General features: G+C 43.5%; 1 protein-coding gene and 3 long non-coding RNA genes across 44 annotated transcripts; 1 reads left to right on the top strand and 3 right to left on the bottom strand.

Annotated features, from left to right (window-relative positions):
* Nucleotides 1-25,766: 25,766 nt before the first annotated feature.
* SLC6A6 (solute carrier family 6 member 6) lies at nt 25,767-142,547 on the top strand. 41 transcript variants are annotated; one of them, XM_085516857.1, is made up of 22 exons: nt 30,432-30,549; nt 33,525-33,649; nt 46,432-46,547; nt 48,220-48,315; nt 52,143-52,264; nt 54,122-54,433; nt 91,619-91,654; nt 94,146-94,211; nt 98,726-98,782; nt 109,384-109,623; nt 110,286-110,420; nt 112,648-112,882; nt 118,256-118,388; nt 121,368-121,502; nt 123,386-123,489; nt 123,603-123,727; nt 127,956-128,068; nt 130,824-130,961; nt 131,971-132,073; nt 132,999-133,099; nt 133,704-133,874; nt 135,421-142,547. In XM_085516857.1, exons 8-22 carry the CDS (start codon nt 94,157-94,159, stop codon nt 135,559-135,561), a joined length of 1,986 nt encoding a protein of 661 aa, XP_085372983.1. In that variant the 5' UTR covers nt 30,432-30,549; nt 33,525-33,649; nt 46,432-46,547; nt 48,220-48,315; nt 52,143-52,264; nt 54,122-54,433; nt 91,619-91,654; nt 94,146-94,156; the 3' UTR covers nt 135,562-142,547. The 41 variants fall into 41 exon arrangements, 39 of the variants coding, with proteins under 39 accessions (XP_085372984.1, XP_085372983.1, XP_085372980.1 ...); XM_085516858.1 differs by lacking the exons at nt 30,432-30,549; nt 46,432-46,547; nt 52,143-52,264; nt 54,122-54,433 and adding exons at nt 25,767-26,047; nt 28,553-28,609; XM_085516854.1 differs by lacking the exons at nt 30,432-30,549; nt 33,525-33,649; nt 46,432-46,547; nt 52,143-52,264 and adding an exon at nt 36,520-36,680.
* Nucleotides 31,598-36,362, bottom strand: LOC146758354 (uncharacterized). Its single transcript, XR_014934837.1, has 3 exons — nt 36,140-36,362; nt 35,695-35,764; nt 31,598-32,732 (listed from the first exon to the last, which is right to left on the bottom strand). It is a non-coding gene; the product is annotated as an uncharacterized LOC146758354 (long non-coding RNA).
* Nucleotides 52,323-56,013, bottom strand: LOC107319819 (uncharacterized). Its single transcript, XR_014934838.1, has 2 exons — nt 55,607-56,013; nt 52,323-55,495 (listed from the first exon to the last, which is right to left on the bottom strand). It is a non-coding gene; the product is annotated as an uncharacterized LOC107319819 (long non-coding RNA).
* On the bottom strand, nt 83,142-87,493 carry LOC107319820 (uncharacterized). Its single transcript, XR_001557957.2, has 2 exons — nt 87,353-87,493; nt 83,142-85,954 (listed from the first exon to the last, which is right to left on the bottom strand). It is a non-coding gene; the product is annotated as an uncharacterized LOC107319820 (long non-coding RNA).
* Nucleotides 142,548-143,523: the final 976 nt, after the last annotated feature.

Raw genomic sequence — 143,523 nt, 5'->3', positions numbered from 1 at the left:
GTTTTTGGATATGCGAAAGCTGTCCCTTGGAAGAAGTGTGGTTCCGTGAATGACTCATCAGTACTTGAGAGATCCAGGCAGGCTTCCATGCGCTTATCTCTCTTTTTATGAAAAAGATGAGACTCTCCCACCTTAACTAGCAATCATTGGCTTTCCCATCCTTCTCCTGCTGCCTGTTTGGGCTGTGAGCATGCAAGGCATGATTTATCCACGTGACGTGTTTGTGTAACACGCTGCCCATGGTGACATGTCCACATCTGTGCCCGATCTGCAGAGGATATTGGTCTGTTATAGCCCCCAGCTGCTGTCCTGGCCTCCTGCTCCCAGCCACAGAGCCCTGCTCTCATTGTTCTGCCAAGGACGGTGATTTCTGCCAAGATGGCATCTGCCACATTCGTACAGAGCAGGGCAAAACTGGCCCTGATGTCTGTGCAAAAGGCTGTGGCAATAGAAATAATGGGATCAAAAGCAGAGAGCAGGAATCTGTCCGGTGAGGCATAACTTCTGCAGATCACTGATGGCAGCGTGTATCATCCACTCTGCCAGGCGGTACTTTTCCAGCATGCTTCACTACTTATTTTTCTTTCCCCCTTATCGCAATTGCGCTGCATTTATAGGAATTCCCTCCCCTTGTCTCTGATGCTTCCAGACGCCAGCTCATCCCCAGCCCTTTTGATGGGCAGCTCCTTTTGTGCTTGCTCTTTCGGGCTTACCATTCCAACAGAGCAGAATGCCGGTGTTGGTTTTCTCACTGGGAGTGACTCAGTACGGGATTTGTGTGTGGCCGGGTGCCAGGCAAGAGAACACACTGTCAGTGTACATTAGTGTGGTGCCAAGCCCTTCCTGGGCACGGTAACTTTCCTCTCTTGGGGTTGTGCCTGCCAGGAGGGGAAGACACGCTGAACGAAGGAGGAAGAGGCAAATGGCAGTGAGATGTTCTAAAAACTGACCTGGCAGAGTTGGATGAGCTGCGTGCCCTTCTGCTGGCACCAGGAGGGCATTTCTTCAGGAGGCAAATAAAGGTCTCCACACTGTCTGGCAATTGTTCACATTCCACCTGGTAAATGCTGTGTCTGCAGATTTCATGACAGATACCTTTATTTTCTCCCACGTGCATTTGCAGGGTACTGGGGGTGTTCTAGGTGGAAAATAAATTCTACACATGAGGCTCTTGTACTCTGAAGGAAGCTGAGCTTTTTCTCTTAGTCCAGTTCTGCGTGCCCAGGACTTCTGGATGGATGGGAGCAAGTTTTATGGCTGGTCTATGCAGAAAAGTGATCTGTGGGGCAAATGAGGCATTGGAATTTTGTCCAGTGAGAGAGGCAGACTTTTACCCTTCCTTTCTGTGACACATGCAGAAGACACCATTGGGTACAATTCTGTCCTCAGCACTGTGTAAAGTGGTGTAGTTTCCTACCATTCCCACTGTGAGTTCTATATCTCAGGAGTAAACTAACTCATCCTAGTCCCTCTTCTTACCATTTTGTGGATCCTTGGTCTAAGATGCTGAAAGGGCCGTATGTTTATTATGGGAAGCATAACTGAGTTTAATCATTTTCCTTGAGGTTAGTCTGTCCTTATCTGGGTCTTAGATGTTTGGCGTTCACTCAGGGCCAAATTCAGTAACAGTAACATTTATTGCCTTGCCTTGTTGGCTCTCTTGGTGTGATGGCGATGGGTATGGGCAAGAAATCAGGATGTAAGACACCAGAGGACACCACTAGCAGCCGCAAGTGAACAGTCTTAAGAGCATTTCCAAAACAGGGGCAAGTTGTATTTTCAAAGACTGATAGATCTTAGTTGTGGTGTCCATAGGTACCAGACAGAGAAACCTTGGGGTGAGTGGTAGGGATAAAAGTGGGGCTGCTCACAAACACCTTATGGTTGACACCAGCAAAAATGAGGGTATATGCTTAGCTTGAGTGTTCTTCATAAATACCTGTGATGCAGGTGAGATGTTAAATCACTTGATGATCCTCACCTTGTGAGTACTAAAAAAGATGTCCTAACATATACCAGCTTCAGGAGTGATGAAACTTAATTATCTTTTCAAAGCTCTTAAAAATCTGCAGGAGGGACGTTGCCATGTACATTCCTAAGTATAGAATATCTTGGCAGGGGAGAATGTGTGAAATGTTTGGCTCCACTCAGATTTAAAGCAAACTTACCTACAGGTCATTTCTAGTGTCCAACAAATAGAGAAGTGAAGAAGGGAAGCAACTCTGGTACCAATTGAATGTGTCACTGTCGATTCTGAGCATCTAATAGTGTCCCTGTAGGTGTCTGAGATGTCTGGAGAGAGCAGGGTGACCTGGCCATAACAGCAAAGCCTTCAGGATCCCTGCAAGAGCAAGTGATGAAGATTAGGCTGCCAACTTTGTGTCTGAGGCAGAAGCCCTATGGGTGAAGCGCAGGCAGGCCAGTATGAAGCCTGGCTGGTTGGGTGGAGAAAAGGAGCCATATGTAAGCACTCCAAAGTCCTGTAGATCAAGAAAAGAATAATAATTGCAAATGGCAGATAGTCATTTCCATGCAGCTGCAAATACTTGTTTCTCTGACACTTTCATCTCATGACTGGTTTCAGAAACAAGTGTTTTCCAAAGCTGTTCTCCATGTCATGCAGAGAGGAAATGCACAGTGTGTTTTAGAAGCTGGCTGTAGGAAATGTTCTTAGCTTTTTCCTGCCTTTTCCCCTTGTGGCTTCTTTCCTTAGCATCCAAGTCTGTAAGAAACACTCAGATTTTAATGTAACAAAAATATAGTTCCTCTCTATTTTTAGGAGTTACATAGATTACACAAACAAGTCTAATGAACAGAGTGACTGTGTTCAGGGAGTTCAAACTGCCTTTGGATATTGAGCAGAAATAGATTTGGGCTTACCAACCTAAGATCCCTTGGAGCACATTTCTTTCAATCTATTTTTCTCTTTTCCTGGAACTATTATGATTTCAGGATTTTGGGATCATGTATAAATAGATCTGGCCAGCAGACCTGGCCAGAGGTTTGGAAAGATCATACCATGCACTTCTTTGGATAATGACTAAAATTAAGCATTAGAAGTTCTACTGATAACTGTAAAACATTATTGGCTGATCTTTTTTCTTTTTATTTGTTTTCCAAAGTTTCCTAAACACTGAGCTGAGGTTCAGTAGTCACTGGAACATCCAGCTTCCCACTCGGAGGAGGAGAAAGAAAGCCTAAAAACACACTGAGGGGTAAGCAAGAGCGAAAGAAACAGTTTCAAGGGGGAGGGGAAGAAAGCAGTGAAAGCAGTGAAAGCAATACATAAGATGCTTTTTGGCAAAGTGTTTCCTGGTTGTTTGCTTGGTACATCTAAACTCAAGGAGCTTTGGTGTTCGAGGCACTGAAAGCCAGCACAGGGCTTAGGGGAGAAGAAAAATAGTGCAGAGGGTTTAGAGGGAGGATGTAGTAGGAGCCAATAGATGTTCCTCTATTTCCAAGATAGCACCGCCCTTGGACCAGCTTGCTGGTACAGCTCTTCCCAATCTCAGCAAAATGCTGGGGTGAGTAGGATGTTCCCCTGCCAGGAAACTATCATCTTACCTGATAAAAGCAAGACCTGAGAGTGTTAGGTTCCTGATCCCACTCAGTTTGCAGGACTTTAGATTCTACTTAAACAGAGATATTGGTCTCTAGGTGTTGGGGAAGTGTGCACTAAATAAAAGGGATCCTGTGTCAGCTGCCAAAAATATAATAGATGAGAAAGCCAAGGGAGGTGGTTCAGTGTTTTCTTTGGTTGGTACCAGAAGTACTGGGTTTGCAATGGGACATAGGCTTTGCTAAGTACACACACACACACACACACACACTGGAAAGCTGGAATCAAGCCCCAAGCCTAAACTGAGAAGCTTGGGGTTGAATTCTGCTTTCCCACATCCTGTAGGATGCTCTTGCTCACACAGTTACTGGCTGACCTGGAGCCAGGAGCCAGGCAGTGCTCTCACCGTTGTTCCCCTAGCTGGGGTTTTGTGGCAGGCCCAGCTCTGAGATTTTAGGCAAGCATCTGCTTTTGTAGGTTTTAAAGGAGTCTCTGAGGCTTCTTGGCAGATCTGTGGTGTCACATTTAAAGCATGTGTGACAGAAGAAACTCGTGTACCTATGGTGGTTGATGGGTATGAGCAGATACCCTGAATGCTCCTGAGCCTGGAGCAGGCAGTCATACAAGCTGAACTGACCCCTAGATGGGGAGACTATTTATACATATGCAATGAAAGAGAATAGACTGTACTGTATGTAACAGCTTTACAAAGTGTTTGAGATATAAATACATTCATTCCTTTGGGTCCTTCCTCCTAAATGACAGCTCCCTGATGAAATCTCTGTTTGTGTCAAGGCCTGGAGCTCAAAGTCATAGGCATAAAGGTTAGATAAAGGTTGCGTTTGGAGAGAAAATTCCCTACTTGGAGACCTTTGGGAAAGTGAGGTCAGATGAAGGCTCCCTCTCTAAGTAGTGTTTAGTTCTGGCACCCTTGGCTTCAGAGATGCTGTCTTGCTGCAGCATTGATTCCCTCTAGAGGATGTGTCACATGCATGCATAAACACATCCATGTGCACGCCACGCACCCATGGATGGGGTCCCCTAATAGTCAGTAGGGGGGGGAGGGGGAAAGGCTTGGTAGTTTGTGCAAAAAAAGGTGCCAGGTAAGCTCCTCCTCAGCTGCTAGAGGGTACATTATTGATGTGGGACCTCTGGGCACTCTGAAAAAAACAAAATGCAAACCAAATCAGGTGATGTGGCTCTAGTAGGAGGGAAGATAAGCTTTTCAAACCCGTGTTTTATGCTTGCAATGCGTATGCAATATTAGACAGATGTCCTCTGCGTGCTCTTGTTTATGTTAAGCAGAGGAAGGAATCCCAAGACAAGAGTTCTTGAGTCCTCCTTGAAATTGATATCTCCTCTGTCTCCTTACTTAGTCATAAGGAAATGCTGGGATTGTCAGGAACTTGGGTCTTAAATTATTGAAAGAGTTTTGAAGACCTTGATAATGTACTTGATCAATATTAATAAAACACAGTATGTTTATCCTTATGATGACAGGAGGCTCCTTGGCCTCCACTCATGCTACTGAGCAGTATCGTGATGTATTTATTCTACGCCAGCATAAACAGTGTTTTCCAGAATGTTTCACCACTTGAGCAAAAAGTATTTTGAAAGTAGAAGCTAAAGTGTTCAGAAACATCCTTTCATTCATCTGAAACCTGCCTCTGGTCGTTTCACATCATGTCAGCATAATCTAAATACCCTGAGGACAGAATGCTAATGGATAGCTACATGTCAACGTCCCAGGCTCCTGATGCAGATTTTGAAGTTGGCTGACCCAAATAAACAGTGCTCCAAGTTCTCCATGGGCTAAGAAGGCTTTGGGAAAGCATTGGAACTGCTGTAAAAACAGCTCATGAAAGAGGAGAATGAAGAGAAGGCAGAGAACTCTGTTTCTCAGCACATGCAGTGTGGGCCAGTTCATAATTGGGAGCCTTCTGTCAGAGGTGCTGCCTACCCAGCTCATCCCACAAGGACACCAAGTACATGGCATCACCAGCTTTCTCTCTGCTGTTATCTACTCTGTCACTTGCTCTGGGATTTGTCTTCACCTTGAGCTGCCTTTGTACGTAGTAATCTCTTACATTCTCAGTGTGTATTTCTAGACTTTCCAGGTTTGCTGCAGGGCTGGAATGTGGTATTTTGGGCAGGAAAAATATATTACTAAGAATTAAAACTTTTAAATTTAATGCAGTGATAAATTTAACTAGACTGCTGGACAGCTAAGAACCAAAAGGAAATAAATCCCAGCAGTTGCAATAGTTTGTACCAATTTTATTTATTGCTACCAAGCTTATAACCAGATGGGATCAATTTGGTCAAATCTCTTCTTTCATAATCCAAGTGGAGACACAAATTTGTGCACTGGATGAATCTGCTGTATAGACCCAGACAGCTCTGCAGCTGGTGAGTTGTCTCTGTTCCTCTGCAATGTTTTCCAAGTTACTTTCAAACCACGTTTCTAGATGTCACATTTTTAATGGAGGAGGGAGGAAAAGCTCGCATCACCAGTGTGAGTTGTGTTGTGTACACCTAAAGATCATGGAAAGATGGTTCTGTGGAGAGGGAGCAACCATTTGCTGTTGTGGAATTCCCCATCAATTGCACTGGGTCACTGGGTGGGCACACACCTACTACATTCTTAATTTGTGAAAAGGAGGAGCATGCAGTTATGTGATACGTTTGGAGCTGAAGGGGTTGAGGACTGTTGATAACAGCTATTACATTTTCCTACAGATACATTAGCCCCAGATCACTGGCTGAGCATGCAAAGACAGTATCTAGTCACAGCTCCAGTCCTCTGCATCATCCTCCCCAGGTGTTCAAAACATATTGTCAGGAGGAAAGAGTGTGTGTAGTCTTTTCAGTAGGAAAAGCAGCTCTGCAACCTGTTGGAGTGCTGCTTGGAATCCCAACAGAGTTAGCAAGGAGACTTTTCTCCCTCCTGACCCCCCAGCCCTTCCCCAGGGGCACCCAGGGAGGTGCTGGGCCTCCATTCTCCTGCTAACAATGGCTGGGCTCTGGCAAATCTCTTTTGGGTGACAGCCATTCTCTGAAAGGAACGTTTTCATGATTAAGGCCAGCCTAATCTAGTCAAAGTTTGTTGCTTTAAAATATGCAGCGTGGATTCCTCACATGTTATAAATTGTCATGGCGGTATCCAAGTCACATTGCCAATCTGGGCAATCTGCTCCAAGTGGTGCCCCTTGGGTTTGTCTCCTTGATTTACAAGTGATCTGTGGATTTTAATCGTGACCTTCAGGAGTTATAGAGCTTTGATTTCACCATCAGCCTGCTTTAGCAGCAGTTGTCTTTCTGTGACTGGGAAAACTCGCCGCTGCTCTGTGAATATGCCCAGTTGCCACTCTCCTGGGAGCATCTGCCAATAGAAATAGTAAAAACCAGCAAGGGGAAGGAGTCAATCCCTCTGCCAAACGCTCTAGGTCACCTTTCCCATCCTTTCTCTTTTGATGAATTCATGGCTTCTCTATGCATTCATGATTTCATTTCTAGTTAGCCTCTTGCAGCAGGTAAAGCTGGAAAATAATTGACTGTCATCCATTATATCGCTGGGCTTTGAAGCTAGCCCTGCTCGAAGACTGGATCCTATTTTCAGGAACCAGGCTGAGCAATCTGTGGATGCTGGACAACAGAGATACCCCTGGCTCCAGTACCAGGCACTGCTGCTGGGAAAGGCTTCAGGGTTTTGAAGTGCCTTCCAGCTTGCAGGGAAAGGAGAAATGATACCAGAGCCTGTAACGTGGGGCAGCCCTACCTTCACCCACCTGGTGGATGTGGAGTGGCTCCCAGGGCACAGGACAGAAATGATTGCTGAGATGAGATAAGTGGAGGAGCATCCTCCTTGACCCAGGCAGAACCACACCTTCCTTCACTTTGGGATCTCCATTTTGTTTTGGGAAAGTTTGTTCCTCCCAGCTATTATTTTGGCTTGTCTGCATTATTTTTGTTAGGTTTATCTTTGGATTTTGGGGGTCAGAGGGGAAAAAAAGCAGTTATTCACTGAGCCCCAACTCCTATGTAGCTGCTTTTTTCTTTAAAGGGAGTGAAGTCATATTTATGTGCAGAGGTAACCCAGATATGTGAGCTTCTGCCAAGATGTCTGTTTACCCAAAGCTTAAGGGAGGTGATGTTTATGTGTGTCCAAAGCTTGAGCAACCACCTTACATTAGAAGGAAGGTAGCTAATGTTTCAGCCCTGATCCTAGGAAGAGAAAATCTCTTCATTAGCAAAACGAGTATCCCTTGCCATCCTGACGTGCCTGGCAGCACGCACAGCTCAGCCTTGTTGCTGTAAGGAATAGTTTGAGTTTCTGTGATGCTGTCCAGCTGAGATGCTGAAGTGATTTAAAAACACCTTTTGAACTGTTTCCCTTCCATTCTGGCTGGCTTGTTTGGTATGACTATCTCTGTTTAAAAGAAAGAAAGAGAAATCAAAACAAATGAGAGTACTATGCAGAAGCTGCCCCGGAAGTGTGAACAAGGCTGTTGACTTTCTGGCTCTGTCCTCTGTTTTATAACCACAAGAACTTTGTTCCTTTTAGCCACTGTTTCCCTTGATATATGGCAGCAGTGTAATAGGAAATACATTTCACTGGCTGAACAGCCAGAGGCCTTCAGAAATTATTTGTTAGAAATATGCTTTGCTTTACTTGAGTTATATTATTTCATTAGTGAATAAGAGGAAAATGGCATCTACTCCGATTATAGTTGTTCTTGTTATAGCTCTGTTGGTGTTTTACTACTGCTGTAATCAGTTCCCTGAAGATTGATGTGTTCAAACAGTGTCTTTCTTGTATCACTTTCAACTGTGCCACTATTTTATTTGTACAGTGCTTCAAAACTGGGTTAAAAAATCAGTGATGTTCTCCTTGCTTTACCATTGGCTCCAGATTACTGCCATGTAGCATCAAAGACATAGAGCTTGATTTTTCAGCTAGCAACTGACAAATGCAAATGAGTGATTAACAGTTCTGTTTCACCATCAAGATTCTGTCAAATTCTATAATGCAACTGTTAGAATGAAGGAATTCTTCAAAAGGAGAAGAAATCCCTGGTGGTCATTACTTGCTCCTTTTATGGTTGGACTACTTGATTTTAGTTGTCTCTTCCAGCCTTACTGATTCTGTGAGTGGCCATGGTTGGACTAGATGATGCTAGATGTCTGCTCCAGCCTTAATGACTCTATGATTCTTTGAAATCACCCCATGGGGTCAAGCAGGAAATAATTATCTGAGATCTTCACCTGGTCAACTACATGCCCACATTTAGCACTGAGGTGAAGAGAAACACCGGGACTGTGAAGACCCATTTCTTCTGAACACCGGGGCTTTTGAAGACTCATTACACAGCAACTTTGGGGCCAAACCATTAACTCTATTCCTTTGCTGACCTCAGCTTCTCAAACTCTGCTCTCAGCATAAACAACTCCAGGAAAAGCAACTTGCCCAACAATAGTCTGTGTTCACCAACTCAGCATCTGCCCTGGCACCCATTGCTTCCTTTTTGGTGAATGGAAAGGACACTGCTTAGTGGCCTGGAAAAGGCAACATTCTGGGTATTTGAGATGTGTAAACTACTCCATATTTAAATATGGCAAATTACTTTCCAGCTCTTTCTAATGTCAAGCTGGTTTTCCTAGCTCATCTATGAGACCCTCAGTCTGCAGATCCCACAGAGGCAAAGCTGTCATTCAGGAAGTGGGTTTTCTGTAGGGGAAGTAAGAGTGGATTTCATAACTTCAGTGCTCATGCACTGTTTAGCTGGGTAGCTGCAGATAGTTGGAAGGCACTGAGGTTACCAGCTGAAAAATGGCTCCTCCACCTCAAAGACTGAAAGTGATAAAGATTTCTGTGTTTTCTTTTAAAATGAATATTTGAGTATTATTCAGATTAAAAGGAACACTTCAGCTGTGTGCTGTGGAGCACTCAATGAAAAAAAGAATGGCACTTAGTGTGGGGAATGTTGTGCAAACAGACTTTTTACTACAGCAGAAAGCTTTAAAGGCAGGAATAAAGTTTTCTAATCAGAGTTGGAAGCAAAAAGGTGAAATTTTGAACCAATTAACAGGCAAAAAAAAAAGATATTTCAAAGAGATTTTTCAGTTAAGTACCACAGTATTATAGGGTTTGGATGGGAACTCTTGAGATCATCCAGTCCAACCCCCCCACTCTTCTGAAGCAGGATCCTTACAGTAGGTTGTGGTATCAGCATAAAATGTCAACACTGTCTATCAAAATAAACCCAATATATCAAAGTAACTATTTTTGTTTTGAATTGGCATTTTGTAATGTAAAACACTTCATTTTGAGATGCTGGCTTTGCTCCAAAGCTTTCTCAATTGGAAAATTTAATAAAAACTGATGATTCCTTTGGAAAAACAGCAGTTCAATCTAACCTGCATTCTCTGAGGGAACTTCAACTACTGTTAGGTGGGATACAACAAGCTGCCTTTCCTGCTTGCTTTAGTATCTATGTAAATACTTCTGTCTTCTTATGGTATTCTGGTTTCCTTAGCATTTGGAAATGATTTTGGTTTTGAGTTACAAGTATGTTTGAGAGGAGTAATGTTCAGGTGCTCCTGTGGAATTTTTACTCTTTTTCCTTCCATCTTCATGCCCTAAATCAAAGTTCATTATAAAGCAAATGTCTGTGCCTTGCCACTCTTAAAATGAGCTGTTGTATGGATTTTAAAAGGGAAAAAGGGAACCAAATCTCCAGATGATAAATACAAGTAACGTCTAGTGGAAAAAGTCAAGGGGGAGGAGGGGGGGAAAGGGGGAAGAGGAAATAGCTGTGAAAACACTTGTTGAACAAATAGCTGTGCTTTAACTTTGTGTTGCAGAGTTGCCTGGATACACTGGAAGAGCAGGGATCTGTCTATATATATTAGCTAGTTTAGTGTTTACTGCTGGAACTTGGAATGTAACTCCAGGCACTATTTACAAATGTTTGGGATGAAATAGTTCCAGAAAACCAAACAAAGAGTGGAGGGAGGGAAATCATCCCCAAACCCTCTGTTTCTGTTTTCTCCATCATGTTGCTATGCATAATCTGAAAGAGTTGGTAGGTAGCAGCTTATACAAGCTGAGGTGGAAGAAGGGGGAGATTTATGGTGGGGTGTTGTGAACCTAGAATAGGTGTGTATGGAAAGGTCTGTGCAGGAGTCACCTGGAGGCACACGTGTCTGTTGGATGTCCTCCATCCTCTCTGAAAAGGGATCTTCTAATCAATCAGGAATGCAGATAATGAAATGTTTTGGAGGAAGAAGGGAACGGTCCTTTCCCAGCTCTGATTTGGGGTGCTGTTCTCTTTGATGGATGCTCGGAATCCTTTTAGTTACGTTCTGCTCTGTGATTGCATCTAACTGTGGAGAGGAAGGGAGGTATTTCTGAAATGAGATACTCTTTTTGATCTCGGCATCGTTTTTCTTGCGCTTGGAATTGCTCCACTTAATGTTTCATTTAATCTGTTTTTGTTAACTGATCTTCCTTGGTGTGAAAAGGGACATGTTCTTCCACCTAGTTCTTAAATTCACACTTGAATTGAGACTTTTCTCCAGTGCTGATATGCTTGAAAAATGTCAAGGTCATGTCAAAGCTTCACAATCGATTCTGTGTTATACATCATAGCCATGTGCAACTTCCCAGTGAGCAGACCCATACAGCAGATGAATTCCTCATGCTCTGAACCCACAGATCCCTACCAGCCCAGCCAGGATGGATCACCAGCACCTTTTTTCCTGTAATGCCTTATGACATATGATTGAAGATGCTGATTCTGCCCAGGACAGTGATGTGTGCTCACTGATTGCTTTGCTGAAGCTTTCTGGAAGTCTCTGGGAAATATTGATAGTCAAGTCAATGAAGAGCCACTGAGATGTTTACTTCTGTCAGGAGAGCACATGCTGCAAGAAGTGAACCTCAGCAATGTTGTCTTTGTGGTCGCAGCCAAAGCAGGAAGATTTGTTTGTCTAAGTGTGCCTCGCCTACATACCTTCAGCATATCTTTACCTGTCTGTGCTGCAGATTGCAGCCTCACGTGGAGGTGTCCAGGTTGGCCATGCATGGCACGGAACTCACCGTGACCTCATCTACCCCACAACGATGGCTACAGCCCAGCATCCTGCAGGGCTTTGGTGGCTCCCATGCCAGTTGGCCCCAGGCTTCTGTTATGCAGCATCACAGGTAAAGTGATACCGCCTTGGTGGGCAGGGTTTAGTTGGCAGATGCCTATGGGGTGGATGAAATTATCCTAACAAAAATCAATGTTCAGTGGTAGGCATTTATGCTGCAGGGCATGGAAATGAAGGCAGAGGGATGGGATGGTTTCAACAGATCAATACAAAGCACAGCTTAGATATCACCAGATGCACTTATATTGTGATGCTATGCTGCCAGGGATGTGTTCTGCACCTGATGTCTTGGCTGAGTGTACTGGTAATTAAGTGCTTCTATTTTCATTTCATTGTGGACATTTGTGGCATGTGTTATCCCAGCTCTAGGAAAGAGCATCAAATAATTAAATGTAATACACTACAGAAAGCATTTCATTAATCTTTGTAGAGACACTGAAACATTATAATTGGTTTTCCTTCCACAGTAACTTAGTGTTTGGACACAGGAGGTAAGGGCGCTGGCAATGCAAGTTTAAAAGGCTACAGGCAGGTTAGGAAAATAATCAAGAGAAAGGTGAGCTGCTCTGAATGGAGCACAGGAGCTCCTGTTCAATGCCTGGGGACTTGCTTTAGTCAGATTCTACTCTTCAGTTTAATTCTCTGCTTTTATCTAAACAGCCTTTACTGTATCAACTGAAATGTTTGCCTCCCTCACAGTTCATATCACCTCATGAGCAAAATCACTCAGAACTCTTCAGCCCCAGCCAAGGCAAAAGGAAAGGAATAAAGAGCGGGATGAAACTTAAAATAGAGAATAAAAAAAGGAATGTGTTTGGGGAAACTCAGGGAAGTGTTCTGTGTGTTAGCCAGTGAATCTTAAACAATATTAACTTCTTAGCAACAATGATTCTGTTTTGTTTAACTAACAAAGGATATTGTAAGCAGATACATGCATCTGGGGCAGATAAGGTTTGTGTTGGACAGTTCTTTTATTGGCCTGGCTTTTGACAATTAACTCAAATTTAGCAATAAGACAAGAATTATGCATATTTTTTTTCTGAAGCTGAGGTTAGAGGTAAGGACCCCAGAGATTTTCTAGTTCCTTGCTAAATTTAAATCTTAATAGAATGGGTCACTGCCCGTCTTCTGTATTCATGCCAATCCCAATAGAGTGGGAATGAAAAGGAGGAACAAAACCTGTCTCTTTCTTTCAACTGGAGTGTGATGCAAATGCTTCCATCTCTTTTACATCTAAGCATGTGAGAGGAAGCTGAGATATTCCCTTATGCTGATGGACAACCAGGTTCTTCTTGCCAGTGAAATCCCATTCTACCAAAAAGGAGGAAAAAAGGCATTTTTTCTATGCTCTCCAGTGTAAATGAGTGGAAGACATTTTGTAGAAATGAGTTAAATGATGTTAAATAAAGCTGAGGATAGAGAACATGAGAGTCTAAACTTACTTACTGAGGTGCTGCATTAAATTCCTGGGTTAGGTACAAGAAGGATGTGCCTCTCATGGGGAAATATCTCTAAGCCTGCCAGTCAAGGGATGAGAATTCTCAATATGGAGAATTTCTTTGCTGTCTGTGTGCCACACACCCAAATTTTACTGAGTCACACCTGGACCAACCCAAAACTTCCAAAGCTGAGCTGAAACAGGCAGAATTTTCTTAGCTTGCCATCCCCATCCTGTAAAACCACACTCCTCCCATAATCTCAGCATGGGTTTCCATGAAATTCTAAACCCCAGTTTGTCTGGTGGATTGGGTCATGCTTGAACCTTCAACATGATGTTGATCTGTTTTCTGCTGGCATGAAAGACAGTTCAATGGGAGAGCATCAGATGACTGATTGAACATCAGCCCCTGAGGCACTGACAAAGCACCCAGGCAGGTGCTGGGCACTCTCACTGTTTGCTGAAATACATCTAAATGGTTTATATTAACATATCTCACAAGGTTTTTGTGAGGATTAGTTAATATTTGCAAGGCGTTCATGGACAGGCAACATATTAAATATTGTGAGCCAGTTCCTTCCTTATTACCTTACATGACCTGAGAAAGGATTCTGGTTTTCTTCTCCACTCTACACATCCTAATACAGCAACCTTCTGCTTGGCTTCTTGTATCTTCAGCAGCTGGACAGGAATGACAGCGCTTCAGCTCTGTTTTTTACAGAGATTTGTCTTTTTAAAGGTGGAGGAAGGGAAGCCTGTGCAGAAGAAAGTGTGCAATGCAGCTTAGGCTCTGAAACAAGCAGAAAATTGCTATGCACAGGAAAACAGAACAAAGGAAAATGGGAGCTCACCTCTCCAAAAGGTGCATTTTTGAGCACAGATGTAAAGCTCAAGCAGTCCTCCTAGCCTGGGTTAGGGACTTCTGCTTCAGAGGGTTAGAAGGTGGTGTGTGCCTGAGCACATTTGCTTTTCTGTATGTATCAACTGATCTGCTATAGCTGTTATTGCTCCTTGTAAGAGTGTGGTACTTCTAGCAATTTGTGAAATAACTGTGTTGATAATGTCAGTGAAATTGAGTCATTGAAGAGACCTGCCAAGGAGGTGGTTTTTCAACAGGGCTTTTATTTCCTCATATGCTGTATGATGCAGTGTCAAAGAGTGAATCTGCTCTCTGATATCAACCACAGTTGATTTGTATCCCACCACATAAAGATTTATACCCGTCCTTAGAATTCTTTCTTTGTACAAAGTTAAATGTTTCTTCTGATTAACCTTCATGAACTGACTTGAGCTGGATCGGGATGTCAGCCTGGCATCTCCCCATAGTCAACACTTGCATTACTGAGTGAAGTAAAGGAACTGAAATAATACTGTCTGTAGCATCACCTACAGAAATGATAACGAAGAATATGCACTGATGTTTCTATGGCCCATTCCTGACGTACATCAGCAATCAGTGTTACTTTCTTGGGTTACTTTCTTACTCTTTTTTTTTCCCCCTTTCTTTTTAAGCTCCCAGAGCTTGACTCCACTTATTTAATTTTGCAAATTCTTCTTTCATAGCAACTTTGCTTAGCAAGCTCTTGCCAGCCTTTCTACTCCTCCTCCCGTCCATCTGCCTGTGCCACTCATATTTAGTCTTTTATATCTTTCCTTATAAATCCTTAAACCTTTCTGAGTTTCCTTTTACCCTTTGGCTGTATTTTTGGTCTGTGGCATCCTGGAAGAAAAACTGAACGTGGAGGTGTGTCTTCCTCTATAACAAACCTTCAGTTAAGTTCTGCTTTCATTAATACAGCATTCTACTCCAAACTTCTATTTAATTTTCTCTCTACAGACTGTTTAACATCCATGGTTTGCAACGATTCTTCTATAAAAATATCTCTCACGTTCTCCCCCTTCTCCCAAACATTTGTTTGCACTCTCACAGATCTTTATACATTGTTTTCTCTCCTCCGCTCAGTCCCTGGGTTTATGAACTCCTCTTGAATTTTGCTCTCCCTGATGTTTGCAGCACCTCCTGATTTAGATTAAACTTCTCTGAATTTAATTAGTGTGCTCTTTACTCTCATTCAGATCATTAAATCGGTCCACTAGGAACAAAGTGAAAGGATGAGCCTGGAGCAATGTATGCCCGTGCAGAGGATCAGACAAATGAGCAGCAATAAGCATTAACAGAGAAATTGTTAGTATCAATACAGTGCTTTCCTGGGGAGAGTGTTGATGGGATCTAAAGCCAGGCAAAATGATACATGAATGTTTAGTCTCAGGTGGCATCTTTTGCAGATAAATTTGGATTAAGCTGCAATAAATTCATGGTCCTGCCTGTTAAAGCTGTCAGCAAAGTGTGAGGAGTCCAGCCAAGATGTAACACAAGAATGGATTAGCATCTCTCAGTCTCCCTGGGATAATTCAAACTAGAATCTAGCTGCATTCCTGGGATAAAAGTAAGACATCTGAGTGATGGAATGCAGTTCCCCATCTAAGCACAAGCCTCAATTAAAGGTAGCTCTCAGGTTCTGGAGCAACATAAATGGATGCGCTGAAAAACATCTGAATTGGACTAACAGAAGAGGTAGAGACCGGAAGATTCTTCACTGGGATTTGTTGTGTGTTTTGGTCCTTTGGGCCCTGGCCAGGCTACTGCCAGTGCTAAGAGAGCTGTGCTGTAATCAAACTCTATAACAATCAGTAGTTTACAAGAGCCCATTTTTAAGTTCAGCAAAATAGCTGGTGTCATTTGTACCTTCTATCCACATGTGCCCAGTACATGCTCCAATATTTACGTTCTTCACAGGCAGATCAATAAGACTATTGATCTGCTGAATAAGCATATTTGTTTTCTCTATCATTTGTAATAAGACTTGGCTGTCAGTATTGTTGTTCTTCTCTGCTATGTTTTTAACTTAAACTTCGCTCAGGAGTTAAAACAGTAGCTAATCCGAGCTCATCTGTTTTTCATTTGGAAGCTTTGAGCATCTATTTTGTGAATGGAAGCAGATAACCTAACGGATAACCTCACGTGCCTCCCGATGACTACAGGAAGTGTTATCTCAAGTGACTACAGGAAGTGTTATCTCAAGTGCAGCACAAACGCTCCACTGTCAGTAGAATATTAAATCTGGGCCACAGGGACATATTTCTAAGGATGCGTATCATGGTCTTCCCTTTAAATATATGGAAGTATAGTGAGTGAGAATATGAAGTCGTTCAAGAAAACCCCAGTGCTCCTGTTTTTATAGCCACCATCCACTACACCAAAGTCGCCCTTGCTTTTGGGAGCTCTGCTTTTTGTTTTCATCTGCTTTGGCAGCAGCAGAGAATAACCCTATGATTTAGAGTTAGCAAAGGGAGAAAACTGGCTTCCTCCGTTGTGTGAGGAGGAAGAACGAAGGACCTAGAGGCCTGTGGAAGTAGTCAGTTAATGAGGAATGATTCAAGGTAATATCAGAGGTGATGTCACTGATGCAAGGAAGGAACAAACAACTTAGTCTGTTCTGCATGGTTTACCTGGTGGGAATGACCAAGGACTGCGTTTCTATTCTCCTTCGCAGAAAGCTGTAGTTAAAGCTTGTGGCTTGTTAGAGGTTCAAGTGTGGGAAGCAAAGGCTGTTTTTATTCTGTGGCTGTGCTGAGGGAAGGGTTTGGCAGCAAATGGGCACATGGTAAAATTGCAAGGTGATGGAGACAAGACAACACAGAGTGAGTTGAAGGAAACTTTACTTTAGGCTTAGACTAAGAATACGGAATGAAAGTTTAACAGTCTCTTCTGTTGTTCTTCTAAAGTCACTTGCTTTTTCCTCCAGAGATTCTGCAGAAGATGAGTGGCATGAATTTGCATGAGTAGCAAGTGCTCCAGTTGTAAATTTAGAGGGCAAACTGTCTATTTATTCTACAACTTATTCTACAACCAGCACTTCAGTGCCCATTCTTGGAGAGAAATTGTAAGATTTCAGCACATCTCAGTTCCTAACTTACCATCAGAGGAAACTTTCCAGGCTGGGAATTCAGTCTGCAGTACAACTGAGGAGTGCTAAGAGGAGGGAAGCAAGATGCATGCAGACAAGATGAAACAAGCCGAAGGTTTTCCACCTGCCTGTTGTTAGCTTGCATCTTAGGCAAAATCAAACCACTACCAACAGCTGGAGACTTGGATCCTTCAACACTCCTTTTGTCCTCCCCAGATTTTTGGAAAGGCTGCACCTGACCTTTCTATGTGCTGACTCTAGATGTGCCAAGCAAGCAGCTCAGTAACCAGCTAAGTGGAAATAATTATTTTAATTAGTGTAATTGGATTACACCAAAGTATTTCTGTGGACTGCTGTTCTGCTTCAAAGAAGTTGTTCAAACTGTCCTGGCTCCATGTTGCTCTTAAATCAACACATTATGTAAGGATTTAGTCAGGAAAGGGAGATCGGTTGGAAAAATACTCAATCCTCTTCAGAATTAATATCTAATAACACAATGAACATTGTAGGGACTGCAGTAAGTTTTACTAGGACAGAATATTGGTTTTTGTAAGCTATTATCATGTGTGCCTTTCTTTCTCAGGAAGACACAAGGTTATAGGTATTTTCTTAACCTTTGTTTCTTGCTTGTCATCAACAGCTGAAATCCCATCAGCATCAAGTGTGGGCAGCCAGAGCAAAGCAGCTGTTTCTGTGGGACCTCACCTTTTAGCAGGAACAGGTCATCGATCAGCTGTCTGAAACACCGAATGTTCTCAGTCAGCTCAAATTATAGATAGCAGAGATTTGAATAAGATGTGCCTGGAAATTGGGGTATTTTTCTTTTGTAGTGAAATAGTTGCATCTTGGAAGGTATTTCACTGCAACTGATTACATCTGCTTCCAATTAGCAGAGGAAATAACTAGCAAATCATCGGGGTTATTTCCTTCTGCAGCAGTTTTCTCAGGCAGTCTTCTATAACATTGTGTACTCAACAGCATATTTTAGCACTAACACTTGGTATGACTGTTTCTACTCCTGAGAAGGAATGTGATTGTCACTAAGGAAACCCACTGAGCACAATTAATTAATTTACTGTAGCACAATCCATTATGTTCCAGCAGATCAGAGTTTGCCACTTGTCCTTGGTGGCTGAGATCAGTCAGCATCAACTGTGAGCAAACCCAGCAGGGACTTCAGCATTGTTTTTTTCCCTTGGATTCTGTCTGTGCTGTTCATGTTGGGATTGAATTTGACTTTCATGTGTGCAGTCCTTTTGTTCCTGCAGATCCTCTAATGGGTGACATAGCTAATACCTCCTGACCTTGGTGATATCATACAGCTTACTCAAGTGCTACCTGAAAGGCAGTTTGAGATGGCCAGAGTAAATGTTTGGTGCTGATAAGTAATTGGATGGTGAAAATAAATGCCTGCTGGTTATTGAAGGAAATGCAACAGAGAAAACATGCTGGAGGAGTTGTAAGAATGGTTTATTCATACAGACATAAGGTATTACATTAAACATGCTAAGTTGGGTGTTCTCTGTGGACTCTCCTTTTATGATATCCTTAACAGTGAAGTGAACATGGTTTTAGAAGAGCGGAATGTTTTAAGCAAACATTGCTGACCTAGATTTTCAAAATGGGTGAGCTTGAGGACACTGCCTTCATTTCATGCCTTGTTAACTTAGCCTGTTCTTCAGTTTCTATGGAAACTACCTCTTCTTTGGTGACAGATAGAAACTTTTGATGGTTCGAGTAAGTAGAAAGTAGCACAAGGCAGTAGGGCAGAGGATGTGTTACAGGGCTCTAATGGAAAAAGGCAATGAATGAACTTTGAACATAAACAAAAGAGTGGTAGTAGAAGACCATAAATGTCAGTGCAGTGACAGCTAAGATGACTCAAGTTACTAAGGGATGCAAGAGCACAAACTTAACACAACGTGACCCTGTTCTGATGGTTAACACAGTTAAGCTGAGCTCAGGATGCAATAACAAATCAGTCTGACTTTTTTGTTATGGATGAATAAGCAGGGTTCCAACCAGCCCAAAGTTTCAAATGTGTTGGTGCTGAGGGAGTATTCACATTGCACTGACTGATTCTGCCTTGTACTTAACGCACCTGAATGCACATTTATGTTAAAGTATTGTGGTTTTTTTCCTCTGATTGAATAAGAAAAGCCTATCTGTACAGTTTCAAACTAGAATGTTTCCATTTTGCTTGAGAAAACTTTATATTGGGAAGCATTTCTCATACTTTTACATCTTACTAATGGGATCTCATAGTTTATAAGCCAAAAGTGATATCAGGTATTTAGATTCTTGTCACAACAGAAGATTTCAGCAGAGCCAGACTGAAAATTATGCAAACAGTTGGGCATTAGTTAGAGAACAGAGCTGTAGATGTGATTCTGGGCTTTACTGCTGTGCTGCGGGATTTTGTCAAGCTTTCTGATACTATTCTCATGCCTGTGTTTTTCAATCTGAAAAGCAGTATGATGATGACTTTATTTTTATGTGCAATTATTTAAGGTCTAGGAGTTGAAAGGTCTGTATATGTACTACGGTTTATCTTGAAGAAATTATTACTGGCCAAACAGTTGGACTAACTCAAGTCAGAGGCACTTGAGTGACACTGTGGTTCAGCTATAAATTAACCTTACTCTTTTGCTTTCTGTCTTAAGAGCCTTTTATATCCTGAATTTAGAATGCATTGTAAACAGAGCTACATCAGGCTGCCGTGTTATTTCATGGATCATTCAGAGGTCACCTCCGGTTCCAGGGAGCCCTCTGCCCACTGAAACAAAACCCACAAACCTGAGGTAGAAATAACATGCACTCATTTAATGTTACTGAGTACATGGAATTGCAGAGTTACCTGGGCTGTATGGAAAGGCTTCTGTTCACATTTTCATAATTTCCATGGTTATTTGCTAAGCTCAATTGCTGTGTGCAGCCTTGAAGATCACATGCTGGCTCTGCATCACTTAAGCTTAATTAAAACATTGCTGGGCTGATATTTTAAAGATGGTGCTGAAGCTGCTCTGGTACTGTAGCAACACACTTAGATGTGAGAAGGAGAGAGAGACATGACGGCACCATCAAGGGGATTGCTGGGACAGAGGCACTTTAAGTAGCGTGGCAGTTAAGGGGCTCTCAGTATATTTGTTACCACATATGTTTTTATGTTCTGAATCAGCCCCTTCTACCTGAGCACAGTCTTGGCTTGACCACTGTCCAGCCTCCTCTGGCTGCTGGTCCTTCCACTTCTGCATCTGATTGCAAAAAGCAGATGTTCTCAGGGACCATCCCTTCTTTCCGCAGATGGGAACTGACAATGCTCCGACTTCTTGGAAGTCAGGCTTTAGGTGCAAGAGGATTGTGAAACAGAGCCTGGAACATGCTGTTTTACCAGACCTCCTCCCTGTCTTCAGCCCCATCCATAGGCAGAAGGGATCACGAACCACACTGCACCCTTCCAAGCCCTGCGGGTGGGGGCAGTGGGATCTCGCAAGAGCAGGAATTGGTTAGCCCCACCGCCTCCACGGTGCAAACATCTACTGCCCAAAGGCTATTTAGGAAGAAGTCGGTCATGATAATAAGTGAATATCAAAAACATCTTATGACCAAGTATTATGAAATCATCAGACCACAAGAAAAATAGCTGTAGTTGCTGGGGCAGATTCCTCCTTTGCTTTCATGTGACTGTATCTAATCTACCCTGGCCTGCCAAATTATTTGAAAGGATGTTAGTGCGTAAGCTCAGAACATAACATAAATATTGTAGCACCTCTCTGTATTTGCTAGTGTCGGTACAGTAAGGAAATCATACACCAGCAGGAGATTGGTACTGGGAAGGTAATTCACTGTTATGGCTCTTCAGAGGCAGAGCTCGCTGTAATGATCTTGTCTGAGTTTTGAGAAGATTAAATCGAGGAAGCCTTTAGGAACTAGACAGGGCTTTTTTTATTATTATTAGTTCTGAGAAACAAGTACTTGCTATTAATGGGAGCTGCCTAACTTCATCACATCTGACAAGGAAAGAGTACCTGACCTTCTTTGTAAGACATGTAAAGCAGAGATTATCCTTAATTATCCTAGAATTTGCCCTAGAAATTGTCCTGTGGAAGCTCTGGGTGTGCCTGAGGCTGTGGCGCTGGATGGGGTGCAGGGAGAAGCGCCCCACAGGCACACTTCCCTTGGGCAGCCCTGGGAGGCACTGTGTGCCCACGGCAGCTCAGATGCACCGTGAGGTCAAAATCCCTCTTTTGCTTTCCACTCTGTCCTGAGATTAGTAACCAAGTGCTGAGCTTTGCCACAAATAACCCGATGCCATCACCTGATGTCTCGCTCCGGTTAAGTGCAAGGCAGGGACCAGGTCTGCCCTTCGCTCTTGTGTGCCACGGGGGATGAAGGCCACTTCCTGCGCCCAGCTCAAGGTCCAGGGGTGGGTGAGAATGAAGAAGGAGTGCCATGTTTCCCCAAACTCACCCTGCAAGTGGAGAGTCCAAGTAACAAGTGATCAATTGCAGCTACCCCCCAGGAAACATGATCCTTCCACAAAGCTCGCGTATAGTGTGATTAATTATGTGATAAGGGCAGAAAATAGATCAGAAGAAAGCAATAGCTTTGTGAGGTCATTAACCGTGTAAGTGTGTCCTTCGCATGGCCCTCACCTCTGAAGTTCTTCAGCTGCCACAGATTTGTGTCCTCAGGGACTCCACTGATACCAGGGTAAGATGGGGCCCTACCTATCTCTGAGATCTAAACTTTTGGACTTGGTGTTGTAACTCCTGATAAGCACACTGTATCTTGCCTTTCTTTTTCAGGTTGAGGTGGTTTTAGAGTAGGGCTGTTTACATCCAGCACTACCAAACACATACTTGAGGGCCAAAGCAGACAGAAGGTGGGGACAGGCAGGCAGAAATGAATGCGAGTTGCAATCATCACAGTGATGTCATCGTACTGATTGTAAAGATTACAAAGATAAGCAGATTTGTTACTTTTCTCAGAAGGTATTTCAGTCACTAAGGAGTCTGGCTTGACACATTCAGTTTCCTGGAGGTAGAGTCTCACCTGACCGTAGATCCACCCTGGTCAAACATCTGTCTTCTCTTATAGTTGTAGTTGTTTTAGAAATGTCCTCTTTTTAAGCCATCATGAAAGCATCTTTCCTTTCATGTCCAGAATCCAGCCCTGCCCTGTACAAGCAGAATCCCATTCTGCAGAGCCACAAAGGAAGTTTTATTATGAGTTTACATAATTTGAAATACTGAAGAAATATTAAAGGGGCCTAAAATTGGCAATGGGGAAAACTCTGCAATGTTACAAATCAGCCTTTCAGGACACAGTGATTTATCCCCATCATATGACCTTACAGGGCCAGTAAGCAATGCACAGCTCTATCCATTTTTGTGATCTTTTTGGACAAGATAATGAGTTACCTAAGAAATAAAATACCATCTTCAACCAGGCAGAGGTATTTTGGACCAGCTTTGACACAAACTTGAGATTCTCTGTAAACTCTGATCTTCAAGCAGAATTTGTATTGTATAAAAACAGGTACAACTGCTCAGTGAGGAAATGAAGTTTAACTGAAGTTTAACTGGCTTAAGGTATTCAAGCTGTCCTTTTCAGACCTGGAAATCAAAATCCAGCCATCAACCAGCAAGCTTTCAAGGGCAAGGGGAATATCTTTGTCTTCCTAAAGCAATTGCTGCATGCACTGAAGCATGAGGTGGTCTTATTGGGCTATTCAGTTCTTATTAAGATCCAGTAATTACACCCAAATCCACTGTTTTCCTCTGAAGGAGTTGACTGAGCAATTTCACTAAAGCTTACTTCTACCTACCAAGCTCACGGGGTAATTTTAATCAAGTTCTCCATGCCAAATTATTTTGCAGATTGTTTCTGCTTGAAAGGTGTCATCAAGTCCATCTGTGCCACACCACCTGGGAGTTACCCACAGCTTTAATTCTGGGAAGATAGGAGGGAGTATAGGATTTCTAGGGGAAGCGAGGATTGTGCTGCTTTGCAGCCATGTGTTCTGGAGCAAACAGAGCTGGGGCTGGAGTAGCCACACCTTACAATGTGTTCTGGAAGCACCAGTGCTAGAGTAAATAAACACCATCCGGTAAGTCTTGGTGAGAGAGATGGAAGCAGAAGGCCTAAGAAAGGTACATTCTTCTCTTCTTGCAGGGGATTTGCAAGGGGCTCAGGATTCTGAGACACCTTTCTGGGTCACCTTCACCTGTTTTCCCCAAAATAATTCCCCTCTTTAAGCACTCTACCACTGCACCAGCCTATATCAGTGACTGGGGTCTGTGAGAGCCCACTGTCCAGTGGCCCCACATCAACTGCTTCACAGCTGACAGAGAGCACCTTCTCCTCCTCAGAAATTCAAACTGAATAGTCGTGAAGGAACACGAGGGTCTGTCCACACGAGGAGTTACTGTAGAACAGGACCACGCCATAAGCATTCACTGTTCCTTGCCGTGTGTTAGCTCACAAACCCGAGACAAGCCTCAAGGCGCAGTCCCCTCAGATCAGCTCGATGTGCGTGCGCTGGCAAAGCATCATGGATGCTTAGGCAACTCTTATCAGATCTCTGTTTATAAATACAAGATTTTGAATTTGGCTTGAGTGCTTAAGCTCACTAGCAGGCAGGCTCCCCACCACCACCAAACAAAAGCACAATAACAACGACCACGAACAATCGCTGTTTCACCTCTCCCACATTAGCTATTAATAATGTTAATTTACTTCCTTTGAGAGATACCATATGTTCCCCTTCCTGATCCCTCTACAGGCATAAGAAAAAACTAAGGAAATTAGAGAGACTCCATAACACTGATGGCAACATCCAATGTCTTATCAGGCTTCCTGTTGTTGGGAGTATTGTTTTCCTTTAAAGATTAATATTTACAATGGTTACTTAGTTATCTTAGTTCATTCGGTGGCCATTAAAGATTCCAGCCCTGAATGCAATGAATGAACCTCCTTTTATTTGTCCTTGATGACTTATTTGTCTTGTGCCTCATCTGGCTGAAAATCAAGGAAAATAATAATTGGGTTGGGCTTTTACTGCCATTTCATATGAGGGCTCAAAGTGCGTATCTCTGTTTGTTTTAGAATGGGAGCCCTTACCCAATGTTTCTGCTGATGTATGCATATTTAAGAGTATATCTTTTGCGATTAGAAGCAAAGTTAAAATAGGTACTTTACACTATTTTTCTTAAGTTGTGTGTCTGGTTTTTGTGCTCTTTGGGAAGAAAATGAAGTTGTTGCGCATGCCGTCCACGAGCACAGCAGTAGCCTGGTGGGTTCACTGGAGCAGTCTTGAGTGGAACAGAGGCAGCTCCATGTGCCTGGCTGCTGTGCATGGACTGAGGTATCATAGAATTACTGAAGGGCTTAGGTTGGAAGGAATATTAAAGATCATGGAGCTCCAACCCCGTGCCCTGGGCTGGCTGCCCCCCACCAGCTCAGGCTGCCCAGGGCCCCCATCCAACCTGACCTTGGGCGCCTCCAGGGATGGGGCAAAAGAAGTAACAATCCCATCCAGTCTGGCTCTAGTTATCTCCTCTGCATAAGCATGAGAGGTCATTCTTTGCAAGAGGAAAAGACACAGACATTTTTCTTTTTTCTTTTTTAATAAAAGTCCAAGCACAGATCAGTGAGTGGTCCCTCAGTGTGATCATGGTCTCAATCTGGCCACCTGCTCACAGAGCTTCAGAAGTATTTCTAGGCCTCTTCTAGGCATCAGGGATTTTGAGGTCACCTTGAGCTGTCCTGGTCCCTGTTAATGAGGAGCACAAAAATATCCTCATATTCACAGGGGTCTTGGACCCAGCCCCGAAGAACAACGGCAGTGGCAACCATGGCCCACATTACAAATCATTGCATTGGCGATGTAAGCTACGTGCAGCACTGCAGCAGGGATGCACTGTGGGCGCATGAGCTGCTTTCAATCTGCCCTGTTTTCCTCTTGTGTGTGGATTAAAGATGCACCTTGCCTCCCCTGGAAGCTGAAGCCCCCATCAGCTCATTATCACCTTCCCTTAGAATAACTTCATTTCTATCTGTGTGCCCAGGATCTCCCACAAGTGTACTTCTGCTGTTAACCCCCATACTTGTCTCCCCCCATGCAATATTTCTTCACTGTTTTCTCAGCTCAGATCTTCTGACCACAAAGTCCAACATCGTGCCCAGCTCTGGCTGCAGCCCACAGGAGCACAGGGCAATGTGTGCAGTGACATGATGCTCGTTTTGCAGAGCATCTGCATACTCTACGTGTGAACCATCAGTCCCTCACCAGCAAACCCATTCTCAGACACATCTGGCTCCTAGAGAAGGGACAATTTATAACTGTGACATTTCCAAGGTTTCTCTCTTTTTCGCTCCTCCTCCCAAATGGTTAAAAAAAAAAAAAAAAGAAAAAGAAAAAAAAAAAAAAAAAAGAAAGAAAGAAAATGGGCCAGACCATCTGAGCTTTAATGGGGGGGGGCATGTTTCTGCTTTCTTTGCAGACTGCTGTCTCATCCTGAAGCTGCACATTTGATGTGCTTTTATAATGAATTCATTTGCGCCCTGACAGATGTTTCTGATATGATAAGGAACGTGGCCCAGGGGCCAGTGGCGCTGTGGAGCCACTCTTGTTCCTCACCTGCATTGCAAATGAGCTATAGCTTTCTTATCAGTTCAAAAACACGAGCAACTGCACATATAAATAATATGCCACTGACTGCCAGCTGTTTGTGCCAATGACATTCTTCATAAAAGAACAGATTCCCCCCCATCATCTGTTCTCTTCCCTCTCGCAGAAAATCAGGAGTTCTTTTGCAAGTGCAGCAGAAGAGAATTTTCTCTTTAAGCTTCAGACAGAGCAGTGAAAATGTCACTTTAAAGTAATTATGTATTAGCAAAAATTTACTTCCATATTTGACACAGGTAATAGTTGATATTTTCTTGGGGGGGAGGGGGGGGCAAACTCAGCGTCCTATTTCTGCATATCTCTGCAGGCAAGTGTCGGTGCTGCCTTCTGTTTCATAGGGATTTCTTTTTAAAGAGTTCAGTGTCTTTCAGTGATTTCAGGGTTTCCATTCTGAATGCTCTGGATTAATGTTACCCTGCTTAAAAACAGCCCCTTCTCTCCTTTCCTCTTTTTCCCCTTTTTCCTTTGTTTTAAATGTGAGGGAGTCACTTTTGTCTTAAAGTTTCTAAAAGACTGGCTTTTTAGCTCCCTTCTATTCAAAGTGAAGTTACAAACACTCTTAGAATCTCAGACACGGAACCTTTATTATTATATTATTACCAAATATTGCAATCAACAGAACTTACAAATACTGCAAGGTAAAATTGTTCTGGTAATTGGGTTTTGTTCATGTAAAACTGAAAAGCACTTTTCAGCATTTTGCCAGCTACAGGCAGAGATGTATTTCTGTTGTAAATGACCTTCTGGGAGAGCCTGGCTGCAGGGACATGATTCATTGGCAGCCTGCTGGTGACAGGCATGTTCCCATTGTTCTAAAACTCTGGTTTCACATTTCTCCTGTTAGATAAGCTGCAACCATTAACTACACAGGGAGCTACAAACAAAGTGTGATGTAAGAATTCAGCTTATTATCTGATGGGCAGCGTGGAGCTGCTCTTCCAGGTTAAGGATTTGAGCAGATTTTTTCACTAAACCGTGGCTTTTCTTACAGTACAGAAAGCAGTGTCCTCCCAAAAGATGAAATACACTTTTGGAAGCTGCGGTGTATTTATATATATAGTATGAGCTATAAATAGTCTGGGACTCATTCTGCACAGTACCATGTGCACAAGTATTAAGGACTGATTCCAAACTATGGCTGCACTGAGATAGACCACTTAAACACTGTGGCTTTTGGATTTAACTCAGTGAGTCGAGATTTCACATCAAGATCAGAATCTGGTCAGGGGTTTGAATGTGTTTTGAGGAACAAAGGAGTTCGGTGGCCTTAGCTTAATCCTAGTTTTAGTTGGAGATTACATATATATTTCAGGAGCTGTTATTTGGGCCTAATACAAAGGCAAAGGGATTCATTCCTAAATGAGGAACAGGTGACTATCATGCGAGATGAAAAATAGTTCAATCTCCTCCCACAGTTCAGCTACTGTAAATGGATGTATGTAAGGATTTGGAAATGGTTGCCGTTCAGATCCTTCTGGGGCTAAGATGACTTTCAGCAATGAAACGATTTATGATGATGTTGATATTCACACAGGCTATTCATCTGACCACAGTGGCTGATGGGATTCTGTTTCCTTGGCCATAAGCTGGTTATAGGTGCTGGAAATAGGTCCTCTGGTGACAGTGTTATCTTCCCTGCTGCAAAGGCATGAGGGTGAAGGGGGGAGAATAAAAGTACCTGTTTATAATGGGTTATCGACTGTGTGTTATCTCTTCTACTGTAAAATCTTAGTGGGACAAAGCTTGGTAGTGCTACTAAGGGCATGTGAGGCAGGGCCAATGCCAGAGTATTAACCTTACTTAGCAAATTGGTGATAAACATAATAGGTCTCTTGTTTCTGCAAGGAATTTTACAGCAGCTCCCGGTCATGCATTAGAACTGACTGCCCTCCTTTGCAGCCTCACATTTTAACAGTGAGAAGGGCTGTTTGCACCACTCATTCGTGCTTTTTACCTTCAGTGCAGTTTTGAAGCCTAATTCTGGGTGTCCATGTTGATTGCAAGACTTATAGTCAAGACAAGGGGCTGCAGGATTTGGCAGAGTAACTCATTCACATCAGTGTCTTCACTGTGGCTTTTGCAGTATTTTCTTGAGGTCTGTGATGGTCTTGGATGTGCCTGAAATGAGGGCAATATTGGTGGTAGGTGAACGGTTGGTTGGATCAGATGACCTTAGAGGTCTTTTCCAACCTTAGTGAATCTATGCTTTGAGATGATCTCTTCTGTAAGACTCACACTCCTTTTAAAAGGAACAGATCAGCCCTCCCAGTCACCTTTAAAGATTTAAAGAGTCACCTGAGCAGGCAGTTTATTTAACAAACCTCTTAGTCACTCTTGGGGCAAGACTTGATCCCTATTTGTGGTTAATCCGCTGTCCTGACAGCTTTCCCAGTCTGTAGAAAGGGGGCAGGAGAGGCACAAGCAACTCGTTCTGTAGTTTCCTTTGGGGAACACTGCTAACGGGTCACACTGAAACGCCCTGTGGTTGGGCCCATCGTTGGCTGTGGGGGTCAGAGCACATCTCAGAGCTGCTGCAAGGTACTCTGATTCACGCCAGACAGAACAAAGGGACATGAAAGGGTTCAAAAGCTGCTTTGTGCTCTTTGTCTCTCTAAAACTGTCCTATCCTCTTTTATTTTCCCCTCATATTTCTCAAAGCAGTAGTTCAATAGTAAACCCAGCACTCCCTTCCACTTCTGCACCCTAACCTTGTGAATATCTTTTCTTGTTCTAATCCACAGAATATTTACTCTGGCCATTCTTGTTGTTTGCAGTAGCCTTCAAGTTCAAGCTCACAGGTGAGCACCTTTCACCCTTAGCAGCAGCTCTGGTGCTGGCTGTGGAAACATCCCCCCTATCTTCAGTTTGGGCCAGGCAGAGAAGGGACCCTCATTGACAGGCACAGCTCTATTTATCTGTCCAAGTCTGAGCACTTTCCCAGAGAATTTGTGAAATGCTGAATGATCAATGGCATGAGCGTGTGACTACAAGTCACTGGATAGCAAGCTGTTTAAAAAAGCATCCACTAAAGAAGAAAGCCTGAAAGGCTGTCTGGTGATAACACTCAGTTTAGAGAAGTGCCTTTCTTGTGAGTGAGCATTGAGTCATAAGGCAGTGTCACAGCTTTCCTCAAGGTTCCTCTTTTGTTTGTAACCAATGTGGGTAATGCTTCGCTGAAAGTAAACATGTTCAGATGCAGCATCAAATACCCATGGCCTATGGTCTCTTTTTCTGGGCTGCTTGACCCCAGCATCCCTGGGCTGCCCTGCTGAATCATCCTCCTGAGCACTTCTAGTTTCAGGTTCCCCTGGTTTGTCAATCATTGCTTTAAAGCACATGAAATGAAAGTTTTCACAGTTCAGCACAGCAGTTTGCAGGGCTGTCATTTCCTAGATGCGGATAAAACATTTCAGTCTTTGGGATTGAAGATTGTCTTGGATTTGATCAGTTACCATCATGAGATACAGTTAAGCTTATTTTGAGAATTGGTGGAGTAAGACTCTCTCTCATGTAGAAGTCTGGTGGCACTTGTTTTCTATGTGCCTCTGTTTCCAGCTGGGCTGGCTTAGGCAGTAACGTGCTTCTGAATGCCAAGAAATAACAAACTGTCACGAATGATTCCTTTTCCATCCTTCTTATCATTTCAAGGCGTTTCAGTGACAACAGGGATTTATCAGTGTTCACTAACCAGATCCTATTTTGTCTAGATCCTTCTTTATTTAGTGCTTATGAGATCATATAGAGGAGCCTCCTTGAACTTTGTCAGCCATTTTTATTTGGAATTGCAGCTTTTCAGCAAATTCCCTTTGATACTTGGCCACATTCTCTCACCAGCTGTTTTTCCCCCAACCGTTATATGGTTAATGAGCACAGATTCAGAACTGAAATGAGTAAAAGGAGCACAGATGGTTATCTAGCTTGTATTCAGTTGAACAGAATGTGTCCCTTAGTGTCACTCCATGCACAGTTCTTGGCAGTGGGAACTTTACCAAGAAATGCCAGCTCAGCTCTCATTCCTCTGGGAGAGCAGGCAGAGGAGCCTGTGGAGTTTGCTTTAGACTTTCTCCCTTGCTTTGCTGTTGCTATGTGATTGCATGCAAGGTTTATTCGGCTTTTCTGCTAACAGAAAATCCTAAATATATTTGACATGGAATCTACCAACTTCTAACTACTCTGAGTGCTGTTTGGTTTCTTTGGATTCACAGGAGCATTAGCCAAATTGTTTTGACATCTTCAAGAGAATTTCTGCTCTAAGCTAGGGGAGACTTATTCCTAAGAGTACACTTCTTCCTTTCCACAGCACAGTGTTCACAAAGGTAGATGTTTTCTGTCTATGAGGTAGGATTAATACCTGCAGATTCAGGATCTGTCTGATGCTCCATCCTCCCTGTGAGAAAAATTATTGAACCAAATCTGAATGTATTTAATTAAAATAATAGTTAGCCACAACCAGACCAAACTCCGCAGAAACTTGAGATCACCTGCCTGAAACCCCCGGCTGAAACTGAATGAGTCTGGCAGTGATTTCCCAGACTCTACGGCTGCTCTGTAGCAGAAATCACACCATCTTCTTGAGTCTGACCCCTTTGACATCTCCACTGGTTTTCCATTTTTTAACAGCACAGAAGAAGGCGAACCTGACCTTGGTGAACTCTTGTAAACAGAGAGTCAACAGAACAGGAAAAAAGAGAAAATCAGCCCCAATTCAGCAGGAATCAGCAACCCTTCTGAATGTGATGTATGCTAACAGAGGGGTGATGATCTCATGCAAATCACTGCAGGCTCCAACAGGAACTTCTCCATGCTGCTGTTGTGCTCTGGCTCTCAACAAGTTTCATTCTAACAAAGAATGACTTGGTTTTCCTCATTTGTTGACTTACACTATTAGGCTGTGGGGCTTTGCCCTCATATTTGAGGGAAAGAGAAGCCCTGATGTTGGCTTCAGTGGTTTCCTTTCATGCTGAAACATTTTCAGCCTAATATCTTTTATTGGCAGCAACCGAAGTCAGATGCTTAAACCTCATATGGAGACTGAATATTTGCAGAGAGGGGTTGTACCCAACTGCCTCATGTACTTGCACATGTCTGAATGGCAGTAAGCCACAAACCCCAAATGTTTTTCTCTCTCTGTCTTCTGGTCTTCAGTAATTTAATCCCTGTACTGCATGGATGGTGGTAGGTCCTTTCAGAAGCTCATATTATCTGGTCCCCCGTGAGCTTGAGATTTCTCTTCTGTGTCTTCCCGAGCCAGGTATGAAGGCTGGCTGCTCCCAGGTGCTGCCGGCACTGCTCAGCTTCCACTTCACATTCCCCAGATTCCACCCTGGTGTGTCTAGGCAGATATTTCTTGGCTGCTTAAATTGAAAAACAATAACATTCAAATGCACTGGGGTCAAACAGAAAGCCAAGCAACTGCTTTAGGCTTAGACTAAGATTACCAAGAAGGAGAGATTCTGTGAATAGTAAAGCTAAAAGGGCCGGCCTTGAATGCAGCAATGAGGGAGCAGAAGCAGCCTTACAGAGAGACAAATAGTCTGAGGGTGGATATGACGTGAAAACATTTGAAACAACCAGGTGAAGCAATTTCCTATAGTTTAGGAGATAGGAGAGCAGGACTGGCTGTAGCACATCCAGACTGCAAAAGTTCTGAAAGTTTTGTATTTGTGGTAGTGTTTTTACGATCCTTGCCTACTTCGCTATTGTTTTATCTCACCCTTTTACCAGTGAGTGTAAATGACAAGCAGAGCTGGAAATCACAATATTAAATTCTTCACTAACCACAAAGTCTCTGTGACTATAAAGAGAAAGGCAAAGTGATGTGAAGGAAAGAGGCCATTAGAGTTCATCTAATGACACGCATGTGTGGGGCAGTCAGGATGCTCAGTGTAGTAGATGAAACCATGTTACTGTATAAGGAAAGGTTTGGGTACAGTGACTGTTATATCTGAATGATCACGACATGCAAGTACAGAAGACGATGATCTTTCCAGAGTTTGCAGAGAAGCAAATCCTTGCTTTATCTAAGCACAGCTGAACTTTGCAGACAAGCACGTTAATGCCACACCAGGTCAGCAGGGCTATAATTGTCACCAACCAGAACAGTCAAAAGTTGCAGAGTTCACTCTCTGCTGGGTGAGTGACACCCAGAAATTCCTTCTAGACTTAAAAACAAGCAAAGAGACAAGTTTGAACCTGAACTTTGGTGTAATCCTGCCATTCAGCAGCATAAACAAACATGGCACCGATAGGAAAATTATTCTTGAGGAGTCAGTTTTGTCTGATCCAGATAAGAAGTTCCCAAAATGAGGGTCGCGCCCCCGAGGAGTGCTGGAGGAAGAGAGATCACAAGCCCGGAAAGGAGGTTTCAGGCTGAAAATCTTGGAAACTGCTGATCTAGACAAATTAATGGTCGTGCCAAGGGGGACCCCATAGAATGTCTCTTTTTCATTCTCCTGCCTTGCAAGCAATAACTGGAGGGAGTTTAAAAGCTGGCAAGGCTGGTCTGTTTGTAACATGCTGATGTATTTCTAAAAGCAGGTCTCTGGAAATGAGACTGAGGTTAGGGAGATGAGAGCAAGGCAGGCTCTTGAGGGAAGGATGTAGGATAAAGAGAAGGGGAGGAGAGGCAGGACTGTGGGAAACGGGATCTGCAAAGGAAAAATAGGATTGAGTGGAAGAAATGGAGAGTTGTTAGGGTTGTAAGACAGCTTTGTAGTCTAACATGGATGGTGCTGTAGGTGTCCTTGTTCATTGCAGTGGAGTTGGACCAGATGGCTTTAAAGGTCCCTTCCAACTTAAATGATTCTGTGAATCACACAGTGAGCATCAGGCTGCTGTCACACATCCTGTGCCGAGGTCCCCATAGGCCGGGTCTCCTTGAAGCTGAGGTTTGTGGGAACCTGTTGAACCCTCCCCTGGGCACTGCAGAAAATAAACAGAGCACCTGCAAGTCATGTAGGCTTTTATAATACCAAATTAGTGTAAGGATAAGAGGAGTGCTGGCACCATGAAAAGGGTATTTTGAGCAATGTCTACAGCACCCTATTTGCTACCCAAGGGCATGGAGGATGAAAGCAATAGATTCAGGGCAATTAGGAGGGAGTATAGCAATCATGCAAGTTCAAGTCAGGGACGGGAACTAGGCCTGGAGGTTAGTAAGCCAACACAGGTCATCATCACAAAGCAAACATCAGGACTGTGTGGTGCAATACCTAGCTGAGGCTACGTGCTAGAAACAATGCAGAGCTAAAGTCAATAACATTGTGTAGTATTTATTTAGTAGCATTATGTTGAGAGGTATTCATGGTCTGGGAAATCTTTGCAGGGGTTGCCTGAGTGCTGTGTTTCAGTCTCTAAGATGGAGCTGGCCAGGCCTGCTCCTGTTTGGAGCCAAGCAGTGCTGCAGGGATGAGGCAGCAGGGCAAGGCGGGGACAAGTTGCCCCACTGCCTCAGTTACTGCTGCAGGAACTAGAGTGCACCAGAACCATAGGTGCTAGAGGGAGAGAATGCCCAGAGGAGGTGTTGTGCTGAAGACCCTGAGAGCAAGGGAAGGCAAGCTGTCCTGAGCCTTAATCATGCTGTTGGGGTAGATTCTTGAGCAAGGCAGCTCTCTTCTGCTGCTTGTTTTTAGATGGAAAAAAACCACCTTTGTGAGTCTTTTTGTGATTAAACGAACATATGCCAAGACTGAACCTGTTTTGAATCTTGTACAGCTTTGAATAGCAACAGATTGGTCACGCATGTGATGCCTAATCTTCAGGCCTCCGTGTCAAGAACCATGGACACTTTGCTCTCGAAAGAACCTGATTTTGCAGGATGCTCCAGACTGAATTTGTTGGTAAGGCTTGTTTAAGACTTCTGTGTGTTTATCTCTCAAGTGTGGGAATAGTTTTAGTGAAACCACAGCAATCATTGACATATAAAGTTACAGACATGCTTCAGACAAGACCAGATTGGTGCAGAACCAGCCCTTATCTCCTTTTCTGGTGATCCAGTCAGGACCAGTCCCTACAAGTTTCTCTTCAGAGTTTAAACTAAGCCTTTGGTTTGAGAATTCTGAGGTTTTATTTTCATAATTACCTTTAGTTTTGGAGCTACCCTTGAGGCTATTTGGAATCCATTGAAATATGCTGAATTCTAAATCAGAGGCTTCCGTATTTTGTGTCAAAGACACAAGTATGAGGTTTATGATACATTTTGTTTGATGCTGTGCTCAGAATCTATCATTCCAGCTGGGGTGATTTTTTTTTTCACATCAAAGCATATGACTTTGGTTTCCCAAATATTTCCTCAAGTACCTTTTCCCATTTTCAGAATAACTTATGGGGGCAAAAAGTATAGATATCATCACAGTGCTCAAAATTGTCAGAGTTTTAACGTGTGACTAGTGACCATAGTCACTAGTAAAGAAAAGGTCTGGGTTCATGTTATAGGACATTCATGTTCAGTGTATGCCTTGACTCCAGTGCTTGCTGCCTTTAGTACATTAGTAATCCAGTCCTATAGCTGGCCCAGTTCATCTCTGTATGTACATTTAAGCACCAATGTCTTACATGTAGTGAGATTGTTTTCATGATGCTATCCATAACCATCCTTTTTGCAAGGGAAATTCTCAAGAGAATGGTTCTTATGTGCAGTCTAAATATTCTTCATTCTTCCTATTCCTGCTGATTATAGAGCTCATTTCTGTGATACCACCCTTAAATTGTTTGCAGGTTCATGTGCCAATTGTTGAAGCATAACATAAGGGCTCGTTTAGACCCCAATGGAGCTCCTGTGTTCTGAAGGAAACTTTTCCTTGACAAAATATGTTTTCAGCCTATCCAAAATCTTTAAGTCTCCAGAAAAAGTCCTTTATGTGAAATTTAATGCTCCCACTTGAAAGCCAGGCATGATAAAAATACCAGAATACAAGACATGGGGAAAAAGAAACAAGAAAACAAATGAGGATTTTCTTGCTACAGGCTACTGGGGAGCATGGCTGTAGAAACAGATGAATTCACTTAATGAAGCAACTTCAGAGTATAAGTTTTCTATCTGTAGACAAAAGCCAGTTTTTATATTTCAGTGGTAACAGAGTGTTTTCTAAGAAGCTGTGACCTTTAATATCATTATGTATGAATTTGTGTATCTGAATGTGACATACAAATTTGTTAACAAAGCAAATAACTTAAGGCCTTCCAAGTTGGCCAGCTGATGCAAATGTCTGAGTCATCTTAGCCCAAAAGGATATTCTGAATTATTACAGTATTTTGGGATGCAGAGGGAATATCGGATATTTAATCTGACTAATAACATCAAGTGCCTTCTGTTAAGTTTCCTAACGTATATCCTAGAGACAGCCAGATGCACACATACATCTGGAAATGAATGGCACTGAAACAAAGTGGGACTTACTCAAATTTATCAGAGAAGGGAAGGAAGTCAGCTAACTACAGCAACTGATCTGTAGCAAAATAAGGCTTCAACAAGTATTCAAGCTTCAGTTAGTTTGCATCATCTTAACATCTCTCTTCTTCCTTGCTTTTCCCTAACGTTGCCTTTTCCTAGTTCATACATACACTGCTATGTCCAGATTTCTGTATGGAACTGGGCAGATTCCTGGCAGACCCAAATAAGGACAGTAAAGTTAGCACAGAGACCATCTGTGGAATGGTCCGGGTGGTGTCTAATGTGCTGTAGTTTCTGCTAAATTCTTATTCCCTTATTTCTAATCCTATATAATAGTGATAACTAAGTCCTGCTGGCTGTTTCTGAGAGGTATTCTGGAACATGGCCTTTGATAACAGTGAATTGAAAAATGGCAGGAGAGTGCCTTCCGGTCCTGCATTTGTTCAAAGAGTGCTTTAACAATGCACAGTATTTCTCAATGCTGCATAATACCTATTTCTGAATTCCAGCTGCAGCTCAGGCTTTCTTCTTGGTCCTGCTGGAGTTGCTGGCATTGTTTCATCTGATAGGAGGGGGCGTATGTTCAAAGAAGAAAAAACACACAAAAATGTGTTTAAAGCATTTCCACCCGATTTCAAGATCTTGCAGAGTGTCTGTAGCATAGACAGCTACAATATTAATAGCACTTTACTAACAATGTACCAGAGCCCTGTAGCTCTCATATCATAAATGAATTGTAAATACCACTCTCAGCACAATTAATTAACAGGATGTATCTTACATTCTCTCTATAAAGACTGAGTCAGTTCCCCCATGCTCTCAGCATGCTGAAATTCTCAGAGAAACTGCAACTGAGTGCAGTTGTTATTACTGGATCGAAGTGTTTTTTGTTGATAATGATGTCATCATAAATGATAAGATGTATGCTATTTCATACCTTGGTGCCAGCACATCCAAGCTTTACACAGGCAGGCTGTGGCTCAGTAGTGCAGTTTTTAACATAGGTTAGTTAGGGGGATCATTTACAGGAGCATCAATTTCTGTAGGGCAAAAATATTTTACTGAGAAGCACCTCACTTTTGGTTTCCAGAAATCAGAAAGTGAAAATTCTTACATATGTTTACAAGAATTGGAAGCAGAACTTCAGGATGTCACATGATTTCCAGTTACACCCCAAATATGGGCAGCTAGATCATGAAAGCAATAAAAAAAAACCACTTGCTGTTACAAGTCTGAAGCTGACTCGTATTATCTCTGTGTAGCCATGTTCCCATGTGTATGGCATTAGGTTCTTCCCCCTGTGTTCCAAGAAATAATACCACTAGGTAGTTCGGGGAAGTCGGTGTCTGAAACTGAATGTGCAGTGGCTGATACAGGGAGGAGTTTTCTTTGGAAGCTCAGAAGGACGGTATCCAGGAGAGAGAAAAGCACAACCCCTTGCATACCTGACTCTCAATAGCTGAGTAAATAACTCCCAGGTAAATAACCTTGTACTCTGGGGAAGAACTTTGAGGCATGTAACTTAGTGGGCATAGTGGTGATGAGTTGGTTGGACTATATAATCTTAGTAGTCTTTTCAAACCTTAATGATTCTATGATTTAATTTTATCTGAATAAGAAAAGTAGAACCCAAGAAAGGAAAGATCTATTGTTAGCTAATGTCACAGATGTGCATTTTCTACCAGCTTTTCCTAAATGACTATGAACCCTGCTTCTTCCATCTCCTGTAGAGAATGGTACAGTTCAGAAAGGGGTCTTGAAGTCATGTGTTTATGACAGTGCCACTGGATATATGATGCAAACACATACTTTCTGTTGTTGACGTTAACTTTGCATCCATCTGTTGAGTCGTTCACCTCCAATATACCAAGTTAACTCCCTAGATTTAGTGTACTCCTGGTGCTTCATCTGACCCTTCCAAGGCAGCTCTGAGTCAGATCTTTCTTTCCCCTCCTTATTTCTCGAATGTGTCTGCTCTCTTTCTATCCGGACACCCACAAATGCAGCATGGAGAAAATGTCTGCGTACCTCAGGGTAACTTATCTGACTCCCTGGGCTATGGCAGTTGTGACAATGTGTGATGAGGCCTTTCTGTTCCTATAATTAAGATATTTACATGGTTGAGCTCCTCCTTTCAAAACACACCTCTGTGATGACTACCAGAACCACTCCTTCAGAGGTCTGCAAGCAGTTACCCAGGTAATGAAGAAGGGCAGGGGGAAGGAGGAGGAAGATTAGCCACAGATAATAGAAAAAATATGTCAGTGACCCTGTGACTATTCAGGGTGTTCATCTTTGATAATGTGAGCAGTGCATTTCCTTAGAGCACCAGGAAAATGCTGGCAGGTGTGAGCTAATCAAACACTGACCATGTTTGTGATATTATTTTGCTGCTTTCTTCATTAAAACATCCATTGTCAACTGGCCATAATCAGAAGTGCTGCCACGATGATTTTCTTCCACATATATTCTAATTATGAATTGGATTTGGAGGTGGTCTTAACATAAGTTATGCTATATAATCTAACATGTAGTGTACATATTTTATAATATAAAATACAAGGGTAATGCTGACCAGGAAGTGGAGATGCTACAAAGCTCTTTGCAGTGTATAGGAGTGCAGCTCACAGACATCTTTTGAAGATCACTACAGTGGCAGTGGCCAAGATTTACTTTCCTGCCAGTAGAGACACTCCTCTGCTGTGACCTAATCTCACATTTTATATTAGCTCCTTTATTCTTTCAAGAAAGAAAAATAAAATATCCTATAGGAATCAATACATCTTGAGTCTGTAACGCTGAGTCTTCCATGATGGTTTCTAAGGTGTGTTGCTGCAGGACTTTCATGGTTATTGTAATAACTTTGTCAGCTTTAGGATTTGAATCTGCAGACTGAAATCCCTTACCCCAAAGAGGCGGCAAACCCTTCCAGAGGCACTCAGCAGTAGCAGCAAGATCAGTCCCTTCCTGCCTGATTCAGCACTGTTGATGCCAGTGTTTTACTCAGGATTTCACAAGGTTCCTAATCAGGCCCGAGGACTGTAGTCCTTTCTTTGCTCCCTCTCTTAATGCGCTTACACTTACGTAAGGTGTGTTAGAGGGGCTTCGTGCCATGCATGATGGGAGCTTTGACCCAAAGCACTAACAGCGTGAGTTTAGATTTGGCACAAGGAGGGAAAGTTATGAACAAAATGTGTCATGGTAGTGAGATCAAGGGTTGCTCTGGTTTGTTAGGTGAATATCCTGATGGCCACACTGATTAAATAGAGTGAGTCACAGCTGTAGGCTGGGAGGAAGGAGTGGGGTGGTTGAAGGATGTGGCTGTACAGAGACCTGGTGAACAGAGATTAGGAGGCCAGTGTGTGCCCAGAGAATAGCTCGTCCACTGGTGTCATTGTTTTAGGCATTTAAAACAGACTGGGTTAATCACTAACAAAGATGCCCAAGGGAACAATGTTGTATGGGTTATCTTCCTGAGAGTCTGATTGTTTTGGTTCTCTTTATTCTAGACAAAAGAGCTTATTTGTGATGTTTCATCTTTAGTCTGAATGTCTCTAATTTGGACATCCATTTAATTTGGAAGGTTTCCACCAGACACCATTGAGACTGCCTGATTAAAGTCATGACTTAGAACCAAATGTTTTTCTCGCTCCATGTTGCTGACCGCAGTTTGGTTATGAATTGTGAAAGAATGTTAAAATCCCAGTGTATTTTTCTCTGTGTGTTCTCTGTTTATTTATATTTTTAACATTTTGATTGGGCAATGAAAAATGCCAGTGATGCTAGTTGCATGTCTTTAGGTACAAATTTGCCTTTCAGCTATTGCATGGGAGTGATTATTTGCTTTTAGAAACTGACATCTGTGGATTTTTAGTTCATTTTTCTTAAGTCTTTGGAAAAAAAATATGGCATTGCATAAAAGCCAGCAGTATGAGAGGTAAAAGCAGGGCCAGTATGGGGACTGCAACATCTTTTCGTGTCTCTGACCTCCAGAGAGCAACAGCAACAAGCTGAACAGAGGCTGAAAGAAGCAGCATTATTGCTTCTCTTTCTCCTGAATTCCTTTCATCAGCCTGGTGACTGCATATGTCCTGATGACACATTTCTGGGTCACATGTCCCCAAAAGATGGGCTATATGGAGACACACAGCATGGAAAGTATTCCAACCAGAGACTAGTTATGTTGACAGGTTCCACGTGTGACGTACATTTCTATATTCCTCACATGGACTTTATTAATAGCACAAGGCTGAGACAGAGAGAGCCAGTTATTATTCTTTATGTAAATAAAACAACAGAAATAAATGCTCTCTTGTTCCTTATCGTATTAAACCTGCAAATAGCTTATTACCCTATAAGGCAGCTTAGGCTGGCACACGAGAGCACTGGAAAACACTGAGCAGGCGCCAGGATCTGCCCAGCCAAGCTGAGCAGGAGATGAGTGAAGGCACAGTCCGGAGCTGGGGGAAGAATAGGAGGGCCAGGTAATGACTGTAAAAGCCACCCTCAAGTATAACCAAGCTGAATGCTTGTTTTGTTTTTGGTCCAGTGGAAACGTTGCAGTGGAAGAGCTGGTTAGGTTTCTTCCTTGACAACATCAGAGATGTTGCTGCTTTTCCCAGTCAGCTGTCTCCCATTCATTGGGATCTGGGCTACCCTCTCTGCAGGACACTGCTCTGGTTGGGAGGTCAGAGACAGAACATTAAGTAAGCGTAAGCTGTTCTTACTCAGATACCTCTGAGGCTCATCAGTCACTTCCACTGAAGTAATAGTTCTTTCAGCTAGCAGTAGCAATAAACTGTTGCCCTGTGTGAGTTATGAATTAAATACATGGAGGTACAAAGCAGTGTTAGAGGCTGTGTATCCTGTCCTTTCTGTTAGTGTTTTTTTCCCCGACACTGAAAAAAAAAACCAAAAAAAAACCCACCAATCTGGGCAGGAAGGACTTTTATTAGTTGTGACCCTTCCATCCTGATCACAACCAGTTCCTTTTATCTTCATCAGCATGGAGAAGTATGGAAGGTTGCAGTCTGACAGAGGGTGAATGTATTGCTCATGTGATGAATATGAACTAAACCTGGAATTCCAAAATATTCCAGGCTATGGGCCTTGCTCTGAGCTCATCACTGATAACCATTAAAAGGGGGTGCATTTTTACAGGTTCACTCTAAGAAAGAAATACTTTTCATACATAACATTCAGAAAATTCCTCTGTGTTCTTAAGTTCAAGTGATGGAAATAAATGATAGAAATGGTGTTTAAGTGCTAAGCAGGATGTGGCAATAGAGTTATTTCATTTACATCTGCACTGTGAGCAAGGAATTCATCATAAATGTCCCAGGTCAATGTGGTTTTCCACCATGCTTATGAGGATGATTTACCTCCTGTGCAATCAAAATAAAGACACATTAGTGGCTAGGAATATTTACTAAGTCATCCAAGCTGACATGTTTTAGCTGTAAGGTAGAAATTGATTTTGAATTCTACTGATTTCCTCTCCTTTATGTCTCAGTTAAACACACCACAAAATAATTCCATGAAAATTTTCTACTGCTGTTACTTGTAATGGCTCAGAAATATCAGGATATCCTTGAGGTGGAGCAGTCTTCTCTAAAGCATTTTGCACAGCTGAATTAGTGCAGATATTTCTCTCCCTGTGCTTTCTCTAAGGGTTTTTTTCATGCCAGATGCTTCTAGGTATTGAGAATCAGAGCCAGAGGTCAACTGATGAGCTGCTGATGGCTCAGTCTGAATGTGATGTAATGCAATGGCTCACAAGAGCCCCCTTTCAAAGTAACTTCATCTTTCATATACGTTGTCCTGCAGACAACCCCTTTTACCAAGTGAAACCTGATAGCCTCATATGTCGATTCAGATTCAGGACTCTGCAAAGCCTCTGTGTCTGTCCGCATTGTCTGTTCGCAGCAGCTTTCCCTTTATCAGATCCCACATTTACATGCTGTAGGACCCTGTCCTGGTTTTGTCAGTATTCCATGTAATGCAGCAGGCTGCTGGGCACAAATAGCTGTGGAGAGGCAGCCAACAAGGCAGGGATGTACTACAGTATGTCAGGTAGTTAGATAGCCAGCTCTGGGATGCTGCTTTCATAAATGCTTCTGCTGAACTTCCTATAACAGCATGAGGCACTTCTCAGTTGCTGTGCATTCGGGGATTGCAAAGTCCTTCCTGTCTGTAACAAAGGGGAGAGATGTGTGGATTCTTGATCAAGTCAAAGCAGGGAAGAAACTGACCCATTGCATTCCTTCTAAATATATGTGGGCAAATGGAGGTTTAGTCAAGGCCATGTTTTGACTTAGCAACAAGGAAGTCACCTAGAAAACACTTAGGAAATAACCCAAGAAATTCCCCAAGTGCAGTAAAATAATAAAGTTCAAGTCTGAGCCTTCATCCTAGGAGTTGTCTGCAGGACCTCCACTCACTTGTATGGCACACACACAGCTGGATTAGTCACCGAGCGCTTTTGGGAATGAGTGAGTTCAGAAGTAGCCCTGTTGGTGAGTCTAGGCAGAGGAAAAGCAATTGCTCCCTGCTCCACTTTCTGCCTTGGCTGGGCTCTGTGTTGTTGCTGTTTCATGCGGTGCGTGATGTTACATGCAGAGCGGGTGAAGGCTGGGCGCGGTGCTGCCAGCGGTGCCGGGGCTGTGCCACAGCTTGTTGGGAGGATTGTTGCCATTCCTACCACTTCTCTCTCTGTGGTCTTTCTGATACAACTCAAGCATAATGGTTGCGTTATGTAATTCATTTAAGAAGGAAAACTTGCTCGTAAAATTTATGATCCCATTCTCCTTGAGACAACTCGAGAGATGAGACCAGACAACGAAGACAAAAGCAAATGGGTTGAGAATTCACTGGGATGCCATCACCCATCCTATGGTCCTGGCACGATGCTTCAGCCAAATCTCTGAGCTTTGCAAATTGGCTCTGAGTTGTGCAAAAGCACAGGGCAATGGCTGGGTGTGCCCAGGCTGCATGTGGATGCTGTGGCACTGCAGCAGGTGTGGAAGCATCCCTGGATCATGGCTCTACCTGCAACCCCAGGTGCTGCAGGGTACTGTCTCGATAGCCAATGAAAGGGCCTTCCCCCCAAAAAAATAAATACCAGGCAAAGGGAATACTTATCTGTTGGGGCCTGCTATTGAAAAACGGATCTCTGTTCACATAAGCAGGAAAAAGACATGGAGACTTATTTGTATTTCTACCCCTGAGCACAAAGGGGCTAGAAAGCAGGCGGCTCCCACCAATTGTGTGCTCCTCCTGTTTGGAGATGTAATCAGAGTCCGCACACTGTGCCACTGCCTTTCCTCATCACCAGGGCTTAGGGCTGGGGAGGGTGCATGCAGGGGTGGAGGATCAGGTCAGGGGAAGGCCCCAGGGCAGCATCCATCCAGTTGGTGCTAAGTGTTGATGGGGACAGGTGGAAAACAAACTCATCGTGTTCCCTCAATCCCAACTCATCAACTAGAGAAATATGCTGTTTGTAAACAGTGCAAATGAAACGGATGTTTCACTCTGCTGCTGATAAGTTTATCAGCACAGGCAACGTGCGCTCCAGAACCCTAGGAAAATACATAGAAAATGTGTAAAGAAAAAGAAGCTGTGGGTCCTCAGCTAACCCCCAGCTTTACCACACCCCAGCTATCAGTGTTTGCACTTTGGGGCATTGCTCCAGTCCACGTGACTGCAAGGTTGGGACTTTGTGAGTGTAACCATGGGGCCCAATCTTACCTAGATTCTATGTGTCCTAAATGCTATCAGGATGAACTCTGGAAAGGTGAACATATAGCAGAAGGAGGCCATGAGAGCACTTGCTCATGTGGAGCAACCTGGTAAGGCTGAGCTGGATGTTGGGTAGGATGTGAGGCAGGGGCCTCTCCAGCTGGTATTGTCCCTGAATAGGCCATTGTCCTTTGCAAGGAGCAAATAGAAAACTCTGCTGCTTCTGCAGTGGCACTGAGCCAGCACTGCCTCACACAGGGCTCAGTCTTCAGCCTGGAGGTCTCATGGCTTCAAAGTGCCTCACCCGCATTGCCTCAAGCTCCTGCTCCGGCATCCTGTTACACACAGGGCATTCTGACCGGCTGGATTTTGTTCCCTGCAAGTGAGTGGCTGGGAAGTAGGTGTGTTCCATGGACCTTATAATAGAAAGCTTGCTTTGACCTCCACAATAGAGATTAGCGCCATTCCAGAATGATATAGTAAGTGAGGTTTTTTTAAGGGTCCAAAGGTAATTCCTGTTTACAGAACTACTATCTGAAGAACTGAAAGAGCCTCACAGCATTCAAGCTAGGGCAGTGGCTGTCCGGCCACAGAGATCCCTTACCTATTGCTGATTTTTTGTCCTGCTGAGGGAAAACTTGAAATGCCCTATGGATGACCGACCTTCCTTTAGTTATTCAGCTCTGCAAATGCAGTCTTAAATGCTTTGATCCATCTGCTAATCCTGGTTAGGATTCCCATGTCCATTGGCGTATGGGCCCTGAACTGGAACCATGGTTCTGCACCCCCCCCGGCCTGCTTTGTCAAGAAGCATGAGGTCTGTTCTTATGGCTGTGAGGGGCCTGATGTAAGTCAGTCAGCTGAACCTTGGTGAGCCAGTGGAAAGTCAGAAGTAGCACTGTCCTGGAGTCTCCTGCCTACCATATTTACACATGCAGTCTTAGAGAGAAAACACAACAAGGTCATAAAGCCTATGGAATAAATTTGTCACTTCACCGATAGTTGGATTTACCTGACTCTGCTCTGTTGTGACTTGCCTTCTAGCTTGCAGCATGTTCCTCTGAATTTTATTTGCCCCTTCTTGACTGATACCCTATTGGAAATGTTGATGTTTCTCCAAACTGCAGCACCTGATCTGAGCTGCATGCCTGAGTTATGCACCGATCCATCTCGAGGGCCAAAAATGTCAGGTGGTTTTTAGAAAATTGGCCTTTTCTAAAAAAAATGAGTTTTCTTATGTAATTGTATCCTGACACTCAATGGCCCATGGATACCCCTCTTTGTGGGATGTATTTAGCTCATTATTCGCTATTGCCTTACGGAAAGATAGTTCAATTCATGCACATCAAGGTATGTGAACATGGAAATCAAGCACCTGGGATCTAAGCAGCATTGGGCGCTCTGTAAAAGGAAAGTGAGGGACACACTTGGCACACACAAAACTGTTTTATTTACTCCAGAGAGATCGTGTTGCCAGTTAGTTGATGACGCACCTTCCTTCCCCCCTCTACTTCTCATTTTCTGTACATCTAGGCCTTCCAATCCCGGAAACTATTTACATCTCCCTTGCAAACCATGACTGTCCTTTTCTCTCATTCTCTTTTTCGCACAATCCTTTTTGTGCACCTTGTCCTGTTGACCTCAACCCTCTCCCACCAAAGCACAGAAGTGGTGATGGTGCAAATCACCACTGCCTTTCTTGGTACCCAGGCTAACAACATCCAGCTGCTGTCTGGGATTTTCCAAGGGATCCTGCAGGTTTTGGGCTGATTGAAACATGTTTGGTGGTTCAGCTGAGTTTGCCACAAGGGGGGGTGAAGAACAGAACCCAGCTGTGGAAATTTACTGACTCTCTGCAGATCTCATGACTTCTTGCTAAATCTGAAAATTCCCTGAACAAGAACAATTTAGTTCCTAAACCACCCGTGCGGCCTTTCATCTTTCTGTGATTACCTGAACATTGCACGGTCACTGGCATTTTTCCTATAGGTTACAGGCAGCGGTCCACCATTCACTGAAAGGGCAGAAGATAAGGAATTCATTAGTGAAGCCACTAGTTTCTGGTACAAAGAACTTCAACACAGATGGTGAATTAAAACATCTATATATTCAACAAATTAGCAAACGGTGTGCCAACATTTGTGAAATACATGCACATTAAGAGTGTGAGTGGGAGCCAGTAAGGTTGGGAAGAATCTTTCTCAGCTTCTGTTTTCAAACAGCAACTCGCATAGAAGTCTATTTCTCTTGACTGCTTTTTAAAGGTAAATATGTGCAAATTTCTTTAAATCGTCTGAAGTAGATGATGGTTATGACTGAAAGATAAGGAGGGATTTGTCTGTCTGACAAACTTCCCCTCTGTTTTCAGAGGGCTGGTATTTTGAGAAGTGGTGAAGCACTGCTCAGTGCAAAACGTGGGGCACATTGTGAATTGGAGATCTGCCAGCTGATGGGCTGAACAGAAACTGTTGAAATGCAATGTGCTTCAGGGCTCAGCTCTGTTTCCTGCACTAGAAATCCTCCCCAGTGATGACTCTTTGTAAAGATCTCCGTCTCCAGCCCACAGGAGATCGGTTTAATGCTTACTACAAAGTCAATAGGAATTTTCCATTAGTACAATCAATTGTTTTTAGTCATCTTTACACTGGACCATATCATCTGCCCATCAGAATTAATACTATTTATTTAAAGTGTCGAGGAGGAAGAATGGAAGAAACCAGAGAAAAATACCCTGAGTTTGTGCCGGACAGGGCACAGAGTAAATCTGAAATAATGTTAATTCTGAACAAGACATGGTTAGACATAGAAAAAGCAACAGCCCTAGGAGACGACCAATGCAATCAGCTCAAGCTCCACTGGAGGTGGCAGCCAGCAAAGCCTGCAAAGCTCACCCAGAGCATGGTGCAAGGCCCTGATACTGCCAGTAAAGCCATGCAGTCTGGTTTTGCTTTAGTGTTATCAATAAGGCTTTGTACAGACAAACAACTCACTCACACACAGCTGTACTGCAGGAGTCTATGCATTCTCCATACAGGCCAGGAGATCTGCCTACTTAGGGCTGCTTTTAGGCTAGGGATGACACAGTGAAATAAGAAGCTCTATGTATCCTATATGGTACTCAGTATTGTGGCATCCATTTTCAAAGAACAATAGAATCATTTGAGTTCAAAGGGCACCTTAATGGACATCTGGGCCAGCCCCATGAACAAGGACCCCTACATCTCCATCAGGTGCTCAAAGCCCATCCAGCCTCCCCTTAGATGCTTCAAGGGATGGGACACCCACCACCTCTCTGGGCAAAGATGTATTGAAATACTAATTCAAATAGTAACAAAACCATAGCGATTTTGGGTGGCAGCAGGACATTTGCAGGTGGATAATTAGCTAACTCCATAATGATAATCCCTGTTATGCACAGCCAAAGTCTTTGTACAGTACAGCATTCCAACATACTGAAAAGTGACATAATGAAAATGCTTTGTGTCTGTGCAGGATACGGTAAAGAAGGTGATCCCAAAGACCCCAAGAAAATTTAAAAGAAACACAAGATCAGAAAGCAAAACCCGCTGAGAAAGGAAACACATTAAAGGCAGCAAGACTGCAGTGCTGTAAGTCACATAAAATGAATGCAGTTCATCGTGCTGAACTGTTCATGCTCAGACCATATATGTTCAGCTCTTGACAAAGTAATTTGCAAAGCTACATAATGCAGCAGAGTCAGCGAGGAGCGAGTTATAAACAAAGAACCTATTCAGCTGTCAAAGCAATTTTCAGCTATATTAAAACAGAATAAGATGGGACAGATTCTGCAAAGCCTTCTGCTGCGTGCTGCCCCGTGAAGCCAGTGGCGTTGCATGTGTGTGGATGCTGTGGAACAAGGCAATGCGTGCGTGCACAGGCAGGCGCCCACGCGAACACATGTACACACACGTGCACAGGATAATCACCCACTGCCTTTCTGAGCTCATGTTGTAAATTGCAAAACACTTATTCAGATTGCATTTTCGCTCTGCACTTAGGGATGTCACCAAGTTCTGGCCATTCCGATGACGTGTTTTGTTTCCATAGAAACCCATGTACTTTGGAGTGGGAAAAGCAGAAGGAGACTGAGAAAAGCAGAAAAATAATGCAAAATAAGGGGTGTGTGTGGTATGAATAGATCATTTGGGTTGTGGGGCTTGTAACAAAGAGACTTGCCAATTCAGCAGGGAGATGCCTTATTTATTTGTCACTCCAGAACATTCACAGACGTTCAGATTTGTGCCGATTAAAAGAATGCACCATCCTATTTTTTCCATATAACCACCATTAGATGAACTCAATGTGTATCAGAGAGGCCAGGCTTTCAGCGTGCTTTCTGCTGACACATGGCTTTTGCTGTTTGCTATGTCTCTGGTGTCATTAGCAGGTGTTTCCTATCTTCATCCCCAAACTGGGGAAGGAGGCGGGGCCTGGGAAACTGCAGATTTCAACTAAGGTTCAATGAAATACCTGTCAAGTCTCCTATTAAAAAAAAAAGCTGTGTATGATCTGTACCTCCCAAGGGGTGGGCAGGGAGAGGCATGCTGGAGCTGTTCTATGTTTCTTTCCTTCTTAAACCAGCCAACTTGCCATTGAATCATTTAATCGCTAATTAAAAATCCTGGATAAAACAAGCTGTCTACAGCTTTCTGGCAAACATCCTGCTGACTTTGGTAGGGCCAAGATTTTACCCTTTCCTTGACTGCAGAGCTTGTTTGTTGTCACTTCTTTTCCTTAGCTGTTCTGTGTCTTACATGAGATTATTTTTGTTTCCTCTTAATTATTCAGTTTCTTTTCCTTTTCTCAAACATTACTTCACTTCAACTCCAAAACAGAGGGTCTTAACGTGATGGACCCCAACAAGCAGTCTGTGATCAGGCTAACTGTGTTTTACCCACATGCTCTTCTGCTATGGTCTTGAAGAGGACAGGGAGTAGGTATGAGGGTAGTAAGTGTTTCAGCAGCTAAAGACATCCTCTAGCTGCTCTGTGTTGTCAGACATCCAGACCTGCAGGTCCCCATTAGTAGAGCTACCTGTTGCTTCTGGTGTCTGACCAGCTGGAAAGGGGCTGAACCCAGAGCATCCAGCCATGAGTCCCAGGGCTGAAAGCTGGGAGGAGAAGTAGAGTCTTATATGTTAGAATGCTGTCAGTAATGTAATGAAATTACTGCTCTGTTTCTGAATATTCTTCATTTTGTGTTTGTCATGTCCAACCATTTGGTATTTACCAGTCATATCTTCCACAATTTTGCATTCAGAGTCTACGTTAGAAGAGACCTATTCTGATTTTGCCTGGAGCTGGATAACTCTTCAATGCACCTCCACTGTTACCCCTGCTGGCTCCCTGCTTTAAGGTAGGAATGTGCCAAGAAACCATGGCTTCCAGGAGGCTTTTGGGCCGATGGCACTCAGATTTCTATTGTGTTCTTCATGAGAAGTTGCTGTTGATCACACAGGCCCTTAAGTTAACTAAAATTGCATGGACCCACTGCATTGTTAGGGTACCAGAGTATAAAAATATGGCAAGAATCCAAATCCCTTACCAACACATGTTGTCTGTAATGTTGACATATTCAAGCCCATACTCATCAATTGATCTTTGTACAGCCAAATCCATGTCTAACACCCAGTACTAACTTGTAAGAGTCTTGTTTGCTAAGTAAAGGAACAATTGACATTGACTTTGCTGATCAGCTCTCACCTTGGTTGTTTTCCTTGGCTTTAAACTTTGAATTTTACAAGTTTTACAAGATGAATGCTCTGCTTCGCTTCTTTGTATATAGATAGAAAGAAGCAGTTTGTAAACCATGTGCTTTGTAGGTCATACAATATTTTCCTCCTCTGGAATCCATCAGTGATGATGCTTAAATGTATGAGACCCCATGCAGATCTTAGGTTAGGATCTCAGAGGTTCATTCCCTTGCACATCTTATCGTTAACATTTATTATTCCTTCTCAGAACAATGCAGAGTGATTAGTTCGAACATCAGGCAAATCTCACATCACTCTATTTGCAAGTGGGTTGCATGCAGGACTCAGCAAGATTTCATTCAGCCTTTTCTATAATGTTGGTTGCAGTTCTCTGGAGGCAGGATGAACAGGGAAAATTCCATTTGGCTTTAATGTTCTGTATTAGTTAATGTTCTGTATTAGTTAGTGTTTTGTTTCCCTTGTTCCAGAGGCTGGGTGTTATCTTTGATAGCATGTCATTGAGTATAGCAATGCTGAGTGCAAGATTAAGTGACAGAGCATCTCTTGCATGTGCTACGGCTGATTCATTGCGTGTACTTCCTGTGAGGTAATGAAATGCCTCAATCACATCAAAACTTGCTGATTTTTAGATAGTAGCTATTATGTAAATATTATATACAATGTGACAAGCTGGAAGGCCAGATCTAGGAGGTAATGTTCAAGGGTAATGTTGGTACACAGGAAATCAATCTTCTGGAAGTCACTGTAACATCATGCAAGAGTAAGGAGGATTTGCATGACTGTAAGCTCAACACTCAGCTCTTACTGTTATTCAAGTTAAAAAATGAATAGGAAAGGTAGGAGGAAAAAAAAACAACCAAAACCCTACTAATAATAAATCTGTGCAACCTTAGTGTACTATTTATCACCTTCTTGTACCAAAACAAAGTTGGTGATGTACTTTGCCTTGAACAAACATTGGTATTTTCCAGACTCACCAATGTGGTGCTGGTTTTCATCGTTTCTGGTCTTGCTGTTTCCTGTCTTCCTTTCCCAGACTTTGGAATTTTTCACCTTAATTTTCCTCTTTAGCTTTATAATGAAAAAGCAAAATTAAGTCTGTGATCAGAGCCTACTCCCACAGAAGGGGATTTTAAATTCCTAGATGAGACTCAACAGGAAAAGATGATAGTGCAATTTCCTTAGACATTTTACAGTTGAAGCATTTATAGTAATAAACCTTTGAACACTGAGTCTCTGACAGAGGTATCTGAACCAGCATGTTCTGAAAAGTGTTTCCTAGATAGAAACTCAGGAGGAGGAAGAGGAGTGGGGAGCACAAGCAGTGTAATCATATAACTTGGACGTGTAATTTTCAGTGAAAGAATTTCCGTGTCACATTTAGTGTTTTAGTTTCTTATGACAAATTGTTTGTGTAGAAAGTAAAGTTGTTCAGTCTCTGTGCTGTTCCAAATTTTAAGCTCTTGGTTTTCTTGATGTGGTTATTTTTTTTGACATCGCTTAGCGGTGATGAGTCTATGTGCGCTTGGCGTGATTGGTTAGCTCAGCCACACTTAATGACTTTGACCTTATAAACTATATTTGACTCAGAAAAGTCTCATCCTGTTGTTGGAAGGAGAGTCAGCCAGTGAAATTTACTTTAATCAGAAAGATTCTGTCATGGTAGGAGTCAACAAGACTCAATTGGTGTATGTTACTTATGCTTGTCTGGTTTACCAGACTGAGTCTCGCACTTAGCGTGTCTTTTGAGTATTACAGCCATGAGTTTTAGCTTTTCTACAGGGCATGTTTTCAGTTTCTAAGTAAGTGAAGAGGCCTGGATACGTAGGTTAGAGGCATTCTTTGGAGCAGTCAGTTTGTACAGTTGGTCCAAGCTACCTTGTAGTATAATTCATGCTATATGTGCCACTTGAGACCTAGCTTGAGTTCTTACTGGATGATAGTTTCCTTGATGTAACAGTGGTGAAATGTTTCCCTGATCCTAAGAGAATCTGGGATATACTCACTAATTGCTTGTTTTGCTGAAACATTAAAGTTCTCATAAAATCTTTATCAATGGGTAGCTCCTTCTTTCAAAAACCTGGTGCTGTTTCCCAGGGCAGAGATATCCTCTAGTATCGAGCAGATTAAAAGCAGCTGTGGTATCATTTGTTTTGTATGAACGCTGGTAGGTCAGCTGTTTGCAGGAGCTTCCCAGTACAAACAAAACCTGTGAGCTACATTTGCTTTTTAAATAAGTAGTTTTTGTTGTTAAAGAATTGCTGGAGACAGCCCTGTTCTCTTTCGATAATAACTATAATTAATCTTGGTTATAATGTAATCCTGATACAAAATGCATCATTGCACGTTGACAAATGAAGTGTTTGGCACCAGTGGTGTTTACACTTGCATTGCTGCTGAACTACTGTGTGTGCTGGAAGGTAAGTTGAAGTATTTCCTAGATTTCCAGATTGTTCCTAAGGAAAGATACATCATGGAGCAGAAATTCAGGAACATTTTGTTTCAAAGGAGGCTCCATGATCAACACAATTACACCAGGGTTTTTACTGGATGTCTCTCGTCATTCTTTCATTATCTTCACAAAGGTTATACCTTAATTTCATTTTATTTCAGGGCTTTCCAAATTTCTACTGTCTGAGCAGCTGCACAAACCTCTTTGTGCTTTTGCTTTGATGTGTGAATGAATATCCATCCATCTTAAGAAATTTCTCTGTGCAAATGTAGTAGTGACAGAAGTCATGATTGGTTAATTCACCCCACTCTGATGCTCATTGTCTAAGCTCAAGTCACTAAATGATATACGAATATTATTTATTGTTAATACTCTTCATGGCTGTATATGTTGCTTTCTATGTTCCTGGTGGTTGAGCAAGGAGAAATCAGAACACAGTGAATTTTAGGATGTGTTGAGAAACTTGCATGGACCTTTGCTTCCAGGAAAAACGTACACACGTGATGATAAGTAGCAACTTATCTAAAAAATACTGAAGAAAGCATTTCTTAAATGAGAGCACTTCTCTGGAACTGAGCACTTGGTCGTTGGCTGTTGAGCTTTTTTTTTGTTTGCTTATTTTTGTTCAGTATTTCAGTGCCCTACTGATAGCATTGTGTAATCCTTGCTGGGTGTTTGCCAGTTAACTGAATAAACTTTTACTTGCTTGATGATTTTATAACTCCTCATTATGAAGTAAGTTTGTCGTTTGTTTGACTTCTCTCCTGCATTGTGTGTAAAAAAATATGCTACCTAATCTTACAAAGAAAGATTTTGAGACTTAAATTCTTGCAAAGTTATCAAATACAGAAGAGTCTGAGCAGTTAATGGAGTACTCATAATACTTTTTGTGATATTTTTAGTATTACTAAAGATAATTACTGTTGTGTTATTAAATACATCAAGCTCTCTTATATTCTGTAATGCAATTTTCCACTTCACTTCCTCTATATTTACATGTATTAATACATCTTCCAGTTAAGGTCTTTTTTCATTGCTCAGTGTGTGTCACGCTTCAGAAAACAACTGAGATTTTCCAAATTGGAGTCTCATAAACTCTTCATCTTTCTAATGGCCACCCAGCCCCTGGAACCCAATAGGTAGGTGAAGGTCAGAAGTATGATGATATCACCAAAGGCACCAAACTAATGAGCAGGGTTTGTTGTTTTTTTTCATAACCAAAGGATTGAATAGGAACAAAAAATATTTCCCACAAACTGCAGACATTATCACTCTGTGATTGTTGGTATTATGTTAGATATTTTCAAGCATTCAGGTAATGGATGCAAAATTGGACACATGAGAAAAGGTATAGAAATGATATCTGGAGGCTACCTTAGCTGGGAGAGAATGGAAGAATTCTCATTCAGTACAGATGAAATAAATTTCTATCCACGGGGCATAGACATTGAGAGGAAAATAACTTATATGAAACCAAGGGCTGTAACAGCCTAATTTTGTCCTCTGGACCCAGGTAAATTTCATCCTGGCACAATAAATAAATACATAATATAAAGTACAGTGCTATTTCCTGATTCATGATCTTGTTAGACTCCAAATAAACATGTATCATGCTGGAATTGCAATAACACAGGCTTAGTACATAGGCAGGGAATTGCATCCAGCTACTGAACATGAAGAAGGCCTCCTAAAAGCAAATCATTTAGAGAAGAATGGATTTCTCCTTTAGATTCAGTGATGATTCTGTTGTGTTTTCCCCTGGAAGATGGTCCTTCCCATGTGCAAGTATTTTTAGATATTTTATTTCTTAAGCAAAATAAATAAATAACCAAATTTCAGTTATTTTACTACACACTATTGTTGTTCTATAAGCTGAAAAGCAACTTTAGCAAAAAACTTATTTGGGGTGGAGAGGGATTTAGAATTAGCAATATTACCAGCACAGTTCTTAATCCAAGGATGGAAGTTGGGCAAGAAAGCATCAGTAAGCCCGTGGGAAACACGGGCACAAATCAGCAAGCTGATACTGCACTACAGCAGTAGTAGTACGCCCTTTGCAGGGTTGGTGTGGAAGGGATTTAGCAGATGAGGCTTATGGTTCGGGCTCCATAGAAAGGCCAGATCTGTAAAACTGCTTCTCACCCAGCCTTAAATCTCATTTAAGACCTCAAAATATATTCAGGGGTATTATACTGAAAGAGTGATTTTCACACATCTAGAAAAACATCACAGTATCATCTGTGTTGAGTTACAATAGGGCTCAAATGTTGAAAGCTGAGGAGGATGATGAGAAATAAATGGCCAGTACCTCTTTAAGAATCCACAAGAGCAAAGCAATAAAAACGAAATACAATAACTCAGATAATAAAAACATTATCTTACAGATTTCATACAAACCTTGCCTTAGGGAGGCCACCTGGTTTGTGTTTTACTGACACAGCTGTTCAGACTTTTTTTTCCCCCTTTTGCTACATGAAAAATAGAGGAATTTGAACAGCTGTCTGGGTTAATTTTTTTAATGCCTTCAGTAAGTAAAAATAAAGGCAAGTGACATGAATAAGCAATGCGAGATTGCCTCTAAAGATGCTTTAAAAACTTTCCAGAGTAATTCCTGGACCTCATGTGCAGTGAATGAAGTTGTGGGCTGAGCAGGGTGGGTGCTGCTGGTCAGTTTCTCTTCTCTCCCCATAAATGAGAGTCACTGAAATTGGGGCAAACTGGCAAACTCGGTTATACTGGAATCTGCCTGGGGTAAACCGGTTGACTTCACTGAAATTGATTAGAATTTCCATAACTGAAACTAAAATCACTCAACAAACCCAAGCAACACACCAAGCCAACTAATTTTGCTGAAAACCATCCATAATTTGTTCTGTTGCGTTCCAGGGATGTACCCCTCATTGTGAAGGGAGAAAGTGAACAGAAGTGGTTGGGATGTCTGAGCGGACATTGTTTCTCAGAGAGGAAGGTTATTTTTGCTCTTTTCCATATTGCAGTGTTTTGGTGGGAGGGAAGAGTCGGTGCTGATCTGTGCTGCCCTGCTGACATGCAGAGCATGAACAGCGTCCCAGCAGGTTGAAGTCTGGTCCAGTTAAACCCAGTGATGGAATGAAGCAAGTGGGAACCGCTTTGCTTCTTGTTGCCCAGTGTTTCACACACCTCTAGCAGCAAACCCTCTTTGTTGCCAAGACAACCCCGAAGAAATCCGAAATCCAGAACAATACCCTGTGCACGAGACGCCTCGTATTCGTTAGTTCATGCATTCATTTTGAATGTCCAGAGGATCACTGCCCTCCAGATCTGTCCAGGTAAGTCCAGGTAAAGGTGTAGGTGCCATCTGTAAGGTGATAATGGCTTGCATTTATAGATTCTTTTGTTCTAACAGCTGCCAAAGCTCCAGGGCTTGCACTGAGAGCCTGCTCAGTGTAATTCCTGCAGTGCAGCACTACCTGAAGCTTACCAGGATGCTTCCTGAGGCTGTCCCAAAAATACTCTAGGGCAGGGGCACTGACTGCTCTCCCCAACCCCTGCAGCATGTGAGGGTGCTGCAGTGAGCACCACGTTGTCATGTTATGCTTTTGCAGTGGTTTCTAAAGATTTCTCAGGCAGCCGAATGCAAGTTAGTGCAGCCATGAAGGTCTTTTCACTTAATAATTGGGACTGGACAGAGCTGTGCTTGGCCTCTAGGTCAAAGGAAATGTATGCGTGACTTAAGCCTCTTTGCATAAGGTCTTGGCTCCATGCAGGACAGTGGAGTGTCTAGAGCTTTGGGTTTTTTAATGCTTATTTATTTAACCCTGGTGAATATAAATCGGACAGAAGTCCAAGAGGTCAGATTAAACACCTCCATTGACAATCAGGGGAGCTTCTTGCAAAGACTGGCCGCAGGGATTTTTCTGTTTCTTAGAGAAATGCCACGTGCAGTTTGAAAATATGTCTCACTTTTCTCAATTCTCTCCAGATCATCTTTTCTCATTTTACAGACAGTGGGAGAAAATAAGAGATTACTTTTTCTTTTCTTTTTTTCTTTTTTTTTTTTCTTTTTTTTCCTGAGGAATGCTAGGAATATGTTTTTTACAGTGCTTAAAGCTGGTTTTGACCTCATCACTAGGAATAGCTGTGCTGGCTAAAACACAGGTTTAGATAGATTGACTAGTTGTACTAGATGAGCACAGAGGTCTCTTCCAAGCTTTCTGTTTCTACGATGGCATCATAGCAGGAGAAGAGCAAACCAGCCAGTGCTTAACAGGGAGTGCTGCATGTTGAGGAGCTCAGAAGCAGAGCTGGTTCTGCTTTAATGTCTCTGTCAGCTTATCCATGGCTTCTACTTTCTTGTATGGTGTAATTTCTCCCTGGCTGCACGAGGAGCCCTGTAGATAGAACATGGGGATGTACTTAAGCAGTAATGCTGGAAGCAACAGTTCTGGCCTTGTTTGCCTGTGTGAAGTGCAAACTCCATAATGTACCAAGAACCATCTCACCTCCATCCTCCTAAAAGCCAAGTTGGTTTCAAATGAAGCATCCCTGAGCTCAGGCCACTGTCTGCTCCTGTTTTAACACCTCATAAACAAGGAACAAAGGAGGCATGCGAAAGAGCTGCAGTTTCATAAACCGTCGAGTGGGAGTTGGAGCTATTATAGAACATCCCGTTCCAAAAGGAAACAAATGATGTTCTGATGCTGCTGGGTAGTAGTGACGTATGTGGCTTCAGTGTGAGTCAGTCAGTGTGAGATTCAGATACGGACCAAGAGGGAAAACATTTGTGGCAGCAGGACCAATCACATGCTCATAGATAGAATTACCTCAGCTCATTTTTCAGTTGGGTATTAATATATTTGCTGCGCTTCTTGGGCAGAAGGCAAATAGCAGCACAGAGGAAAAAAGCACGTGTAGGAGCTGTTCTATCTGTCTCTTCTTGCAGCCTCCCACCCACACTCCTGCATAGACAGTGATAATGTATCGTGAGCATTTTGGTATATCACAGTTTCGTTCAGTAAAATGGAATGTGTTGATGTTGTTGTTATTTGTGTTCTTTGGAATCCCAAAGCATTCCCCCATTCCAAAGGCACAGGTCCATGAATGGGACAGCTAAGCAAATTTGGGGGAAAATATTTTGCTTATTGCTAAAGCGATGTCTTGTTTTAATTCCTTACAGCTCAATCAAATGTTTATGTTCATTTAAAAATTAAAACTGAAGCGTAAGGATCCTTTTAAGACTCTAAAGAAGTCAGTAGAGCTGATTTTCTGGTATGTGGGGGATGCGTCATAGTGTACTAATTGTGAAATGAATTGGCTGTTTACTGGAAAGTTACCGTTATCTCATGGGTAATGTCAGTCAGAGATAAGAAACTCTGGCTGTGGATTGAAAACAAGGAACCTTCAGTAGTAATAGAACCTTGAGGTGTTCCCATCCCTGATGTTTTCACCAACATTTTGCTCTAGTACAGACCTCTCCCAGTTGTGCCCAAGTAATTCTTTCAGTGACTCTGCAGTGAGCCATACCAGGAACTAATAAACATCAAAAACCATGAGCAAAGCACCCTGTAAAATAGGAAGGACCTTGTTCTCTACCCTTTTCTTTTTCCAATTCATTTCAGCTACCTCTGTTCCCTGATCAGCATGGCCTTAAGGAGCCTGTGCACAGGCCCTGCTGAAAGGCCTAAGTGTTACACAGCAGAGAGGCTGATGGTGGCAACCCTGTGATAACATTGCCACCAAAATCTGCAAATCAGTAAACTGGCTGAGGAAACGTTACTTCGTTCAGCAGTGAAACAACAGCTGCTGCGTGTCCAGAAGGAAAAAAATAAGGGGCTGTTGCTTGGCTACAGATTGTCTTTGCCAGGGTTGGAGGATAAAATGGGGAAGGATTTTGGTACAGGCAGCAGAAATGTTGTGAATTACAAAAGGTCTCAGAAAGCCATAGGAGCTATAGGGCACTTGTGTTGGAATCTCAGAAACATTTGACCTTTTCATGGAGGTTTTGTCAAATCTAAAGCAGAACTGCAGGTTGGAGTTGTGTTCTAAGTCCCAACCAGAGCTAAAATAGTGGGTTCTGAACAGTGTTTCAGGGGAAAAGCAGAACTCTCCTCACTGGAACTGAGACGTTTGGTTTGTGCCTCTTGACCTGTAATTGCCTCATTGCCTTACTTGTGTTCTAAAGCAGTGTCAGATGGGGGAAGCTCACCTGTCACCCTTCCCTGCTGGACATGGAGACAGCTGTGTATTTCAACACCAGGCCCTGATGGCAAAGCAATGCTCACAGAAGCAGAGGGGTAGAAAAATGCTTAATTGCAAACATAGTCTATAGCAAAGCACTGGCAAGCCAGGCTGGCTGCTCCTGCCACCAGGGGAGGGGACTGTCCTGAAGCATATACAGTGCCTATCTCTTGAAACGGCAGCCCCAGAGTTGCAGCGGGCTCCTCAGCTCACCATTATCTGCTGCATCCTTCCTCCCCCATGCTCTGCCCTGGCATGGGCACCCTCCCCTCTTATCACTGAGGTGGCAGCATTTTGTTTGTACAGCTGAGAGCTCTTGAGCTGACTCTGTGTGTCCTTCAAGGTCATGAAGGCATTTGATCTCCTGACCGAAATACCTGTGCCAGCCTTTGGCCAGAGCTATGGGGCTGTGCTGCTGCCAGTGGGAGAGCTTTCCTGCGGTACTACAAAGCAGCTTTCCTGGAAGAGGGAATGGTTCATCAGTATTGCAGAAAGGTAATTTCAAGCACATAAACAACTCTTACCGTAGTGTTGGGATGCAGCTTCACCCTCTGTGCCCTGGCCTCAGGTGGAGCACCAGCCCCATGGAAAGAAGAGGTGTCTGCAGCATGTGCTGATGTTCTACCACGCGTTCCTGGCCCTCACCCCCAGCACAAAGCCCCAAACAAACCCTTGGCCTGCTCGGCCCCACTGAGGGCTGATGTCACCATCCTGCAGCCTGCTGGCATGACTCACAGAGGGAATACAGAGAGCTCTTCATGGGCCACAGGAAGGCAGGAGCCGCGTGGGAAGCTGTTGCTGAGGGAGAGGGTGAGGAGAGAAGGTGCTGGAATGACCTGGGATGCTGGGGTGGAGGGCCACACCTCAGCCCCCAGCACCCAGGGTTGGAAGAAGGTCAGCTCCTGGTTGGATTTCTTTTCCCTGGGGGAGTTCTGAACAGTTCTGCCCTTGTTTTCACACAGGACTGGGGTGGGGTAGGAACGGTTTTATTTTAGAGGAGTTTCCCATGACTCGAGCTGCCTGAATTAGTCAGGGGTAAGGGAGGGTAGCACATAGCCAGAAACAGAGCCCAGGCTCCCTGAGAGCATGAATGGTCATGGCTGAGGCATATCACTTCATTAAGGCACATGAATGGGCACAAGTAAAAGCTAAGCTGCTGTCACCAGGGATGGGAGGCATCTCCAAGTGCCTGCTAGAACTGTTAAGATGGGAGGATGCTCGGGCTCTGCTGCAGTGCTGACTGCTTCCTGAGGAGGTGCTTTATAAGTTGTGAAGTCCAGTTCCTAAAAGCAATGGCAGCTGTGACCAGGCTAACATGCACTGTGGTTCCTGGGCATTTCCAAAACCCTCTGAGATTGCCCAAGGAAAAGCATCAAGTACTGATGGTGACAGAGTGTATAATATCTAAATATGTGAACCCTGGAATCAGCTATTTCCGCTTTCTTCCAGTTTCAGGTTCAGCACTGGATGTTTCAAAGCATGATGTTAAGATTTCTAGTGTAAGGGCACATGCTAGGAATCAGGATGAATAGCAAACATGCAAATTCAGCATTTAATCAGGAGTCGGATGGAATCAAAATAGACAGCTTGTTACACTAATAGAGGGGCAGACAGAAGCACTGAGCACGTTTTCCTATGGGTGTGAGGTCACGTTTGAGCAAGTTGATGTTGCTGTCAGGGTGTGATGAAATTGCTCACAAATTGCAAAGCTGCCCAGATTTTCTCATGACCAGAGGTTCACGCCATGTTTACTCTTTGTGATTCCCTCCTATCACTCTCCTGTAGCAGTCAGGAAAACAGTGTCAGGTGGCTGGTACGATCGATCACCAAACTAAATGAGCAGCCAGGACTCAATAGCTGGACCAAGGGGGCAGTGAATGACTTGGAGAGTGATGGGCCATGATTTTTTTCTGGATAATGAGTTCCAAAAATGCTCGCTTTAGTTTTGAAGCGATTTGCTCAATGAGATAGGGACGTGTGCTACATTTGCAATTAATATTATTTTTTAAAGAATAGATCAAACAACTCTAGCAGATTTCCTTTAACTGACAAGTTTCATTAAACAAGAAAGCTCATTCTTAGTAGGAGATTTTAATATAACGCTGAGAACAGAGAACAAAACAATGAATGGAAACATATCAGCAGTCAATTTCCTGAGTATTCAAGCCTGCATTATACTTTGTTCTTTGCTACAGCCACAGCTCTGTAATTATCAGACGTATTCATGGGACTTTTTCCTATTGACACTCAGCATGAGTGTGGCTGGAAAGAGATTAAGCTTTTGTGGCAGCCATTTGAATTTGTCTAACGAAAAACAACCTGCGAGGCTATGGGGAACTGTATGTCTCAAGGGATTTGTGATGGTCTGCAAAACCTATGGGTCACAGGTTCAAACGTGTGTGCTGGTCAAAGAGTATGCACAGCTCTGAAATGACAGACTGACAGCTGGCAGGCAGTGGTGCTTGCTGGCAGACATGGCACAGTCATGAAACAATGACCAACAATGGTTGGTGATGGGGTAGATGCTGGAAGCTATTCCTCTGTTGTGTGACTAGGATGTTGTTGTTGGGCAGTGGATAGGAATGCTGGGCAAGCCACTGCCCACTGTCTTTTCTTGGAAAAGGAGCTTTGTTGATCCAGGGCTTCATGGAATCATAGAGCGGCTTAGGTTGGAAGGGACCATAAAGGCCTTATCAAGTTCCAATCCTTCTGCTGTGGACTGGCTGCCCCCACCAGCTCAGGCTGCCCAGGGCCCCATCCATGGCCTTGAGCACCCCCAGAGATGGGCACCCAATGCTCTGGGCAGCCGTGCCACTGCCTCACAGCCCTCTGAGTGCAGAATTTCTTCCTAACATCTAACCTAAATCTCCTCTCTTTTAGTTTAAAGCCATTCCCCGTTGTCCTTCAACGAGTAGTTCCCACAGGCACAACTGCTTCTTAGCTAATGCATCAAGGTCACACCAGCCAGGTTGTCCCTTATCTGTACTGTCAGTGGACCTTCATTTTACTGTTAACCATTAGCTTCATACTTCGCATGCGTCTTGTGGTTGGGAATTCCCAGCAGCTTGGGAAATGGACTTTCCATAAACCAGTCTGTGCACAGCTTTCCATGCCGGCTTGCCTCTCCTTGTAGCAATGCAGAGAGGAGGCAGTGGAGAGTCAGGAGGAAGGCATAGGGCAGACCCCTGGTGATCCCACAAAGCTGCAGAATGAGCTGGGAGCCCATCCGGCCCTAAGGTGACCAGAAGTTTCCCCATTACTTGATTAAACAGAGCCTTGTTTTTATTTGCACTAACATGGTGTTTCCTTTGTGCAGCCAGACAGTGCTACGCTGGCACACAGCTCCACTGTTCAGGCAGGAAGCAATTCTTCCAGGTAACATCACGTCTCTTGGCCATTCAGTGCCAGTATGGGTGGGAATTCAGCTCCTGAGCTCGCAGCGCCAGTTTGTTCCTTAGAATTGAGCGCACACCATGTCTTTTTACACAGCTCTCTGTTTCTGTGTAAACAACCATTTTAGCTAAAGATGGAAAACCAAAATCCTGTTTACTTAGGCTCTTTCACAGGCCCATAGAGCAGGAGCGTTAGTATTGGTGTACTGGCCCAGCTCCAGCTCAGGTAATTACCGTGCATTCTGCCCTACTTAGACACCCCCTGTAGTTTCAATTAGAGCAATTGTTTCCATTTTTCTTTCCTGTCCTGTCAAGTATTAATAAGGTTGCTTTGGAGCTGCTCATGTGGTCCCTTGCTTAGGTGTTGTGTTTCCATGGCAAAGGCAGGCATCCTCATACACATACCTGGACCAAATCCTCATTGGCAGAGACTGAAGTAATTCCATAATGGAGCTGTGCTAGTTTACACTACGTGAAGATATGGCCTTCCTATGTAGACCATACATTCTTCTATCTATTTAAATGCTCTGTAAGAACATTTTTATATATGGTTCATTCATTTTTCTACTTGCTCTTCAGCTGGGTTTGCAGATAACCTGAGGTTTGTGTAGTCATTCACATTTATGGTCATGGTGCTGGTATGTAGAGAATACAACGTACAACTTTAGCGTGTGCTTTTCTCCAGCTGTTCAAAAACAGATCTATAGGGATATCTGAGCTCTTCCACTCTTGGCTGTAGTCGGGTAGGGAGAGTTCATAATGTGTGATGCTTTATGTTGTGAATTGCTGGAAAATGTGTTCTCTGGGGGAAAAAAATAAAAATAAAATAAAAAAATCCTAAATTTACTAAGAGAATTAAGTACATGAAAGGATGCCTGAAAGCTATACAGCAGCTTAAGCCACCTGGTGCACTGAGTATTCATGTTCACAGCTGAGGGCTGTAGCACTTACTGTGCTGTTTATCTTATCAAGAGAGCCTTCCTTTCATCTGGTAAAGAACTTGTCCTGAAATGGCACGCATTTGTGCTGGTGGGCTGTGTGACGCGCAGTGGGGTGAGTTCTGCTGTCTGATTCTCCAGTCTGTCACGTGGCCCATCGCATACATGTGCTGAATGGATTGATGGTGTGATGTGTGCAGCCTGGAGTAGTTTGGGTTCATGGCACAAGCTGCTCAGCTGTTTAATGCCATGGGAGCTGGAGTCATGGAGACCTTTTCGGTGACATCTCTGAATGTTAGGCCCTCATACAGAGACACAAGTATCTCTGTTTGTGGTTTTCGTCCTGAAACAAGCACGCGTTACCTTTCTCAGGGCTCTTGCTAGGTACTTATTTGAAGTGCACAGAATGCATTCAAGGCTCAATTCTCAGCAGCAAAAGAAGTTGAGTAGATTCTCTGGGAATATCTGGATGCTGACCCTTATGTATCTGGCCCTGCATGAGACACTGTGATATACTACAGTGCCTCCCTGTGTCCCACATGCGCTCCATCCATCCCTAAAAGAGGATGTTGGTCTGTGGGTCCTGTGTTTCAGCTGTCAGCCCCATGCAGGTGTCTCAGGTGACTGCAGGTATTTAAGATAGTTCCAGATGTCTATATTCAAACACCTTGAGCCCACCCACTGGTAGAGTCATTTAGCTGAATAAATAGTGATTGAGTTTATCTTTAAAATGAGATGTTGGGAAATTAAATGATCCTATATAAAATGAGTAGGGTTTTCATTCCAGAGTAAAGCGAGGTCTGTACCCTCTGCACTGGTGGGAGGTGGGCTGGCACCTTTACTCAGCAGCTGAGTGGTTTGGTTGGATGTATCCCAAGTGAATGTTGTCATGTTTATGGGTAGCACTGAGGCAGGTGTGTTTAAGTGCTGCATACAGATAATATGCCCTGAATGCAGTTCTCAGGGTAGTACAAGATACAGTGATGCTGAAGCAATTCCCACCATCCCTCTTGCATTAAGGTGCTCAGATATCTGGTCCAGCATGTCTCGATGAGCACATAACAGTGATACATGAGGTCCCTGCACATTCTGGTCCCATGGCAAGTGCAGACCAGCTAAGCTCACCAGTCCAAGACCTGTGTTTCATTTTCTCTGAACTACAAATTGTGGTGATTTCAGCTTAGCCATCCTGACTTCACCTGTTCTCTCACACTACTTTTTCTCTTAATAATAATCTTTTATCCACACAGGGAAGTGTTGTGTCTCTTCAACACTTTCCCAGGCTTCTGAATTTCTAAAATGAAGGTTGCGCTGCCGGTTTAAAATGACAGCGTGACCCCAGCGCTGACTGCCACTCTCTCTTCCAATGCAGCGGCAGTTTGCAGAGTCAGTGTAATCCTTTATGTACAATTTCTTTTTCACCCCCTTCATGCAAAACAAAAGGGTTTGGTTGTTTTTTCCAAAGCAAACAGTCTATGTCAGCTGTCTCTCTCTCTCTCTCTCTCTCTCAAACACACACACAGAAAATACCCACAAGCTTTTGCAGCTGTGAGTGCTAAGTCACAGGTTCCCTGCTGCAGTGATAGGGAAGGTAAGCGCGCTGTGTTTGCCACACCGTTCCACAACTCAGCAAAAGCTATCTCCAGTCTTTCCTGCTATTAAACAGCAAGTCACGTTCTGCTTTGTAAATAGCAGTTAATAAAAACAAACCAATTGATTGTCCTTTGCTAGGCTTCTGTTACAGCCTTCCCAAGACTTTTCCCTTGCATTAAAGGCCTGTAGGAATTCACCCATTGTGAGCTAAATCAGTGGAGGTTTTAACTCTTGGACTCACTTTAAAAGCAAATAAAATATGGAGGAGTATGCCTTTGGTATCGTGTTCTTGCAGATAAAGAAAGCTTTAATGAGACTAAAGCAGGAAGGTTTTCTTTGTGCTCTTCTCTATGAAGCAGTTATTATCCTACCAGTTGTTTGTGCAGCCGCTGTTGACACAAGAATATGGCACACTGGAAGATGCACTGGCAGCTTGTGTCCCCTGATGTGCCCTGCAGAAGCCCATCGCTTCCTGGCGCTCTCATCTAATGTCTGCAAAGGGTGTCATTGCAGTATCCAGCTTTTGTGCAGGCTTCAGCAGAGAACAGGCAGATGGAAATCAGGTCTAAGCTACCCACGCCTCCTTGCAATCACTCTTCAGAGAATTAACTTACCGGGTAGTGAGTGGGTAAGGTGCTCAGCACTATAATGAGTCAAATGATTGCTGAGAGCAGAGGGGAAAGGGACAGTGTTGAAATCAATTTGATATCTAACCAGTTGCCAAGGTAGTGGTTTTAACAGAACGGGTGAGACTGGCCCTTCTTAAATCCTGCAGGCCTCCTTTCACACCATCTGGAGTTTGTGCAGAGCCCGGTTTGGGAAGCTGGCCAACAAAGAACTACAATAATCTAATCTTGCCATGATAGAAGTGTGAATAACCATTTCAGAGTCTGACTGGAAAATTACCACAACCTGTCAATGTGCCTAAGGTGGAGGCAAGAGAAGAACCGATGACACACTGAAAAGCACGTCTTAGAAGATAAACAGGAGTTGGCTTGTACCAGCCGCTGAGCTGAGAACAGTCATATTTCTATCAGCCAAAACAAAAGGCAGAAGGAGAACATATCTGCTGAGTTTAGGAGAGGTACCATCCCCATCCTCGCTGCTCCCCACAGCCACCAAGGCACTCAGCACTTGTTGAGAGGCTGGCTGTGTTTTATGGCAGCTGCTCCAGACCCAGAGCACCAATTGAGCCTCTGCAGCAGTCTCTGCTGGAAACCATTGGTTTCACACTTTCAGTTGTTCCTCGGATGGGATTAAAGTTGCCCCAGCCTTTGTTTTCCAGCCTTGTGGAGATTTCAGTGGCTTTTTTTTTTTTTATCCTCCCCAGAGAATGGATTGCCACATAGTTATTCCCATGTTCTTTGCATGTGGTGAAACGGATGGCTTCTAAAAATGAACACTAAACATTTTAAGTGGCAGCTTTTAGTGCTCAGTGACACCTGGGAGGCATTTGCTGTAGTGGTTGACGCTTATGCATCTAAATAAATTTGCTTTTTAGCATCAGCTCATCAAAAGTCCTGGGTTTCACTAATGAGAGTAAGAGCCCCTCACATGGTGCTTGGCCACCTCCGAATCTCTCTGCACTGTGCTTTATCTTCTCTCATTTAGGCACATTTAGATGCTTTCTATTTCTGTCACGTCTTCTCTTTCAATCTGGCTGCTAGAGTCAAGGAAAACTGCAGAAACCTGTTTGAATAAGAAATCTGCACTTCATGGTGCTTTCAGAAAAAAAAAAATCTGCCTCTTCTTTTTTCAGAGAATCTTCCCAGAACAGACACAATTTGAGGTAAAAAGGAGCGATTTTGATTGACACACAGAAGCCTTTATGCTGCTCTGTGGTATGGAAGAATGATGTTCTGAGGCCCTCTCACCCCAACCTACAGGAGAAAACCATGGCCAGCAACTTGCCCAAAAATCTACTTATCCAAAGCTGGCCAGGCCTGGCTCCATCTCTAAGAAAGTGTTTCATTTTCTTTGTAATTCCACAGCAGCTGCTGGATAATTATTGTGAAAGGGTCCCAAAGCAAGGTTTGATGTTTTTCCCTGTTTAGGTTAAGGGTTTTTCCCTGTTATTACTGGCACTGAGCTGTGTGGTTGCTTCCAAGGCAGGCTGCTCCACACACAAGGAGCAGTGATGCACGCTGTGGGTTGATGGAGAGCCTTGCTGCTCCTCACTCAGCGTAGGAAAGGGACCATGTTTCATCTGCCTGGAAGCTGCTATGGGCTGAGGTACAAGGACACAGGAATAAATCACTAACTTCAATGATTTCAGCATTATTTTGCACCTCTCCCATTTTTACTCCCATTGCCATGGCCTCTCAAGGCCAACTTTTAGGCAGTAAGTTTGCTAGGGCAGAGCTCCCACCAATTTTTACAAACCTCATTGTGTGGTTCAAATCAGAACTAACTTGACTTTAGCTAGTTCAGTTCAGTTCAGTGCAGTTACATCCCTAAACCAAGGACAGCTGGGATGAGAATAGCCACTGCAGCACACACTCTCTGCAGCACCTTGCACAGGGATGGGAGTTATAAAATAATTCAGGTAAAGTTTTCCAGAGAGCTTATCGTCAGGTCACATACAGAAGGGCTGATCATTTAAATCCATTTTAAAGCATGGTCATGTGGCCAAGGCTCTTAAAAAATATCATCGCTCAATGCCCAAAAGACCAGTGGCCAAACTACTTGAGTCCTTTACATAAGAGTGTGCAGAGAAACCACCATTATTTAAATTGCCCATCTTGGACTATGTAGTGCTTCAGAAAAGGGCAGTTTACACACATTGCCTGGAGACAGAGGATGCGCCCTGATGTGCCATTCAAAACCATTGGTGTGGCTTTTATGGATCCAGCTGTAGGCAAGGGCTGGGGTGAAACATGTCGTGGGAAGGCAGATAACGCAAACATGAAAGCAGCACAAAACATGAGAGCCTATAAATAGCAGGAAATAAAAAACAATACTGTGATAAAATCCATAAGACAATAAAGACCAATGTGGCAGAGACCGCTTCCCCCCCGCCCTTCTTCAGAGTTTCTCTCATTTCCCAAAGCTGCAGAGATCATCTGACTGCTGTGTGGTGAAGTCCAGTCAGTTAAGCACCATCTCATGTGCTTGGAGCCTTACACAGAGTATTTCAAAACCCTGTTTCTTTTTCTTTCTTGATGTCCTGCCATGGGTATTGTGGTATTTTAAACCATTCCCTACTCATCAGCTTGTCAGAGCAAGGAGAAAAGAAGGAAGAGGAAGGGAGAAAAAAGTCTTAGGGAGATTTAGAGTCATTAACAGCCTTTGTAGGGTTTCAGACATTTTTGTGGTACTTCTTTGGAAGGGACATGTCCATGACAAGCTAGGGTTTATTTTGCCACTGGCATAAAAAATGAGGCTGTCTCCAAGAAAATATTAGCTATTTACCAAGGAGAGGGCAAACGTAACTTGAAAATGGCAACGGATGTGAAGCAGGAACCTTGTTTAAATTTAGGGTAATAACTAGCTCCTGACCTGGCCCCTTTGAACTGAACTGAGCACCAAACAAGTCTCTGGCTGCTCTTCCATAACGTTAATCTATAGCTGTGCGATGGGCACTGCAAAGCTCCCTCCCTCCTCTGGCAGCAGCAACTGGAGACGGTTAATTATTTGGAGAGATATCCATCTTCAGCCTGGATCTCAGAGGAACATGTCCTGTCAGGAGGTAACCACTCTGTGGGCCCAAAAAGTCATGAGAACGGCTCACAATTACATGTCTTACTGTTTTGGCTTGTAAGCATCTCTGGGGATGAGATTTTGTTGTTTATTTCTGCAGGCCCCAGCCCCACAGTGCTCCAGTTTTTGCATTAAATCTTCAGGTGGTGTAACAGTAACTTATGTGAAAGTTGTTAGGCTGATTTATGGCAGTGGAGGATTGAGGCCTTATAGTAGGAAACAAGAGGATTATATTGGCTTCAGAATTTGTGTTGGAACTGGGACTGGAGCTCAGGAGTTACTGAACAGGTCTCTAAATTGCTTTTGTTAGCATGAAAGATGTAGTTGTGCTGAGGAAACCCTCCAAGGATATCCGTTTTAGTGGCAAATCCACTCATTTTGTTCCCATGACTGGTTACGATACCTGCCTGCTAATGAACACGGCTTTTAGAGTTCAGATAATGAAGTTGCTTACTCCTGGCCCACCCCACTCAATCATCTTACAGGATCCCACCAGGTAGACATGAAGACAAGATCAGGGATGCTAAGGGAGAGACACCACTTGCAGGTAACTGCTTTAGTTCAGAGGGGTCAGAAATGACAGTGAGGTCAGAGCAGCTCTACCTGAAAAGTTGATTGGTCCACACCATGCTCCAGAGTGAGGCATTTAAAGGAAATCATCCAATTCCTATCTGACTCTGACTGGGTGCTTTAACCTATGCCAACCTTTTCTCCTATACTGCTGCAATATTTGTAAGGGTTCCTGGCATCCAGACATCTGACTTCATCCGATGTATGAAATTTTGCTTGTTCTACCTTAATTGATCATTATCTCTTGAAGCAGCTTGAGTGTTTTTCTGTACCAAACACTTCTTTCTGCCTTTTTTTCCCCCCTCCAGTGTTTCCAGAAGGACTTGTTCCTTAGAACAGATGAACCACATACTGAGAAAATGAACAGGCCAGATTGTCTTGTGCTCAGCACCCACCACTGAGGACAGATTTTCCATAGAGCTCAGTTTCCAAGGAGGCATCTAAACAAATGACAGATACTAAAAGGTGGAAATGTGCCCACTTACTTTGGAGCTCAACTACTGCCAGAGGTGCTTCAAAAAACTTGCTCTCCTGCAGTTGTTCTTAGCTTACCCTACATGACACTCCCTCTGTTGTACCCTATTTATGTCCTTCTTCCATGCTTACCCTCATGCCATGCTCCATCACAGAGGTCTGGACTAGCCTCCTCCTGCTTGTTGCTCTGTCCTTCAGCCATCATCAAAAGGTCAGCATGTCCATACACTCACATTTCCTCCAAGGGGCCCTTCAGGGCTAATGCCTCCAAATGTAGAACATATGTGCAACATAAATTAATTGTTAAGGCCAATGCTGATTGAAGTTTGGTAATTCAGCCTGCAGGATATACCATATGTTTGAAGTGTATTGTCCAAGTTTAGATTTTAAACTCCCAAGGGCAGGGACCACTCCTTCTTCTATGTTTACATAGCATCAATAAGACCAACAGTGCTTGAGTCTGAAATACATTAACCTTAGCCAATACATTGTTAAGTTTAATAATGACTAGTTAACATTGAAACACAATGGATAAAATATATAGACAAAGACATATTTTGGCAGAGATTTTGTCCTGTTTCTGATGCCAGATTCCTACCCAAGTGAATGGTTGCTGGTCATCTGAATCATAGACACTGTCTTGGAAAACTCACCCTTTGTATTGCACCATTCTGGTTTTCCCATGCTCATCAGTTGACACTAAGCAATGAACCAGTATTTAGGGTAACTCAGCCAGAGTCCATGTAAGTGAGAAGTCTGGAATAAGGTAGCACCTAAATGAGATGCCAGACACTAAGCTCTGGCAATCGCAGAGCCAGGGTGTAAATAAGCACAGGAAAGCAAAGGTTTTGAATAAAGGAACTTAATGTTATTCCTTATTACTTATATTGTTAATTTGTAATCTCCAGAAACCACATTCAAAGGTTACTGTGTGCAGGCCCTCCAGTGGGAGCATAAGAGAACTATAGGAATAAATCCAGAGGCCATCCTAGCTGGCAGGCTGTTTTTCAGTGCGAGTTATGCAACATGTTAGTACCTCTAGGTATAGGACCAGTGGGATTTAAACTTGTACAGCAGATGGTCCGTGCATCATTGCTGGAATGCGCCTGCTGACCCTAGGGCAGAGGCTGAATGGACTTCAAAAGAGACACTGAGCATGCTTCAAAGTGTTATTGTTTAAATGTTCCACTAAAAGGGGACTCCGGAACAAAATATCTAGCAGAGGTCAGTTTGAAAAATGTCAACACGCCTAATGAGAAAACAGCATGTTGTGTGAGAAAGAATATTTCATAGGGATATTCTGACTATTTTGAGTTGGGAAAGCACTTTTATCATGTGTGTCAGCAGGTTGTCATAATCTAAGTGTCTTTCCTCGTGAGCTGGGAGCTGCATTTACTTTTGTTGGAAAGAGCAAGGCTTTTACACGAAGGTCACAAAGACCTTTGGAAAGTGTGGTTTGTGGGCAGGAGGGTACTCTGGGAAGCTGTTGGAGCAGTGGGTATGACACAGGTGTATTGCAGTACAGCACTGACAGCCTCAGCAGCCTCCATCCTACTCATTTTGAAGGGAGGTTTGTAAGACCCAGTGACTGGTGTAACAGCGTGATCCTGTATTATATAATTGTGTATCTTACTCTGCTCTGTTCCTTCCAAAGCCCATAATGCCTACTCATAGCATGTTCTTTCACTGGTGTAATCCACAAGGTCTGGTTTCTCCTAATTCAATTCAGTGGGAATTTCAGTAGAAAAAAGATTGGGCTTGTGCTCCAAACGGTAGGACTAATACCATGAAGAAAGATTAAACTTAACAAGATCAAGGCTTCAGTGAGAAACTTAAGATTTTGCCTTTGCTTTCGTCATTTGGCTGGGCTGCATCCTAGTCATAAGCAGCAATGGTCCAGCAACTTTCATTTGGCAAAAGGGTTTTGTGTTGACTACTGGCAATTCAACATGGGTGGCTGAAAAACAATTTCCTTTGCTGCAAGCTAACAGCAGCAACCTGAACTTTCACAGCACCTTGTCCTGCTGGGGCATGCCTCTGTCTTGATGGAGACGTGTTAGAATAACACGCAGATTAAAGGCTGACCCTCCCTGCAGACGTAATGCTCATCCAGTGCCGGGAAGAGCAAACAAGACCCAAGTTCAGTCAAAGGAAGGCCTGTTCATTTCACTTATCGATCGATATTCATTGCAATCAGCTGGCTTGGCAGTCTGGGATGAAAAAGCCATCATGCAGTGTGAAAAGCTAAAGGGCTTTGGGAACATCTGAGAAAGTGAGGTGTCCTTAAATGAGGAAGATAACTCAGGCCTGTTTATTGAGTCTCTGTATCATGGTAACGTAACTGACACAAAATGTGAAAAGCAGTCACTTGAAGTGGGTCAAAAATAGCATCCACACCCACTGTGTAGCTCTGGTTGTTCCTCTGGGTATCACCAGTCAGCTGTTAGCTGTGGGCCAGATTAGGAAGAACTGCAAAAACGTGCTTAACCAAGTATGAGCTCAGCAAAGCGTTCAGGCTTATTGCTTATCTTCAGTGTATGCTTAAGTTTAGTGACTATAGAAACCCTTTGTTCAGTACGACTTTCAGACCGGCAAAGAGCTGATACAAAATCATTCAGAGTTTCACCTTTTTTAATCTGTTTGCTGAGCACTGGGAATAGTTGATCTCAATGTGTAAATTGTTGCAGGTATTTAGTTGTCAGAACTCAAAGTGTGTCAGTAAGCTAAAGGTAACCTGTTATCGCACCATTCCCAAGGCAGAGCAGTTACAACACATTTCTGATTAACATAATTGGTTTTAGGAATCCTGGTTCCCTGGAAATGATGTCCCAGTTGCTCCAACGCAGAGACTGTCCAAACTTCAGCTGTTGCAAATGCTCATGGAGAATAAAAAGTCAATGCGAAATGAATTTTTTTTAAAATCTGGATAAAATTTTGCACATTAGGGAAATAAACTCAAGTAAACCAAAGGAGAAGATATTACATCCATTACTCAGTTCACATTTTTTACTCGAGTATAATAGGACTATAAACATTTTCTGTCAACAGCTTACAAAGAAACTTGTTCTAAAAGTGATGCATGGTGAGAACTTGCATCTAAATTGGGTACATCTAAATTAGACTCTGAATACAGAACATTCCCAAAGGTGGCTTTTGGTTGGAGCTGGTTGAGTAATGCAGAAAAGAATTCACAAATACTGAAAGAAGAAACACCCCCAAACGTCGCAGGAGTCCTCCCGACTGGTGTTCATTGTGCAGTGTTTGGGGGAGGCTGTGGGGCAGTGCCCCTGGTTCTTACAGAAGATGTGCTATTTGGTGCTCTCCTGTTAGCATGCAAAATGTGGCCAAGTGTTTTGCTGAACAAGGAAGGACTTATACAGGCACTGGGTGAAGCCTACAACACTGCAGTTCTCGGCTTCAGTAGGTGGCAGAGATTCTTTACATTCTTTTGCTCATTTACATTAAACAAACAAACAGAATTCCCAAACCACAAAGCCCACAAATTATGTATATAGCTAGTCTACGTAATCGCAAGTTCCCTTTATGGTTACTTTTATCTTCCATCTCTCTCAAGCTTTCCTCTGCCTGTATTGCTGCTGGTCTTTATGAAGCCCCACGTTCTGCAAACATTTATGTACACAATTTGCTTTATGTTTCGAAGCAGTTGCAGAGATTTCAATAGATGTTAAATAGATAATGAACTAGAAAATAATAGAACTGCATATCTGCAGAGACCAGACCGAGGCAAGTAAAGTTGCAGCTGTACAAAAAGTTCAGCACATGGGCATGAGTTTGCAGGGCCTTTGTTTCTATGATTTCTACCAGAACTGGCACTGCTCCCTATGAAGCTCCTGGCACAGTGGGGCTCCGAATCTGACTGGGATTCCTGCATCCCAGTGTGCTGTAAGAGCTGCTATAATGAACATAATTGGGCACCAAACATCAAGTACCCAAAGTTCAGAAAGGCTGTAGCACAGGGTACTGCCAATACATCTGCTGATCATAGAATCATAGAACCGTTAAAGTTGGAAAAGACCTCTTAGATTATGTAGTCCAATCATCCACCTACCACCAATACTGCCCACTAAAAAACATCCCTAAGTGCCACAAGAGCCTTTTTTGGGAATGCTAAATGATTTCCACCACCTATCAGCTGCCACCTGATCTCTTTAAAATAAACTTGTCTTAATGGGTATGTGGTTGGATCGCCAAAGGAACTATCAAATTTGGCACCGTGCTGCAGTGGGGAAGCCAAGTCCGGGTGGGAGCGATTGCTCTACATTCTTACTCTCAGATATCCTATCACCAGGCCAAGGTTGTGCACAGTGATGTGGGGCACCGAGCCCTCCACCCATCCAGTGGATAACTCAACATGATTTCAGCCATTTGTCACAAGCTCACCCTCATTACATGGGGGTAAACTTAATATCAAGTAAAGGAAAGGTGAATGGCCATTAGCACTTTGCCAAAGCTTTAGTGGATATTCAGCAGTGACAACAGCATGCCAGGCTGAAAGGCACAGCCGGCAGCTGGCAAGGAGTGTGTTATGTAGCTTTGTGAACACAGACTGCGCAAAAGGATTCAAAGGATGTTCTAGAGGCAAATTGTTTGCAGCTACATTTGCCCTCCTACTCCTGAACTTGCTTATTAGAGGCCTTAGCTTGAAAATTAGCTGGAACTGATCAGCTGAGTCTGAGCTGACTTAAGTATCTTTGCATATTAAGAAAACCACAGCCCAATTTAAATGTGCTTGTGTCTATGTGGCATGGAAATGGGGCTCTCAGTGTCTCCTCCTGCTACTCCCAAGAGTAGGGCTTCACAGCAAATAGCAAAAACTATTTTGCTTTGGATCTGTAAGCTAAGGAAGAGTGAAGAGACAAGTTTTCTCTTCTCTTATAGTTTCTGAGCTTTGTACCTGCATTTTGTTTTTCCTGCTCAGGCATTCCCTGGCAGTGACCTCACACCTGTTATATATTCCATTACCAAAGATGAATAATCCAGGCAAATATGAAGAATGAGAGAACTATGTGCTTGCTTACTCAGATAATGAACTTGAAGGATGAAATCACCTCAGTCTTGAATTCAAAACAACCCTTTGGGATCCTGTTATGGTGGTAAAAGATACCGGGGGAAGGTGGAGTGTGTTGTGTCAACGGCAGCGGCACTTTTTCTTCCTTGGACTTCTTCCCCTTGTAAGGGCAATCATTGAAACCTATCACTTGAGTATTGACTTTATGCCCTAAGAAAACTGCGGCTTGAGCGGTGGTTTAATGTCATTAGTCCAAGACCACCGGAGCAGGTCTGCTCAGACACAGGCTGACTGCATGTTTCCCACATATGCAGCCACCTCTACCATCATTTGGAGAGCTTGAGGGCAGCAGCTTTGCTACCCCCTTCCCCTGTCACCCTGTGCCATACGTCAGCTCTGCTCAGGCTTACCCTTATGGCGGCCACACTGCGCCTGACCCCTGCATGGGTGTACAAAGGTGGGAAGAGGGTGGGCCGTTTCCTGCTCTTAAACAACTGCACGCTGTTAGCTTGGGGACAATTGAGCCTCTGGTGTTTATACTGCCTTTGTCTGCACAGACTGTGTGGATGCAGTCCCGATGCAGTCGCTGGGAGATTTTCTTGCTGATTTTGATGGTGCCGGCATTTCACCCCTGATGTTTGTTTTAGTCATCCCCTTCTTGAATCAATATCTCAAGCTTCTTAAAACTCCATTGTGGCTATGTTTGGGTTTATTTGCATTACTTTTTTTTTCTTTTCTTTTCTTTTTTTTTTTTTTCTCTCAGTAAACCTAAATGGGTATGTCATAAAATAAGGTCTTCTTGATGCCCTACGGAAAGTAAATGTCACCTCCTTGTGACACATTCAGAGGCCCCTTTGCGTAGTCCACTCACATAACCAACTTGGCACCAAGGATGTCCCAAGTGTTTGCCATCCCGGTGTCACCTTCCAGGATCCAAGTGCTCAGCTCAGTGTAAACCTCAAAATGTTGCTGGACACTCAGAGACACTCAGCATCTTGCACTTTAACAGAACCCAGACATGTTTTGTGCACAACAGCTATAATGTAAGAAGCTTCTGTCAAATGGAGAAATTTTCTTTTTCAATCTCCAGCTCTTCTAATTGTGTTATACTAATTGGTCTCCAGCTGTGAGGAAATACAGGAAACTTCTTATTTAATAACTTTTCTATAATCCTAGAGAAGTGATTTGCCCTGCTGGAATGGCTTAGTCCGCATGTCTTCAGAAACATCTTGATAAATAATACCAGGCACTGAAAATACTTTTCCAACCCTCTAGGCTGGAATGCAACTCATAGTGTAGCTGCATTGACATTCAGTCAACATGCTTACTGTTTACAGATTCCTCCTTTCCTCATTCTTGATGGTGTCTCAGATCTGCTAACGCAAGAGAAGGTTCAGTAGAGGTGAAACCATCTTGTATTCAAGAGGAACTGAGAGACAGACTTGTCTTGCATTCAATTTGAACATCATCCTGGGTCTACGTGCAGTTTCTCACCCTGAAAAACATCTGGGAAAAGTGCTTAGGAAAAACAGCAGATCCAAAAAAACAACAAGCCCTACCAAACAAACAAAATCCTGTATTTTTCCCTAGATCTTAGTGGCTGGAAGATGATGACATAGAAGGTTCCTGGCTTTATTTGTTCTCAAATAGCCATTTTTTCCTCAATGGCAATTTTACTGAGAAAAAAGCCAGAGTTGGACAGATCTAACCCTGACATCTTTGAGCAGATTATTCCTAAAATAAAGAAGCATTTCCAAGCCTGGTGGTTTCGGATGTTATGATCAATGTTTATTCATTTGTCCTCTCTTTCCATGGAACTGGCAGTGACTGCTATTTCTCTCTCCAATACCACTGTTATGTCTGTAGCTCTAATCTAGCCACTTATACAGTCTCCACCATCATAATGTTTGAGAACATCCTAAGAAATTTAAAAAAAAAAAAAAAAAAAAAAAGACTAAAAACTCTAGAACAATAAATACCAGAAACTCTCTTCCGTCCTTCTCAGCCCGGTTTTAAAAGCCTTGAATCTTCATGTTTGTATGTGTGTGAGGAAAAGCTGGGCAGAAGAAATGGTTTCTACCTTGAGCAGTGAGAACGGTGTGGGGGAGGCTGCCATGGGAGAGGCACACAAGTGACCGGGGCTGCTCCAGGAGCCTTCAAGTACTGGATGTGTTTCCCCTTGGTTTTCTCCTCCTTAACCCCTGGCTCCATAGTGTTTTAAATGATTCCTGGAATTCAGCAAGTCATAAAAGTTATAAGTGGCAGAGGGTAGATGAGGGTTTTTATTTTGATAGAAAACTATTATTTCTGCCTGGAGACAAGTTGCCCTGCCTGGCTTGCAGTGGAGGTGTTCCCTCTATTTGTTCTGACCATACCTGGATCAGAGTCAGAGTTTCTGTGTCTCTTCTCTGTGTTTGCTTGGGGATTGTTGTCTGCTATTCCTGTGGACCCTGAAGTCATCCGAGCTGAAACTTATCCTCAAATTCAGCTTCTGGTTTGGTTTTCCCTCTAGAAGACTGTGAATAGCTAGTGGTGGATTGCTGGGAGCCCAGCTTTATCTCCTCACCCACTGCTCAGATTTGGTGCTCTGGACTTGCAGCCAGGACAAGCAGAGGCTGCTGAGCCTTGAGTTTGTTGTCAATGGGCCTCATTTGATGGGGAAGAAAGCAAAACCTTTTGCACAAAGTGGGCTAGGTCTGTGGGGAAGATTACAGCTCCTACCTGACAAAAAGAAAACCTATCTAAAACTCTTGCCATGTGCTTTAAATCCAAGAGCAGCAAATGGACGAATTACCAATGTATAAAAATACAAGTAAACACATGCCAACATTAATTGGAGGAACACGTCCTTCCCCATGACCTTAGCCTGTGTGACCATACTTCTGCTGTAAGGGACGTGAACACTTGCTTTCTCTTCCGTAAGCAGTAGACAGAAACCTCATTTCCAGCTGCAGGATTAAACTGCACGTGAGGAAATGATTGAGTACATTCTTGACACACCTTTTTTTTAGACCTGTATCAATGAAAAGAAGTATCATGATGTCTCATATTTGGGCTGGAAACTCAGCAATCTGCGTACTTGCAGGAACGAGATACAGTCGTCTGCGAAGCTTTTGTTGGCAGGAGGACAGGCAGCTGTCAGCGCTTCAGTCTAGAAGTAGATGCAGCTCATTAGGACAGTTGGATATCATCAGATTAGCTGGGCTTGGAGATAGGGTGAGACAGGAAAACACATGACAAGAACTGGCACCTCAAACCCTCTCCCTTCAGAAATACTACCTCAAAACCAAGGAATGTTGTGGTCGATTGTAGCCAATATCAATAGAATATATCCTAATTTATGGGCAGAATTGCCAAGTATTTCAGAATGGGTTTCAGTGCCCCTGGTACACATAAAAGTTATGGCACCAGTTCTGGATTAGTTACTGGGACTCTGGTAATGATGTTCCTGGCATAGCACTCCTTGCAAACACATACTTTGGAGGAGTTCCCATACATTTTTTTATTGTCCACCAGAGCTGTGGTGGTAAACTGTATGAAATTAATCCAGAAAACTGGAAAAAATCAAAATTAAATTGGGGGGAGGGGAACCAAGTAAAGATGGCAGAGCCTTTCTGGTATAGACTTAAAACAAAGCCAGGAATCAAATGTCTGTGGCTTGACAATATCAAAGGCTCAAAGGAGGGAGTTTTAGGCTTTCTCTCAGTGCCCTTAGAGGACTGCTTGAAAGGCTTGGTTCAGTTCTGAAAATGCTTGCTGACTAGAAACAACTCACAGGTGAATGGCAACAAAAGCAACAACAACAAAAAATAGCTGAGGGGCAGCAGGGACTAATTTTGAAGAAAGATTAAATAGGTTTGGCTTGGTGACAGACAAAGGTAGCCAAGGTCCTTGACAATACTCCATGTGTGTTTGAACGTAAACAGCAGGAGGCAGATGAAGTGTTTGTCAACATGCACGGCCACGGTTTGTTTTTGTGTTCAAAACCTCTTTGTTCTCAGCACACTTCTCCTTTCAGAGCTTGCACCTCGGTTTCACAACCCAAGCAGCAGGGATACCATGTGTTTCTTTGGTGCCTTTCATCCCACAATCCCCAAACGCTTCACGGAGGTGAATTGAAGGAGCCTCGTATAAAGCAAACAAACAAAAAGATTAATTTATTCCTCCCAAAATGCACTCAGCTGTGATGTAAAGTCAAAAAGGACCTGGATTCTCTCTCTTTATGTTACCGCAGAGTTGCAGAAGATATGGGATCCACACTTTGCTCATTTCTGGGGACACTGTGAGCAAAGGAACTGTGAGAGTGCAGTGCAGCAGGCAGTGCTGAGACTAGAAACGTTATCCAAGGAGATGGAGGAATAGAAGAGGCAGAATTGCAGTTTCTTTCCTTCAAGGATATTTGGTTTGGTTTCAACTTATCTCTGCCTTTGTTCTTAACCATTATGAGGATGTGCAGGCAGAGCTGGCTGTTATTTCTCTGCTGAACAGCGCCTCTGCTTCCTCAGTACTGACTGAAGGTTGCTAGAGCAACATTAAAACCACTTCCTATAGAGAGGAGATGTGCAGATGGGCCTACACAGCTAGCAGAAGTTATGAAATTTCATGGAGGAAATACAACGCAAAGGGCAAAGTGGTGTGGAAACCTTAAACGGGGATGTAACTTCAGCCACTTCTTAGTCAATGCTAAGGGACAACAGGAGTGCAATGCCCTTGTATTTGAAAGTCTCTTTATTTTTGAGACAACTCTTATTCTCACATCTGGGCTATTTACTAATAATATCCCCAGCCATTTCTGTAGAATTTGATTTACTACTCGGTTATATTGGTGTGGTCCTGGGAAGGAGAGTTCAAGATGTCCTTATGCTGGATGTTCTTTTCCTGTACACTTCCTTCTGAGTTCTGTGAATCAGAGGTTGCTTGAGCAGTGTTCCTGCTGAAAAACATTCATCTACTTCATGTCCTTGGCTGTAAAAATAATACAGCAATTTCTTCTGGTTTCTCCTCATACTCTCAGAATAATTCAGGGTATAGGATGTGCCAAGAGAATTGTGAATGCCTGGAACAGGATTTTGTGGCCACGATTCTTCAAGTAGAGGCAATGACATTAGTTCTGAGGTATTGCAGCTGGTTAAAAGATCACCTTGCTAGAAAGTGTCAGCAAACAGAGAGAAAAAGAAAACAGCAGAGCTTCAGAGAGTCACCCATAGTGAAAGATTAAAAGACTTCTAGCTTTTAAACCAGAAGAGAAGTGGGGTTTTTGCCATCAACAAAAGAACTAAGGTCAGCATGAGCTAAAAAGTACAGAAGCGTGTGGAAGATCTCATTCACTTCATAGCTCCAGCAGAGTCAAGGGAAGTAGTTACAACACATTTATCCCTAGACTTAGATGAAATATGGCCAAAAAGATATGTTGTGTAGCTGGAATACAGTGGAGTCAGAGTCCCTTACACTGACTTAAACCAGTTCCTGGCACCAAAGCTCCCTTGGTACCCCTGTGTAATGCACCAAGAGAGAGGCAGGTGTCTTTCTCTGACCCAGCAACAGCTGAATGAAGCTGCTGGGCTAATGGTATGATATTGGTGACAAGAAATAGCCCTTTGACTATTAAAAAGGCAATTTCAGCAGTGTAACCTATGAGACTGGGAAGCAGGTACCGTGCCAGCCCCACTGCTAACAGGTGAGCTGCCTCTAAAACTATATTGTGCAAAATACTAGAGAGCATGAAGTGCATAAGAGCCTGGTGCAGGTAGCAAGGCAGCTGACTTGTCAGATGATGGGGACTTGCAGAGAGCTCCACTGGGCTTACGTTTCTTTTCCATCCTGCTGATGTTTGAGCACATTACTGTCCAGTCACGTGGTTTGTTTTATAACCAAAGGGGACAGCTGAGTTCCTTCTACAGCAACACGGGGTGTTTTGTGATGCCAATGCCATGACCTTTATTCATGAAAAACAGAGTACGAATGGGGAAAGCAGGGTGGAGCTCCATCAGAAATGTGATGTAAACAGCTGCAAAGATGTGGCTGTGCTCCTCCAAAGACCTTTCCCACCAGGTATGAATCTGAGCAACACGGATTGCAAACACAGCAGAGATCCTATCTGATATTTTGTTAAGCTAATTGCCTATATCTAAAAGCAAGGTCTAATAAAAATTGCCAAACTGAACTCCCAGTCTAATTAGACAACAATAGCTTCCAAAAGGACTAAATGGAAACAAGTGCCCATTGCAGGTACATGCTGACATTTCAGAAATGCCAACCTCTTTCTAGTGTTCAGGAAGGGAACAGGGTCCATTCAGCAGGAGATGAGCTCCGTTTTGTTGTGGAAACACATTCTCCCCAGTACCCTTGAAATCTCATCCCGAGGCAAGTCTGAAATAATTCACGCTTTCACTCTTACAAAAACATGTTCATATTTGGAGCAAACAGTTGTGAAGCTGGTGGAGAACAGCAGAAACATGACCTGGAACAGGTTGCTGGTGCCCGGTGGGCAGGAGCCCACGCATTGCTTCCCAGTGCCATGGGAGCAGTGAGTGGGTGCTTGGCAGGGAGAACACACCCGGTACACGTGTGGTCCCAGCGAGTGTGTAGCTGCCAGACGGAGAGGATCCCGGTGTGATCTGGGTGGGTGGATCCCAGTGAGGCAAGTATCCTTGTTGTCAGCACTGTGTGCTGTGCTTGATGTAACAGCCGCAGAGCCAAGTGGGGCAAAGGGGCTGGGGGCATCCCACAGACCTGAGACAAGGTCACTGAGGGTCCTGCACTTGTTTTGTGTTTGCTTTCATGTCAATACAGCTCTGTGATTACATGCTACACTGTCTGGACAGGAATTTTACATGAACTGTTAGCACATCTGAAGGGAAGATTTAGGTTGGATATAAGGAAGAAGGTTTTTACAGTAAGTGTGGTGAGGCACTGGCATGGGCTGCCCAAAGTGGGGTGGGTGCCCCATCCATGGACACAGCCAAGGTCAGGCTGGATGGGCTCTGAGCTCCTGATGGAAGTGTGGGTGTCCCTGTTCATTGTAGGGGGACTGGACCAAGTGGTCTGTAAGGGTTCCTCCTGACTCAAATGATTCTGTGGTTCTATAGCTTAGTGTATGTGGTGGTGGTGGTGGACTGCATGATCTTAATGGTCACTTATTCCAACCTTAATAATTCTGTTTCTATGATGCTGATGTGGATGGATTTCTGCCTAGCTTTGCTCTATGGATGTGTGGCTCCTGGTGGGCTTTGCCCAACATAGGCAGCCCCTTCTTTCACAGGCTCCATGCCAAAAGCTTGAGAAAGATCAGAGCACGCATCCTGCTCGCTCCAGCTTCTTGTCCCCTTAAATGGGTCAGTCTTTCAGTAGGTGGGGAGGAAACGTCTCATAAAAACACCGTTGTCAAGGATGCTGCTAAACAACAGGGCAGATATGCACAGCATTAGCATACAGTGACATGCAAGAAACTCCCTCAAATTCTGCCTTTGCTGACAACAACACCATGAGTCACATTGGAGTGGGGCCAGGCCAGGAGCAAGCTGCTGGGAAGCACCTGGGCAAAGTTTCCATAGCCAACGCCTGCCCAGGTCAGGGAGCCAGCATCAGGTATGCGTGCAGGGATGTCGAGCTGAATGCTGCTGACTTTATTTTGGGCAGTGGAGATTCTGGCTGAAATATCACTTGAGAGCATGCCAAAGGCCCAGAAAAGGTAACCGCTTAGGAAGGCTCAAGGTCACCCAAGCTGCCTGCCTCTCCACAGTGACATCGCTGCCCTCTGGAGCAGCGCTGCCTCAGCGGTGGAAGCCCAAGCATCCACCTTGGGGCACGTGGGGATGGCTCCAAGTGTCTGTGCCCAAGGGCAGCGGGCAGGGACGTGCCAGGAGCTGTGTGACATTCCGCAGAAGGGCAGCACAGTGCTCTGCGGGTTAACCACAAAGCTCCCTGCGCCGGATCCCCTGCCCCAGCCACCAGACGCAAGCAGTTTGTTTTGCATTTGGACTGGTAAGCTGGAAAACCAAAGTGCTGTGTTTTTAAGTTTATATTACATGCTTGTGTTCCAGCTCTGTTAATTAAAATCATGTAGCTGAAAGAGCAGTTGCTGGATAGCTCGCAGGGTTTATTTTAAGTTTTTCTCTTTATTTTTTCTGGATGCTCGAGCATTTGATGCTCTTCCTTTTTCTGCTTGCAGCACATTAATTCACCTAAGTAGAATCTATCTGTCTGAACCAGTAAAAGCGTGCATTTGGGAACGGTTTTGTTTCTCATGGCATTTTCTGTTAGTGTTTGCCTACAGCTGCCAATGTAATTTGTCAGAACAAACTAGGTACTTCAAAATCATTTTTTAAACACTCTCCCTAAGTGTTCCACTATCACTTTGAGAGGGAAGGGAGCAGGGGGACCCCTCAGCAAATAGAAAGAAATATGAGCACTCAGGAATATACTTGAGTGATTGCAGTTCTTCCCTTTGTGAGTATGATCCATCGCCTTGCCTGGATCACTGGGAGCACAGGTGGGCTCACCACCATGCAACTCAGCACTGCCCTCCCCTGCGATGCCCACTGTTATCTGGCACATGGTCAGGGCAGCTCAGCGTGGTGACTGGCTGCAGATGGAATGGAAAGGGATCTGCACAGCAGCCTCAGACCCTGCTGACTTTTTATTGCTGTCAGTGCATCTGCCACAAGTTCTTCCCCATCTCCTAGCCTGTGTCCTCCCGTGGCTTCTCAGCTTTTGCATGGCCTTTGCAATGCCCCGTAACCACCCCAGCTTTGCAAGAACTGTTCTGCTTGCGAGGCTGAGGAAACTTCTGTGCAGGCAGAATATCTAACCGGAGCACAATGGGTGTCCAGAATTTTAGATCAGCTGTGTCACTGCAGCACTGTTCTGCTATAAGGCGAACAGCATCACCTCCAAGCACACCTTGTGCCACTGGTGTAAAACACTGGTGGTGCAGGACTCACCCCACTGGGGAAATGCTGCTTAAACTGCACACACTCAGTGTTGCTCTCTGGACTGCAAATTCTAAGTGTGGACATGCACAAGGCCGTGCCAACACAAGCACGATTTACTTGGTCTGCACACAGAGCTCCTTGCAGTTCAGCTCTGCACCCACATGCTTCTGTCATGCGGGAGTGAGCATCACCTTAACCCAGCAGAGTCCTCCTATGCAAATCTCTGCCTGCTCTGCATTGTGTGAAGTACTGACTCCAGAATTAGATTCAACAAGATGACATTTTTCTGCAGCAAGCACATTCAGACTTAGCCTTTTCAGGCCTTGTATCTCAGTTATTAATAGTATTGTTTGCCTTCTTCTGGAAAATTGAATTCATGTGATAAAAAGGAACTTTATATATTAAATTCTGATGCACAACTTCTGGTATGAGTTGCTCTTGCAAAATACAGAAGTGGAAAATGTAGGTTATGTAGTGGGAAGTTGTTTTCTTTTCTGTTTGTTCATTTGCTGTTGTTGTTGCCTTTTGTTTTTGCAAATTTCATATGGCAAAGCCAGCAAAGAACGATAGCAGCATTTAACAAATCCGTTACCTGTTGATCTTGTCCCATCCAATTAGGTGGCAAATTCAGGCAGGCATTGCAAGGTTTGCTAAGAGCTCATACGGAGCAGTTATTTCAGGCAATAAAGAAATGATTAAAAGATGCGAGTAGTACATCTGCCAGTATACACATAGCTCTAGGTAAGCTCCATGAAAATAGATGAACTTTCTGGGAAGTGCAGTCATTGGATTTCCTTCTTCAGCATTAAGTGAAACGAGGAGCACAGACGTGGATTTTTGCACTGGGCAAATGCTGCAGTGTATTTCTCAGGGACCAGTTCTCCCCTGGAAAAGAACAGTCAAACAGAAGCAACACATCTTGGTTGTACTCCATTGCTGTGACTGTTATAAAGTTATAAGACCCCAGTGTTTGGCACATGGGGCACAGCTGAACGAAAATGGGTTTGATGAATTGTTGGTGACTGACTGAAATCCACACACGTACGGGTTATTTTAATTTAAGGAAAAAGGATTTTGTTTCTTTATCCCGTTACATAACTCTGGATCTATTCTCCCTTGAATACACAAGTGTGTTTATCATTAATCTTAAAGGGAAACAGTCACCCTTCAAAAACCTTTATATGTTTTTTAATGTTAGATCCCAAACGACTGGCTGTGAATTAAAGATGAAAACACATTGTTTATTTTCTAAATCAGATTACTTGAACCTCATTTTATGCACGGCTCTTTTACTGCTTTTCCCCAATAGCAACAGTGAAGAAAACAAGAAAGAAAAAGATCATTCTTTTGGACAGCACTTCCAAAATGCAAAACATACAGCTCACGCAGCACCCAGCAGAGCTGAGTCCCTGTTATTGCTTTTAGCTCACTTTTATGAAGCCGGCTGCCTTTCAGCTTGGAGACATTCTTTAATAATACCTATAGCTTTCATTCTGCGCCACATTCCACTCAAGGGTTTTAAATTGCTCAGGAGCTCTTGAAAATCCTATGGGCACGGGAGAGCTTTTTTATTTCCAGACAGCTGTCAGTTAACCTGAGACACCAGGGTGACCATTGGCGCCCAGTTTGGTCCCTCTGGGTTTGCCCCTCGTTTTAGGGATCAGCTCCTGTAAAGGAGGAGGCATTTCTAGACCTGCTTAGTGTTTTGGAAAGGCTTCAGCCTTTCAGATTTGCAAAGTGCCTCAAATTAACATGTAATTACCTCACTGTAAGGAAACGACCAGCGGAAGCAATTCCATAATGGCCAAGCATTTTCAAACATAAGCAAAATAGGCCACCAGTAGTATTAAATCACATTCTTAATAGAATATAAAGCCATTGAGGCTGCTTTTGAAGAATTCCTGTGGCTTTTAGTTTCCTGGTGTGTGTTGGTTCCATCATTGGCAGATTGACATGATGGGGGTGTACCAAAATCACAGGTCATGCTTTGACTTTTGTCTGATATTTTATGTACATATGATTTAAAGAGAGAAACTAAGAAAAAATTAACTGCCCAGACCATAATTTCATCTAAAACAAACTAAAGCTGCAACAACTGAGTGGATTGTGTGGATTAGTGAAATATCCCAATACGTAACTACAATAGCAACAATTCTGTTCCCTAGTTCAGTAATGCTTAAAATCTGCAATCCGGAGTCACTGCATGATGCTTAAATCCCCCATCAAATCTGCCACCCTTTTTTTCAGGCTCACAGTCTTTTGCCATCCAGGGGAACCCCAAAGGCTGCCATTGTATGGGGGTATTTATACAGGAAATCTATATTAATGCAGGGCACCTTTTAGCCATTCTTACCTCTGTCCTTCCTTACAGACAGTGAGTGCTCTTAGAGTTCTGCCTGGAATAAAGTTTGTTTTTTTCTTAATGTTTATATGTAAAATCTTAGCAATCCCTGCCAAATCTGTCTCTTGTTGTTGCCTTGGACCTGAGTTGCATTCCCTTGGGCAGGGACAGGTTGAGAAGAAAGAAAGTTTTTTTCCTTAAAAAGGAAACTCACTTTAATTTTAAAGGTTTGCTGATCTTGTGTCCTGGTGTGATACCCCCCCTCCATCCTCCTCACATGATAGAAACATGATCTACCTCTGCCATATGCTTGCATTAATACGCATCCATGTGCAAAATGAGGCATCACTGCCCCTTGAGACCTCCTTCCCATGGTGCAGACACAGCGAATCCCTCCCGACTTCTGTGCCATCTCAGTAGATTTCCACGCACCAGAGCCAAGCTGGGGATTTGGCCCAGTGTCTTTTTTAAAACCTGTGACCCAGACGTGGAGATTAAAGACGAGTTCTGTTATTGGATTAAACAGATACAAGAGGTGCTCACAATATCAGCACCTAACACCTTAAAACTCCAGACAGGAGATCTGCATGCGAATGGGGAATATAGTCTGTAGGAAGGAGGCAGAACACAAAGGAAGACCACTGCTAAGCTGTGCCTTGGACAGGTGTGCAAAACCCAGCCACAATGGGTGATGTGCAAAGCACAGGAGCATTGTATCCTGGCTTTCTATAGCATCATACTACCAGATATGCATTAGGTCTGGTATACACATAATTTGGACTATATCAACCTGAAACCAAAGTGGTTTGTGCCAAATTTATTCCAGTTTGGTGAACGTTTTCATGGTGTGAAGTTGAAGGGGAGACTCTTGGCTCTGCTATTCATGGCACCACCGTGTATTGAAATGAATGGAACTGCAGAACTAAAAATAGCAATAGATTAAAGCCAGACCATCAGTAAAAGGACAGTAATTTAAGGCACTGTTTACATGCTTAATATGATGCACATGCTTATGCTTTGCAGTTCGGGCTCTGACTTGTGATGTCAGTTACATAAGAGCTGGAGGAGGCATTAGTGGTGCCGTTCCCCCAAACACTCTCCAGGCTCCATTGCAGAAGTTGCGCTGTCTCGTAATGAAACATCAGGCAGCGATGCACATATTCATGACACCAGAGCACTAATTAATATCATTGTTCCCCTCAGTTCCAGGTACTGTTTACACGCTACTGATTTCAAAACAGCTTGGGCTGGTTTTGTTCCTTCCCCCAAACATTTCTTTTTTCCCAAACACAGCGAGCAGCCACGTGCTGCATGTGGCTGATTCTTCTTTATTTTTTTCTAAAGAACGAGGAACAACAGGACAAGAGAGAGCCAGAGACAGAAAATACAGGCTTTGATTCCTCTAGAGAACTTGAGCAAAATGTTCCGCTGCTGTCAGTGGTACAGCTGTGCTGGCAGGAGCCGCGGTACAGATGAGGCTCCAGCCGCTACTCGTGTTTTGCTGCCGCTTCCTTGTCGGCATCGAGGCATCCTCACTGCAGCTGAGCAGGTGCAAAATGCTCTGCCTCGTTCCCCAGCACGGCCGTGGCCGCCTGGGTTTGTGGTCCTTCGTGGAGTCTCACAGGGATGCCCGCGGATGCTGAGCTGCAGTACAACAAGAAACTTGATTCATAAGGCGTAGGTGGCAGCATGCACTACATCGTGTAATTAGTTTAAACCAGTCTGTCAGAGCGGATAGCTCTTCAATTAGCTGAGTCTATCTTACACCTGTATCTATCTTTCAGTCTGAGGTCTGTTCATTTTTCCCACCAGCTCGGTGCTGGGAAATCGGGGAGTGCTCCGAGTCGTGATGCTGTGGCTGTGACACACTGCACCTGGTGTCCTGCCTGCAACGGAGCTTCTGCATGAACTAGCCGATGAAATCAGCTTTTCCTAGAGATGCTCTCGAGGCTGATGTGATGGAATTTGGTCCCCTCACCATCCGGGGCGTAGGCGAGGGGCTCCATAGGTGCTTCTCACTGAGCACCGTACCGGTGGTGTGGGAAGGTCTTGTCAGTGTCTGGGACAGCCTGACGGCAGGGCTGGGGGCAATGTTTGCTCCTTTTGGCTCAATCCCTGCTGCTCGCAACATGCGAGACTAGCACAGGGGGATCTCTTTATTTGCTACTCTGCCCCTGCAGTGTGAGCGGTATTTTACAGTGCAGCGCATCTCAGTCTTTCGCAGGGGCTGTATTAAAATGCTTAGAGAGCCTACATACTGCCGTACCCTTTTATTCACGACAGGAGATGAGGGTAGGAGAGCGAAGAGCCATCTCTGAGCCACATCCCCGTCCGACTCTGAGGAAAGCACCACAGGCTTTCGGAGAAACGAGAGCCAACGCGGGACAAACCGCTGCTCTGCTCATTTCTCCTGCAGTCACTCCACCGCACTTTGTCGTGCGGCCGAAGCCGGGCGGGGAGGAGGCAGAGAGCGGCGCCGCCGGGTCCGTGCCGCTCCCCAAGCACCTGCCGGCCGCGCTTCCTCCAGCAAGAGAGGGTCGCCCCGAGCACATGATGCCCCCCCAGCCCACACGGAGAGACACCGGGCCGGGGAGCCCGAGCGCCCGCCGTCCTCCCGGGTAGCGCGGCCGGATGCTTTGTCTGAGAGAAGGGCGCTCTTTGTGCGGGGATGGAAAAAAAAAATAGCAACAGACGAGAAACGAAACCCTCGCGCGGAGCCCTCGGGCAGCGGGTGAGGCTGCGGCCGGGAGCACGCGGGGCAGCGCGGGGGGGAGAACCGGCCCCGGCCCCGGGCGGCTGCAGCCGCTGCCCAGCACCCGCCCGCCCCTCCCCGCCGCCCCGCGGCCGCCTGCCAGCCCCAGCTCCGCCGCCGTGTCTGCGGCATGGCCCCTCCTCCCCCACACCCCTTCCTTTAGGCTCCCCCCTCCCCAGCAAAGAAGAGGCCGTGCCGGTGTTTTTCCACTCAGCAGGATGGGTGATGCTCAAAGCTCCCTCATTAGACAACAGACACGAGAGGTCAGGAAGAAAGCGCTTATAAATTACCGTTTCCTCCCGCTCGGCGCTGTTAGTCGCGCCGCACCGCTCCGCCGGACGCTCCGCACGGCCGCAGGGGCGCAACGGCGCGCAGGCACCGCGGGCAGCTGCGGACGCAGGTAGCGGCACCTCCCGGGAGGGCGGGCGGTGGGGCAGGAGCGGAGCTGCGAACAAAGGGCGGCCGAGCCGAGCCGTGCTACGCTGCGTTGAGCATCTCCGAGCGGAGCCGAACCGGGCCGGCAGCGCCCTGCCTTTGTCCGCGCTGCCTGCGCGTTCCCTTCCCCCTCCGTGTATTTATTTGCTCTTTCTTCGGCTCTCAATCCCCCTCCTCTCCCCGCAGCTGTCTCGTTACCCGGGTGGTTTTATTTCTCCTCCAGCGGTTATTTTCATCCCCCCTCAACCCCTCCCCATCACCACCTTGCGTTAACTTTTTCTCGAGATAACAGTTTGTAGCGGTGTAATTTCCCACTTGCTGGCGGCCCTCCAGCGCATCTACGGAGCACGCTGCTCTTTTTCGCCCTTTTTCTCTCGCCTTCCCCTCCCGCTCCCACTCTGCCCGCTGTGTTTTTTCTGGCTGCCGTGCACTAACCTCGAGTTCAGAGGCTGATACAGGCGATGCCGCATCTGATGCTCGTGGGCCTACCTGGTGGGTGATACCGCTGCTGCTCTGCCTTTGCTTTCCTCCCCCCCCCCCCCCTTTCTTTTCCTTTATTATTATTTTTATTTTTATTTTTTAATTTTCTTTTGCATTTTGGCCAGCTAAAATCAAAGCTGTGGTAGGGTTGGGGCTGCACAGGGCACTGTGCGGAGCTTAACGTGGGGCGGTGAGTCTGGGGTGATCAGGAGCCACGTTTCCCCCAATGGCTTCAGGATAACGACTGCCCATCTCGCCTCTCCCAGGCAGCGTGTGGGAGGACTTGCAAGGTTTCCATATAAGAACATGGGAGAATTTATTTCACGCGGGCAAAGAAATGTGCGGATTGTGTGTTATTTAGGAAGCAGAAGGCAAGCTGTGTTGTTCTTAGGCAGCTCCGAAAGAGGAACAACTTTGTATTTAGAAAATGTAAAAGCTGATTTGTGGTGTTTAATAAGAGCTGCATTTAAAGGAAATCGCTGATGGAAGAAGCAGTGGGGGAAGATGCAGATAAACGCAAAGAAAAAGCTCCGCATGTATTCCAGCTCGGTTTGTGCCGAGGTGTAGAGATGGAGTTTTTGGTTCGTTCTCACTCTTTTAACCGTATTGGGAAAGGCATTAAGAAAATGCTGTGAGAGGAGCTGGTTACGTTAGAAGTGCTATTTTGGTAACTGCAGGATTTATTTTTTTTTTTGCCTGCGTGACAAAATGTTTGGGGTTTTGGATTAGCAGGAAAGCGAGGCAGCCTTGTCAGTGTAATTTGGTGCCTGGATGACAGTTGCTAGTGGTTGAGTTTGCACAGGGTTGGGAATAAAACAGCCCATTAAAACCTGCTGTCATGGAGTTTGGAGAGGAGAGGCTTTGGTGAAAGCCTTGATGTTTCTGACAGTGGGGTGTTTACTTCAGGGTTAGGATTTGGGTGAGCTCGCTGCTTATTCTCATTGTCTGCATTTGTGTGAGCACTGCAGAGAGATTTCCCTGTCACAGTGGTGCAGTGGTGGGGTTGTCCAGAGGGTCGTTTGGTTTTTATTAAAGAAAAATGTGAGTAAGGGAAGCAGGCAGCATCAGGACAGAGTCACTCATCCAGTGAGAGGGAGTACGGTGGGGACTGAAGCTCGAGTGTGCCAGGAGGATGGCTTTGTTGCCTTGGTTAGGCTGACACTGTAAACTTTATTTTTGGCACTTTCAGAGATAGCATCTTTGTATTTCCTCTTCAACTGTCTCTTCCTTTTCTCTGCTTTGCATGTGTTTTTTTTCTCTCTCTCTTCATTTGCCTGCATCTCACCTTCTCTTTTCTCCTTCTCACCTGCTTTGCATTGCTTTGAGGCAGCACCCACTGGAGGGCGACAGATACCTGTCCCTGCGCTGCCCCGCGTGGGAAGGGAGCGGACCCCGCAGCCCGGGGGACAAAAGGCCGCTTCTCGCTGTCATTTATTAACCCGCATCTTTTATGTGCGGTACTGGGGGTGTTTGCTGCCGCACTTTGCAAAAAGCAGGAGCTCGCAGGTGGCACTGTGACACTGGGAGGTACTGGGATGGTGGCTGCGTGCTTGGGGTGCTGGGTGAAATAGCCCGGGGCTTTGTCTGTAGGAATTTTGGTCTGGAAATTCAGAATACAGATGCTGCTGTGTTTGGTTTTAGTTTACTTTTCTGCAGCCAAGAGCAGAGTGTTGTTGGTAGTGACTGGTTTGTAGCTTTTGAGGGGTTGCTTGGATGTTTCTTGCATGGCACAGGTGAGGTGTGTGGGCTGTGGCAGGAGGCTTTGCTGCATTTTAAATCCTCTATGAGAAGAGGTGCAGCTCTGCTGAAGAGAGGAAGGCACTTTGGGTTGGTTTGCTCTTTTTGCACAGAGCTTGTGGAAGCCTCTGTGCCTGAGCACAGCTGTTGGTAAAGCCTCAGGGGTGGATTTGTCTTACAGGTGATCACTGCAAATATATCAGTGAGTTTCCTCTTAAATCAATACTTTGCATAACCAAGACTGAGCTACATCTTGGTGGTCTCTAGCCAAGATTTGTTGGCTGAGTGTCTCCAAAGAAACCCTCAGGCACAAGACAGAAACAGGCTGCTGTCTCTCGGGCAGTGATGCCCACAGTACTTATCTCAGCACTCAGCAGCAAACCCCTGCTATTTTAGTTTTGTCCCTTCTCGCTTTTGCAGTACACTTGGTTTGGATAGAAACTGCCTGAAGGGCAGAAGGGGTACAGAAGGGGTATCCCTTTGCACTGGTGCCCTCCCAGGCATTTAGTCATATTCTGAAAAGCTTATGTTCGTTTGTTTCTTTTACATTGAACATATTACAATGCATGAGAATAGATGGGAAAGCAGTGGTAGTTAAGGCCTTTTGCAAGCAGTGCTTGTTTGATTGCTCATATTAATAAACTGTAGATCATTTAAGAAGTGCAGCTTTGACTAGATTAGCTACTGGGATTAGTGCATTTGACTTCTTATCACTGACTTCACTCCCATGAAGGGGGGCTGCTTGGAGGGCTGAGTCCTCATTGGGAAGAAAAGCAGGAGGATGAAAATTCAGTGATTTAACAATTGTTGAATTTCTCCCATAAATGCATACTTACTTGAATGCTCAGCTGTTGCAGTGCCATGGATTTAATTGATTTGTGCTAGCTGAGTATCATCCCAAGGCATGTAAACTCTAGGCAATACTCTTTAAATTACTTACAGAATAGCTAATATTGATATAAGATAATGTGGTAGAAATTAAACGAGGGTTGCCATTGTGCATTGTTCTTCCCTTTCCCCCCGAGGCAGCCATTGGAAGGTCTACCACGCTGCCAGCCTGTGATTCTGGAACAGTGTCTGGAGTCCTACAGCATCTGCTACGTTTCTGTCAGCCTCATTTCTGTGTGCATGTCTAGATTTCACACAAACAAAAAGCAGATCGGTACTGACTCTAAACCCTGCTCCAAGAGTATCCACAGATCCGCCCAGCTTGGCTGGTGGAAGGAAAGAGTGAATCAAATCTGCAACCAGCTGTAGGTGGGAAGCAGCAGGCAGATGGCATGCGGCTGTGTGAGGGTGGCTGGTAGAAGCCATGTGCTGCTGGGCATGCTTGTTCATTTCAGCAGTTACTGGATTTCCTGTTGTGGTTCTTTGTTGCCCAGCCTAGAGGAGTGCCTTTGGCTGCAGGACGTGGGTCTGAGTGCAGCTGGTGCTTGAGTGTTGGTGTGGAGAAACGATGGTGCCGTGCCAAAGTGCAGCAGCAGCACCCAGGGTTGAGGTGTGGGGTAGGAGGGCTGCATGCAGGTAGGAGAGCAGTCCTTATGTAGAGCCATGGGTGTTGATCAGCAAAAATGTTAAAAGCTCGCTATTTTTTTGCTTCAGATCACGTGGCATTTACATTTTATTTCACTGCTGTGGTGTAGTTCCCTTACTCTTGAAACTGATCTAGGGAAATTTTCTGCACTGTTTTACACTGAATGAAACAGATGAGAAACAGCCTGATCTGACACTGTTACACCTTCAGTGTCTTGATGTTCTTCAAAACTAAGCTCACACAGGAGGAATTTAGGGAGCTGTTTGCATGCTGATGCTATAACATGCCTGATTTGTCTTCCAGAACCCTTTTTTTTTTCCTTTAAAATATATTTTTTTCCTTTTCTTTTTCTCTTCTTATTTCCAAACAGGAAGAGAAAATCCACTCTGGAGAGACTCTTCTTCACGTAAGTGTTATTTATGTTTGTTTCTAAAATTACAAAAGGCTTATAAAGATGATTAAAACGTTCCAGTTCTGAACATTTGCCATCTGTTCATAGAAACCAAGTGTAGAGCATGTAAAGATAGGCTGTAGTTACACAGCAATAATGCTCAGCAACTGTTATCTTAAATCTATCTGTGCTGTTCTTCTGTGCATATCGCTGCAGAATTTAGATACTCTGCAGGCATTTAAGTAGCATGCCTGTAAAGCTGGTGTGTAAATCCCAGAGGGGCAACATTACAGTGGTAGTGGAGGTCGATGGGTGAGAATTTGCTTTAGCACCTCGAGTCCCTGCCCCACAAACCCTATGACAAGTATCAGCTTCTCCACCTTGGATTCTACAAAATCCAAGTTCTGTCTGTAGAGCCATTTGTTTGCGTGCATGTGTGTGCATGTCTCTCTGTGTGTAAGAAAGTGTGGATATGTGTGTTTGGCCTCAAATAGCACATACAGGTATTTCAGGCCTTTTCTACAACCTGTGGTGGTACCCATTAAAATAAAAATAAATGTCACTGTTGATTGGTGAATACTGTTGCAAATGTTTTGTGAAAGCATTTGGCTCCAGATTGGACCCTCGGTCTGGAAGAGCCCAGTACAGTATTCTTCATGGGGCAAAGAAAGCTGCACATCCTAAAAACTAAACAGTTTTCTCCACACCACGTAGTGATTTGGTTTCCTTGCAGATCTCTGATTTGGAAACTCTGAGTAGCCTACTAAGCTCTGCTCCGGTATTTCTTCCTAGTAAATAAATCTGATTAAACGTTTTGAGGGGCTGCATAGATGAAGAGTCTCATTGCTTAATGCAAAATTAGCTTAGCAAGGAAAATGACTGCATTGTTCCCAATGCAGGGCCCGCTTTGCATAACTCCGAAGCATGTACTGTGTCAAGTGGCATGGCAAGCCCACGAGCGCTCACATCAGGCTGATTTCCCACAAATCAACATCTATTTATTTATTTATTTTTGAAAAATAACACGTATCTCCGAATTGCAGCACTCCATTTATTGCTTGCATAGCTACTGCTGGTTAATATGTAGCAAAAACGCGGTGTGGTAACAAATGTTTTTTTGCTATTGTTGAGCTGGAATGTTAGTTCAGCTTCTAGATAAAAATGGCTTGCGCAAGGCGCCCTGATAGACCATGATTTCTGTGGCTTGTATGGTAGTTCCATAGGCAACCGTGGTCTGCTGTTCCCCTCCCTTTGCTTCCCTTCATTTTCCATGTCAGAGGTGGGGTTAGGTGAAGGCAGAGAGCTGGCGGCCCTTTGAACCCAGCAAAGCACGAGCATGCGGCCCGTTGCCAGTCAAGTCTCTGCAGCAAGCACTCTTTGTTCCAGTTGTGTTCCTAGGAGAAAAGTTGTAAGGCGCTTTAATTAATAGCTTTGAACAGTAAGTGTTCTTTGGCTGGTTTTATGGATATCGTAGGGCCATCTTTCTGGTGAAAAAGATGAGGTCAATGGTAAGAGGAAGGAACCCCCACAAAGAATTAAGGACTCATCCTTTCTTATAGCTTGAATCCTAGCTGAGGGTAGCTTAGGGGGCTGTGTGTTTGTCGAGGTACATGGTCATTTTTTAAAGGCAAAGGAGAAGGAAAAATAACAGAAGGCTTTTGATTATAGTCATTTTCAAGATTAGGATTTCATTCTAGCATAGGAAATTAAAATCTGCACGTTTTCCAGAGATTTTATGTGGGAAACAGTTGGGGGGGGGGGGGGGGGGGGGGGGGGAATGAAAGAAAGGAAGAAAGAAAAACACAACAAAAACCCTAACAAACAAAAAATACCTTTAAAAAAACCAACTCCCAACCAGAGAACCCAAACAGACAAACCCTACAGTAGTGGCTGTTTGGTGCCTGGAAACTGCAGAACGAGTGTGCAGCCCCATGCAGCACAAGCCTGAGGAGTTTTCTCTGGACATGGCAATATCATAAATAATCAGGAGCCTCTTAAGTCCAATATTTGTGCTCCAAAATGAATGAGCAGTGAAAGGTTTGTGGTCCATAGGCCATTTGTGGTGCAACCTTCCATCACCCGCTGTGGCTTTTCAACAGCTAACGGCAAGCTTTAAGCATCAGAGCCTCTCTCTTCTGGTTCTGTGCATGAAATATTACGACTTTGACTCAGTAACTCTACTTGTGCCTGTCTGTGCATCATCTCCCTTTGGCTTCTTCAACTGTGTGGGCTTCTGAAAGAGTTAAACCCCAGGGACGGGCCTAGCAAGGCTGTTGCAAGATGGTGGCCATGATGGGCAGCCATGCTTCTCCAAGCCTAGTCAGATGGGACCAACTCCTGAGGCGCTGAATGCGCTGTGGGGGCTTAGCCCATAAGTCAGTCACTATGACAGAGAGGACTTTTTGTGCCAATAACCAGCCATATGTAGTGGTAATGATAAGAAAGGGACCATCTTATTGTAGTCACTTTGCGACAAATACTACCACAATTCATTACTTTCCATCAGTGCCTCATCCTATGGAGGAATCACCACTGCCCATCTACATTGAGGAGGGGACAGAAGTCCCGATTGGTGAGTGCAGTTGGGATGGGATCTTTTTAAGGGGGGGTGTAATGGTACTTGGGGTTTATATTCCTCAAATTTGTGTATACCCATTTGTCTATGAAAAATTCTAAGGCTTGTTGCAAATGTTTTGGTTTTATTTTCTCAATGCAAGTGTAATTTAGAGCTCCTGAGAACTGATACATACTACTAAGTGTTGGTTCCCATCCAATCATAAGACAAAGCATGTGATTTATGCAGCAACTTCCATGCAGATGTCTTAACACAACGCTGAGGATGGCCACAAATATCAGAAAAGGTAGAGCCCACATCAGCCTTTGACTTCAGCATTGAGTTACTCAGAGTATTTCAGAATATTATGCCAGTTAGGTCAGCAGCTTTTGTCTTGCTCACACCGTCCTGCCTGCAGACTGACATTGCATACCCTGCTGAGAAGCCAGGAGAAGAGTTACAGAGGTTTGCAATTGCCTGTGTTGCACATCAGAGTGCTGCGCATCCCCGTGTCTGAGCTCTGGTGCAGATGTATCATCAGTACATGTATACCTAAGTTCAGTTTTGTTCTCGTTTTGTTTTGTGGTGTTAGTGAGGTTTTTGTTTGTTGTTTGTTATTGTTTTGTTTTGTTTTCAAGTAGGAAAAAAAGCAGTCTTTCATATAATCCATTAAGAAAACACTAAAAGATCAGTAAGTTGGTCTGTAGAGATCTTTTTGGACTATAGAAGGCTGAGACTACATCATTTTCCAGAGCCACTTATTCTTGGTTGCATTCAGTAACTGTGCCTTGGCTACCACCTGCAGAATCTGTACTGTTGAGCAGTTGTGTCTCTTCAAATAACTTTTTCTTACCTTAAACCCTGAATGTTTCCATCCCTACACTTAAGCAATCGCTCCTTGTCCTACTATCTTTTGAGCTAGATTAATTATGTGCCTCTGCACACAGTACTTTGAAGGTATTTTAGGTGGATCACAGCCCAGGAGTCTTCTTATTTATAGACCGTATTAATTTATCTGACTCTCACCTTACACCATTTTTTGTTGTCCTTTCTTGTATTTTCTTTACCTTTTCTATCTCCTTAGTAATCTGTGGAGACTGAACATTTCACACTATGTGTCCGCTGCAGTTGTTTTGACATGGCAGTTATGCTTTAGATTTCTCTATCACCCTTTCATATGGACATGTCCAAAAATAGCCTCCCCTCAGAAGCACCACATATAGAAACTAAATTAAATGGCTAATCTTACCTGGAGTCACCTTTAGGTCTTCCTTGGGTTCACAGTAATGTCACTGCTCTCCTGAGATGTAGGGCTTTTTATTAGCAACAAAGCCCCATCCCATTTCATGGCCACTTGGTTATTTTACCTCAGATTGATTTAAGACAGTATGCCTACATATTGAAATTAATGCTCTGGGATTTTTTTTCATTTTAAAAAGAAATTGTTTCTGTTTTATGATCTATAGAGCAAAGAAATACTAACAGTTTTGTAATATGGGTACCTATTACATCTGTCTTCAGCAGATTACCCCAGACTCCTTTTCCAGCTCCATCCTCCCTGTTTGCATACTTCCCCTTAGTTTTTCTTCTAGTTATAAAAAATCCATAAAGTAGAAAGTGACAGGTCTAGCTCTCTCCTTCACGTTATATGTTTTCTTCTTCTTAAACAGCTGAGATGTTGTTGCTGTCTTCCTTTTATGTATGCTATGATGTGGCCTTTCCACATCACGATTAACTTCTTTCTCACCTCCACTGGGAATGCAGTCAGCTGAACATCTGAACAATACCTGTCCCCCCTGGTAGAACCATCTGGTGGAAGCCCTGTGGTTGAACCATAAAGCTAACTTCTGTCCTGTCCTGGACCATTATATTGTCAGCTTGTCTGTCCCACTGCAGTGAGGAAACGTTGGTTGTTGAGGTGTTGGTGTCTGCATAAGGAAAAACCTACAAGGCTGGTGAATGACAAAACCATCTAACCAAAAAAACAACAAAAAAAAGAAAAGCCCAAAAAAACAAAAACACAAAACACAGCCCTGAGATTGGAAGGCTTTTTAGAGGGTGTTTATTCAGTGTTGCTGTGAAGGAGGTTTGTTGGATCAGGATCTGAAATGCAGCAATAGCTGTGAAGTTCCCAGATTGGGTTGGGAGATGCTGTTTTAAATACGTATCTGGACTGTCAGCAGTGCAAGTTGTAGTTGAGGGAGAATGAGTGGAAAAAATAAATGATGCAGAAATAAGAGGAAACCACAAGCTCTGGGTTTGGAGTTGGAACACCTGGCATGGGTCAGGGCTTTTATAATAGGTGTGTGCAGTATAAATGGTCAAGCTAGAAAGTCAGCTACAGAAGTCTGCTCTGGGTTTGGGTCTCAGTTCTGGTCCCCCTTTCCGTTCAGCTTGCTGGAGTGATCCACGTTCAGACTCTCTGTTTACACCTGTGTAGATCAGAATGGGACCCTTAAAAGAAGCCCTTCCTGAGTTCAGGCAGCAGGAAAAATGACACACGGTGCAGTTGTTAAAACTATTTAGCACAACTGTCACTTACTTTTAAAGCATTTGTTTGGAGAACTTAGATCATTTCCTCATCTAAAACACATTTTGGATAGTATACAACATGCTATGCTGTCCCAAGCCTGATGACTAGTTGTAGAGTGCTTTGTAACTTCTGTATTTATGAAATAAGTGGAGAAATCAGTTCTTTCTGAGTCTAAGTTTAACAACTTAATTATTTCAAGCAATTTAAAGAGAAACATAAATCTCACTTGTTTATTACAGCTGCTTCATGAAAACAGCAGCTAAAAATAATAGCTTATAATGAAAATCCAGCTAACATTATCATGCATTAACCAACAAATATGCTGCTATATGGGATCTGGCCAAGGGCAGCATTTCATTCTCTGGAAGGGAGGGTGTTTGCATTGAGGAGAAGGTGGTTACTACCTAAATGCTGTTTTTTATCTCCTTGTGTGAAATGAAGATGTCAACATCTCTGCATAGGTGAATAAGTCTTCCAATTGGAAGAAGGTCTGAGCTTCTGCACACTTCTGCATGCTTTTAACAGTTTCCCAAGTACATTCCTATAGGAAGATAGGTAAGCTAGGTGCAAACAAGCATCCCATTGAAAGATAAGTTAAGCAGTTCAGAAGATTTTAGGCGAAGGAATAGGCGGAGCAGAGTGTTATTCATCATTGCTGGTCAATAGTGGGAAATGGTTTCTAACTATGAGAGGTTTGTAAGGACTGGCTATAAGGAAGAAGGTTTTTACAGTAAGAGGCACTGGCACAGGCTACACAGAGCGGTGCTGGGATCCCCATCCTTGGAGACAGCCAAGATCCAGCTGGATGGGCTCTGAGCACCCAATGGTGCTGTGAGTGTCCCTGTTCATTGCAGGGGGGTTGGACCAGATGGCCTTTTAGGGTTCCTTCCAACTCAAATGATTCTGTGGTTCTATGGTTTATAAAGGAAAAACAACAACAACAAAAAACAGGAAGAAAATATTTGTACTGGCAGTTGCTGTATTTGAGCCATACAGAACATCACTGAGGGAGTAATTGCCTCCTTGGGGATCAGGGAGCAATAGCGCTGTAGGTTGAGATGTTTGTTTATGTTATTCCTTCCAAGTCACATTTTGAGACCTTAGTGTTGTTTAATATTGCCTGTCAAATTAGCTGCAAAGGCACACAAAATCAGAATCTTAATTCTCCACTGATTTACTCCAACAGAGCTTTGTTGATTCCAGCAGCATTGCTATTGCTTTATCACTGTACAAATAGAGTCAGAGCCAGCTCCCCTTGTTCAGGGATCAGTCCTACTGGCCTTGAACCCTGAGGCATGTCTGCAATAGATCCAAGTCCCTGTGCAGACAGTACCCCAGGAGTCTGCTTCTGATCTTACTGATGCACTTTTGCTAATAAATAGTGCTGCCTGAGTGGACTTATTTTAAATGTATACGAGTCTTACATAGAACTCGTCTGTGTAGGATATTTTCCCCCATTAAATCATCTCACTGTGATGGAAAACTCCATTAGCACTCTGAAACCATATTCTTCTAGTGGTACTCAGAGGTTGTGGTGTAGTCCAGGCTCATTTGAGTGATCTTGATTAAGGAAGAAGAATTTTCTTGTAATCACACTCACTTTCTTGTGCTGCTGCTCAGTCCCTGCTATTAAGCATCTCTGATGTCTCATTAGTGGTAAAATCTTTCCTGCATTTCCAGTGTCTTCAGATACACAGAAAGATGCTTTATTATTTTCATTTCATCCCTTGATAAGACAGTTAGAGCTGTTTGGTGTTTGTTTTTTGAAGCAGTCGGTATAGGAGGTGCAGCTATCTCAGGCAGGGAGAGCGTTCAGCACCTTGAAGAGAGCTGGTGGTGTCTCCAGGTTGCCTTCCCTTGTTAGGGAAGAGAACCATTGCTGTCATACATGCTTCTGGGTTTGCTCTTTCATGGGGTGCTGGCATGTGGAAAGCTTGATTTTTTTGCCAGGTACCGAGTGCCTTCTGCAAGGTATTGAGTGCTCTCCTATCCTTTGCAGCCAAAAAAGAATTGATTGCTCTTGGCATCGGGCAAATCTGGACCCAGAAGACCGCAGGTAGTATTCACCAGTTTTTTATGTGCTTTTGCATGCCAGAGTTTGTCTGAATTGATTTCCCTAGAGGCATTAAAGATGCTTGCCACTAAAATCATTGTTTTATATTTTGAAAATAATAATAATACAATAATAAGCATGACAATTATTTCATCGCCACAGGGAAATTAATTTTTTTTTAATTAACTACAGTCCATGTACCTATAAGCTCTTCAGATTCATTGCAAATGTGTGAGTTATACACCCTGACTCAACAACGTATTCCAGTTTATTGTGGAGCAGTGAGTTGCAGGACACATTGTGGAAAGCAATAACTGGCATGCGTTGTAATGTTCATTTGGGTGTTTATGTTTGGTTTTCTTCAAGGAATGTGTTTTTAGCTTGACCATAAAATGGATATTTTCTGATGTGCTGTCAGTAGGGACTGTTGCTTGTTTTGTACTTGACCTGGAGCTCACTCATTTGTCGCTCCCAGCACACACCCTCTATATCTGCTTCTTTCCGATGACTTTTGTTGTATACATGCAGTGTCAGAATATGAAGGTCGAGCTTTCCATTCAGTATTGACTTTTCACTTTGTGTCAGTCCTCTTCTTCCCTTCTATTTTAGTCTTCTTTCTTATCCCGATAGGAAAGTTCAGACTGGTTATTAGGAAAAAAGTGTTCACCTTGGAGGAGTGAATTACTGGGACAGGTTGCTTAGGGGCTGTACAGACTGCACTCTTGGAGATTTCAGAGCCTGACTGAACAAGGCCAGCTGCTGACCCTGCTGTGCTAAGAGCTTAGCCTATGTGGCCTCTGGAAACTCCTATATCCTAATTATTTTATGGCTCTGTTTAGTACCCAGTTCCTGTTCTGATTCAGCCATGCTGATGCACGTGTCATTATCTCAGCATGAAGGTCAGTGAAGTCACAGAGGTGTTACTCATGGATGATCAAAGCCAAACCTCCAATGAGGGCAGTAGGTGAAATTCTGGTATCTCCATGATTAGTTCAAGCAGCCTTGAAGAGAGTTCTGGAGTATCTGGGACTTAGTGGTCACCAGGAGTCCTCACTCTGCTGGTACGTGCCGCTCTCCTCATGCGGCCAGGGCCACGTGAGGGACTTAGCACTGCACAAAGCATCTGCTTCTCAGCTCAGCACCTTCCCAGCCCTGCAGCTGTCTGCCAAAGAGCTTGTGGTGTGCAGAGAGCCATCAGTGAGCTCCATAGGAAGGCAGGTTTTCATGTGTCAGTCCACATGCAAGCAAAAGGTGCCCTTTCTCAGAAGAGTGCAGTGCTCTCATTCACCCCAGCAGCAATGAGCTAGATCTTACCTACAGTATATAAGGGATCTCCAGTTGCTAAAATAATAATAATAAAAGAAATATGGGAATAGTTTTATTGAGTTGCTCTTCCCATACAGTCTTCCTGGATAATGTGATTTTTTTGTTTTGTTTTTAATCACCAAGATTCTCCCTCTCTATTATGTGTCCTCCTTAACTGATGTAGTGGGTTGCTCTTTCCAATGTGCAGAAGGCCTTGTGCCACACAGAGGAATCCAGCAGCATCACGTACCACCACTTGATCAGTAGAGTCAAGGGCCCCTTCTCCACTCCCCCCCCAGTACACAGGCAACAGATTGCAGTTCTTACAACAATATTCGCATAAAGAATATGACTGAATCACCTGGTTTTCTGCTCCTCCAAAACTTAACCAGCACAAAAATCCATAGAAGTGAACTGGAGAGTGTCCTTCTGCTTTCTAATGTTAGTTTAAATACGGACAGTTTATATGGCTCTCTCAGCTGTTTGCCATGCACACATCATTTATGGTGGAACTGCAAACAGTTTCCCACCCGTCTACTTACAGCTCTTTTGCACATGAAAGAAAGTCATGAAAAATAGTTGTCGTGATGAAAACGGCTTTGGATACTAAAGGTTAATGTGCCATGTTTGTTGTAAGCGTCTCTGCTGACATGAAATTGCATGAAGAAAGCATTCGTCCTCAGTGGTTCAGCTTTATGAACTGTATCTGAACTGGTAAACAGGAGTAGGGTAGGTTTACAGTAGTCAAGCTGGGGCTATAAAAGCAACATGCAGTGAAAGCCACCAGCTGGCTTTGAAAAGATAAATAAGAGCTGGAGAAAACTGCTCAGGTTGTTTGTATATTGTCATGCTCTGTTTGGGGATGCTTACCTGCAAAAGCCAGCAGAAAAGCAAGCACCTGTAGCCCACAGGAGTGACAGTGGTTGGGCTGTAGTCCTTGTGTCACATTGAGTCAGCCTTGCTGTTAGGAAATTCCCTGCAGGGGCAGCAGTGCCAGTGTGAGTTCAGCAGGGCTGTTGTCCCAGAGCTGTGTGGGATCAGGGCGTTGTTTGTGCTTGGTGTGGGCTCGGCACTTTGCAACCCGTGGTATGCAGAAGTGGTTTATAAGTTCTTTTCCCTGGAGAAGTGGAATATTTGTTCGGGTGCTGTCTGGTTTTCATATCTCTTGACGTAAAAGTGAACGCAGCTCTCTGAACTGATGTTAAAGATTGTCCATGGCTAAACAGAGCTGAAAGTACACCCCTACTGGAAGTCAGCCCGAACCGCATGGTGTTCCAAAGCGTGCTGGTTTAGCAATCCATACAGAAGTACTTACTTCAAACAGAGACCTTCGGAATAGATGAGGAGCGATCAAAACTGTGTGGATTTTGATCAGATCGTGTCCACCAGGAGGCCAGTAGAAACCAGTGGCCTTGCTTCTCACGTTCCCTACGTGCGGGGGCTGCGGCTGGAAGCCGTGCCAACGTTGGGCTGGGTTTGTGCAAACTGTGCCAGTGTCCAGCCTTGCAGGCAAGCACCTGGCACCAGCTGCATGCACAAAGCAAGCAAACAGCACAGTCTCTCCCTCTTTTTGTGCTTGTTAACAGACCTGATTTTCAAAATTGAGTTCTTTCTCTGAGCTCGTACATCAGTGCTGTCACTTCTCCTTTTAGTGTATCCTCGGCAGAAATCCCCTGCTCTCTGTTTTGCCCCAGCGTATCAGTAACTTCAGATTCATTTCCGCTGTGAAACTTCATGCGTTTCAAGTTTCTGTTCCATTTTTTTTTCTGGAGGGGAAGCAAACAACAACAGTATATTAAACCTCAGGGTGCTTAGGAAGTGTTGTGTGGCTGAAGTCCCTGCATGGGTAAAATCAGTAAATTTAAGGCTAAACTGAGAAGTAGAAGGTGTGTGTGTGTGGGGGGGGTGTAAGTAAAAAAAAAACCAAAAACCCAACAGGTGAGAATGGAGCGATTTATTCCCCAGAATAAGGAAATAATGAATTCATACATTGAATTGTTCATTTTCTTCACTGAATGGCTACTTGATTGTTTCTCCTCCACACACTGGGGCACTGCTCTGCCGTCGAGGCACGGAGATGGCTCTCAGACATTAACATGCATTGTAAGTGCCTTGCAGATGTGTCACGTACAATCAATACGTTATTAATCACATAGAAAAAATCCAATAGGCACAGCACACAGCACTGACTGTTGGAGTTCATAAGCTTTGTGTGCTTTCAGATTTTTTCTTTTTTAATAGCAGGATGAGAGACATGTCTTCATAGTCTTTCTGTGTGGTTTATTAGTGGCAATAGAACTTGTTTAATTAACACCAAGGCTTACTTGAGAATTGCAATCCTCTGAGCAGCTGAGCTTTTGAATCAAGAATAAGGTACAGAAACGCTTGTTCCCTTAGTTAAAAGTTGTGTAAGTGAAGGACGCAAGCTGGTTGAAAAATGAAGATGCACAGAGCTCATTGAGTTGTCCTTACAGTGCCCATCCTGCTTGCAAAGCCATCATCTTGGATACACTTGGATATACTCCTGTGTTTTGTTAAGATCCCTCTCTTAAAGATTAAGGCTTTGAGAAGTGGTATCATGCAGAGAATTAATGTTTTTTTTCACTTTGACAACGGGAGAGCTGGTACAGCAGAGAGCTCAGAAGGAAGCAGCAGGGAGCTGGTGCAGCTTTCCATACTCCTGACAGCCAGGAGCCTGCTTGCTGGTGCATCAGGGGGCATTAAATTAGGTCAGCTGTTGGCTTCATGTGAGCAAAACCAAGTGCTCACTGGATACTTTCCCACACATAATTACCAGAGCAGGGTACCAGGGATGAGCACTTTCCATTTGTTCTCCCTCCTTCTGCAACCCTTGCATTCGTAGACTCCTCCACGTTCCTTTATGTGATTTGGCCTTGGGCTTTCTTCTTTGAGGGGAGGACAGAACAGGAGCAGAGCAGCTCTCCAGTGCAGAATGCTTTTTTGGAGGGACTACAGGAAGAGCTGCAGCTTCTGGTTTCCATCTCTCTGAGTCTGGGAAGCATCATCTCTGCCTCATTCCTAGTGTGTAGGGACTGGGTCATGTTCCCACTGGAACCCACCAGGGTTTGCTCTCAGTGGGTCACCACTCTCCTTCTTTCCACCCCACACAACGGGAAGGGAGATTTTAGTTTTCTCCCATTGGGTTGATTGTAAGTGTTTTATTCTTTCAGACAAAGAAGTATAGCAAAATGAGTATCTAGAGCATTACATGACAACAAATGTTCTGCTGCTGAAATCCCAGCAAAGATTCCAAACTTTACAACAGCTCTGAGCTGTAACGAAGTACCTGTTAGAACTGTTTGGAAAACTTGAATAGAAATGTCACAGAGCAAAAGAGTATGAGGGGAAAAAAAGATCTCTCTTGACCAAATCACTACTGATGAAAAAGAAATTGCATTGAGCTTTGAGATTTCCTTCCAAAATAGACTTCAGCTTCATGAAGCATTTTCCTCCTGGAACGTTTTCAGTAGCAGATTTTCCAGTCAATGTGTGGTAGGGATAGAAAAAGGAAAGATGAATAAATGAAAAGGGAGATGGCGAAAGCTGGAGGGAGAACTGAGCAAGAGGAAAGATGAATTGATAGATGATTAAATAAATATACTTACCCAGGGAAAAACAACCAGGAAGAGAGGAGTCCATTAAAGACAAAGAGATTGAGTGAGAGGGAGCTGAGGCATTGCTAGTGTGTGCACTAAGGGAAAGGACATCATTTTTCAGAAGGCATAGATGTTTTGTTCGATGAAGGAGCTTGGATATGAGTTAAGGACAATAAATGAAGTCAGATGTCTTTTAGGTACCAGTGTGGCATCCAGGGCTGCCAAACAGGCTTTTTCTTTTGCCTATCAGGAAGACTTGCACTAAGGCCATAAATTTGATCAAGGGGCTGTTTATTTTAATCACATATTGATTGGCTTAACCGCAGTGCTCCTTGAGGGAGGGAAAGCTGTCAGCCTCAAAATTTACGTCTTTCAAAGTTCCAAGTAATCCTAGGGAATGAGCCAAACATGGTAAATGCAGTTTTATTTGGACCTGGTTCTACTGCTTTTGAAATCAATACCAGCTTCTCCATAGCCCTCAGCAAGAGCTGAAGCTGCTTATTCAAAGAGTAGCTCCTCTGATCTAGTGATCAGGACATCTGGTTCTGAAATAATAGTGAATATAAATATGAAACTCAAAGAAAGAAACTGAGTAACAGATAAAGGGAAGCAGGCTGAACTTGGTGGAAGAGGGTCATTGAAAGCAAAAGCAGTGCATCACGCTGCAAAAATAGTCCCAAAATCAGCCATACAGACATGCAGTCATTCCTCAGGCAGATTTCCCATTAAGGTCAGAGCTACTCTGTGTATATACTTTGCTTTTAGTTTTCTAATGGCAGAAAGAGCTATGAAACAAATATTCAGTCATGAGTCTAGTCACAAATTGAGTATATCCAATCCCTATTCAAAGTTTATATGTAGGGACCAAAAAAGAAGTAGCTCCTTTGCTGTGGTTTATGATCTTCAGATACAAGACATGCATTTTTAGCACGCACAAATATTTACAAATGCCTATCTGTGTGTACAGGCAGACTTTGGTTTCTGTGTATCCATCGGAGCTTGGAAAACCACTTGTTTGAAGACTTGATTTGTAAGGATTATTGAGCGAGGTAAGCTCTGTGATGAGTTTGTCCTTGGGGCTCCTCCTGGGAGGTGCTACCCTACATCGGTCTCCTATCTCTGGCTGTAAGAAGCTTGGAGCTGATCATTACTGTAATCCCAGAGCAGAAATCAAACAGTGTATTTTCAGATGTGTGATCTGGGGGTTGTCTATCTAAAAAAGTCCATGGGTCAGCAGTAATGTGAGTTGGGTCCTTCTGACAACCAGCAGGTCCTGGTGGCCTTCCTCCATGTGCATGGCTCACCATGAGGCCCGTGCCCAGCCTCCCCCTTCCCTTACCCTCTCATTTTTTTCATGTTACAAAGGATTACGTTTCAGTGCCAGTGTTTTTTAAAGGGTACGGGTTATCTGAGGCACAGGCTGTACGTGCAAAGATATGATAGCTGTATCATGGCAGGTGACCCAGGTCAAGTTAGCTGTGAAAGCTCTCTCCTTATGGATAATCTCATGGTATTTTCAGGGACTGCCATGGAGGTCAGCAGGAGGGCTGGGGTTGTCACAGGGGTATTTCCCATGAGGAAATCCCTGCCCAGGCACACAGGGCACACGTGTGATTCTCCCAAGTAGCCCCTGAGGTGCTCCTGACTGTGCAGGGAACAGATGTTTGAGATGTGCAGCAAGGCCGTGTTTGCACCCTTGTTCTGTTTTTCCACATTTTACCAGCATCGATTTGATCATCAATAACTTTATCCTCAGTTAATTAGGGTTTGTACCAGTGCATGTGAGAGCAGGCTCTAGGCTTGGCTCCCCGTGCTGTTGGGTCAGGCTCTGGCTGTTGGGCTGCCCTCAGCCCAACAGCACACTGCAGTGGGCAGACCTGGCTGCTGCTCTTTACTTATCCCTATTAAGTTCATCAGATGCAGACAGAGCTTCCTGGGGCCATCCAAAGCTTCCTGGAGGGGGTAATCTCACAGGCAGCCGTGTCTCTTGTAGGCAGACGTGTGTCTCCAGAAGGCAGACATGTGCCTCCAACTTGGATCGCTCCTTTTGGACTATGTGGTTATAACAGCATTTTCTTACAAAATATTTCCTTGGGGGGTCAGATGGACTTAGATCTCGGATACCATCCCGACTAAGTGATACAGTAAAAATAACCTATTATTCTCTGGTTCTGACCTGGGCGGTGACAACATATTGTTTCAGCATCTCTGTCAGACTGTTTCCCTTAAGAGCCATTTAAACCTCACCCAGTGGGACATAACCAAAGGAAATGAAACTCCAACCCCCATTAAGGAAAAAGACAATGCCTTTCACTAAACAAACTTTATTTTCTTGGCTTTTCTTCGCCAAGGAGAATCGCCCGTACCCCCCACCCTTGCAGCCTTTGTAGACAGTTCCTGTAATTGGGAATGGCTGGGTGGACACCAATGGTTGGCAGCAGAGGGGGATAAATCCGACATCCCTTGAACGTGACATAGACTGGGACTGCAGTCCCAGGTGGCTGCTTATCGTCAATTCCTATGGTACTGGTCAGCCGTACGTGCCTGCCAGCCACAGCTGCCGGCCCTCGAAACACAATTGGGTTTTAGCAAGACTAGATAAGAGATACAGAGCAAAGCTGGGCTGTTACTAATTTTGTGCAGGCATTAGATCACTACTGTACTCTGGCCCGCTAACCAAAGCTGGTGACTTGCATCACAGCTGTGGTCGTCTTTTGCATCAGGTGAAATAGCCACCCCAATAGCAAACATGGGTTTGAGGATTTGCCATTTGCGTGCTAAGAGAGGGATCACTTCTGTCTTCACACTCCACCTAAGGCTGAAAGAAAATTTACACTCAGTAATTATGTTTTTGAGCATATCCATTAATCTGGAGTGCTTTAGGACAAATTGCAAATCTTTCTTAAATGCAGTTACAAAGCAGGCATCTGAGAAAGTGCCTTTTCACACGTGGTCTGCAGGTAATTAGGACAAACCACAGGGTGATCAGCTTGTCCCAGGGAGAGTTTGGGCTACAGGTTGAGAAGTGTTGCACTTTCTGTATAGCACGGAGTAGCATTTGGGTCAAAGTCAGTCTGCAGTGAGGAGAATTAGAGCTGGCAAAAAGGAAGTGAAGAACTCTCTATTGCAGGATAAAAGTTGATGACAAAAAAATTGCAGCCCATGCACAGTTTTTCACCTTAGGGGTGGCTAATATCTGTAGTTCCCCTTGTTTTCTGACATGCAGGTTCTTAATGCGCCCAGTGCTCAGTTTCAGGATATTTCCAGTATCAGCCCCCATGAGGAGCAGTTAAGCTCCAATTTCAAATCTTAATCCTGCAGGGATCTATAAATGTATGTGTCTCTTTGCCCAGTTAAGCAGGTTTATGGCTGTCCCAGCAGCTCACCGACAAATTCTGATAAACTAAAGAGTGTCCTAAGCACTAGGTGTGAGTTGTGCTCTTTTGGACACTTTTCTTCCTGTGCTGATGGGTGTTTCAGTAACCCCTGTGAAGAACAGCTTCTGTACGAGACAGCTCATACTCCCTCCTTTCCTCAGCCCAGAATAGACTGTCGCCTGATGGTTATGACATTCTCCTGCCAGATGAAAGATATGGATTTGAGCAGCACAGGCAGCAAAAGGGAGTGAAATTAGATTTTCTCCATGCCAGGTTGATGTTCCATCAGGGGCAACATCAATCACCTTGTCAGTCCCTCTTTGAAGAGAAGTGCGTACAGTTCCTTTTTAATTTCTCCCACAAGTGATGACTGCAGGGGATGCTGCCGGGTGAAGCCTGTCTGGGACTGGCATTGAGGTGTTGGTGTCCCAGGGAGGTGTAGGCTGGTGCGGATCCCTCTTGGCTGAACCTTGCACGACACAAGGAGCATGAGTTAGCTGGGAAATAATTCCCCAGAGCAGCTAGGTGCCTGAAGGCTCTTGCAGTGCTGGCCTTACCGTTTGCATTCAGTCACTGCACTGCTTTGCCCCATACCTTGCCTCTAACAGGAGTCAATAAGAGTTGTTTGAGAGGACTGTGTGTCCTGCCCTATACCCATAGTGGGTGATGGAGATCCACCACTCTGTTGGTAACTTTCTCCTCCCGTGAGCTCTCTCTGCTGTTAACTAAGAGGTATTACAGTTGCCTGTAGCTGCAGTCAGCAGTGGCCCATTTTAAAAACAATAGAAAGTCATAATGATTAGCACTGGGGAGATTAAAGTTCCTTTTTAGATCGTGGCCTGATAGGCAACTGCTGTCGCAATAGCCGCTTTGCGAAGGCTGCAGATATATCAGTGGGGCGAATGTTGAGCTGCTGTGGTGCTGAAACGTTAGCCTGCTGAATCTTTCCATGGTGCATGGAAAGATTTACGGGTACAGTGATGCATATCTATCTCAGAATCATGTTCGGATTAAAAACTTCCTGCAGAGCTAATGTCAGCACAGGTTTCAGGTCACTGCTACAAGCTAAATCAGGTTAGAGATCAAAACCAGCAGGCAGGTAGGAGGCTTGCAGCTATCAACTGGGATAATCTGAAGCATGATTTTTTATGGCTGCACCTGTAATGACATATACAAGCAGGGAATGGTTGTGGTCTGGAATAAACTTGCTGGCTTGCCTGGATCTGGTGAAAATTTCACGTGGTTTTCAGCATCAAAATACTAAGCAAAAATAGCTGGTTGGATCCAGCTGAAGTCACTTGAGTTATAATGAAGAATGAATTGTCCTTGTATGCCTGAGTTCAGGTTTTACTTACAATCTACAAGCTATTCCTGAATTATTTTCATTAGGCAATCTGTGTAAAGAGACACTTGTTATACATAATAATTCTAGCTGTTATTATTTGCGCAACCTCTGAATTTTGTATACTACAAATTTAGTATATAAATCATAAGGTAGGCAACTGTTTAATATGGTTTGGGTTTTGCATCAGGTGACTCATGCCACGGGATTTTTAAATAACTAAGAAGCAAATTGTTCAGTTGCTGCATAGGTGTGATAATTGAACCAAGAGGTTTATTTTTGTCCATTTATTGATGTCGAGGGAAAACAGTACAGTTATGAAAATGGAATAAACTGCAAAGGTTTTGTTCAGTTCCTGCAGGCTGATTGGGACAAATGACTTTCCATTCCAGTTTTTATGAATATAGAGTTTTCTGAAAGCTTTACAGCACTACGGGAAAAGGAAATTGCAGGCAATAAATGATGTGAGATGGTTCATGTTATTGGGAAATAGAGGTTTTATCTGAAAATGTGAGAGGTACCGTTCTGCTGTATTTCACTTTTTTGAGCAGGAATCAAATGCAGTGATTCGTACCTTATTATGGACATGGAAGCAGCTTGAGACATTTGCCTGTATTGCAGACAGAATCCATAGTGCAGTCAAGGCTCAGTGCAGCCATTTGCTGTGCAGCTTTTTTGTCTGTGGCCAGCAAGTAGGCAGCAGTGTCAAGCCTTTTTGTCCCCTGTATTGCAAGGACAGTAAGGAGGCGGCCACAGAGTTCCATGCTGGTTTATTTGTCTTGGTCAGTGAAGGCAGCAGGTGTGTGTATTTCCACACCTTAATTCAATAAATAACGCTGCTTTTTTTATGGAACTGAGTTTGAGTAAACAGTTCTTGCAGCATTAGAGAGCTCTACCTATCAAGACTTTTTAATGAACCCAGTGTCTTATTATTATATTCTTTTTTTTTTTTTTCCTATGTAGAAAGCAGAAACATGGCAACAAAGGAAAAGCTTCAGTGCTTGAAAGATTTCCACAAGGACATCCTCAAACCTTCCCCTGGCAAGAGCCCGGGGACGCGGCCTGAGGATGAGGCAGAAGGAAAGCCGCCCCAGAGGGAGAAGTGGGCGAGCAAGATTGACTTTCTGCTGTCCGTGGCTGGGGGATTTATTGGCTTAGGCAATGTCTGGCGGTTTCCGTATCTCTGCTACAAAAATGGCGGAGGTGAGTATTTATTTCCTTCTTGTGAATCAGTCTCTCTGCCTCATACTTGCTCTTTTTAGTGCCTTCTTCCCGTTTTTAAACAGTCATTCAACATCTGTTTTCTGCCTTTTTTTCACCAATCTTTGGGAGAGATTGTGTTTTTTTACTTAATAGATTTTGTTAAATTCTATGGAAAACCAACAGTGGTTTGAGTTTCATACTGCTGAACCTTTTGTACTCTTTTGTTCTGCTACTATCGAGTCTGACTCTGATACGCTATTATCATAGACTCCTATTCTGTCATACAGTTCAAATAGAGAGTTACACAAGCTAAGGGAGTGACTCGATGTTAATAATCAGACAAAACATCAAACAATGGTTTCTGTTGGATTTCAGAGTAAGAGCGTTCTGAGTCACGTGAAATTGTTGTGTGCCTAACCCCATTGTTATTGCAGATTTTCGTCTAAAAAAGGTAAGACAGTGCCCTTCCATTTGCATGCGCCCATTGCACTTGCAGTATATAAATAAGAGCAAAAATACCTCTGAACTAAGATTGTTGAATGCTGCTATTAAAGTATCAAATATATTTTGTTGTTTCTATACATCTGTTAATAATTTTTAAACTGTTCTGTGTAGAGTCACTCACTTTATCCTCATTTTATGCTATTATATTTTCTCCACAGGTGCATTTCTTATTCCTTATTTCATTTTCCTGTTTGGGGGAGGTCTTCCCGTCTTTTTCCTGGAGGTGGTGCTAGGACAGTATACCTCTGAAGGTGGAATTACATGCTGGGAAAAGATCTGCCCTATTTTCACTGGTTAGTATCTCTAATTGTCCCTTACTGCTTGAAGACACCTCTGTAAACCAGGAAGAGCAATGCAGTTCCCTTTGTGTCTATTCATTCAGCTATTTGCTCTAATAATTGAAGATATGATATTGGTTCCTGGAAAGGTAGAAGTAGGAGAGTCTGAAGGACAAAGAGTTGTATTGATTTTGATGCAGTCATCTTGTTAACTGCCAATAAGTGAGAAACAAACGGCATATTTTGCCTCAAAAAGGCAACTGCACATTTTATTCACTGGTATCATACAGTGTGTTGTTTTAGAAAGTTAGCACCTTTTACATGCCCTTTTGCAAAAACATCTTCAAAATATCATTCCGGTCTGGAAGTCAAAATGCTTTGGCCATATGAGAGCTTATCACTGGCGTCATTCGTCTGTTACTGATAACACCAAAACCTGCATGGCATCTTGTGCAGGATTCAGAGACAGGACTTCGGTCATAACTGAGGTTTCCTGGCAAACAATCGTGTTGGTCTCCTGTTATTCAAGGGCTTTTGCTGGCAAATGAAGAATCATTCAGTGCTCACAGGAATTATATGAACGCTACTCTGAAAGTTAAGTAGAACAAAAAACAAAGGGCAGGTTAGCAAAATCACTGAGGGTGCTGCCTTGTGAGTAGATTCCCTTCTGCAGCCTAACAGCACATGTAGAACTATGAGGAATAATTGCGTTAAGTAGTGGGGCACTCTTCCCAATCACATTCAGAAAGAAGGGGCATTTCTCACTGGTACATCCCTAGCTCTGCCACTGCTGCTGTTACCCAGCCCTTACATCACTCCACGCAGCAGGGAGGGCATTCCCTGGAGCTTACATTCACACCTAAAACTCAGAGTGCTACTGAGCTTGATGTAATAGTGCTGCTTTATCTCCATTTTCTTCTTCCTCCTCCTCCCACTTCTATGAAACCTTTTCTCTAAAGGAGGAAGAATGAATGTTCCTAGCTTAAATAGCAATCTCCCAGGCGTCCATAATGAGAAACTGTTGCTCTAGTAATGTGGCTAGCTGTATATCCTGAATGAAGTGCAGCTGTGTGGAATAAATAGCACTTGGTCTGATTGCTTACACCTAGTTTAAAGATGAACTCTGCTGGTAATGACTGCTGTTACAATAAGGTTTGAAGCTACAAACACAAGGTAGATATCACAGGTGCTCTGATAGCCATCAGGATGTTGTTAAAGGGAGCCTCGTAGGCTTTTCATCCTCTCTGGGGAGTCTGCTCCAAGTTTTGTAAAGGAAACCTTTTTATTTCTGTCCTTCCTAAGTGCCAAACCTCACTCCTGCATGTTTATATGCTATAGACTGTAGCGTAGTCTATATACTAAAAGATTTTCAGAAAATGAGGCTTCTCAGAGTTCTTTCACTTTGTATTTACAAAAATAGTGACTGCTTCTGACTTAACATGTATAGATCAGCCAGCGGTGCTTAATTGCCAAGGTAAGAGAGATAGCAGCTTCAGGAGAACAGTTGTGGTATTTAATTAAAGCCTTCACCGGAACAACATTCCACCACCTCCCTAAGTTGTATAGCACTCGGCCTTATCTGCCTGTGATCCTGCTTTTGAAAACAAACAGGGAACATTTTTTATCGTCAAATATTGATAGCTAAGTTAAACATTGATCTAATTAACCATAACAGCTACAAATATCGTGCTTCCTTTGCACAACTGAAATTGGGTCAGAAACAGCAGCTTTCACTTCGATAACTCTGGAATTTTCCTTTTTAACTCATTCAAGAGTTGTCTTTTTTTGCACACATACAGAGCTGAGCCGGTTGATAAGAGTGGTGCACAGCCAAGCTGTCTCTGGGGAAGCTGCATGGCAGGACGGTGTGCTGAGGGTGGGGTTACCCAAGCAGGTACCCGAGATGTGAGATTGTGTAACTCAAATAAATAAAGTGTAACGCTTTAACTTTTTTGTCATAAGGCCTGATATAGTTGGGTTACGGTAAAATTGGGTAGATTCCCTGCATCTCTTCCCCTTCAATCTCAGCAAACCATAGCCTGAAGCTCTGAGTGCCAGTACAAGTCAAAGTCAGCACTTATGTGGAAGTTCACTTACCAACAGCAGGGTGGGAGAGTGGGATACAAGTCCACAACACAGCAGGAACTGCAGAGTTGCAACAGCTCCTTGACCTCACAAGGCACCCTAGCAAGGACCACGTATCACATCTGTGCATGTTTCCTTTTTCTTTCCCTCTCGCCAGGAATTGGTTATGCTTCCATAGTGATTGTGTCCCTTCTGAACGTGTACTACATTGTGATCCTGGCCTGGGGACTCTACTACCTTTTCCAGTCGTTCCAGAGCGTCCTGCCCTGGGCACACTGCCACCAGAAGTGGAACACGCCAACCTGCGTGGAAGACACTCTCAGGAAGAACAAAACCCTCTGGATATCACTGAATGCCACTAATTTCACCTCTCCTGTCACAGAGTTCTGGGAGTAAGTACTCTATTTTCATGGCGCCTTTGGTATGCTGTGGGGGATGCCGAGGGTCACGAGATTTTGCAGAAGTTTAATGGGGAGTGCTAGATAGAAGAAGAGAATGGCTCTGGATGTCACTCATTTAACAGACTGGTAAGTCTGGGAGCAGCAGAGGAGGTTGTTGGATGTATAATCACACTCAGCCTAGAAAGTACAGGGAGCCCTAACAGCCCAGTGTAATATATAGTTAGGAGGAAATCCAGTTCATTTCTTGTCTGGGCTTCTCCAAATTCAGCAAGAGAATAGAAACAAGTCACTTCAGATGTCCTGGCAGTAGGGATTTAAAACAGAAACAGTGACAAGTCACCACTTCTGTAGTTGCCTCTTCCCGTTATCATCTGCAGTGCACTTCATGAAGCTATAACTTATATTTAACTTATATATTTTAACTTATATAACTTATATAACTTTGACAGAGATACAAGGCATGACCTCCTCAGTAAAACTGGCAGAGGTGTTGTCCTGTATTATAGGTTTCTCTGGTCATCTTCCATCATTTTCTTCTGCAGACCTTGAGGAGTTCTGTTCTACTCGATCCCTGGATTCTGTCAGGCTCAAGCTGCTTATTTCAGTTTCCCTGTTATTTTTCAAGTTTGAAATTATATTGCATAATTTATTTCTGAACAGGCATGACCTTAAATCTCGGAGTGTTTATACAGTCGTCAAAACATAGCAGCAGAGGAAGACACCTGTAGGGGAACTTTAATCCAAAGGATCTATATATAGCTTGGGAAGAAAATCTTCTTTTTTTCTTGGCTTGATGTGATAATCGATTAGCAGTAGAAGGAGTTTGTGATCCAGCTTATCTTTCAACATGTTTAAAATCTGTTTGGTTCCCCCATGAACTTGTACCTACTTCTCTATTTTTAAAAGGAAGCTTCAGCCAATAGCCCCAGCGGGAATTATGTCCATGCCAAATATATCTGGCATGCCTTAGGTTTACAAAAAATAGTATTACGAACTGTGCTAAAATTTGTAATGCAAGAGCCAAAGTACAGAGTGCAGAGCAGGTCTTGATGAGCAGTTTGTCAAAATACACTGGAGATCAATGTGAGGAATGGGGTGCTGGCTGAAAGAGCAGCTGTTTTCCCCATGCCACAAACACTGCCTTTTCTTGCTGAGTGACTGATACTCTCCCAGGTGTTTTCCTCCCTTGTGAGTGGAGGAGCAAGTAAGGAAAGATTTGATAAATGGCACCTTTGGATATTTTGGGAAACCTGAAGGCAAGTAATGGGAGAAGAGGAAGCGATTCTTACTCCTTTGCACCCTCCCACTCTGAATCCAAGTGGGTCTTGAATCCAAGTGAACAGCTGTTTTTTGTAGGATGTTCAAAGGTCTCAAGGCCTTGGTAAAGAAGCGTGTGCTGCCATGACATACAGTTACTCTCCCAGGACTTTAGGAGCAGTGTGTTCATCTTAATTTTGTGCAGTAAGTTTGCTCGCTGGTCCTCTTGTACCATTCATGAGCTTAGGAGCTTCCTGATCAGGCTGCAGAATTGTCCTGCTGGCCCAGGAGCTTCTGTTCCTGCAGTGCACAGACTTAGCAACTCACTTGTCTCCATGAGGCCCCAGCTGGTATGTCTTCTTTAGGAGACTGAGAAGGTGACTGATCCCATAAAGAAGAGTGAGTAAGGCTTTGTGTGGGAAAGTGAGCAGTAAAAGAAAAGGCGTGATAAAAGATTGAAGAAGCCAGCAAGGTGGGACAGTAGTTGAAGGTAGGGCAAGTTAAGATGGGAAATGAACTCAAAGGCAGGAGAGCAGCAGGGTATAAGGAATATATGGAGAGTTGGTGGACCCCTTCAATGGGATCCAAGACTTTGGGGGACACCAGACACCATGGGTTGCCCTGCAGCAGGTACAGGGTGTTTATGGGCTGGGGGAATTATGTCCCCATGGATATGAAACTTTTAGTTAACTTTCCTCTAAAATATATCAAGTTTCTGCCCTCAAAACTCTACAAGCTGTACGAAATCCTCCTGTAGGCACTGCCTAGTGCATGTAGTCAGGCTGAGGGTGCCCAGGGCTGAAGAGGAAATTCTCAGTCCTCACAGTGCTTTCCCTTTCCTTCCACCTTCCCCAGGCAAATAGGTTTGTGCCCCCATGTTTCTTTAGCATAGCAGAGCAAAGGTTGTTCAGCAACCAGTGTTCATGGAGGCAGCTTCCCGTGTTCTTTGTGGCCACTTTAACTTTTGTCCTCAAATAGCATTTCTAAACATCATGAACTAAACTCCTCCCTGGACTTGTGCCAGGGAGGGATTTGGCTCCATACTACTAATAATACAGACATACTGTCCATAGCTCACAGTTTCATCACGAGCAAACTGTCCTTAACAGATTGAGCTGCCTTCGGGACTCACTGCTCGTACAGAAGTATTAAAAATAGCTGTTCTCTCTGCATAAACAACTACTGGTGTCTTCAAGTAAGGACAGAGAGAGATCACTCAGCTCTGCTGTCATTAAAGTAACGTAGATTTTACAAGGCTATACTACTATGCTTTATGGTTCTGAAATTAAAAATAATCTCAAGAACTTTATGAGTACTTTGCCATCATAGACTATGCCAGCTGCCAGCCAGCCAGCTACCTACTTCAAAAGGACAGGTCAATAAATAGCCTTTAACTGAAGATATCCATCTGCTTTGTGGCACAATTAATTCCAATTTAATTTAGGGGTTTGAGTATTTGGTTTCTGAAACCCAATGCTGTTCTTATTGTGGGAGATTTATGTAGTGTCCTCATCGCTCCTGCTTTGTAAGGCTAACGCTGCAGAGATATAATTGACCACATTGATGCATTAACCTCTTCATGTTGAAGAACACGTGTCCTTCTCAGCCTGGCTGGACATATAGTACAGCCTGACATTTCAGTTCATTTGAATTAATGTTCTGTGCAAATCACATGCTTGCTTGAGCAGCAATAAAAGGGGGTTAAGCAAATCTGGCTTTGTATCAGGGACTTACCTCTTGGTATCACATGCTTCAGGTCTTATTTCTGAAGACTTTATTTTAAAGCCCCAAACCTTAAAGGCTTACACACATATTAATGCATAAAGGATAATTGTTATGGGGTAATTATGGTTGAACAAAACCTCTGATTGTCTGGTGCTGGCCAAGTGTTTATAGATATTGGGTAATCAGCAGACTTCATTCGCCCAAATCCCAAGAAAGACCATCACATGCTCATGGCGTGTAATCTTGAGGGGAGCAACACAAAAATGAAGTAAATCGAGGGCAGCTGTCTCTGCCTTTGTGGGGGAAATGGAGAATTTGAACAGTTGCTTCATGCTCTCCTTTGTAATAGCTTTCTGGTACGTACTGATTCAGTGTGAGCTATTCATGTCTATCAGGGCTCGCCTTTCCTGGTATGCGAGTCCTGGCTGCATTCACTTAATTAATGAGCTGGAATATCCTTCAAGGATTGCATAACTCTCCTCGATTTGTTTTTGTTTATGTTCTAGAGCCAGTTGCGGCTCCTGTTATGTTTCCATGCTACACATCACTAGAAGATACAACAGTATGAATAAAATTCAGGAATTCATGGTTGCAAAGAACTCAGCCCCAGCCTGTTGCCTGATACAATATTAAAGACAGTTAATGACAGCATCGTGACTATAAATTATAATTAGCAACAACTTTGTGCATACATAGCATGAAGAGAGTTGAGTGAGTGAGGTGAGCAAGCATTGCTCAATCTAGGTAGCAGTGGGTTGTGTAACAAAACTGAAGAGGTGCTGGCACAGCCTGGGTTCTGCTGCTTCCTGAAGCTGAATTTTCAGGACACTGCAAATCCAGGTTGAGTGGTTTTTTTCTGCAAAAAATGCTGGTTTAGGTTTCATGAAACAGTTTTAACTCTTGAGGACTCGCTGGTAATTCTGAGTGGATTCCTTAAGGTAGTAAGGAGCCTTTGTGAGACCAGATAATTCAAGATAGGGAAAGGTAGCACATCACTTTGTGTGCTTGCTGCCAGGCCACAGAGAAGTAACATAGCTGGCTCTCAGTGACCCATGGGGTGCCTTCCAGGAGAGCTTGACAGGGCTGCTGGGCATAGTTTGGATGAGACAGCCATTCACTTTCAGTTCCACTAATGAAAAGCAATGAAGTCTCAGCTGAATGCATCCATAGATATCCTTATCCCAAAATGTGTTTGCAGTTAATTATTCAGTGCTTCCTGAGAGCTGGATCTATAGGTTGCCTATTACATTTTAATATGAACTGCCCATAAATTGGAAAATTGGCAGCTATTTCTTAAAAAAGCCATGAGAGGTTGCAGCAGAAATTTGTCATATAAATGTCATTTCTTCTTTTGTGTATTCACGGTGAGTTTTCCTTGATTTCTTTAGTCTCAGGTGAACCAGGACTGCAACTCTATGCCAGACATTCATTACTGAGGGGTTTTTCGTAACTGTTGAATAGCTGTGCTGATTAGAGCAGACTTACCCTGTCTGGTGCCATTAGTCCTTTCCCATAACAAAATGCACACCCGTTCAGGGAGAATAAAGTGTTTGATGTGAGAACACATTCACACAGGTAATCCAAGTCAATTTGGTCAACAGAATCACAAAAACAGACGGATGAAGGTTTGAGTCCTATTAAGCTGCTCAGTTTAGGTTTTTTTCCAAAAACTTAATTGCAAATTTTCCATCAGTGACTTCATTCATTATTATTTCCTCTCTAGTTGAAACAAACAAACAAAAATGTTTAATTAATTCAAGGAAAAAACAAACTTCAGTGGTTTGTTTTGAGCTGGATCCACGTACGAAGCTTACACTGGCCCTAATCCTTAAGACCCATCTTAAAATAGGAATCTCTTTTTATTTATTAACCTAAGTTCAGCAAATAGTTTGTGCTAGCTCAGGGTATGGAAGTGATCACTGAGTGCAGGCAAGACAATGCTTGTGTGCAGGGCCATGCGGGTAATGGAAAGAAGAAACGTGGGTGTAGGATAGTGAGAAATGTCTGCAATGGAGTGAGGAGGTGGGCAGTGCTGGGGTGAGTTTATCTTACACCTTCAAGCAGCAAAAATGTAAAAGCCACACTGATTTCAGAATAGTTTCTTAGCTCATACTGAGGTAACTGTGGGCTGCTGAAAGAGCTTAAAATGAAATGCTGCACAACATCCTAAACAAAAGAGTGTCACAAAGCTAGGGGAGATCTAGGCATGCACAGCTTAGTTTTGTTCACTTAAGCTGTTCTGAATTAGCAGGCAGAAGGCTGAAATCTACCCGTGCATGTGTTGCCCCAAGCACCATCCTGTACTTGCAGACATCACAACAAGACTCAGTATCACGCTGCTCATGCCTCTTTCTCTTGTTTTGTTTCCTTTCATACACTTAGGCGCAATGTACTGAGCTTGTCCTCAGGGATTGAAGATATTGGTATTATCAAGTGGGATCTGGCACTGTGTCTCCTCCTTGTCTGGGTGATATGCTTCTTCTGCATTTGGAAAGGAGTCAAATCCACTGGGAAAGTAAGTGCTCTTTCACCCTTTTTACAATCACTGCAGTTAGTAGACAGCAGGGATACAAAGTAATGTTCTTCTTAAATGTGCTCATAATTGCCTTGCAAATAGTTGTATTTTTGCACTGAATAAAGCAGGGATTTGGATTCAGCTGCCTCTGGAAAACCATTGCCAGTGCCCAAAATGCCTGCGAGTCAAGTAGCCATTCCTGGAATGGCATCAAGAAGCAGACACTGGCATGTTTTGCTTCTCTGAGGACAAGCATCCCACTGATGCACGTAATGAGCTTGGAGAGTCTTAGGCTTATGATGCGCAGAGCTCTGCACTCCCTGCCCATGCTATCGCACCAGCCAAGTTCATTCTCAGTGTAATGGGGTGGATGTTAACATAGCTGTGGTAGGGATGTTTTAAGCCAGTGGAAAATGCTGGATGCGTAGCATTTTTGAAATGCCGCTTGCTTACTTAAGAGCTCTGTGTAGACAGAAAAGACTAAACTTAGGTGCTTGTTTACAGGCACTGTCCTTAACAGAGATCCTGGTTATATTTTTTATTTAGGCTTACTATGTGCTCTTTGGAGTCGTGTTTTTCTCCAAAGGATAACAGTTACATCATCCCTGCGCCTCATCCTACTCCAGCACAAGAAACAAATTATAGCATTCTTGGCCACTCACTAAACAATTTGAAGCATGATGTTATCCCCTTGCATACAGTAGTGCTTTTAAGCCTTGTTTCCCTGAGAAAAGGCTGTTGATGCCATCTAACTTTCAAACCTATTGGTTGAGTCAGTTTTTTGGGTAAATCTAATAGGAGATAGGGAGGTCTTAGGATATGAAGTTCCACATGTTTCTGGTCAGCTGGGTGGAAGGGAGCGACTCTGTTTGCATCCTAGCTGAGAAAAAGCTAGTGCATGAACTCATCTTTTGTTAGACCTTAGGGAATTTGAGAGCAGAGAGCTAATATGAGCTTCTCAACTGCAGAAAACACGTTATTTAGCAGTTTTGTCTCCTTTTGTGTTCCAGAATCAACAGGGGGACAAAATTCTCTAGGAAACCAGTCCTTATTAGTTCCACTGTTGACTAAACTGCTTGTTTTACTGTCGTTTTCTATGTTGCTTTCTGTGATTTTTATCACGGAGCCTCATTAAAATCATGCTGGTGCCTTGTTCTGGATTCCTGCCAGTTGTGTCCCAGAGAACAGCTTCCACACCTCTAAAGTACATGTTGACAAAAATGTTTTATTCTCTGTTCCTGCTGATTGAAGTGACCCGATGAGATGATGGTGTAAATTTTACAGTAAAAGAGAGCATGATAAACCTCCCATAGCAGCAGAGAGGAAGCACACGTTGCTGCAGTACTTTTTGTGAGCCTGGTTTCTGTTTGGTAGAGGTTAAGGTGGCTCTGAGGGATTTTCCAGGTTCCCTATGGCACATTATTTCATATCCCTGTGAATTTAACAGGTTAAAATGAGCTATCTGGCAGGTTTTACTTCAAGTAAACCCATCAAAATTTTCATCTTCTAAGACAAAGTTGGCAGTAGGAATTCACTGCCTCCTTTCCACAGTGCCTGAGCTCATAGGGGTGTGGAGCCAAAGCCCAGCAAAACCATTGGAAAGTCTCTGGTTGACTCCATTAACTTTGGGGTCAAACAAAAGTAAACCGTAAACTCTAATGGAGCACTTGAATTATTTGAGAAGTCTAGTTTACTTTAGCAGATCGCTGTTTATAGCACTTCCCTGGGTTCCAGTGTGTTAATGGCTCTTTGGAGAGTGGGGGGAAATCACTTAAATCTTGTAGTAGCATGTTGGACAAATAAACACTAAATTATGGGGAAAAAATAATAGTTGTGTTTGATCTCCAAAATTCCTCCAGTGTTACAAGAGAATTCTTACCTGGAGGGCAAAGGCCACTTTGTAAGTGCTGTGTGTTCAGCTCTTGTGGGCACATATGGGGATGTTGTTCTGGTAAGAAAACTTTAATCGGTCATAGACCTGGATCACATTAAAAATTAGAAAGCAAAGAAGACCACCTATTATCCATTGGCTTTGGTGAAAGTGGGCTAATGTGTAAGGCATATTATTTGTCAGGGGCAAATATACAGAGATTTCAAAAGAGGGCATTTAAAAGGGCCTGTGTGAAAAGGTCTGTCACCATGAATTATTATGGCCATGGAGGCTTTGAGTTCTCCTGGTTACTCTCAGAGGACACACTTAAAAAGAAGAATGGTGCATCCCCAGAGCTTTGCTGTAGCTAAACAAATTCTGGAAAACAAAAATATGTTTTAAATCAAGTCAGCAAACTGCAGTTACCTGGGGGGGATCATCTGACTATGAAAAAAGTCCTTTCTTGGACTCAGTGGTTCTTCACTGTAACACAGCGGTTACATGAAAAATGAGAGAAAACACTGATGAGTAAAGAAAACAAGATGTTAGAGGTCAGAAAGTGTGGGTCTAAAGATAGAACTGTCCAAATGCATGCTAAATTAACCCTCCTGCTGGAGATTAAAGCAAAGGGCTCTTTCATCAGATGAGCAGAAAGATAACGAAGAAAAGAAGCAGGCTGTTATTTAAATAGAGTAGAAATGGAAGTTAAAGATAATAAAAACATTCTCAAAACTGCATGAATGGAGCCTTAGTTTACACTAGTGGTGATGCTGAGTAAGCAGCAGGGGTAAAAAAAAGTTATGGGACTGGAAATTACTGCTATTGAAGCTGATGCCAACCTGAAGAAGGGTTTAATGTCTTCAGGTTGAAGGGAAGGGAGATGCAGGAGCGTGGACCAATTTATCTCCATCCAAATGAAGCGCTCCTTGAAATTGCCTATAGGAATGGTGGTGAGGCCACACAGCAAACAGGGTTAGCATCAGAACCACACAGCTGAAGAAAAGCAGAAGTGGTCTCTGTATTGAATTCCCACTGTTGGTTCTCTTTTGACTTTGGAGATGTAGCATCAAATGCCACAGACTAACTGTATGATTTCTTTGTATTCCCAGGTAGTGTACATCACTGCCACATTCCCATTCATCATGCTCCTTGTTCTGCTCATCCGTGGTGTGACCCTGCCTGGAGCTGCAGAAGGCATCAAGTTTTATCTTTATCCTGATATCTCACGGTTAGCTGACCCACAGGTATGGAACCAGGAGTGGGGAGCAGGATGAGAGGGATGGTGGAGGGTGATGGTGGTGATGTAATGGCAATAGATTTTTTTCCACAGTCTTTTGAGGTCCAAATATAACATGATCATTAATGCTGGGTTGTATTTTCCAGAGATCTGCTTGAGAAGGTCACTTGTTATATATGTTAATGCATCTTTTCATATATATGTGTGTGTGTGCATGTGTATTTTTTTGTGTGTCAAAGGACTCTGAGGCTGTAAACTCTGTCCTGTTATACAATCTCAGCTTTCTTGTTGGTAAGGTAAGGGAGATGCATTTTTTTTTAATGAGCATAGTCTAGTTTCAAAGGAGAGAAACGTGAGCTTCACAGATGGAGCAACAAACAGCAACTGTGAGTACCAGTGTCACCTTAGTACCTACTGCTCTGAAGGAGGAGACTGGGAAAGACATGAATGAAGTGATGCTATAAGGTGGAGAAAATTGCTTTCTGAGGGGCAGAGAAGATAGTTTGCCTTGGTGAGTGGCAGCTAGACTTACTATTTTCATAGGCTATGAAGATGAAGAGTCTGTGCTCACAAAGGACAAGTATGTGGACGTTTCAGCACACCATCCTATAGGGATCATGTGAGAAATGAAAAAAAGAAAACTAAAAACAAAGCAATACACTTGCCCTTAACCAAAAATAGAAAACTAGGGATCCTTGAAAATAATGGAGTGATTATCACAGTGAGACAGAACAATGTCTTTCTTTGCTATTTCTTTCTACTGAGTATTTGGCTAAAATAAAACTCCAATGGTAGGTAAATAAATGAAGCAGGAAAAGTGTAATTGAAAGAAACACTGTGGAAACTTGTTTCATTCTCTAGTCTTGCCCTCTATGTAAGATACATTGTTTATAGGAGACATTATATTTTACGAATGCATTATCTTTTATGGGACTCCATCATTTTTATGATCCACTGTTAGCCTTAAACCCTGTATTAGCTGATAACGTAAAAGAGATTTGTGCGAGCTGGCAGGTCCCATCCCTCAGTCCGACACAAGCATCATCTCCAAGGAGATACCACCAGTCAGGAGTGTGCTGGAAAGCAGTGGTGGGAGGGAGAAAATAATGGTTACAGTCTTCATTCTTACTTATTCCATTTCTTTGGTGGTTTCTACTGATGTTAGCAGGCTTGCATTTGCAGAAAGAAGTGAACAGATGTAATTCAGTGGATGCATTTTGATGTCTTTCTTTGTATTTATTAAGCTAGTTCATATTGTAATGTTATTTAATTCTGTATATGTTTTTAAACTATAATCAGAAGAAAGAATCACGAGGTCAGATAACGCATCTTATGCAGTGCATTGTATTTTGCTTGTTTTTCCCCCTCCCCTGTGGTTTTTTATCTTGCATTTAAATAGTTACAAAAACAGTTAGAAAATTAAGAAAATAAACAAAGTAAAAGAAAGTGTTTCTCAAGCTTTTCACATCCTCAGTTTAGTCACTGTCAGCTGATTCTAATTGAATGGACTTAAAACAGAAATGAGCAGTTTTATAAATACTTCTGCATTTCCTATTGCTCTGAAGCACGGTTATTGTTGCACCAACAGGAAGGATCAGCTGAATGACTAAGAGACCAGAAATACTAAGCCTCTCTGGGGAGGGAATATTGGAACTGTTGAAGAGTTGATATTCTTGTGGGCTGTGATGCTAACAATTCTCTTTTCCTTTCAAAAGCCAAGTTTGCAAATGTGATGTTCTCTTCCCCCCACCCCCTTCCCTGATCCCATATCTATCACCCTCATTGGAATCAATTATTTTGTTGATATTGTATAGTTTGAACTGTGTGTTTGTGTTGAGGGTTGCGATGCAGCAGTGCTGTTAGTAACAGTCTTTCTGTCTTTCCCTTTAGGTCTGGATAGATGCAGGGACACAAATCTTCTTCTCATATGCAATCTGCTTAGGAGCAATGACTTCCCTGGGGAGCTACAACAAGTACAAATACAACTGCTATAGGCAAGTTTCCATCTAAGGGGGTTTAGTGTTTTAGCTAAATGATGTAAATAAAGTAGGGACAATGGGTTAATTTTTTTTTAATTAACTTGCTCCATGACATATGTGTGACTTAGGGACTGTTTGCTGCTGGGATGCCTGAACAGTGGTACCAGTTTTGTGTCTGGCTTCGCAATTTTTTCCGTCCTGGGCTTCATGGCACAAGAGCAAGGGGTGAACATTGCTGATGTGGCAGAGTCAGGTACGATGGTATTGGTGGCAGTGGTGGTGGGCACTGCCGCCTAGCGTGTGAGCAAAGTTCTGCAGACTCAATCAGCTAACATCTAAGCAATAAAAAACAGAACAAGATTTCCCATGATCTCCAGAACAATAAGCACACTGTTGATTTGGGCTTTCATCGAGGGCAGTGATGGTTAGTGGGGTTGTATTAATTACTCTCTTGATTAACAGAGCAGTGAATATATTTCCTAGAATGTTCTAATCCATTTGAGTTGAGATTAGAGGGACGATAACCACACCATTATCTAGGGTCCAAAATGTCATTGACTCAAAAATGTATTCCATCCTTCTTTTCAGACTACCTTTATTTTCATTCAAACACAAATAGCCAGTACTGATGCATTTTTCATAGCTTACTTTTGCTTGCTCACAGCAGTGGGAGTATTATCTTGGCCTTTGGAAGGGACATACATGCATATATTCTTGAGTCTCACTAAAAGGCAGAGAAACTGGAGAGCTCCTTCTCCTGCGTGGTTCCTGTGGACCATGCCATCCATAGGAACTCTAGTTGTCACAGTCCTGCACTTGTCCTCTGTAGCTCCAGGATGAGGTTGATATAACTGTGAGAAGTTCTTTCTGAAACTGGATGCACGCTTTTATTCTTCCCTTATTTCAGAAGTGTTCTTCCCATTAACGTTCAGCCACGCACGTGCGGCTGATGGAGGCTAAATCCCCACAGCCTGTGACATTTGTGACAGATGACATTTCTTCCCCATGCGTATCTTGTCTGTGAGGGCAGGTGTAGCAATGTATTTGCACACAGCGCAGGCAGCTTAGATGGGAGTTACAATTCAAATATAACAAATCAGGCCTCAACAGCCTTGATGCAATCTTAAAGCTGATCGGATTCAAATAACAGTAATGTCATTTGAGTGCACTTTTGACATTTCTTTCTGATTCTATGTTTTGTTTTTTCTTTTCCTTCAATTTTAATTCTCCTGCGTAGCATTTGAAAGCTTTTCTCTGGAAGAATGCTCCTGTGAAGAAAAATTCAATATATCTCCTAATCATATGACTCCAGGAGTTAAGTCTTTAAGAAAGAATATCTCAGTTGACAAAAGCTAATGAAAATCTAATGACATTGGTGGCACCACTGGATTGACAATTGGCAAACCTCTTGCAAGTGCAATTAGTTAACGCTTTTGGCCACAGTGCTTATTTTGATCCCCAGTTGATTGCTTTGTTTGAAAACAGGAAGCAAGGGAATAATCCTATTGAATGAATCATAAATAGCACATTTTTTATAATATCTAGATGGATCAGTTCCAAGAGCAGCATTTTGAAATAGCTGCATGTGGTTGTATTATTTTTTTTCTGGTCAATATTTATGCTAATTTTGATTAATTAAATCTCTGATAAACAGGCAGCGATGTTTCCTGTCACTTGGCCTTTTTAAGAAGTAAACAATTTTATAGCAGCACTGCATTACTGACTGATTTCTTTAATGCAAATTGACCATCAAACTTAGTGTTTACATAGTATTTGTCAAAGAAGATTGGTATGATAATCCCAATTTTATAGCTGAGACAGTGAGGGCACCGATTGGCTTCTGAACTTTGCTTTCAGTTTCTTGCTTATTTTTGTGTTGATTCCTTAAGGTTTTCAAGTTCATTTCAGTTCAGCTCTAGTTACTGGTGGCCGGGCAATGCAAACACCTCAGCAGTTCAGTGAGTTGTCCATCACCTCTGGCTGAGCTTTGGCTAACATCGTAAGCCACATTTTTACATGATAGTAAGCATTGCTGAAATTATCCAAACAGCTTCCCATGGCTTTCTTTGCTGCCTTCCTCAGCAGAGGTCTGGTGTGGAGATGCTACAGACCATTTAGTCCCGCTGGGACAAGCGTCCCAGGGCACATACAGGGCCATGGAGGAAGCCCCAGCCAGGAGCTGGGGCTGACTTCTCAGAGCAGAGGCATTCAGGTGGTACAGCCTCTTTTTTGGGCCTTTTCTTTTTGATTTCTCATGACACAAGGTCAGAACTACTCCTCTGGATCAGAAAAAAGGTGAGCAGAGGCACCTCTGTTTGGCTCTAGCTCTGAGGAGAAGATAGCATCTGCAGTGGCAGTGCCTGTTGCTTGCCTTCATCTCTGCCCAGAGCGTTAAGTCCCCTGTGACCTGTGCGTGACACTGTTTATTTCCTTGTTTGCCCTCCTGCCATCCAGGAAACATCAATAAGTTTGCTAGCAGAAGAATGTCATGGTCACATTTTTACTTTATTTTTTAACCTGTGCCAAATTCAGCCTTGTAGCAGTGCTCCCAGCACACCTTGTAATCAGCAAGGGGTGGCTCCTGCTGGCTTCCACTGGCTTTAATAGGCTTACACCAGAGTTAAACCTCCTTTGGCTTCCCAAAGAAGTCAGACCTTTAATAAATAACATCTGATTTTAAAGGGAGGAAGCAAAGCATTGTAGGCACAAAAACATCACAGTGAGTCCTGCTTAAATTATACTGCATTTCTGTTTGGCTGAAAGAAATATTTCACCACACGTGCAATAACATAAAAGCTGCAAGAGGGATTAGGGCACTTGTGGTTTGACCGCAGTGCAGTGCAGGGACACTTTTAATGGCCAAAGCATACAGAATGGCAGCAGGTTTTGAGGAGAGCAGTTTTACATCTGTCTCATCAATTGCACAGATTAACTGCAAATGCCATCTAATAGCAGTTCTGCCTGAGGGAGGACATCCTGTAGCCATTGAGTTGGGGTACAACTCCCTCCCTCCCCCAGATTTGATACATACACCAATTTTTTGTATCTTCTGTCATATAAAATCTTAGCAGTGTTTCATTTTAAGTAAAATTAGTTGCTTGATTGTTGGCTAATTTGTATTTATTTCTGTTCAAATACTTTCAATGACTTTCAATGTCATTTTCAATGACAAAGTTTTCTTTAGTTTGAGGGGAAAAAAAATCATCTTGTTTTTGTTTTTTTTTTTACCTCTTTCTCTTGCTTTTTCCATCTCTCTTGTTGGAAAGGAAAAGTGGGAGGTAGGAAGAGCAGTCTTAGAGGTCAGAGTTCTGTCCCCACGCTGCAGGAGTTAAAAAATAATTCATTTTTACCTTTTGAAAATGGCTTAAATCCACTTCAAAATTGGAAAGTGTTAATCTTCAAGGCTTCTTAAAGCTGAGCCAGGTATTTCTGGGTTTAATCTGTATCTAAATCTGCCTTCAAATTCAGTTTCTATGGCCAATTTGAGAGCTTGCCATAAATGCCTGTTTCCTCATCATGTTCCTGTCTCACACTTGGAGAGGGCTCCTTCTCTCCCAGTAGAAACTCTCCCAAGCTATAGCTGATAGCACACAGCTCCAGGCCAATCCTTTGCAGATCAGTACCTGAAACCACTGCAGGAATGCTTGGTGTGTGGGTGTGAGTGGTCCATGGTGCAGCAAGAGCCAGGTTAGGAATGTGCATTCAACCAAAAGCCTTTGTTTTCCAGGGCAGAAAAGCCAGCCTCTAGTCCCAACCCTCTTGCAACCCATCCTACAGCTGTGGGTCATGTTGTTCATAGTCAGTGTCACTATGGCAGGTCTGCCTAAGCTGGCCAGGTGACATTGCAGGACTCCTAACTGCAGAAGGCATTTGTTTCAGGGACCTCAGCTGATAGAGCTAGGACTAGCCTGATCAGTGCAGCAGTAAAGGTTTGAAGAAGCAAAGGAGCAGTCTCTGAGAGTGCAAACCCTGCTCTAGAAAAGCCGGTTTTGGAAGTTGTGTCCAGAGTGAGGCAGTGGTTGCCTTAGTGAAGGCCCCTGGGAATTTCTGGAGCAGAGTCCCTTCCCTGCATACAAAAGGGTTTCATCAACATCACCTTCATCATGACCACGTGGGCTAGCTGTGGGGTTCTGCCTTCCCCTGGGTCATCCCTTCTCCCCCCCAACCCCAAAACTGACCTGTGTCCCTGTGGGCAGGTGTAGGAACACCTCCATTTCTGGCATGTTTGAGACAGATGTTAAAACTGGCGATCAGTTAGCAATGCCTCGGGGGTTGGCCTGTGGTTTCTGCTGTAGTCATGCGTGCTTCGTTTTCAGATAAAAGAGCCAAACTGTTTCACTTCTGGTATTTCCAGCCGCGTTTGGATTTATCTGAACGGAACCAGGCATTCCTGCATTTGAGTGTGCTACCTTTACCAAAGAGCTGGGACTTACTGTTTCTCTTCCCTTCCCCTCCCCCTTTCCTATTTTCTCTTTCTCTAGGTCCAGGCCTGGCCTTCATTGCCTACCCAAAAGCTGTGTCCATGATGCCACTGCCCACCTTTTGGGCAATCCTTTTTTTTATTATGCTTCTGTTGCTTGGACTGGATAGCCAGGTCAGTACAATGGGTAAGAGGTGCATGACTTCTCATCTCGATGCTAACTGGGCAAAGCCAGTTATGCTGGCATGAATTATAGAGGAGAATTCTTCTAATGCTGCCTATGAGGAATTCATCTGTGTTGCTTTTTGATGCAGGGGCTATGTGTGATAGATCTGTGGCTGCTGACTGATAGCATGATGTTGCTTAGCAAGTCTTTGTCATCAGGAGCTGGCAGAGAGTGCAAGAGAGACGTTATCCCTTACCTAAATATCAGTGCAGTCCGTCCCCAAAATACCAGCATTTCCTTTATGCTGCATTATTTTCCTACTTTGGAGAAGAACTTAGAACTGAGTTTAGGAATTTAGAATCCTTTGAGTTGGAAGGTACCCTAAAAGGCCATCTGGTCCAACCCCCCTGCAATGAACAGGGACACCCACAGCTCCATCAGGTGCTCAGAGCCCATCCAGCCTGACCTTGGCTGTCTCCATGGATGGGGCACTACCATCTCTCTAGGCAGCCCGTGCCAGTGCCTCACCACCCTTATCAAAAGAACTTCTTCCTTATATCCAAGAAGACTGCAATCTGTTCCACAGAGTATTTCATGCCCTTGCGATCACCTGCAGTTAGTAGACACCACCATTAAAATGCTTTGTAAGAATTAATAGCTTAATGGAGTACTGACTTCAAAGGTTACCGAGAGCCAGAAAACCTCTAACTGCAGCGTCATCATGAGGCACGAAAAGCACAGAATGTCTCCCTGTATCCGTGGTGGCTTTACAGTCCAATCCTGCTGACTTTCACATCCGTGTGCATTCAGTGTCTCTGAATGGTACAGAACACTTCCAGTGTTCTAATTGCATAGCATGCACTGCTATTAATTAGTGACCACGAACAAATCAAAAAGTTTAGTCCAAGAAGTTAACGTTACTTTTCTCACCGGTTGCTTATAGGAATGCTGAACTGAATTTCACAAGTGAGCCTGTAAATCATTTCTAGATGGTTCACCTCAAGGAAATATATGTGGCAAAGGATTATGCAGTAACTACACATTCAAAATTGCTGAAGCTTTCAGGGCAACAGGCAGCTTTCTGCACTCAAATGGAAAACAACTGGGATTACAGAAACTCAGTCGTTGAGGGTGAAATGTTTATTTGTCCTCTCTTGTGTGAAGATAAATATTTAAATAGGTTTTTAGCCAGTTGTTCTCTCTTATGTTTTTGATACTCTGGCCCAAATTGCTGTTTACGTTTCAATCTTTGAACTCCAATGAGCAACTTTCAATCACTGCACAGTGAATTTACAGGTTTCCAATGCTGTGGTTCAGCAAGTCTGTGCTTATGCAAATTGGAAGCTGTCTGGTAATTTTAAAAAGCTCTTCAGTGCGTAGAATGATTAAAACTAATTGGAGCGCTTAATTTCTCTCCTCCACCCCTCTGCTTTGGTTTTGTGTTGGTGGGTTGTTTTTGGAGTGCAGTCAAGCAGGTTTCTGGAATGCCAGAGCAGGTTAAGATCAAATCAGACCAAAGGGTGTTTAGGAGGAAAACCAGTTTTCAGAAGTCATAACAAGACAGGAGGCAACAAAATCCAATGGGGTTACTGCTGGACAGCTGTCTCTTCAAAAAGATGTTTCAGCTCGTGGTCAAAGAAGGGGTGTTGTTATAAAGCCCTTCTGGGTTGTGTAAAAGGAAAGAGATACTGGGTAGGAAGAGGAATCTATGACAGAATGATGTTTCATAGATTCCCTGTGAGAAATGGCTGGTTTTAAGATAACGTATACACTCCAAATAAAGATCCTTTTTATGGAGGCAGCCTTGGTTGTCCATGGTATCCTCAGGCTTTCAGTAGTCTTTGTGCTCTTGTACCTTGCCAGGTGGAAAGTGCTGAGTGATCTCTGGATGTTTTCATGAGGAGCTCAGCAGTCACTGTGCTCAGTGGGTGAAAGGCATCTGCTTTCCAGTAAACTTTGAACTTCTATTCAAATTTGGTTAACTCAGGTTACAGACCTTACGTGTGATTTTCACATGGCAAGTCAGTACAAAAGCTGGTTAGATTTTAGCTAACCTGTTCAGGGCTTTGGTTTTGTTTTATCTGTGCAAACAGCTTACCAGGCCTCTGTATGGGAACTGTACCAAGAGTTTCATCGTGGTTGATGAAGTGTCCCAGAGCTTCAGCCAGAAGAACTCTGCTCACCAATACAGAAAAGACAAGTTCAGACAAGAGGGGCTGCTAGTTCACAACAAAGCCTGCTTTCCCTTGGCTAGATTTGCTTTGGCAAATTCAGGAGTAGAATTATATCCAGCTGTGGAATTAATCTAAGTAGTACCTGTGAGGTTTTCTGGCACATAAAAAAAGCTCACCTGATTGGTACTCACTTACCTTGGGCAGCTCAGGCTTTTAGAGTGTTTTCTCTGTGCCTCTCTACCAGCATGCCTTGCGTATTCATCTGGAACAACTACAACATAAAAGCCACATAAGTGCCTTCCTGTCATCAAATTAAGTTCCTTTATCCTTGTGGCTTGTGTTCACAAAGCCCCTTCAGTAGTTTGCAAGGATGCTAAGAAACCTATGTAAATTCTGAAGGCTTGTTCCAAACTGAAAATGTCCCCCAGACTTTAACCTTTAGGTTACAAAGAAGTAGCTTCTGTTTTCTGCAGAATTTTGCCACAGACTGAGGTTGAAGCATTGCTGCGGAGCACTTAATGATGAGATAGGATGAAATGCATGGCGGATGATTTTTAAGTCACTTCTTTCTGTTGTTTTCCCTCTTCAGTTTGTTGAAGTTGAAGGACAGATCACGTCATTAGTTGATCTGCACCCATCCTTCCTAAGGAAGGGTTACCGACGGGAAATCTTCATCGCTATAGTATGTTTCCTTAGCTATCTTCTGGGACTAACTATGGTGACTGAGGTATGTAACAGCATTGTAGGAAATTGCTTAAATTGCTTCTTTTTTGTTGTTTAAAGCCATTTTTAGAGCTGTTTTAGCTGTGAATCAGAATTAGCCACTCAGGGGAATGACGTTCTTTTAAGTTTAGAGAGCTTTTTCCATCCCTAGATCTAAGGAAAAGAGTAATGAATTCTCATTAATTTCATTCTGGTCTACAGTTCTAATCAGCATGAGTATGAATATTAACAACAGGCTCCAAATGATGAAACACATGGAGAACCTTCAGTAGAGCAAATTAAGAACCCATTCAGTGCATGCAGGGAGAAAAAGATTTTGTCTGAGTTCAACTGATTTGGATCAATTAAATATTCTTGAATTGATTCTATTATGAATAATAATGTTCCAGTGGCTGCACTGTTGTGTAACTTACCTTCAAAATAAAATCTAAGCAATATTTTAAAAACAACTGGAAGAGGACAATTGTGGGAACTGAAATAGCATTTATAACTGAGATGCCCAAAAAACTTCCTTTTTCAAGTACAAGTTCAGGCATACATAGTTCAGTGTAGTAAGAGGAGGAGTGGAGCAGAGCAGCGTAAATAAACAGAGTTAGAAAGGAAAAGGTTCCAATGAAAAAAAGTCTTTTCACTCAGACTGTAAATACAGACCCCCCCCCCCCCTCTGATGGTAGTTTGAGTGTTTTTGATGCGCTACTGTTAAAAGACCTACTGTTTCTTTACGTCACTTGTTCCTATAAATGACCATCCTAAAATACTTCTAAGAAGGAAAGACTTAAGTGTCTCAGTAGATTATACTAAGTGGCTTAATTCTGTTTGATTGTCATCTTGTTTAGAATGTTTCCTACAGTAAACAGCACATACCCTGGGGAAGGTAATGCCACTTTCTTGCTATTTCTGCTTGTTGGGCAGCAGTCACTAAGCTCTGCTGGCAGATTTTACTGGGAGCTGGGCTTGAAGTATTCAGAACTTTTTCCTGATGGATCCTAATGCACCGTGTCTCTCTCTTACAGGGTGGCATGTATGTTTTTCAACTCTTTGACTACTATGCAGCTAGTGGTGTATGCCTTTTGTGGGTTGCATTCTTTGAATGTATTGCTGTAGCCTGGGTTTATGGTAAGTGAGAAGCCTTTCACCTGATGCTTTGGGATGAGTTAGTGACAATGTTGACAGCCAAACATTTAATCATCAGCCATCCCAAAATCACCTTCCCAGCAGCAGAGATGTGCCATTAGTATCGATTTGCTCTTAGAGACAAAAGTGCACCTGGGGTGAAGCCAGCCTTCGGTGTTTTTCCACATGGAAATGAATAGTTTTTTTCATTGCTAATTAATAAAGGCACAATTAAGCATTTACATGAGTTATGTTTAGAGAGCAGAGTTGAAAGTCTGGCCAGCCATGATAATTTGTGCTCGTCCCTGAGAGTTTTGTTTCAAAGCAGCAATGTTTGCAAAGGCCAAGCCAGCCAAACAGAAAATAGAGAAAGAAAGCTGGCAGAAAACTATATTCTGTCCCCTTATTTTTAGGTGATGCTGAGTACCAAAATCTGCAAGCAGCCTTCATTGCTACCTGAGATTGTAGCTGAGGAATGATCAGTGTTTATCACTGTTTGCTTCCCTGATTCTTCATATACTCCATTTTCTTAAGAAAGCAGAACAAGCCAGGCTTTCATTTTACACCAGTCCAATTTCTGTGGAAGCTGGGTGTACCAGTTGCTGTTATGTTCTTCCCATGATGATCCCTCTGGCAAGTTCAGTGAGACTTTGGGGGAGAGGAGTATGATTATGACAGGGGCAGGAGGGATTAGCATTGCACTCCTGCATCTAAATAATGAGTGTGTGGGAGGGGAGACTCCCCCAGCCTTTAGGCTTCTGAGGGAGAAAATCTTCTTGAACTTCACAGCTGTGGTAATTTGGGCAACACATCTGACACCCTTGTTTTAAAAAACCCCTGGGGGCCAAGAAAGGCAGCTGTCATTCTGCAGTTCTTACATGGCTTTCATTTGCTAAGTTCTGATCAAAATACTCACTGTCCAATACAGGCGCTGATAATATTTATGATGCCATTGAGGATATGATTGGATACAGACCTGGTCCCTGGATGAAATGGAGCTGGATTGTGATCACACCAGTTCTTTGTGTGGTGAGTCCTATCCTATGCTGATGGAGCAACTTTAAGCCTCTTCTTATTTCTTCTCTTTAAGTGAAGACTGTAGTTTTGAGAGACCTATTTACAGAGCTGCTGGAGGCTTGGTATCTTCTCAGACATTGTTAACATGAGTGCACACACAAATAGTGTATTACATTCGTGACACACACACTTCACTCCAAAGAGCGTTACTTTGAGTGATAGAACTACGAGGCCATTTTAACAAGAAATCCCAAGGCCAGACTGCCAGTCTGAGGCAGACACTCAGTGTGGATTACTTCATTTGCTGGGAAGGACATTCCAAGTAAGCTCCTCACAATGTTTAGCAAGTGTTTGAGCTCAGAAGAAGGACAGGCAATGTACCACAGCTGTTCATTACCATCATTCAACACTATTACCAAGCAAAGGGTTACTTACGAGCATATGTAGATGCTATAATAATAATTTAAATGGAAGAATAATGTCCCCATTCGTTTAAAACATGTATCTGTCAACTCTGCCTCTTGCTGTCTGTCTTCTTATCTCTGGTGATAGCATCAGAGCCATGCTGCTTTGAACCCTTTATGAGACTCATTTAATTCTCCTTTCTCTCCCGCAGGGGTGCTTTATCTTTTCTTTGGCCAAGTACAAACCACTGACTTACAACAAGGTCTACACATACCCTGAGTGGGCAATCGGCCTGGGATGGGTTCTTGCCCTTTCCTCCATGATCTGCATCCCTATGGTGATGGTCATCCGCATCATACGGTCAGACGGGTCGCTCATTGAGGTAAGAGAAACCACCACTCCCTTAAAGTCATAAACTGTTTTGCACATGGGAGAGTGAATTCAGAGCTGAGTTGCCTTTGGGGATCTCAGCAGGTTCTTTGCATTTCACTTCTGCTTTGAGCAATGTTTTAACATTAAAACACATTCTTTGGAAAAGAGAAGTTGCTTGAAGTAGCCCTCGTTTCTTTCTCAAGAAGGGGTACTTGCAGGGAAAATAGGCCACAACATGCTGTTGTTCCTCACCAGTCTGATAAGTTGGACTGTAACATGTCCAAACACACAGCCTTTTTTGCACAGTCTGCATAGAAGAGGAAGGGAGCTTCCTTAAATTGCTCTGTTCTACGCAAAATGAGCACAACGCTTGGAAAACTGCCACCTTGTCCAGGTAGGGCAAAGTTGGATGCCTCCCCTGCAGTGAATGCAGATAAGATTGTTAAAAGATCACCTGTCCTTTTGGCAATCATAAAGGTTTCCAACCTCAGACAAACAGCAGGTGATTTGACTTGCCTCCCACTTCTGCAGTTTCCAGCTAGGGAAGCTGTTGCCTCCATGTGCAGACAAGCACTCATTCCGAGGTGCTTCTCAGTGCCAGGTTTCTCTTCTCCTGCCCATGAGGAAAGGAAATACCATCTTAAAAATCAGTGAGAAAACAGAGAGAAATAGCTGGACCAAACCTGGGTTCAGAGTCAGACTTGTCTGTGCAGATTCTCTCAGGTTCAGATATACTGGCAAACTCTTTCCCTTCACATTTCAGCACCAGTTCTTCTGGTTTGTTTTTCTTCCTGTGGAAAGTTTTTAAGAGACTATGTAAACATGAAACTTAGCCCTTCTCTTCCCAAGGTTGCAGATTAGTTTTGTTTTTGCCTAATGAGACTGTCTTAAACTCAGCCCAGGGTATTCTTGGAGGAGAAAGTGGGACGCTTAGGAAAAAAAAAAAAAAAAAAAAAGAACACAAAACCAACAGAATAGAAAAAGAAAGGAACATTTCCCAGGGCACAAACACTTTCAATTTGTTTTCTCCAGTGCTAATGGCCTTTTTCAGCTGTGGCCAGAGCATATTTGTGTGTCTATTTTCTTGCCTACTTTGTCACCCATCTATTGAGAGGCAAGTCTAAAAGTAGCCAAAGCACTCTTCAAAGACCATGTTAGGAAAGAGAAGAGAGTAAACACTGCTCAGATGCCATTTTATTCTTCCTTTGTGAACTGAGATGTAGGAGAGAAGTTGCCACTTGGCAATGAAAGGCAGCCTAAAAAGCAGAGTTGTTTCTAAATGAGGAAGGAGAACAGGCGTAACTTGAGCAGCAGCTGCAGCACTGAAAGCCCAAAGTGTTGGATAATGCCCTGAATGCCCTCTGCCTTGCCTGCCTCAAGTCAGCCTTCACAGCTGAGCAAACCTCCAACATGGCACTATTGCACAGCCCTTGCAGAGCCCTGCACATCTGGCAGCCCCGTGCTTGATTTGCCACATCCTCCTTTGTTCACAGAAAGGTACATGGACTGTATGGCCTCTCAACCTTTGCTTTTTTTTCCCCCCCGCTTTCTTTCAGAGGATAAAAGCAGTGGCTGCCCCTAAGGAAGTAAATCGGTGGTCCAAAGAAACAGAGAGTGGCACTCCCTTCTGCCCCAATGGAACTTCGAATGGCGGATTGATCAAGCCAACTCATATCATTGTGGAAACCATGATGTGAGCTCTCTCTGTGAGAGGATAAACCTGCTTTAACTGCCGTTTACTAACCATAGATTCTCATAGGACCAGGTTTACAGAGCTTTATATTTGCACTAGGATTTATTTTTATTTCTCACAGAGAAAGTTATTTTTTGTGTGTGTTTTGTTTTTGTTTTTTGTTTTGTTTTTTTTTAAATATTTTGTAAGGTAATCACAGCAGATGCCTCCCTGTAGAGGGAGAGCGTTCATATCAGACTAGACATATTACAGGAATTTACTATTATTGTGGTTTTTTTTTAAATATATATATCTTTTATCTCTAAGCGTTATACACCTTACCACTTGAATTGACTGTCTTGCCAGCAATATATTCAAGTCTCAGAAAGCAATTTTAGGTGCTGGTGTGGTTGGGAGCAGGGTAACCTACAGAACACACAAAAGGCACTCTGTTGAGAGATATAAGAATAAATAAAAAACACACAACAAAACAAAACACAAAAATGCTGTTTTCAAACCAATTTTCAAAGGTGTAGTATTTCCACCCTCTGGTTCAATTGTGGTAAACGACAGGCTGCAGGGTCACGCGAGGGAAAAGGGTGCAGTTATGTTTAGCACAGTCCCTGAATAGAGATAGCAGCAGGCAGCTGGGAGCAGGGTGTGCAAGTGGGCAGAGGAGCTGGGTGTGAAGAGCCTTGCAGCCCTTCCCTACAGGCACAGCGCTGGGATCCAGGCATGCAAACAAGGGGAAGGCTTGAGGAAGGTGCCTGCAGGACTTGGCATGGCTCTCTCTTTTGTTATTTTTTTGTTTAGGTGAAGTACCTGCTGCTTGTGCATAAGTAGGTGGGTTGAGCACCTGCTCTTTAGTGTTCCAGCAAAGGAGATTTTAGCAGAGACATCACTTGGATAAGCTTGAATTCTACTGCCTATCCCCAAGCAGCACAGTCAGTGAGCAGCACAAAGCAGCACCTGTGGTCCCAGTGCTTCAGGTGTTTGCCTGCTCATTCATTTGCATGTTAAATACTGGACTTTGTTTGGGGCACTGTTTATAACCTTGTTAATAATAGTGATGAAGATAATGATATCAGCCAGCAAACGGGTGCTTTTCATCCACGTATCTCGAGAACACTTTGCCAGGTTTGATAACCAGGATTCTCTTTATTTATTTGGAGCAATTGGATACTGTTGGGCAGTGGATCTGGTGTATGGTAACTGCTGAGTCACAGCCTGAACCACTGATTGAGCACCTGGGGAAAGGACTGGTCAGCCCTGGGAGCACAGGTGAAGGCAATTTAGCTGTTTGACCAGAGGAGGTGGAGCCTGGCTGCACCTCTCTTAGATCCCATTTAAGGGCTGACTGCCACTCTGGAAGTATCTCTGGTTGGAGATCCTTCCTTTGTGGAGTCTTTCCTGTGAGCCTGGATCTTCAGAGATGGGTGAGCACCTTTTCCATTTTAACATCATTCCATCTATGCTGGTCCTTTGGCTGTTACACTCCTGTATTGCTCTTCTGCTGTGTTGATCTTTCAGATGATAACACCTGGGTTCTACATCTTCTTGCCCACCATTAGGTTAAATCATAATTTCTTTTTCAAGGGTGACAGGTGTATTTCTAATGCCTGTGGCTGTGTCTGCTGAAGAAACAGGACTTAGGGGGCATTGAATTAAAGCAGAGGAAATGTAACACTGCAGTGTTTTGTATTTGTTTGGTCTGAAGGAGCTGTGTGCCATTCCAAGTTGAGCTGTGGAATAAAGAATGCACTGCTGGGAGGAGCATGGCAGTGGGGGTGCAGCAGCTTTGCTGGGTGCCACTTCGTGTGGGCCGGGGGGATGCTTTTATGGGAGGTTGCTCCCTGAAGATGTCCAAGATGTGGACAGCAGACTTCTTTTGTTCTGTTTTAAACTTGAGCAGGTTGTGCTGGGAACAGATTCTCTGGCAGAACTCAGCCTTTTCTTGTGGGCATTCTGTTTTGAGGGGGAGTTATTCTTGTGATACCCTAATATTAGGCTATCCAAAGGTATCTAGAGGAAATAACTTGACAACAGCAGAGCTTGTATCTGTTGATTTTGCCATCAGCTTAGTCTGTGAGGGCAGATCTTGTCATTTATATAGGAACATATCCAGTTCGAAACATTCCTACGCAGAAGGTTTGATTTGTTTTTCCATGGACTAACTGGCCGCAGCAGCACACTTGTTGAATAACTTGTTGGTATTACTGTAAAAGAAAAAGGGTGGTGATTTAAAGTTAAGAGATGGACCAAAAGCAAAACATGATATATTTATTTTTTTCTATTTTGGATTTGTATGTAATTTTACACCAAACGTCTGAGTTGCAGCAACAAAACCAGCCATGTCAGCGTTGCTTTTGTTTTCTTTTTCTGGTTGCTGTATTACAAGAGTTACAAAGGAAACTTCCACAGCTGGAGGCGACGAGCACCTTGACTTCAGCTGCAGGGCAGTGGCTACTGCCATCCCAACAGCAGGGATTCCATTGAGCCAGGAGGGTTCTGGCTGGAATTTGCCATCAGGTGTGTGCAGAGTAAGGAAATGTGCACACAGCTGTTTTTGCTTTTTAATCTTTTAACCATCAAAGACAAGGAGATGTGATCATCAATGGCTCTTTCAGAGGGATTCAACATGGACCCTTGTTTTTGAGTTAGGATTAGTGTCTGCAGCACATAGGCATGCTTGCCTGGGTTAAGATCGAAGCAGAAGGTTTGGGGAGTCTATTAAATTAATGGTTTGTGTGAGTGCAGATGAAACACTGATGCTTAATTTATATTTTATTTTCTTGATATGTTGTCATACGGCTGCATATGGGATTTGTTTGCACATCAGATTTGTACTATAGAGCTGAGACAAGCTTTAGGTAGGAAAACAATGGTTTGACTACACCACAATGTCTGGTGAGTCAGTTAGTCATCTCCCACTTGTGGAGAGCATCTTTGTGCTGGAAACCAGAGGGCCAATACTACACCTTTAAAAGTACAACAACCAGAGAACCAGAACCCAGCCCCGTTTCGATGTGAACTTGTGCCATTCAAATCAGTCGCTTCCATGTACCACGTGAAAGAGTCTTGCACGTATGCAACAACCTCATTGAAGTGTTCTCCAAGTACACTGCTCTGGCCCCGCTGTGCTCATCAGCGTGACTGCAAGGGAGGACTGGGGCTCACAGAGAGCTAAGAAACGTTTCTGGAAAATAGTTTTCCCTCCCCCCCCCTCCAAAATGATTCTATTTGTTTTAAACGGGGTTTGAGTTCCAATGAGCACATTTTAAAGTCTTTTTTATCTGACCGTTTTTTTTATCGGGTTTCTGAACTTTTCTTGTTGATAAAATTTGCATTTCAACGTGATCCTCTGCCAAGATTATTAAAAGAAGTAATTTGTAAGTCTGTGTTTCCTACGTATTTATGATTGCAAATACAACTGATCTCTTGTTCCTAATTGTTTAAACACTTGTGACTTATTTTACCTGGTTGTTTTTATTTTGTAAATGAGGAACTCTATACTGAGTTATCATGGCTAGTCCTAAGTGAACTGGTTTGGATACTGATAAAACTAAGTGTGGGTTTGGGCACGAGATCTTTAGGAAGAGAGCATTGAATGTAAAGACAGCAGAACAAAACAAAAGCACACCTTTCGTATCCCACACACCTTTGTGTTGCTCAGCTCCTGTGGGATTGGAAATAGCACATTTCCAGCAGCGTTCCTTCCCAGCTGAGCTGAGACTGGGAGATGGCAGAGCTGCAATTACATTTGCACCGTGATATTCTCCGAGTTGTTCCTAACCTTTCTCAGTTTTCCAAACCTCTGAAGTTCACCTGTGACTGGTTATGATCTCACTGAATGGGCATCTATTGTAAGGGACTTTACCAGTATTCTGTATTTTGGTATTTAAACGATATGATTTCATAAATAGAACTGGTTTTTATTACTATTATTGTTGTTGCTACTGTTGTCATTTACCTTTCCATCTGTAGCTTTCTTTTTCATCTGGTCCAAACAGATCCATGCATTTAGAAGAGTCTTCTTTGAAGTGTGAGGTAGTAGGTCCACCATGGATTTGTTCTTGTGTTGTGAATGGAAATATCAAAGCGTAGCAGCTGTATTTACCATCTTAAACAATGCTGGTGTTCAGCCTACAGCAGCAATGCAGCTCAGGAGTGGAGAATTAGGTGAAATCAGTCCTGGAGCAGCAAAGCTGTTTTCCACTGTTGTTCCTGGGGAGAGGAGGAAAGAGAAAAAGAAGGTGTAGGCATGTGGTTGGTATAACACACATTAAAAAATAAACCCATGCATCTGCAGAACCTATTTTGCCTCTATCAGGGTTGCATCTTCTGCAGCACTTTATACTCTGCTGTGCATTCACCTTTCTCAACTGCAGATTTTTCTGTTCCTCCTCCCTGCCTCAGCATTAGAACAATTCAGACAGCTCTGAAGGCATGTGGACATTTCCATTCAACAGGCTTTTTACGAGTCTCCTCCAAGTCTGCTTCTGTTTGTCAAGGAGACTTGCAGTTTTGGTGAGGCTGTGCTTGTCACACTGGGGTTCAAAGCTCCCACTTTGTGCCAATGGCAGAACTCCAGTGGTGGGAGATGTGAACCTTCTATAGAACTGATTATTAGCTTTCACATCTGCAGTTGCTGCAGGATCATGTGTGGAGGCATAGTGTATATAAAGTGTTAAATAAACTGTATGGAGTGGACAAGTTAGCTAAGCAGCTCAAGCATACTTGGAAGAAAGATGACCCTGAAATCATTTCCAAAAGATTCAATGCAAGTTGCTCGCTTTGAGTAACAGAAAGGTTAAAGAAGAGTCTGTGCTTACGTAGACTAGTAGATGAAATCTTCCACCCTTAGAAGCACGCACACAAGTAGGGACATTGCTTCCATTCCAAGGCCACAAATTATGCATGACTTTCCAAGTTATTGGGATGGGAACTGAGAAGGTTTAGGCACCAATTCCCTAGAAAGTGCTGACCTCCAGGGCATCCAAATGGACTTTAAACTGAGATACTGAAAGGGAGATAACAAGGCCAAAATGCTGGGCCTTGGCCCTGCCAAGGAATGCTTGAGGTTGGACTCCTGGCTCTGTGGAAGTACCACACGGCTCCTGCTGCGGGAGGTGGGAGTGCTGAGGGTTCAGGCAGCTGCCTTGGACTTGTTTCCTCCGAAATCAGCATCCAAAGCTTTGTGGTTAGGATTAACATTTAGTTGTGTATTTGTATATTTGCATGAGCAAAGGTTGGGAACTGTCAGAACCTAAGTAGCTCCTTTTTATTTCTTGTAATCAAAGATAAGCATAAGAAAGAAGGTTCTCAGTGGAGAAACCAATGAACAGAAGCAGCCCCTCCACCCCTAAAGCTCCATAATTTGGTCAAAGATAACGATCTATTGGTGGTTAATTTGAGCTTGCTTGAAGATTTGCTCAAGAATTACTTCTGGCATAGGCAGCCTGAGCCCCAGCTGGAAATCTGCCCCTTTCCCAGAGCATCCCTCTTCCATTCCCCAAAACAGCTGCTCCTGCACAATGATTCCCTGCTTTAAAAAGTCATAATAATCTGAATTTGGTCACTTCTATCCAAAAAGTAAACAGTGTGAAATGACTTTTTGCGTGCCTTTGAGCTGGTCATTTCTACCTATCTGAAGTCTTTTCATCTTCAGGATGTGGGTATGATTTAACACCCCCCTCCAAAAAAAAAAAAAAAGGAAGAAGAGGGGAAAATTTCTCAGGTTGAAAACCTTCAGAAAACAAGACTCATTCCCACATCCCCAACCAAGCTGAAGAAGTTTGATTGCAGGGTTTGCAATTGGAAAAGAGCCTGACCCTGCTGGGTATTGAATGACAGCCCAGACACGTCCTCCTTTGTTTTGTGGCTTTGCCCTAATTGGAAATAAACTGTAAAGCTGTCAGAGTGTAATTGCTCCATGCTTTACGCAGCTCTGTGCTTTAGGAGTAAAGCAAATTAGAAACAGTTTAGGAAGGGGTGAGGCTGTGGAGGTTTCCTCCCTGTGTTGCAGCTCGTGTTGCTGTGGAGCAGCTCTCCATGCTCTTGAGTTATTGGAGAAAGTGGGGAGAAATAGGACTTGTTTATTTTAACACAGAGTGATTTGGTTGCACTGAGGAGCTGTGCATGTGTGCTTTGTGTGTGTACAAGGGAAGGCTTTTGGTCCCGTAGCGTAGCACGTTTGCATGATACGTATGGTTTCTAAATCTCTTGCATCTGCTTCTGCATTGGAGATGTGAAAAAGATGTTTTTATTATTTAAAGAGGAAAAAAAAGAGATGAACAGTTGCAAATTTATGTGGAGAGGCCAGTACAGCCCTTCAGGGCGCATCCAGTGGGTGTCACCCACTCCTGTCCCTCAGGGCAGCAAGGCCTCTGAGCACCACGGCATCCCAGCACTGTTCTGAAGTGCTCCTTGTTCCATAGGCTGTTGTTTTCCCAATGTGATGTGGTGGCTGTTACCTGCTAACATTGCCCGGGGGGCTTCATGTTGTGAGAGGTGGTCCGTCTCCTTTGATGTAATTGGCTGAAATACAGCGGTGGATTGGGTTTGTTTGGGTTTTTATTGTTGTTGTTACTATTAATTGTTTTAAATTCCTACCAACTGTGACTACAGTGCGGTGATGAACAGCACATACAGAGAGGGGGCAGAGATGAGAACCTCCTCAACGATGTCATCGGAGCTTTTTTTAATGAGAAAAAGAAGAAAAAAAAACCCTATTTTTAAAACATTTTAAACCAGTGTGTGTGTGCAGGTGTGTGTGTGTGTATGTGTGGGGATATTTGTATCTCTCCTGGAGTGTAATTTAATCCTATGACACCCCCCCCTCAGCCTTTGTGGATATGGTAAATGTTTGTATTTTGCAGTTTCTGTTTTGCTTTTTAGAGAAATGAAATGGATATGGGTATTTTTAAGTCATCTTTGCTTTATTATTATTTTTTTTAGATGAGTTTGTAATCACCTTATAAACAGAAAATAAAACTTTCCTTTGTTAAACCAGCTGTGCTCACTCATGTCTTTGATCTCTGAGCATCTCAGCTTTAAGCCCATTATTTGCTGTGTTAATTCACTCAGACACACAGAGCGGTGTGAAGGTATGGAAATGGTGCCTGTTTTTGTCCCACTGCTGTGGTCACACGCCTACAGGGTCACCAGGTAAGGGGCTCAGGTGCAGAAAAGCCCGATGAGAAAGGAAAAACAACAATGATGGTAATAAATTCATTTCCTAGGTACATGGGATTTGTCATTTAAAAGGCTCTGATGGCCCCTTCAGTTGGGCAGATGAATGTTAAACAAGAATTGCATTTCCTTAAGCCATTCTTGGAGGGGGAGGAAAGGAAACAGTTTGGTTGTTATTTTTGAGATGCAGAGCAGCAAACTGCAACAGCCTTTATGGTCAGGGTCATTGCTGATGCTCCAACTGCCCCATGACCATGGTCAGGACTGAGGACATGGAGCTGCCCAGCCAGGTTTCCCTGCTGCACCTTGAAGCTTTTAAGGTTGTTTTGAGGGGCAAAATGGCTTGGTTTTGACTTGGTTGCGCTACTGTTTTGCTGAGTGAGAGCTGAGGCCTTGGTGCCAGAGCATAGCATGCAGTGCCTGGGCTGAGCAACCCAACACTGGTACAGACACAGCAATGCGTCTCAGATATAAAATCATCAGCTTGAAATCCTGCAGCACCACACACGGCTGCTCAAGGGCCCCATGGGCTGAGCAGGGTGCTATTAGCAGGCAGCTCCCCACTCACCCATGTGCCTGGGCTGCACTGAGCTGCCCTTTTCCCTCTGCATGACACAAGGCCCCGTGGTCACGTTGCATGGGTGCACGTTCAACCTGACATCGCCCCAGTGCCTGGGCTGGCACCGAGCAGCTTTGGCACAGCCCCTGTGCCAGACATGTGAAGGGCTCTGCTTGGCAGCCTGTGCCCTGAGGACAGCCAGAGATGACCGATAAGGCTTGTTTACATGGCAATGAT

Source organism: Coturnix japonica, chromosome 15, assembly GCF_054131305.1.
Source record: "Coturnix japonica strain WE chromosome 15, WE-NBRP24, whole genome shotgun sequence".
Classification (NCBI taxonomy): domain Eukaryota; kingdom Metazoa; phylum Chordata; class Aves; order Galliformes; family Phasianidae; genus Coturnix; species Coturnix japonica.
The sequence above is the reverse complement of the archived record's forward strand: the minus strand, read 5'-3'. Positions and strand labels throughout refer to the sequence as shown.

Excerpts from the sequence above, each read along its gene's own strand:
- SLC6A6 (XM_085516849.1), top strand. The coding sequence starts at position 57,743 with ATGGGGCTGTGCTGCTGCCAGTGGGAGAGCTTTCCTGCGGTACTACAA. Across the intron at positions 109,624-110,285 it reads CTGCTACAAAAATGGCGGAG|GTGCATTTCTTATTCCTTAT; the intron begins GTGAGTATTTAT and ends TTTTCTCCACAG. Across the intron at positions 123,490-123,602 it reads TACAAATACAACTGCTATAG|GGACTGTTTGCTGCTGGGAT; the intron begins GCAAGTTTCCAT and ends TGTGTGACTTAG.